Source organism: Balaenoptera musculus, chromosome 3, assembly GCF_009873245.2.
Source record: "Balaenoptera musculus isolate JJ_BM4_2016_0621 chromosome 3, mBalMus1.pri.v3, whole genome shotgun sequence".
NCBI classification, from domain to species: Eukaryota; Metazoa; Chordata; class Mammalia; order Artiodactyla; family Balaenopteridae; genus Balaenoptera; species Balaenoptera musculus.
In genome coordinates, this window is record NC_045787.1 from 104,540,693 (window position 1) to 104,684,871 (window position 144,179).

The 144,179-nt window shown below is 39.7% G+C and overlaps 1 protein-coding gene and 1 long non-coding RNA gene across 2 annotated transcripts; one reads left to right on the forward strand and one right to left on the reverse strand.

The window, feature by feature from the left end:
• Positions 1-6,968: 6,968 nt before the first annotated feature.
• On the reverse strand, positions 6,969-17,611 carry LOC118892940. The gene is made up of 3 exons (XR_005019377.1): positions 17,597-17,611; positions 16,655-16,660; positions 6,969-7,116 (listed from the first exon to the last, which is right to left on the reverse strand). It is a non-coding gene; the product is annotated as an uncharacterized LOC118892940 (long non-coding RNA).
• PRRC1 (proline rich coiled-coil 1) lies at positions 11,842-56,650 on the forward strand. The gene is made up of 9 exons (XM_036848008.1): positions 11,842-11,985; positions 16,764-16,899; positions 18,002-18,391; positions 20,667-20,827; positions 23,423-23,525; positions 25,792-25,955; positions 32,601-32,704; positions 39,956-40,058; positions 53,304-56,650. Exons 2-9 carry the CDS (start codon positions 16,785-16,787, stop codon positions 53,511-53,513), a joined length of 1,350 nt encoding a protein of 449 aa, XP_036703903.1. The 5' UTR covers positions 11,842-11,985; positions 16,764-16,784; the 3' UTR covers positions 53,514-56,650.
• The last annotated feature ends 87,529 nt before the right edge of the window (positions 56,651-144,179 follow it).

The window sequence follows — 144,179 nt, forward strand, 5'->3', positions numbered from 1 at the left end:
GCCGGCCAGAGGGAGTAGGTCTCACAAGCTGAGAGGAGTGATGCTGTAGCTGTCCGACATCCACTCTCTTGGAAGGATAGGAGAGAAGTAGGAGAGGACAGAGAGGAGAAATAGAGAGTTTTCAGGAGAGGGAAAGGGATGGTGAGGGAAAAAAGAACAAAGGAGAGGGAGAAAGCGTTGCCTGAATGAGGTTACTAAGGCCCTCAGGGCCAGGTAGGCAGACAAACCAAACGTGGTGATGCTGAAACAAGAGGTTCAGGAGGCCGCTTGCTACCCCCAGGGAATCTGCGTTCAGTGGTCCTGGAGGTGCCCAGAGTCTCTCCTGGGAAGGGGACAATTGTCCCTTCGTGGTTGCCACCAAGTATGTTAACTGACCAGTGTTCTTGGCCTCCTTAATTAGTAGAAATTGATCAGAGGCCAGACAACAAATTCAAGCAAGGCTTTATTGGGGGGAGAGAGAACAAATAACAGGTTCCCTTGCTTGCTCGCTCCCTGAGTGGGGGTGAGTTTGTTCCTTATAAGGGGTGAGGGTAGGAGTGTGTCCAGGGGTCGGGCCAGAGGGATAGATTAGATGGTTTGCCCACCCCTTTGTGGTGCTGTGTGCAGAAGGCATGCACAGTACCCTGCTTTTGCTCCCGACACCCTGCTTTTGCTCCTGGCTCTTCAGAAGTGGCAGTTGGGCTTTTTGGTCTTTCTTGTATTTTGTTGTCCATAATTTTCCCCAGCTGCACACAGTTATTTTTAGTCCCTTATAGTTTCTTTGTATTTTGTTGCTCGACGTTTATCTAGGTGCAAGCATTGCAGCACTGCAGCAAAGGGTCCCAGGCCTGTCTCATACACATGTGTGTGTACACTCATGTGCATGCAGTATTTACACACACACACTGAGCACTGAGGTATAATATAGTATATATGATGTATTTCCAGTTGTGTAAAAAACACAAGGAAAAGAGTATGCATTACATGTGCTTGTGAGATTCAGAGCAGTGGTTGTGTCTAAGGAGAAGAACAATGAGGTTAGAGTATAGACTTATGAGAGAAACTTGGCATTACACACTTTTCTATAACTTTGAATTTTGTACTGTGTGTGTACATTACTAATGAAAAAAACATATTGACTCAAACTTTTAAAAAATGTTTAGCATCTGAAATAAAAATCTGAATTTATACTTGCTAAGCGAGACAGAGCTATGCTTGTAGGATCCAGTCCCTGAAAAGAGCCAGCTGCTGACTTTTATAGGGACTGTATTTGATCCAGTCATTAGAAATACGATTTGACAGCTCTCCTTCCTCCACCAACCATATTCATCGGGCCCCCAAACCTGTTAAAGCTTTCTGTTGTTTTGTAGACCACAGTAAAGCTCTGTGGAAAAGTATCACATAGCCTGGAGTGGAAGCAGGTGGGCCCTTAGGAAAGTAGTGAAGATTTCCAAGGCAGAGGTGATGAAGTTGGCTAAGGTGACACCAGTACAGCAGAGGGGTGGGGTCAATACTAAGAATTTGCGAAAGGATTGAATGTGGAGGGTGAGGGAAGGGAGGAGTCAAGGATATCTCTAAGGTGTTGTTGTTTTTAAATAAACTTTAGTTTTCAGAACAGTTTTAGATTCACAGAAAAATTAAGAAGATAGTACAGAGTTCTGTTATACCCCACACCCAGTTTCCTCTGTCACTAAAACATCTTACATCAGTATGGTGCCTTTGTCACAATTAATGAACCAATACTGTTATATTATTAACTAAAGTCATGCTTTTATTTGGATTTCCTTAGTTTTTACTTAATGTCCTTTTTCAGTTCCAAGATCTCATCCAGGATACTTCTGAGAGACTGAATATAAAAATGGACAATGGCCAGACCACATATAAAAATAGAACTCTGACCTGCAACCTATAGCAACCTGCCCAGGAAGCCAAATAGTAACCCCTGCAGCAATCAGCCCCGAATGGCCAAGAGTTGATTAATAACTGACAGCTTCCAATTTAGGACCAACCAGAGAAAGCCAAATATGTCCTCCTAACCATTCACATAGAATGTTGGGCTTCTAGATAGCTCACCTACAGCTTCCTCATGCCACAGCCTCTAATCAGGGCATACCTGAAGCCTTCCCTTCCTTCCCCTAAAAGCTTTCCTACCCCACTGCCTGCCTTTGAGTCTCTGCCAAACAAAAGTGGTGATGGCTGACTCCTTTGCAAGATCTGAGTAAAGAGCCTTTTCTTGTTCTCCTTTGGGTGGCCTTTGTTTCCGCACCACATTACATTTAGCTGGCGCTGTCTCCTTAGACTCCTCTTGGCTGTAATAGTTTCTCAGACTTTCCTTACTTTTGATGAGCCTGACAGTTCTGAGGAATAGTGGTCAGGGATGTTGTAGAATATATCTTTATTCTCAGCATCCGTCAGGATTATGGGTCTTGGGGAGGAAGACTACAGAGGAAAGTGCCATTTTCATCACATCATATCGAGGGCAGATTCTATCAACATGACTTACCACTGTTGATGTTGACTCTGATCCAAGGTGTTTTTTTACCAGAGCAAATGGAAAAGCAGAATTGCCATTCACTGAGCAGGAAGAGTGTAAGTGGAGTGGGGTTATTTTGGAAACATCAAGAGTTTTAATTAGCCTCCTGATGAGACACCAAGTTAAAGCTATTACATAGTTTAGAGTTTAGGAGAGAATTTATGGTTGCACATATAAATGGGGGAATCTCTGGAATATAGATGTTGTTTAAAGCCATGGACTAGTAACTAAAAATTGGAAAAAGAGGTGCAAGGAATAAGTACTGGATCATTTCAATAGGAAGTTTTACTGCAAATGAAAACAGTATTGGTTTTTACTTTCCCTGTTAAAAATTTTAATCTCTTTTTCCATTATTACTTACTTTAAGTAAAATCTTCTAACAGCTCACCATTAAACTATGATATTTTCTGTGCTATTTTGCAGATGCCCTTTATCAGGTTAAAGATGCCTTCTAATTCTAGTTAACCAAGAGTTATCATGGGGCTTCCCTGGTGGCGCAGTGGTTGAGAATCTGCCTGCTAATGCAGGGGACACGGGTTCGAGCCCTGGTCTGGGAAGATCCCACATGCCACGGAGCAGCTGGGCCCGTGAGCCACAACTACTGAGCCTGCGCATCTGGAGCCTGTGCCCCGCAACGGGAGGGGCCGCGATAGTGAAAGGCCCGCGCACCGCGATGAAGAGCGGTCCCCGCACCGCGATGAAGAGTGGCCCCCACTTGCCGCAACTAGAGAAAGCCCTCGCACGAACCAAAGACCCAACACAGCCAAAAAAAAAAAAAAAAAAAAAAAAAAAAAAAGAGTTATCATGAATAAGAGTTGAACTTTATCAAATGCTTTTTTCCACACTATGGGTGTTATCAGATTCATTTTCTTTTAAAATTTATTAAATCATCAGTACATTCTTCTGAAATGGAACCACTCTTGCATTCCTGGGGGAAAAAACCTAGTTAATCACAATGTATATCAATATCATCATCATCATCATCATTGTATCCTCCTCAGTTCCATCTTCTAACATTACATCTAGACATTTCATCTATGTTGGTAAGTACAATGTCTTATCAATTTCTTTTCTTGTGTTGTTAGGAAGCCAACCATAATTAGCATACAGTACGGAAATCACTTAGCTATCCTTCACTTGTCAGGGGAAGAAATTGAAGCTCAGAGAAGGTAACTCCAGAGTTGTGTTGCTAATTAATGGCAGTATTAGATTTCTAAGCTAGTGCATTTTCCACCTTATCCTGATGACCTGCTCAGCAGCAGTTCTAAGAGAAGTGCAAGTGGGAAGACACCAAATGGCTGTGTACATGCAGTTGGATTGGTATGTGGTATGTGAACTGGAGTCATTAATCTCCTAGGCTGTCTTCCCAAAATTTCAATTCTAAGCCTTAGAGAAAATGCTGAATTGCCAAAAGAATGAATACAAGTTCTGAGTTTTAAACATTGCTTGAAAATGAATGTGCTTGTAAGAACAACTGTGCTATATTTCCTTTTCTTTTCTAAACTATGATGTAAAACCTAGAGGGGAAAAGTGGAGTGTTCTGTAAATCCAAAGACTTGAGAATCAATACTACAGGTATAAATATTTAGGAGTTATTATGCTTTGGGAACAGTTAGTTAAAATTATGCAAACTAAACTTTGTAAGAAAAAAAAAGTCTAGAAAAAAATTAGAAATCTTTGTAATATGTTACTGCATATTATCAGTGTGTTTTTTGTTTTTGTTCTTGTTTTTGCCAGAGAACTCATTTCAGTTGCATGGTTTCCTGTTCAAAGTAAAATTTCAAATTTTCCAAAGGAAGCATATTTGCTCAGCCACCTAAATGATTATTTTTAGCAAAATCATATTTAGGGGAGAAAAAAAAAGATGATTATAAGTACTTTTTGAAATGTGTATTCTACACATGGATCTTCATAGAAAGTTCAAATCAATTCAGAAAAGTTCATAGAATACTCACTCTATATAAACATTTGTTTTTTAAATTAAGTTTTATTGGATTATAGTTGATTTACAATGTTGTGTTAGTTGCTGCTGTACAGCAAAGTGAATCAGTTATACATATACATATATCCACTCTTTTTTAGATTCTATTCCCATATAGGTCATTAAAGAGTACTGAGTAGAGTTCCCTGTGCTATACAGTAGGTCCTTATTAGTTATCTATTTTATATATAGTAGTGTGTATATGTCAATCCCAATCTCCCAATTTATCCCTCCCCCTCTTACCATAAGTTTGTTTTCTACATCTGTAACTCTATTTCTGTTTTGTAAATAGGCTCATTTGTACCATTTTTTTAGAGTCCACATATAAGTGATATCATATGATGTTTGTCTTTCTTTGTCTGACTTACTTCACTTAGTATGATAATCTCGAGGTCCATCCACGTTGCTGCAAATGGCATTATTTCATTCTTTATTTATGGCTGAGTAATATGCCATTGTATATATGTGCCACATCTTCTTTATCCATTCATCTGTCGATGGACATTTAGGTCGCTTCCATGTCCTGGCTATTGTAAATAGTGCTGCAATGAACATTGGGGTACATGTACCTTTTCAAATTATGTTTTTCTCTGGATATATGCCCAGGAGTGGGATTGCTGGATCATACGGTAGCTCTATTTTTAGTTTTTTAAGGAGCCTCCATACTGTTCTCCACAGTGGCTGTACCAATTTACATTCCCACCAACAGTGTAGGAGGGTTCCCTTTTCTCCAAACCCTCTCCAGCATTTACTGTTTGTAGGTTTTTAAAAAAAAATTTTTATTGGAGTATAGTTGATTTACAATATTGTGTTAGTTTCTGCTGTACAGCAAAGTGAATCAGTTATATGTATCCATATACATATATCCACTCTTTTTTAGATTCTTTTCCCATATAGGCCATTACAGAGTATTGAGTAGAGTTCTCTGTGCTATAAAGTATGTCTTTATTAGTTATCTATTTTATATATAGTAGTGTGTATACATCCATCCCAATCTCCCAATTTATCCCTCCCCCCCCTTACTGCCTGGTAACCATAAGTGTGTTTTCTACATCTGTAACTCTATTTTTGTTTTGTAGATAAGTTCATTTGTACCATTTTTTTTTTAGATTCCACATATAAGCGATATCATATGATATTTGTCTTTCTTGCTTGTAGATTGTTTGATGATGGCCATTCTGACTGGCATGAGGTGATACCTCATTGTAGTTTTGATTTGCATTTCTCTAATAATTAGTGATGTTGAGCATCTTTTCATGTGCTTTTTAGCCATCTGTATGTATTCTTTGGAGAAATGTCTAATTAGATCTTCCGCCCATTTTTTGATAGGGTTGTTTGTTTTTTTGATATTGAGCTGCATGAGCTGTTTGTATATTTTGGAGATTAATCCCTTGTCAATTGATTTGTTTGCAAATATTTTCTCCCATTCTGAAGGTTGTCTTTTTGTCTTGTTTATGGTTTCCTCTGCTGTGCAAAAGCTTTTAGGTTTAATTAGGTCCCATTTGTTTATTTTTGTTTTTATTTTCATTACTCTAAGAGGTGGATCGAAAAAGATCTTGCTGCGACTTATGTTAAAGAGTGTTCTGCCTATGTTTTCCTCTAAAAGTGTTATAGTATCCAGCCTTACATTTAGGTCTTTAACCTATTTTGAGTTTATTTTTGTATATGGTGTTATAGAATGTTCTGATTTCATTCTTTTACATGTAGCTGTCCAGTTTTCCCAGCACCACTTATTGAAGAGACTGTCTTTTCTCCATTGTATATTCTTGCCTCTTTTGTCATAGATTAGGTGACCATAGGTGCTTGGGTTTATCTGTGGACTTTCTATCCTGTTCCATTGATCTATATTTCTGTTTTTGTGCCAGTACCATACATACTACAAAGCTACAGTCATCAAAATAGTATAGTCTGAAGTCAGGGAGCCTGATTCCTCCAGCTCTGTTTTCCTTTCTCAAGATTGCTTTGGCTGTTGGGGGTTTAACACCTACCATTCTGAAAGTCTTCCAAAAAATTGCAGAGGAAGGAATACTTCCAAGCTCACTCTATGAGGCCACCATCACCCTGAAACCAAAACCAGACAAAGATATCACACAAAAAAAGAAAATTACAGTCCAATATCACTGATGAACATAGATACAAAAATCCTCAACAAAATACTAGCAAACCAAATCCAACAACACATTAAAAGGATCATACACCATGATTTATCCCAGGGATACAGGATTCTTGAACATAGTAAATCAATCAATGTGATACACCATATTAACAAGTGGAAGGATAAAAACCATATGATCATCTCAATAGATGCAGAAAAAGTTTTTGACAAACTTTAACACCCATTTATGATAAAAACTCTCCAGAAAGTGTACATAGAGGGAATATACCTTAACATGATAAAGGCCATATATGACAAACCCACAGCAAACATTATTTTCAATGGTGAAAAACTGAAAGCATTTCCTCTAAGGTCAGGAACAAGATAAGGATGTCCACTCTCTCCACTTTTATTCAACATAGTTTTGGAAGTCCTAGCCACAGCAATCAGAGAAGAAAAAGAAATAAAAGGAATCCAGGTTGGAAAAGAAGAAGTAAAAACGTCACTGTCTGCAGATAACATGTCACTCTATGTAAACATTTGAATATATTGGGATTTTAAAGACAAAGTTATTGCCATCAAGGAGCTTATAAATGAACAGTGACTATAGACAAAACCAACAAAAATGCAATGCATGAAGGTTTATAATGGAAGAAAACTTTGAACTGGTCCTTGAAAAATGAGGATTCCTCATTTGGTGGAAAGGGAAAAGGCATTTCAGGCAGAGGGACTGATCAGAACAAAGGCACATGGTTTCAGGAGGGGGCATATCCTTGAGGCTGGTGCCTGGAGAATATGGAGGAAGATGCAGGAAGAGGAGAAGAGTCTAGAAAATAAGGATAAGTTGAGTTTTTAAGATTTTATCATGCAGGCAATGAGGAGTCAGAGTGTTTTTATAAATGCATATTTTAGAACGATAGGTTAGTTTTTTGAAGCAAACTGCAGTGGACTCTGGTAATGATGATTACGTGTGTTCAGGCGAGGAGCAGGTACTGACATTTCCACACTGTAACTCACATGTGCAAAGAGAGTAACTCCTTAATAGCTCTGTAACTAGGATGAGCACAAGATTTATTGTCCAAACTGGAACACTTTTGAGAGTAAAAGGTGGGTGCTTTTAATAATTATGCTGAGAATATGGCAGTAAATTGGGAGTGTCCTGGGCAAATCAAGAGGTTGGGTCACTCTGTTTAAAACTAAACTAAATTTTCTGTCATTGAAAACAAACAAAGAAGCATATAAAAACTTTATTTGGAAATTACAACTCAGACTCACCTAAATAAAAATCTTTTTGGTTTAAAACAGTCATTGTCAGGTGAATATTTAGGCAATTTAAAAGTCATAGACTATATAGAGACTATTACCTCTAACACTTATCTAGAGAATACTGTGATTTAGGCACTGTTCTAAGCACTTCACACATATTAATTTATTCAATCCACAAGTAAAAAAACTATGAGGTAAGGGGCTTCCCTGGTGGTGCAGTGGTTAAGAATCCGCCTGCCAATGCAGGGGACACGGGTTTGGGCCCTGGTCCAGGAAGATCCCACATGCCACGGAGCAACTAAGCCTGTGAGCCACAACTATGGAGCCCGCGTGCCACAGCTACTGAAGCCCACGCACCTAGAGCCCCTGCTCCACAACAAGAGAAGCCACCACAATAAGAAGCCCTCACACCACAACGAAGAGTAGCCCCTGCACACCACAACTAGAGAAAGCCCACGCGCAGCAACGAAGACGTACGCAGCCAAAAATAAAATAAATAAAAAAAACCCCAAAAACCAAAAAACAACAACAACAAAACTATGAGGTAAGTATTAGTATAATTCTCATTCTATAGGTGAAAAAATCAAGACACAGTGAGTTTAAGTGACATGCCCAAGGCTAGCTGTTGACCTAGCAGGTGTAGAGTCAGGATTCAAACCCAGGGCATCTGGTACCAATATCTGTGTCATAATCTACACTACATTGCCTCTCAGACTCTCAGTCATGGATTGCTTTCCTCCTAAAGTTGAATTCCAGATAAGCAATGAATAATTTCTTAGTACAGGTATGTCCCATGCAGTGGTTGGGACAACCATCCTCCTCCTTCCTAGGTGCCAAAGAAACTTAACATCTCCTCTTTGCAGGAGTTGGATGTGGGTATGAGCCCCTGATCTCTATGCATGAGCCGGTCCCCTTGACACATCTGCTGAAGTGTCCTTTCTGGTTGTATCTCACTGACTGTTCTCTCAGCAGAGCCCATGGTCTCTCAATCGGATTCAGCTCCGCCTCTAGTCCCGGTTATGCTGGAGATGCTCAGAGCCTCAGCCTGGTCTCTTCTCCACCTGCAGATAAACACATCAATATTCATATGAATAGTACAAACTTTATGGACTGTTTTAAGACTATTTAAGAATAGATCTATTAACTACAAATTGAGCTGAAAAAAGCCTCAAGTGGGAAATAATTTTGTTTGCCTCTGGTTTTGAGCAATAAAAGCAAAATTCCACTATAGCACTGTAGCTCAGAAATGAACTCTATTATGTGTTAGAAACTTCCTATACAAAAAAATTTGATGAGTTCTGCTAGCTAAAACCAAAAAACCTAAGTAGGTCTGTCATTAAGCTATAATCTTCCATTGACTCCCCTCAATGCCCTCCGTCTAAGAACATATCTTCGTACCACACCACCCCAAAAGCAGGCAAGAATCTGGGGTATAGCTGAAGAATTCTGGGTTCTAATTCCAGGCCTACACACAATTCTCAGACCCTTAGTTTTCTTATTTCTTACATTGGAATAATAATAATACCTGCCACACAAAGTTGTTTTGAAGTTTAAATGAGATGTGATGAGTAAATCAATTTATAAATGCAATTCAAGGTTAACTTCAAAACCTATTTTATAATCCTGCTTATTTGGTTGACTCCTGTTTCTCATGACCCACGTAAGTGGGTAGAACAGTGTTCTTCACAAAAAGATGCGTCCACTTGGAACTTGTGAATAGGACCTTATTTAGAAATAGGGTCTAGATACTCAAGGATCTTGAGATGAGATTATTGTGGATTTAGGGTGGGCCCTAAATGCAGTGACAGGCATGTTTATAAAAGAAAGGCAGAGGGAGATTTGAGACACAGAGACACAGGAGAGGAGGCCATGTGGACATAAAGGCAGAAATTGGAGTTAGGCTGGCACAAGCCAAAGAACATCTGGCTCCCCTGAAGCTAGAAGAGGCAAGGAAGGATGCTGTCCTAGAGCCTTCAGAGAGGCCCTGCTGACCCTTGAGTTTGGACTTCTGTTCTCTAGAACTGTGTGAGAATAAATTTCTGTTGCTTTTAGCCAACCAGTTGCGGTAATTTTTTTTGGCAGTCTGAGGAAACTAATACAGCCGCATCCAATCGATCAGTAAATCATGACAGCTTAACCTTCAAAGTATGTCCACACCATATACCCGCTCTACCCTCATCCCATTAGTTACTCTAAGGCACCATCACCTCATTATGATCACTCTGCTTTAGTCTTTGCACCTGCCTACAGTCCACACAGCAATCAGAATGATTTAAAACTGAAGTCAAGTCTTGTCCCTCCTCTGCTCAAAACCTTCCACCTGCTTCTCATTTCTCTCAGAATATAACCCAAAGGCCTTAAGATGGCCTACAAGGCTGGCTACGATTTGGCCCGGCTATCTCTCTGACCTCATTTCTTACCACCCTCTCAGTCCCGATTTCCTTCTTGTTCTGCAAATGTGCCAGTCACCCTCCCTCAGAGCCTTTGCATGCTCTTCCTTCTGTTCAGAGAACCACAGGGCTGCTTCTTTATGATCTCTACTCAAATCGCACCTCCTCAGAGAAGCCTTGCACATCTGTCCTATCCAAAGTGGCCTACCCCAATTATTGTCAATAATAATCACCCTATTGACTTTCCTCAAAGTGCCCCTCACAAACAGTACTTAGTTCGTTTATTTTCCTGCTCATAGCCTGCCTCTCCTGTGAGAAGATCTGCCTCTCCCTCAGTGTAAGGATCTTGTCTGTCTTGTTCATTGCTACATTTCCAGTACTGACGCTCAGCACATTGCAGCCACTAATAAATATTTGTTGAATGAATGAAGAAAGGAACAGTTCTTATAGCTATTAAGGGTGTAGACCAAAGAGGATAGAGATGGTAACTATTTTCAACACCAACCCAAACAGCACTTTCTGGAGAGTAACCGAGACAGCCATCTACACACATTCTCAGTGGGTGGGATAAGAGTCACTGCCAAAGGGAACAACCCACTGCAGCTGCAAATCATTTTGTCTGAAGTTAGGGCATAGTTAAATAGTATTAACACTTCAGTGAGGTATTGGTATTTTTAAATGCTTTCAGCTGTCAAGTCTGGGATATTATATTAATGCTAAATCTACAAATGAGTTCCTGAAGGAATTTGGGAACAATAAAAACAAGTTTTTCATGTGTTTACCGGTCAGTTTAAAAAGTGCTTTCATATGTCATTTTAACTCTGTTACCTGCTTGATTAGAGATGGCAAACAATATTATTCCTATCTTACAGATGGAATATGGAGACTTAGGGAGAATAAGTGACCTGTACAAGGTCCCATGACTGCTCAAGTGGCATTAGGGCACTCCTGGACCTAAACAGGACTTCTGATTGCAAATTCTTTATATTCCTCCATTGAACTCTATTCATTGATTTATTTAGTGTACATTATTGAGCACCGACTTTCAGTAACTGTTTTAAGTGCAGCACGTAAGGTTAAGAAAGTGGATAATCTTTGGTTTTCCATTAAAAAAAAAAAGAATGTGTAATACATGAACTTTGGGGGGGAAATCAGCATGGTAGCTGCCACCATTATATCTCTCTTGCTTGATGCAACCGCTATTATCTGGAAATCTTTGAAAATACATAGGATAAGTCTCCTGTTTCTGGAGCGAGGTCCTTCCTGGAGGCTGGGACTGGACTGGACGACCCGGGCTGGTTCATCGTCATCCCCGTGGGCGGCCACGGCACAGAATAAGTGAGCTACACCCGGTAGCAAGGGTTCCATTCTCGCGTACGGAGGTTGCGGCGTGGAAAGCTAGGCAGTCCTGCTAGAGAATGTTCCTAGAGCTGGGCAGCACCCAGCCCTGCAGGCAGGAGGATCTTTGACCCCAAGTACTCCAGCAGGTTTAATTTGCGGCCACGGGTCGGGACTCCGGGCGAGCGAGACGGGGCGGGGCGCGGGGCGGGGCGGGGCGGGGCGGGGCGGTGCGCGGCCGACGTGGCAGCGCAGGGACGTGCACCTACGGTGGCCATCTTGGAGGCGGGGGTGCGCGCGGCCAGCTCTTGCCTGCATCTTGCTCGTCTTCTCGTAGTCCTGCAGCTCAGCCGTTCTAGTCCCCACTTTTCACTGCCACGCAGACACTCTTTCCGGCCCGCAGGTGAGCGTCAGCCTGGCGGTAACGCGGGTGCATGCGGGCGGCCGGATGGGACGCGGGCTCCCAAACCGGCGCCCAGGGGTGCCGTGGTGCGAGGTGGGCGGGCCGGCAGGCGCCCCGAGAGCGAGGGTAGTTTGGGAGCTCTGCCGTCGTGCATTCCGGGCGCGGGCCGTGGGTGCATGCAGGGTTCAGGGTGTGCCTCGAGAGGCGAGCCGTTCTCGCCGCGGCTTACACGGTGGGTGCGGCCCGGGGGTCTTATCCGGCACTTTGCTCCAGTTCCGGGACCGACGCCGGCGCCCCGGGCTGTTTGGCTCCACCTTCCACCGCGCTGGCCGGAGGGGAGAGACCGAGGCAGGAGCCCATTGACCTTAGCTCGGCCCAGCCCTTCTTGGAGACGTGGCAGAGCTTGCGGGGAGGCCGCTACCGCCTGGGAGACTCCTAGGTCAACAAATGGGGACGGGCAATGGGATGTAGCTTCCTTTCCCGTGGGTTCCCCCATCGGTGCCTAGCGCCGCTCCAGAGGGCTTTTGCACTCCGCTGTCTCTTTGTTCGTTCCTGGGAACTGCTTCGGGCAAGTTTGCCGGATAGCCCGTGCTCTAAATTGGCAGAATTTGTCCAATCCAAGGGAGTTTTTGTCATTCGAAGTAGTTATTTTAAGAGACAACATGTACATTTCTGCGAACGTGACACATTTTGGCATTCCCGTCTTTTCCCTGTACAGCTGCTATTTTGTCAGTGAACATTTATGGAAGTTATTTTGGGATAAGAAGTGGGAATGCAGAGACAAAACTCAGACCTTCCTGCAGCAGTGCTCACTAAAGGGTAGTAGAGACTATCTTTTGAACCGGTAATCAACAATAATAATCGCTTTCAACGAGCTTTTACGTTTATCAAACCTTCATTATTCCATTTCTTGTATCTTTATAAGTAGCCACCTACTTTTTAACTGAAGAACCAAGACACAAGCAAATTGGAAGATCAGGGTCGGTCCAGAGACTGAGGACTCAATTTTCCAAGCCATTTCCATCACTTTTTCTTTAATGCTGATACATTAATATACTTTTTGTGTCGAGAATGAGCACTAGAACCTTTACCAACTCTGACACTTTGCTGTTACTTTTATCACAGGAGCTTTTCTTTAGTAGAAGGTATTATGTTTATGCATCCAAAATTTACCCAATATTGTCATTAAGCCAATTCTCAAATCATATGGCTTTTAAAGACAGAAATTGACCAATTATTCCATTTTATGGGTTGTATTCATTGTACAGGTTCTTTTGCAAATGCATTCATTAATATTTATCTTTAAATATGACTTCTACTAATTACTATGAGAATTGGTAGCATCTGTAGGAGGAAGATGAATAACCAGTGGAGAAATGAGATGAAGAAAAGAGGTAGCTTTGTCAGGGAGTGATAAAGTCCCCAGAAGGCCATTCTGTCCCTGATTATCTTCGTCTGTAAGTATTTAATGAAAGGGTTTTGCTTCCCTGGATACCTGTTTTCTACTTACTGACATAGATCTTTCCTCTAAATTCACAACAAAACTTTTTTTTTTTTTTTTTTTTTTTTTTTAAATTTTTTTTTTTTTTAATTTATGTATTTATTTATGACGTGTTGGGTCTTCGTTTCTGTGCGAGGGCTTTCTCTAGTTGCGGCAAGTGGGGGCCACTCTTCATCGCGGTGCGCGGGCCTCTCACCATCGCGGCCTCTCTTGTTGCGGAGCACAGGCTCCAGACGCGCAGGCTCAGTAATTGTGGCTCACGGGCCTAGTTGCTCCGCAGCATGTGGGATCTTCCCAGACCAGGGCTCGAACCCGTGTCCCCTGCATTAGCAGGCAGATTCTCAACCACTGCGCCACCAGGGAAGCCCCCACAACAAAACTTTTTGAAAGTGTTGTACATATTTGCTTCACCTCACACCTCAGTCCAGTTGAAATTGGCTTCTATCCCCACTATCCCCACTCCTTCTATGGAAACGGCTCTCACTAAGTTTTATCTCCAATTTGGCAAATCCATTGACTTTTTCATATATTATCCTATTTGTCTTTTCTGTAGCATTTGATACTGTTGCCCATTCCTACCTTGAAACACTCTGGCTTTTGGACACCACAGCCTCCTGGTTTTCTTCCTGTCTTTCTGGTCTTTCATTCTTCTCTGCAGGCTTTTTTTTTTCTCCTGGGCTCTTCTTCAAGGGTTCGTTGGGCCATCTTCTTTTTTCTCTTGGTCTTCTCAGATAATCTTTTTTCAGCACATGACTCTTAGAGACTATCAGTAAACTGATGAAGCCCACATTTATGTGGTTTCTGAGCTGCAGACCAAGTCAACGGTACTTGGACGTTTCAAGGAGCTTGAACTTAGCATGTGCAGTATTAAATACTGCATAATCCCTCCTCTCCCAAGATGTCAGACATACACCTTGACCTCCTCCAGTGTTCCCTGCCTTACTGAATGGCACCACCATCTCTCCAGTTGTGCAAGTCATGCCTCTCCCCCTCCTGGACCCCATATCCAGTCTATCACTGAGTGTTAACCACCTAACATTTCTTGAGTCCATCCACTCTCTCCATCTCCACTATCATCACCTTAGTCTGGGGCCAGATAACTCTTTCTTGTGGGGGCCATCCTATGCATTGTAGGATTTTTAACAGTATCCCCAGTCTTTACGTACTAGATGCCAGTAATACCCCCTAGTTCTGACAACCAAATATGTCTCCAGACATTGCCAAAGGACCCTTGGGGGGGAGAGGGGCAGAATCACCCTCCTCCACTCCCCATTTGAGAATCACTAACCTAGGATGTTATTTGAACTACTTCTATATCTTTCTTAATGGTCTCTCTGCATCTACTCTGACTGCCCTGTGGCACAAACTGCATACTGTGGTCAGAGGAGTTTTTCCAGAACACAAATATGAATTGCCAAAAGCCGGAATCAGCCTAAATGTCCTTCAACAAATAAATGGATAAGCAAACAGTGGTACAACTATAAAATGGAATACTATTCAGCAATAAAGAACCAACCATTGATATATCCAACAACTTGGATGGATCTTAAGAGCATTCTGTTGAGTGAAAAAAGCCAATCTCAAAAAGTTGTGTGCTGTATGATTCTATTTATGTAACATTCATGAAATGAGAAAATGGTAGAGAACAGTTGGTTGCCAGAGCTTATGGTTGATGAGAGGGTGTGACCAAGGAGCAGCATGTGGGAGTTTCTTTGGGGTGATGGAACAGTTCTGTGTCCTGATTGTGGTGGTAGCTACATGAGTCAGTGCATATGATGAAACTTCATAGAACTACACATACACACACACACACACACACACGTGAATGTAAAAACAGGTGAAATCCAAATGAGGTCTGTAGTTCAGTTACTCGCGTTGTACCAATGTTAATTTCCTGGGTTTTATCACCGTAGTCTAGTTACGTAGGATGCCATCATTGGCAGAAACTGGGTTTAAGGTACTCATGAAGTCTGCTCTATTTTGGCATCTTCTTGTGAATCTGAAATTTCTTCAAAAAAGTGAAAAGACCCAGTATGTCATTCCCAGTTTGAATGTCCCACAGTGACTTTCTGTTCTTAAAAGACCCAACTCTTTAATTTGGCTTATACGTCTCAGCACAGTCTGAGCTCCTGTCTGTGTCTCTGGTCCTCATTATTCCTTTCTGCTTTTTGCTGCGTGCGTTTTCTTGAATGTGTCAATGTCCCTCAGCCTTCCAGGGCCTTTATACCTTCTCTATATTCACTTTTTCTGGCATGTGCCCTCTTTAGCTCCTTTCCCTTGCCTAATTAAATTCTGATTGTCCCTCAGATCTCAGCTTATATGTGACTTCCTTGGGGAACCCTTTTCTGTCCGCAAGTCAAAACCGTATTCCCAGCGAGCAGAATTGTCCTTGCTCTCAGAGCACATCATTCAGGCTGTGGTTCGTTGTATGTTGCTCTTATTGTTTGACTGTCTTCCAGACTAGACTTTAAGTATCCCGTTTGTTTTGCTTACACTGTATTTCCAGAGGCACCAGTACAGTGCTTGGCAAGTGGTTGACTGTCACTGAATATTTGTTAAATGAGTAAAAACTTCAAAAACTTATTTGGTAGGTTTAGAAGTTTTGATTTTATACTTGAGGCAGGCTTGAAAATTTGTAATTTTTAAGGAAGTTTTCCCACATTTTGTAACCCATTTTTGACTGTTAGGTCGAAATGCTATCTAGTGGCATTTTTGCTACAGTTAACTTTTCTAAAACCCGAGACATATCATTTAGCCATTATGGGGCACATTTTAGAATGTAAACTAAGAAAACCTGGGAATCGAGCACAGTAAAGAATTTTTTTTACTGTTAACAGGAGTAGCCCGCATACACTGCTTAATGAGGAGAGAGGAAGTGTTTCAAGAATACTTTAAGTAATTTATTTTTATTTTAAAAGTAATAGTGACTGGAATCTAGATATAAATCTACCATGCATTCATGTGGCAGAAATTAAATTAGTAATTTACTGTTTGAAATATATTGGGTAATTAATTACTTAGTTAACATAAAATTATTTCTCAGTAATGGAGTAGGTGTATGAAAATGTCTCAGATTGTTTGCACATTAAATATTCTCACAGACTATTTTCTTAGGAATTTTGACAAACCCTTCACCTGGAGATAAGTGGCATTATAAACAGTAAAGACAGACATCTGTCTGTTGATTATTTTAAAAAACTATTCTCTAACTATACAAGGTTTAAAAATATACTTTTTATTACTGTGTAATATTTATTACATTTTAATATTTTTACAGTTTTACCGTAATTGAAGAAAAATGATGGAAGAGAGTGGAATAGAGACAACACCACCTGGGACTCCTCCACCAAGTTCAGCGGGACTGGCTGTCGCTGCCGCAGCGGCACAGCCGTCTTCCCCCCCAGCCCCTTTAGGTACGTGCAGTTGTCTAGAGTCAGTATGTTTTGAGGATAGTCAAGATACTGTCATCTTTTCTCAGAGTCATTTAAAAAAGGCATAGAGGCAGACCTCAGAGATACTGTGAGTTCAGTTCCAGACCACTGCAATAAAGTTAATATTGCAATAAAGTGAGGCACATGAATTCTTTTGTTTTCCAGTGCATATAAAAATTATGGTTACACTATACTGTAGTCTATTAAGTGTGCAATATATTATGTCTAAAAAAAGAATGTGCGTGCCTTAAGTAAAAACTTTGCTAAAGTATTGCTTAAAAATGCTGACCATCATCTGAGCTTTTAGCGAGTTGTAATCTTTTTGCGTTAGTAACATCAAAGATCACGGATCACCGTAACAAATATAATAATAATGAAAAAGTTTGAAATGTTGTGAGAGTTACCAGAATGTCACACAGAGACACGAAGAACAAATGCTGTTGGGAAAAATGGTGCTGATAGACTTGCTTGACACAAGGGTTGCCACAACCCTTCAATTTGTAAAGCGGAGCAAAATAAAATGAGGTGTGCCTGTATATTAAAAATTCTGTAATCTTTGCCAGGATGAAGGGAGATAGCCTTTTTTAATTTAAGCCCGAAGACAGAAAACATATGTTTTGCTTTATCTTAACTTTCGTTCTTTATGTTCATACTGACTAGAAATCATCTTTGTTATGACAGAGATATCCTAAAAAGTATGTGTTAGCTTTGTCTAATGTTCTGTGACTTTGTGGTGATTAACCTTCTGACCAAAGTTTGAGCCTTAAATTGTGAGGTTTTATGCTTATATCAGCAGGGATGAAAAACGGCTTTATTTTATTAAAAGCACATCAAAACAAACAAAAACACAAAGGTCTGCAATACCATAACTTAATTTTACATAGCTGCTGCTTTTACTGACGGGAGTTGAAAGTCATTTGCACTCAGTCATGGTCGTATATTTCAAATCACACATTTAAAAATAACTCTTGGGATAGGGTCTGTTAAATTTTAAAGTTTTCCAAGAAGACAGTGATGAGACACTTTGAAAACTAAGTAAAAAACATTTCACTGACGCATTTTTTTCCTGCCCTCCTTTTTCTAGCTGCAGCCAGCGCTTTCTCTTCTCCAAGTGTGTCCTCTGTGCAGCCCCTGCCGCCAGACATGTACTCCACCCCTCAGCAGTCCCTGCCTCCTGTGAGGCCTTCGCCACCCTTGCCCTTTGTGCCTCCTTCACCGGTTCCTTCTGGTCCTCCGCTCATTACCTCTTCACCACCTCATGTTTCTCCACCAACTGCTGCTGCCTTCAGTAACCCTCCTTTATCCCCCTTCCCACCTTCCACTTCTGCCCCAAACACTCTCTTATCTGCCCCCGTGTCGGGTCCTCCCACATCAGGATTCTCTGTCCGCTCAGCCTATGACATTACACGAGGACATGCAGGAAGAGCTCCCCAGACACCCCTGATGCCGTCTTTTTCTGCACCTCCGGTGACAGGTAATTCTCTCTCCCACTGATACTTTGAAACAAGTGGTTATGGTGAATGTTTTATTTATTTATTTTAAAACAGCTTTATTGAGGTATAATTCACATACAATTCAACCCTTTCATGTGTACAGTTTAATAGTTGTTACTGTATCTATCGAGTTGTGCAGCCATCACCAAAATCAATTTTAGAACCTTTTAATCACCCCAAAAGAAACCCCATACCTATTAGCTGTCACTCCCTACTTCCTCCCAATCCTCATGGCCCTCAGAACCACTAATCTACTTTCTGTTTCTATGAATTTGCTTATTTTGAACAGTTCATATAAATGGACTCATAATATGTGTCTTTTGTGACTTAGTGTAATATTTTCAAGATTCATCCATGTTGTAGCGTGTGTCAGAACTTCCTTTTTAAGACTGAATAATATTCCATTGTATGGATATACCACGTTTTGTGTATTCATTTCATCAGTTGATACACTGTTGGGTTGTTTCCACTTTTTGCCTATTGTGAATACTGATTTTATGAACCTTTGTGTGCAAAGTTTTATGTGAACATGTTTTCATTTCTCTTGGGTTTATACCTAGGTGCAGAATTGCTGACTTTTTTTTTCCTGGAGGGTTTTTTTTTTTTTTTAATTGAAGTATAGTTGCTTTATAACATTGTGTTAGTTTCAGGTGTGCAGCATAGTTATTCAGTTATACATATATCTATATCTATTCTTTTTCAGATTCTTTTCCATTATAGGTTATTACAAGATATTGAGTAGAGTTCCGTGTGCTATACAGTAGGTCCTTGTTGTTTATCTGTTTTATATATAGTAGTGTGTATCTGTTAATCCCAAACTCCTAATTTATCCCCTCCTTCTCCTTTGATAACCATGAGGTTTTTTTGTATGTCTGTGAGTCTATTTCTGTTTTGTAAGTAAGTTCATTTGCACCATTTTTTAGATTCCACATATAAGTGATACCATATGATACTTGTCTTTGTCTGATTTACTTCACTTAGTATGATAATCTCTAGGTCCATCCATGTTGCTGCAAATGGCATTATTTCATTCTTTTTTATGGCTGAGTAACGTTCCATTGTATATGTATATATATATATATATATCCATTCATTTGTCGATGGACATTTAGGTTGCTTCCATGTCTTGGCTGTTGTAAATAGTGCTGTGCTGTGAACATTGGGGTGCATGTCAGAACTGCTGACTTTTGAACAACTACCAGACTATTTTCCAAAGCAGCTGCACCATTTTACTTTCTCACCAGCAGTGTATGAGGGGTCTGGTTACTGTGCATGAATGTTTCATTCCCTTTTCCTTGATCTCCAGAGCTTCCTATTTTCATTTAAATTATTAAAATAAAGCTGATGTTACTTAATATATGATTTTTATATGATATAAAACTTAGTACATGATTAGTATGTGGACTGGCAGACAGAATTCGAAAATTTTGTCCTAACATTTTGTGCAGTTATAGAGAAACATCAAGGTGAAGTCTGAGAGTTTTTTTTTTAAAGCTTTACTTAAAAAATTATCAGGACTGAATGGTCCAGGGAGTAGTTTTATTTAGCCAGGTAAAAGTTCAAAAACAAATAAGTGTATGTGCCATAAGTTGGTGGAATTGGACTATTTTATTTTCTAGGTCAGTTACGCCTATACTTTTTCGACTTCCCTGGAATGGTTATTGGAAATCAATATCAAAACTTCATCCTGTCATATTCTGCCTATTGTTTCTCATTTTAGGAAAAGAAACAATTTTGTTGTGACTTTATAATCCAACTTGGCTTGTCTACCTTAACAAATAAAATTTTTTCAAGAGTACAAGTATGACACCCATGTGTATGTATATGTGAAATTTTTTTTGAGTTAAAATAGGGTATATGGATATGTTTACTAATTTTTACATGCTTTTTGTATGATGGGCTTGAGTGCTCATATCAGTTATTTTTATGCTTTAAAGAGATTCAGACTATAGCTGTCTGCATCCAAGTGCTCATAGGGCAAACATGAAGTACTTTTGGATGTATATTTTCTGTCCATTTTCAGGGCACTTGGTGTAAGCTTATGAAGAGGGAAAGAAATTTCTTCTTTGGAATTTTGTATATTTTATAAAGGTTTAGGTGATTCTTTGAGCTCATATCTCAGTGTTGAAATGCCTGAGTATATAGTTACATTATTAAAGCTGTTTTGAACTACTCATCTCATATGTTGTATCTTCTTTTTATAGGAAATAGTTTATGGAATAAATTACATATATTAACATTTTTGCCATTAACTAGGTATTTTGCCAACTCCCATTACTCAGCAAGCTGGTTTGACATCTCTGGCACAGGGAACTGGAACCACATCAGCCATCACTTTTCCAGAGGAGCAAGAAGATCCTAGAATTGGTAGAGGGCAGGATGAAGCATCTGCTGGTGGACTCTGGGGTTTTATTAAGGTAAGGGGTGTTTACTTTAAAAAATCACATTTAATTTTTTAATTATAAAACTAACATATTCATTAGAGAGAATTTTGAAAATAGAGGTGTAAGGAAAAATTAAAATACCTTTTATTCTTATTACACTTTTTCTATAGTTCCTCTGTCTTTTGGATGTGCATATCTATGTAAATGTATCTCTTTTTTAGTGAAAAACAAACTGGAGTAGTGACACGACACAATTTTGTGTCTTTTGTTTGTCTTTACCTAGTGTGTATCATGAACATCTTCCCAGCTATAAAATTCTTCAGGCTGCTTTACCCAACATGTCATTGCATTTATTTCCCATGTTTTATTTCACTTATCTGTTATTGGCATTTTCTAATTGTAATTCTTATTAATTAAATTATGATGAGCACTCTTGTATGCCAATCTTTATGTGCATCTCTGTTTTATCAGTTAATTCTTGGTAAATGTCAGTGTGAACATTTAAAAAAATTACTGATACATATTGCTCTCCAGGAAGGTTATACCAAGATATATGACATCATAATGACATCATAACGTCATTCATTTGCCAGCAGTGATTTTATTAATTGAAATATATTATTTTCTAATTTGATAGGCAAAAAAATAATACCTTGTTTAAATTTGCATTTCTTTGTTACTCAATTTGAACTTTTTTTAATGTGATTTTTGGCCATTTGTATTTTTATTTTGTGAAGTCTATATTCATGTTCTTTGCTCAGTTTTGAATTGGGATGATTTTCTTTTATAATGAATTGATAAGAACTCTTAATATAAGAAGAATGTTTTATTATATGCTATCATATGTTGCAGTAGCCTCCATTTTTATCTTACATTTCAACTTTTTTATGCTTTATTGACACAAAGCCTTCTAAATTTTAGGGAGTCATTTCTATCAATTTTTTTTTCAATTTTTTTAAATGTTAAAAGTGACATTTACCTACTACATTATATGATAATTATTTTTTTACGATTTCTTCTAATTTTCTTGTGGTTTCATTTTTTTTACTTACCAAGTTGATATAGCTGATACTTACTTTACTATATTATATGAGGTAGAAGTCAAACTTAATTTTTTTCCAACCACTTAATTGACTCTTCCAAAATCATATCCCATTGATTTGATATGTTACCTTTACCTTAGTTACTAAATTGTGTGTTAACCTCAGTTTCTGGGCTCTGTATTTTATTTCACTGCTCTGCCTGTCCTTGCAGCAGTACCACACTATTTTAATTATTGTAACTGTTTATTTATTACACTAATATTTATTGAAAGCCTACTCTGTGCTGAGGTGGGGATGAAGAGTATTCATAGATGAGTCAGATAGAAAAGTCAGTTCTGAGTCTCTGCATTCATAAAGGCAGATCAGCATTTGGTTGTGTAAGTTTGCTGTTTTCTCTTCAAAATTTTTCTTTGCTGGTCTTTTCTATTTTTCTTAATGAATTTTGGAATCGCTTTGTCAAGTTCCCCTCAATATTCTGAGGGTTTGGCTGCAATTTAATTACATATTAAATGTATTTTTAAATTGGTAGCTGGTTAAACTGATTTACAGCGTTTGAGTTTTATGTATTAGAAAGATGGCATTTTTCTAAGCTTGCTTCTTTATATCATTTTGTGCTTTTTAAAGGTCTCCTTTATGTAGAGACTGTCACTTCTTTTCCTCGTTAAGAGCGTGTGTAAGCATGTCAGCTACCAGTTGTAATACTCAGTTCAACCCTACAGATCTTGTAAATAACTCTTCTAATATTCAGCATAAGATGGGTGGACGGTCTTAAATATCAGTGTTATGAACTCATCTGTTTTTCTGAATCACCTTAGTTTAATGGTAGGTTGGGACAGGTGGAATCATGGCCTGTTAGCCGGATGCCATCTCTAAGTCTCTTCGACTGTGGGAGAAGCATAGATGGAAGGAAATACTCAGATCTGGTTCCTTCTGTCTAATAGTGTGGTTTTAGGAATTCAGAGGACTAGGTCTGGCTTTATTAAAAGGGAGAATTTGGGAACAAAACAAATAGGAAGTAGGAAAAAAGAAACTTTCCTAGAACAGAGTATTATATATTAAGGTAATAAGGAACTGTTCTGGGAAATAAAGAGAAGAAATGTTTTTACTGTTTTTATTTTTATATTAGGGAACAAAATATGAGTCTTCAGAGACATCCAATTACAATCTTTATTTGGGACCTTGATGGACAAGTTTTGCCTAGTCTTTTATATAGATAGATAAATAAATAGTAATGAAATGAAATAAAAATATAGGTATACATAGAAATGAAATACACATATATACATACACACATACATATATATACAATAAACCTACTTCCCAGGCCAGTGTTGCTCGAAGTGGGGTCAGTAGACTGCTGTCAATCTATGATGAGATGAGAAGAGAAATTGAGAGGAAGCATTTTGAAATTTCATAGCAATTTGACATTGCCGTAACCTTAGTTTCCTTATATTTTACAAAAGTATAGGTCTGCAATGCATTGGAAACTTAAAAAAAAAAATTTTTTTTTTTTCCCCTCACCATCCGGTAATCATGGTGTTCTTTGCTTAGAATGAGTATTTACATGTGAATTTGCTCTGTGCAGGGTGTGGCCGGGAACCCTATGGTGAAGTCTGTGCTTGATAAAACAAAACATTCAGTAGAAAGCATGATCACAACGCTGGACCCTGGCATGGCTCCATACATCAGTATGTACTTAAAGTAGAGCAGCATCTGCCACATGAAGTGTGTGCTCGCGTCAGCCGGAGGGTAGTCCCGCAGGTCTTGTCACTAGTGAAAATCCTCCTGTATTCTTACATTGATTGCCAGTCTTGGTTTTGGTACTTTTAATTCATCTTTTTCTTAGTCACCATTAAATAAATTTTGAAAACTTCCCAGAATGAACTTTGGAGGAGTAAAAATGATTTGAATTATTCGTATACTTACTGATTTTAATTACGAATATGGTTAGTGTTGCTTTATATGAATTTTACCGTTCAGTGTTGACATTTGAAGTGTTGCTTTGTTCATATTTGGTTTTGACATTTCTCCAGTTATCTATTTTAATTAAATGTGTTTATGTGTAACTCAGGAATAAAATTTTTATAGGCTGTTAATCTATTTACTAATAATATGTCATTACTAGGTTTGTTGGGAAAGCTATTTTAATCACCTTTGAACCCTCATTACCAAGAATCCTCCAGACGGTTAACTGGAGGATTAATTTTTTATGTACATATCCAGTAAGTGAAATAACATAATCTCTTAGCAGGATTTGTGACCAATTATTAGTAATTCTGTTGAAGATAACAATTTAGCGGCCAAAGCTATGCACCAGGTACTTGAACAGAGATTTTCAGTAGCAATAAAAAGTCAGTAGCTTTCATAAGTCTTGAGTCTGTTGGTAATTGTCTAGTAAATGTCAAAGGGCAAGACCTAATAATGATAAGTACCATTTATTAAATGCTTGATCTGCCAGATACTAATTCTCATAAGAGCTCTGCAAGCTAGGTGTTATTTTCCTCAAGTTTTAGATGAGGAACTTGTGTTCAGAGAGCTTTATTATTATCCTAGGTCACACAACTTGGCGGAGCTAACACTTAGCTACTTTGCTTCCCTTTAAGTGGAAAATTGAATCAAAGAATTAACTCAGCTGAATTGTTCTCTGTGTTTGTAATTGCCAGGGTTTAGAAATTGGACCCTACCATATATACTGATTTCATATATTCATAATAATCAAGTTTGACATAATTAATGCAGTATATATGTTCTTCTCTTCACAAGCTCTTATTTTTAGTGAGGAAAAGAAAGGAATTAGTATTTTTGGAGCTCTTGTTGTTTTAATGGGTACTGTGTTAGATGATGAAATCAATTACCTTATTTAATCCTTAGAGCAAGCCCTGTGAGGTGGCAGGAATTTTTCTGTGAGGAAACAAGCTCAGTGACTTCCCCAAGGTAACAAAGCTAGTAAGTGATAAAATCAGGACTCAAACCAAAGACTTTTCTCAGGCCAGTACTCTGCATGACATCCAGAAAAAGGAAAATAAAACGGGGAGAGAAAAGATACAAAATGAAATTTCTATTATTAGAAGATACAATAACATATAATCTTAATCACCTATAAAAAGCAATAATACTGAGTGTGAAAAAGCTATTGACAGGCAGCAAAAATGAGACCATTTGGATCTAACAAAACCCTAGTAAAACTTACCATGTTTTTATACAAATATTTTAGAAATCACCATAACAATTTCAAATGTATCAAGAAAGCACAAGAACTATTAGAAATGGACTTTAACACAGTTTCAACGTTTTTTTGATTAGCTCTCCCTTTATAATCATTAAAAGTGGCATGAGTCATCACAAAAAAACCGGAAAGCTTTTTGAGCTGAAGCCTAATGGAACAGTACTTAGCTAGATAGGGTTAAGAGATATGTCCCACATGGATACAGTCTTCCTCTTCTTTCCTATGGTAACCCTTGCTTATAGGTTTTAATAATTTAAGAAATTCCAGTAAAGATGAGATCTGTGGAACATTGTTTCAATCAGGAAAAAAGAAATCCATAATAAAAAGCCCAAATATTTGGAAAATATTTTCAGCTGTTCCGAAAGATACTTACTGAGGAAAAGCATTGTTTCTAGGGCAAAATATTTCACGGTACAAACAGCTTTCTTGAGAAATCTCAGAGTAAGATGCTATTAGATGACAGGGTGAAATGTGTCTGCTTGCATCAGGCAGTGTAGTGAAAAGATACAGACCTAGATTTGAGTCCTGACATCATCGCTAAGTAGCTGTGTTACCTTGGGCGAGACCTTATGAGCCTCAGTGTCCTCAGCCAATAAAAAGGTAATCTATAGCTTGCATTGTTTTGCCAGGTTAAAAGTAATTATGTAATAAAATGTTAGTGCATGGTAGTAATTATGAGAATTGCATTATTTTAATTTGGAATTGAAACTTTCTTCTGGTCTTTGTAGAATCTGGAGGTGAACTGGACATTGTAGTGACCTCAAATAAAGAAGTAAAAGTTGCCGCTGTCCGAGATGCCTTCCAGGAGGTCTTTGGCTTAGCTGTGGTGATAGGGGAAGCTGGGCAGTCCAGCATTGCTCCACAACCAGTGGGCTATGCAGCTGGATTAAAAGTGAGTAATAGAGCATCTTTTTCAGGATATAGTAGCTGGCAGTTCATTTTTTAAAATTTCTGATGATAATCCTATGGTCTATATGGAGCTTTTGGGTTTTTACATACTGAAATATTGATTTGGTTTTTAGTTAGACAATCTGTAGTGTTAGGAAGATACAGTGGAGTTTTAATTTAAAGAAACCTAAAGTAGGTTTTGATTATCGGGGGAGGGGAGGAACCACATGCCAAGAGCACAGAAAGAGAGCAGTTTTAGTCCTGAAAGAGATCTTCTTAACCCAGTATTAACGTTTAAATCCATTACTGAAATTATAATATCCCTTGAATCCCGTAAGCTTTTTATTACTATCACTATTAATAATACTTTACACTTTATGTATTTCTTCATGGTTTATGGGATTCTCATATATTTGGAAGTTTCCAGAGTAGTAATGGAGTTCTAGTAAGCAGGTTGTAAATACACCTGGCAAAGTCCCCCTCTTCCCTTGTATTTTCTGTTACGGAAAAACCCGAACGAACTTTTTGGCCAACCCAGTACTTGGTGAGGGGACTCAGCACTCATCCAGAGAGTTTTCTTAACTTACTTTCTTTGAGTCTTCCCTTTCCCTGTCCTTTTAACTACCTTGCCTTAGAGACCCGACTAGCTGGCATGTTATAGGCACAAAGCCTGTATATAACCAGTGTGTGCCAAGGTCTCATCAGCATATGGAGACCTATTAAATTACATTACCAGTAGTAATGCACTTACCAAAGGAAGACACTGCCATGGTTTTTGGTAGTGAGGGAAGAAGACCTTGTGATTAAGTTTATAGATACCTATATAATCCCTACGTAATAGTGGCAGATAATAGAATGGCTTATGTTGAAAACAAATTTCACACACTTGCATACTCACAGCACCACTTGGATATCGTATACTTTGTCTTCTGGACTGTTACCATTAAAAAATTTGTCACATACACAAGCCAATCCCATTACCATAGTAGACCTGGCCCCCTCTTGCCTGCTAAGTGCTAAAGTTCCAAGAGTTCTACCCTCCCTCTCATACACTTTTTACAATCAGTATACAAACACGCAAAAGCAAATGAACAGTTCATCAGCATATAAACACTGCTCCCACGTTAAAAAACAAAAATAAACCAAAGAAAACCTTAACAAATTTTTTTACCTTACTTTCCCCATCACCTCCAACCTTAGGTTTTTGCTTCGTTTTGCAGCAAAACTTGCAAAGAGTTGCCAACACTTTTATCTCTAGTTCTTCTGTTCAGTCTCTTACACCCACCCCAGCCAGGCTCTCACCCTCACCCCTGCACCGAGAATGCTTTCAAGGTCACCAATGTTGTGCATCTTGTTTGACCTGCCACTGGCTTTGAGACTCCTCTGTAGTGTCTTTTACGCTCGCCTTTGGGGGTGCCACGCTTGGTTTCTTCCCCGCCTCACTAATTCCTCTGTGCTTCCTTTGCTGGCTCCTCCTTTTCTCCCCACCCTCCTGATGGTCTCCTTCTCTTCATCTACGTTCACTCTCTTCGTGATCTCAGCCAGTCCCACGGCTTTGAATACCAGCTGTGTGCTGACAGTTTCGAGTTTGTATCTCCAGCAGAGACCTCTCACGTAAACTAGGTTAATATAAAAGTTGCCTTTTTAATACCTTTACTTGAATGTCTCAAACTTATCATGTCTGGTACTCAACTGCTTTTCTTTCCTTCCAACCTGTCCCCCGCCACAGCTTTCTCCATCTCAATTGATGACAGCTCTGTCCTTCCATTTTCTCAGATGAGAAACCTTGGAGTCATCCTTGACTTCTCTCGTTACCCATGTCCAGTTCATCAAGAAATCTTGTTCACTGTACCTTCAGAATACATCCAGCATCTGACTGCTTGTCACTCTCTCCATTGCTCCCACCCTGGGTGAAGCCACCACAAAGCCTTGCTGGAATCTTGGGTTCACCTCCTAACAGGTCATCCCGTTTCTACCCTTGTGGCCCTATAGGTTATCCTCAACAGAGTAGCCAGGGTAATTCTTTCAACACACAAGATCAAACCGTTTCACTATTCTTTTCAGAACTTTATATTTCACTGAGTGTAAAATCCAAATTCCTTACCAAGGCTTCCACAGCCCCACATGGCCTGGCTGAACTGGCCTTCTTTTTTTTTTTTTTTTTTTTTTAATTGAGGTATAGTTGATTTTCAATGTTTCAGGTGTACAGCAAAGTGATTCAGTTATACCATATATATATACATATATGTGTATATATGTGTATATATGTATCCTTTCTCAGATTCTTTTGCATTATAGGTTATTACAAGATACTGGGTATAGTTCCTTGTGCTATACAGTAGGTCCTTGTTGTTTATCTTTTATATATAGTAGTGTGTATCTGTTAATCTCAAATTCCTAATTTATCCCCCCACCCTTTTTCCTTTGGTAACTATAAGTTTGTTTTCTATGTCTGTGAGTCTATTTCTGTTTTGTAAATAAGTTCATTTGTACTATCTTTTTAGATTCCACATATAAGTAATATCATATAATGTTTTTCTTTCTCTGATTTACTTCACTTAGTGTGATAATCTTTAGGTCCATCCATGTTGCTGCAAATGGCATGATTTCATTCTTTTTTATGGCTGAGTAATATTCCATCGTATACACACCACATCTTCTTTATCCATTCATCTGTCGATGGACACTTAGGTTGCTTCCATGAGCTGACTATTGTAAATAGTGCTGCTATGAACAGTGGGGTGCACGTATCTTTTCGAACTAGAGTTTTCATCTTTTCCAGGTATGTGCCCAGGAGTGGGACTGCTGGATCATATGGCAGCTCTATTTTGGTTTTTAGGAAACCTCCATGCTGTTCTCCACAGTGGCTGCACTAGCGGCCTTCTGCTTTTCTCTGGCTTCGTCTCCTACCGGTCTTCCCCCTTGCTCACTCCGCGCCAGCCACACTGGCCTCCTTGCAGGTCTTCGCACTTGTCTGACAGGCTGCTCTCTTCTCACAGCCTTTTCACAGCTCTCTCTGAGCCGCTCTTTCCTCAGATATCTACTTGGTTGACTCCCTGACCTCCTTCAAGTCTTCACTAAAATCTTCCCTCCACAGTAGGGCCTGTCCGGACCGCCCTGTTCAGTACTGCAGTCTGCACCTACCTACCCTGCTCTCCTGATCCCTCTAACCCTCCTCTGATCTTCTCCTATAGCATCCAGCATCTTCTCATTTACCATATAATTTACGTTTATGTTATTTTTGTTTTTTAGTGCTTTTTTCCCACTAGAATTAAGTTCTACAAGAGCAGAGATCTTTGTTTCGTTTACAGATATAAACTTGTAGAATAGTGCTTCATGTTCTTTAAAATGAATGTCTAGCAGTCCTATTGAGATATCTTGGTATAAAACCCCAAACAATAGAATTTAAAGTGCTAGGGTAAACTTTTAAAATTAATAATTTATTTCCTCAAGTAAGCAGTCTAATGCAGAAGATGTTTTCACTCTGGGATCTGTTTTGAATTTTGGTTTAACAACATGTCAGCCTTATGAGAATAGAGATTTTTCCCTTAACAGACCTCTAGCTGCCCACCTGTTGCTATACTTTGATAGTACCTTTACCGTCAAACAAACAGTGGTCTTCAGACTTGTGTATAAGTACCTCTGGTGACATGCAAAGATTTTACAGGGTCCAAGTAGACGCAGATAGGTTTCAGGAACTCAGCTTCTCCTTCCTCAACTTCCATACGTATTCTTTCCTAAAATTTTCTGCCTGAATACATACTTGTAATGGAGGCAACATGCCATCTCCTTTCTCATCTCCTCTTCATAAGCTCTGACCTCTCCCATTAGAAAATAAAGATATACCGCTCACCCACTGATTGCCTCGGAACCTAAAATCCTCCTGAGTGTCATATGAAGGGACAATTCAAAATAATGTTTTAGATGTTAAGAATGCAAATGACATAATGACTCGGTAAAATCTTCTTGCGAGTCCTGTGGTTTCTAATTGTTCTCAAAAAAACTGATAAAAAAACTGATAGAGTTGTCATTCATAATTTCTGATGATAGATCACCACATGATTTTTGGAACATAACTCAGAATTTCATGGTTTTTAAAACATGAGTCTTAAATATTTTATGTTAAATATCATTGCATAAAAGATACTTCATATCGGTAGGTACTGAACTTGAAAGGCTGATGGAGATTTTTTTCTGTAAGAAAAATCTTATTTTCTGAATATTAATAGTTCAGTTTATATTGTGATTTTATTAGTATTTGATAGGTTTGTTTTAGTATTGGTTTTTGCCCTTCAAATTTAGAAAAGTGTTCCTTTTCCACAATCTTTAATACAAGCTTAAAATTAAAATTCATTGAAACTGATATATATAGGAAAGTGATATGTAATTTTCCCAGCTGTTTGTTTTTTTTCAGAAACAGTAGAGGGAACTAACAAAAAGAAAATAATGTAGAATATTAAAATTTCAACCCAGATTTTTTTCTCCCCATCAGATTTTATTTGAAGTGAATGTCTTTTTTGAACTAAATTTAAGTTTTCCTTTAAACATATGAAATTGTTTAAGGAAATAAATCAGCTGTAATTAAAGTTAGGAAGCTTCTGAAACTTCTCCAATGCCAAGTATTAATTTTACTGAAAAGCCAATTATATTTATGACCATTGTTTTATAGCTTATATTCAAGAAAAATGCAGTTAATATCTGTAAGAATTTATGAAGAAGCATGGAATTTTGATTATCTGAACCAAGTTGCTTAGTATAAGCTCTAGAGGCATTTCTGCATCTTACTTCAGTTCTGAGACAGTTACTTCAGTGTGGCCTCTAAACTACCTAATTTTTGATCCCCTACACTGTTGAAAAATAAAGTTAAAATTCCCTTCTCAAAACATTGGTAGTGACTAATATCAAAGTGTCTCTGTGATGCCACAAGATGCCACATTTAAGTAATGTTGTGGTCAGAGGAGGAGAGAGGCTGATTTACCCCCTCTTCATTTTCTCTTCTGGATTCCATAAACAAAAACAAGCATTACACTTGTCTACCTAACTCATTATCGTATCTTTTATAGGTTCTAATTAATTTCAGTTCAATATTTTGTGAACCCTATGAAGTATAAAGCCCTGTGCTGTAGGATAGTAAAAAATGAACCAACTTAGTTTCTGCTTCCTGGGAGCATAAATCTAGGAATATTTTGTTGTAGTGTGTAGCTGAGATAGCACCTTTGAAGAGTTGCAGATGAATCTCTAAACATCCCACTAATCCCCTAATAGTTTTTTACTGAATTAACATTTATTTAAACTTCTTTATAGTAAAAATTAGACATAACTACCTTTTGGGAGGAGGGAATTATTTTACTCCTCCCAGATTTCAGAACAGATTTACATTATCCAGTACAAAGAATTAAGTTCATCTTAGCTATTGTATTTTCTTTCAGATTCAACAGTGATCTCCTCATTCACTATTAGATTTGGTGATGCCATATTTACACTCTTTAGATTCCTAATATTAGCCATATAGGCCTTCAGAAGCCCTTAGTTTTTCCGTTGTTCACTTGTTCATGTAGTAAGTTCTCACTGGCTGCCTATTAGGTTAGACACTATGCTAAGTACCAGAGATACAAGAGTAAGCAAAAATACAGCTTGATTTTATTGTAGTTTAACTCATATCTTCTTTCATCTTTCATGTTTATAGGCTAATGACAAATTGGCCTACATGTTCTCATACAGTTGTCACTTCTTTATTTTAGTTGTCTCTGAAATAAATTCAGTTGTCTCTAGAAGTATCCTAGCTTTCTTAATTTTCATTTGAAGAAGAATTGACCCCTTAATCTCATTCACTGCTTAGCTCTGTTGTTCATGATAAAAATAGGGGTATTATCCATGACTAGTTTTATTCAGAAATAGTTTTGTCTTGCTTTTTGAACACATTCTCATCATATCATTCATGATCACTTTTATGAAGTGATTCAAATAAAAGTAGTAAACAACAACCTTGTCCTTATTAATCCAGCTTTTAGTTTTCTGCCGTAAGTATGTATTTAATTCATGATTTTGAGTTATCTATATAGTGTTCTCAGCCCCTCAATTTTGTTTCATAAATGGTACTAATTTTCTTGAATAAGCTTTGATGTAATGCATACGTTTGTGTTAAAATAACTGTCATTTTGGTGCAAACTTTAAAGGCTATATATAAAAGGAATCAGAAGGAAGAGAAAAAACATATTTGCTATTGATATGATTGCCTGCCTAGAAAAATTCAAGAGAGAATCAACTAAAAAACTACTAGAATTGAGAAATGATTTTTATTTAGTAAGATAGCCTCTTGCCAGATCAACATTAAAAAGCACATAGTTTCCTTATATTAGTAATAACCAATTAGAACATGTAATATAAAAATTTTCCATTTCATGATAGCAACCAAAATAATAATGCATATAGGAATAATTTAGAAGATGCACTGCAGACTCTTAATACTGAGGGGAATACAATGGGGCTTTTTCACTTTTTACTCTCTATGCTTCTGTATTGTTTTCATGTTTACAATGAGTATATATGTGTTTGTGTATAAATGTATACGCATATTACTTATACAATCATAAATTAGTATATTTAAAACCGAATAATTTAAAATAGTTTCTAACGTACACTGTTTCAGGGTGCCCAGGAACGGATAGATAGCTTGCGTCGAACTGGAGTGATCCATGAAAAACAGACTGCTGTGTCAGTAGAAAACTTCATTGCAGAATTGCTTCCTGACAAGTAAGAGGATTTTTTTTTTTTTAACATAGTTATAATTTTTTTAGAGAACTTACAAGATCTATTCTCTTAGCAACTTTCAAGTGTACAAAAAGTATTATTAACTATAGTCACCATGGTGTACATTATATCCTCATGACTTACTTATTTTATAACTGGAAGTTTGTACCTTTTAATCCCCTTTATCCATTTTACTCCCCCTCCCCCTCCCACCCCTGCCTCTGCATCCACCAATCTGTCCTTTGTATCTGTGAGTTTGCTTCCCCCCCCACATGTGAGATCATACAGTATTTGTCTTTCTCTATTTGACTTCCTTTGCTTAGCTTAATGACTTCAGTGTCCATACACGTTGCTGCAAATGGCAAGGTTTTCCTTCCTTTTCAATGGAATAATATTTCATTGTATATATACATACATATATATGTGTGAGTGTGTGTGTATAAATCACATTTTTTTTATCATCAGCAGACATTTAAGTTGCTTCCTTGCCTCGGTTGTTGGAAATAATGCTGTAGTGAACAGGGGGATGCATATGTCTTGTTGAGTTAGTATTTTCATTTCCTTTGGATAAATACCCAGAAGTGAATTTTATGGATTATTTGGTAGTTCAGTTTGTGAGGAACCTCCATACTCTTTTCCATAGTGGTTGTACCAATTTACAGTCCCACCAACAGTGCACAAAGGTTCCCTTTTCTCCATCTCTTCGTCATCACTTGTTATTTCTTGTTTTTTGATAATAGCCATTCTAACAGTGTGAGGTGTTATCTTATTGTGGTTTTGACTAGCATTTCCCTGGAGGATTAGTGATGTTGAGCACCTTTTCACGTATGGCCATCTGTATGTCTTCTTTGGAAAAGGAGGCTATTCAGATCTTCTCCCCATTTTTTTATTGGATTGTTTGGTTTTTGCTGTTGAGTAGTATGAGTTCTTTATATATTTTGTATATTAGCCCCATATCAGATATATGATTTGCAGGTATTGTCTGCCATTTGGTAGATTTCCTTTTCATTTTGTTGATAGTTTCCTTTGCTGTGCAGAAACTTTTTAGTTTGATGTAGTCCCACTTGTTTTTTATTTTGTTGCTTTTGCTTTCGGTGTCAAATCCAAAAAGAATCATTGCCACACAGATATCAAGGAGCTTACTGCCTATGTTTTCTTCTAGGAGTTTTTTATGGTTTCAGGTGCTATGCTCAAGTATTTAATCCATTTTGATTAATTTTTATGTCTGGTGTAAAATTGTGGTCCAGTTTTCCCAACACCATCTATTGAAGAGACTGTCCTTTCCCCATTGCATATTCCTGGCTGTTTTGTCATAAATTAATTGGCCGTAAATGCATGGGTTTATTTCTGGGCTCTATTTTGTTGCATTGATCTATATTTTTGTTTTTTATGCAAGTACCATACTGTTTTGATTACTGTTGCTATGTATTATAATTTGACATCAGGGAGCATGTTGCCTCCAGCTTTGCTCTGCTTTCTCAAGATTGCTTTGGCTATTCAGGGTCTTGTGGTTGCATACAACTTTTAGGATTGTTTGTTCTATTTCTGTGGAAAGTATCATTGGAATTTTGACAGGGATTGCATTGAGTCTTTTGTAGCTTCCTTTGGGTAATAGGAACATTTTAACTGTTCATTCTGCTAGTCCATGGGCATGGAATATATTTCCATTTATTTGTGTCTTCTTTAGTTTCTTTCATCAATGTCTTAACAGTTTTCAGAGTAGACATCTTTCACCTGCTTGGTTAAATATATTCCTAACTATTTTATTTTTTTGATGTAATTGTAAATGGTATTTAAAATTTTTTTCTTCTGGTAGTTTGCTATTAGTGTATAGAAATACAACAAATTTTGGGGTACTGAATTTGTATCCTGCAACTTTACTGAATTTACTAGTTTTAACAGTTTTTTGGTGGTAGCTTTAGGTTTTTCTATATATAATATGTCATGTGCAAATAGTGACAGTTTTACTTCTTCCTTTCTGATTTGGATGCATTTTTTTTCTTGCCTAATTACTCTGACTAGGTCTTCCAATACCATGCTGAATAAAAGTGGGAAGAGTGGGCAGTCTTGTCTTGTTCTTGATCTTAGAAGTAAAGCTTTTTAGCTTTTCACTGTTGAGTATGATATTAGCTATGGCCTTGCCATATATGACTTTGATTATGTTGAGGTATGTTCCTTCTGTATCCATTCTGTTGAGAGTTTTTGTCATTAATGGGTGTCGAATTTTGTCAAATGCTTTTTATAGCTCTGTTGACATGATCATATGATTTTATCTTTCATTTTGTTAATGTGGTGTATAACATTGATTAATTGGCACATTTTGAACCATCCTTGCATCCCTGGAGTAAATCCCACTTGATTATGGTATAGATCTTTTTAATGCATTGTAGAATTCGGTTTGCTAGTATTTCATTGAGGATTTTTACATCTCTGTTTTTCAGGGATATTGGGCCTTTAATTTTCTTCTGTGTAGTGTCCTTGTCTGGTTTTGGTATCAGGGTAATGCTGGCCTTGTAAAATGAGTTTGGAAGTGTGTCTTATCTTCTATTTTTTGGAAGAGTTTGAGAAAGATTGGTATTAATTGTTCTGTAAATCTTTGGTAGAATTCACCAGTGACACCATCTGGTTCTGGACTTTTGTATGTTGGGAGGTTTTTGATTACTGAGTCAGTCTCCTTACAAATAATCCATTTGTTTAGATTTTCTGTTCCTTCTTGATTCAGTCTTAGTAGGTTGTGTGTTTTTAGGAATTTATGCATTTCTTCTAGGTTGTCCAGTTTGTTGGTGTATAATGGTTCAGTAAGAGGCTTATTATGTTTCTCTTAGGAGCAAAATATGATTGCTTACACTGAATATCTAGTAAAAAAATGTATCCTATTTTAGAACCAGAGAGAAAATTACGTTCTGGTCTAGCTCTATCATCTAACTAGCTATGTGACCTGTGTAGCTCAGCTCACATTTCTACTCTTGTTTCTCCTTTTTAATTATAAAATGGACATTGTATTGTCTGCAAGCTAAGATTGTGTTAATAATCAATTACATATGATACAGTGGTTTAGTTATTGGCTTGGAGGTTGACCTCCAGTAACAATCATTTACACAGTCATTCAGAGTAATGGAAGGTATGGCAAGAGGGCCTGGAGGTAGTCACCAGGTTTGAGTTCTGTTGAACACTACCTCTCATCTATTTAGTTTGGAAAAAACCTCCAGCAACATAATTCATCATTTTTTTTTAATATCTTTTCACACTGATTGATAGGTATCACCAAACACATGTCAATAGAGGGACATATGATTTTTAAATTTTTTAAATTTTTGGCTGTGTTGGGTCTTCGTTGCTGCACGTGGGCTATACATAAAATGCTATGTGCATTTTCAATGGAAATAACTTGATGTGGAGATAGTGTCAGATAAGATTCGTGAATGATTGGGACTTGAGCTGAATTTTGAAGAGTAGGTAAAATTTGGTTAAATAGAAAAGAATAGGTAGGACATTCTGCATGGAGGAAAAGTGTGAAGATGATTAAGATGTATTCTGGGGTCAGTGATTTTTATCAACTTGGCTGAACACTGTTGGATAGGAAATCAAAAAGTAGTTTGGGGACAGACTGAAGAGCTTTGATTGCTAGGTTGGGAAGTTTGAACTTTCTATGTAAGCACCAAGCAACCATCCAGTGATGATGAATATTAAAAGATTAACAGAAGGGAAAAATGAAATATTCATTTAAGGGCTACCTTAGAGATTCCATTGTGTTTTCCATGTATTATGTTTTAATAAAAATTATGAATTTTGATAATACTGAACTACTTTCAATACCATTTACCCCCTTCATCTTTTGCAGTATTGTTAAGTATCTTAATTGTGTATATATTTTAAACTCCTAAGATATTAGTAGAGTTCTGTACACTCTATTCACTTATATTTATTCTCTGAATTCTTTCCTGCATTTTTGGTTTTTCTGTCTGGGATCATTTTCATTCTGCCTAAAGAACATCCTTTGGTACTATATACATTGTGATGGAAGACTTTAGCCAGGAGTTCTCTCAGCTTTTGTCTGAAAGTGCCTTTAAGCACCTTTATTTTCACAGGGTGTTTTTTTCTGGATGTAGAAGTCTGGATTGGCAGATCTTTTCTTTCAGTACTTTAAAGATGCTGTTGTACTGTTTTCTGGCTTCCATCATTTCTGTTACATCAGCTATCCAGCTTGTTTCTGTGAAGAGAATGTATTGTTTAGCTGCATTTAGGATTTTTTCTGTCATTTTATTTTTGCAGTTTTATGGTATTTATGTACAGGGCTGTGTGCTTGCTTAGGTATTGAATTTTTGTGGATTCCCTGAGCTTGATTCTTTCTTTCATTGGATTTATGTCTTTCATCAGTTTTGGAAAGTTCTTGGCCATTGTATCTTCAGAATTGGCTTCGGGCCCATTTTCTCTCTTCTCTTTCTAGGACTCTAATTACATGCTTGTTCACCTTCTGACTGTGCCTCAGAGTTCTCATTTGGTCAGTCCCCTCTTTCCCCTACTTCCTCACTCTGATTTTTCTCTCTTCTTTAGTTCGAGTATCTTCTGTTTACCTGTCTTCTGCTGTGTAGCCCATACATTGATTTTTTTTTTTTTAAAGTAGATTTAATTTATCTGTTGAATACCTATATTTTCTATTTCGACTGTCTTTACCTCTCTTTCCTTGAATATGAGTCATATTTAAGATCCTTGTCTACTGATTCCAGTGTGTGGGCCTCTCTTAGCCTCCTTTTGGTGTGACGATAAGGTGCTGTCTTTGTGGATGCCTCATAATCTTTGAAAGCCAGGCATTGTTTATAAGAAACTCGAGAGTCTTGAGGTAATTTTGAGAAGGTTCACTCTTCCCTCTAATAAACAGAGTAGTGAGCTGTGTGGAAGGGGTAGTTTGCTGCACTTTAGATAGACTGACCTGAGTCCAGGCTGGGTTGTGCTCAGGGTCAGCTGGAAGTCTTCAGCATACCTTTGAAAGGTTGTCCCTGTCCAGAATGTTACTCCATTTTGTCTTCCTCGCTTCTACAGCTCTTGGATGCCATTAGATATGACTTGTATACTCATCCAGCTTTTCATTGGGAGCATTGGTCTGTCATCAACTGCTCCATCATACCTAGATGTGGTATTTTTCCTACCTTTTTTTGAGCAGAAGACTAGCAAATAAGGAAGATTAGGAATGGTATTAGTAAATGGAATTAGTAAATGGTATTAGGAAGTCTGTGGATGGTTTCCAGTATGGTGTAAGGAGGAGAGAGGATGAAAAGGCTGTAATATTAAGATACAGAAGGGGATTAGAGGAAGGACATGAGAACAAACAGCAAACCCATGACCCAAAACACTTGACAGTTTGCTTTGGCTACTTCTCTCTGTGGTGCTCCCATGAGAAATAAATGCACAGAAGATAAAGTCAGGGAAATACGTGCTTATAACTGAGTCAAGAAAAGACCAGTGCTGTTTGGCTCCTAATAGTAAAGCCAGTATAGACCTAGCTATTTGTGATAAACTTTGCGTCAGTTCATGCTACATGAGGAAAATTAGCATGTTTTATACCAAAATGGAAAAATACCTGTGTAAGCATGAATTGTCCTTATTCTGAGATTAACCTATCAAGTTCTAAAACCAAGGGTTATGTGTGAAATGGGTTAAAATGTCCTTTTGTGAAGTGACTGGTGGTAGTGGATGGTCTTTCTTTGGTAAAATACAAATTGGCATACCTGTGTCAGCTCCTCAGGTGCTATTTTGATTTTTTTCTGCTACATGAAATCTAAATGTCTTGGAACCACTATTCTTCTTAAGCCTTTTTTAAGTCCAAGTACCTTCCATATAGGATTGGTCGAGTCTATCTTATTTCACCAACCGCATGGAGAGGGTGAGGAGAAGGAGAGTGTTCCTTAGCAACTGTGCTTGAGTGTGAACAGTGGAGACCACCACTCTTCCTCCTGCTGGGTGGGGAGTGGGAGTGGGGTGGAAGGACAGCAGGGAGGAGGGAGGAGACAACGTTTCCTCAGCCAATAGCACTAGTTAGGGAAATGGAAGAGGTCTCGGTGGGCATTGACAGTGACGGCAGTTTAGATTTGAGTTGAGAAGAATGGGATAGCCAGGTTGACACGCTCGGGAGCGTGACAGTAGTTTGGAGAGGAAAGGGAGTCCCTTCTCATGTGTGTTCACCGGCATTGTAGGGGAGACTGCTTGTACCTTCAGGGTTGCTGCTTTTCCGGACGTCCGTGTCGTGCCTGGAAGCTTAGTCACTGCAATTATTCTCTGCCATCTGCATAATACACAAATCATGTAAAATAAAATACTGATTCATCATATACCAAATAAATTATTTAAAATAATGATTCACATAATAAATAAAATAACTAAGTTTCTTAATTTAAAGCAGAGTTTTAGGATGTGAATACTACAGACATTATAAACTGCCATTTTAACACTCAGCAAAGTTATTCTACATATTGTTTTATTGTTTCTTTGAATATGTAAATAAGTTTCCTAATTATATTGTATTTCATCGCACTTAAATCTGTATATTTTAAAGTTTTCTTGCTCTGTATCTTGTCATTTAAACTCATGATTTCCTGATTCTGGCTAGTTAAAATGCTAGTGATGTTACAGATGACCTCACCTAAGTCAGTTTTTAAATGTATCACTTTTTACGTGTATCTTTAAATTGAAGAAAGTTTTCTTGATTTCATGAGGCTGTTTTCAAAGACTGATTCATTGTGAACAATTCAGAAAGTGTGATTAGAAGGATTTATCAGGAATGAGGAAAGGATTTGTTATTTCCTGAATGAGTTTATTTTTATAGTAACTAACTTTGTAACTTGGCTGTATATTAATTATAGAGTTGGTAATATAAGTTTTCCCATATTTTAGCAAGTGACATTTTTAATTATGATAAGCTATTTGCATTTTCAAATGAGTAGATTTATCTGTTGCATATTTGAGCACCCCAATTGCCATTCTTTTCTCCAGATCTTAGCAAGAAAAGGAACTTGCCATGATGAGTAATTTTCAATTATTTTTTCTTTGTTTTTCCCCATTTTTTGTTTTTTTCCTTCTCTTGGAATTAAGCCAACAGGGTAATTTTATATGTTGTTTTATGGATTGTCCTCTTGAAAATTTCAAGGAAATGTTTTTCTAATCAATCTGGTAATGTTTTATCTGAATGTTAGTACTTTATCTATTCACCATAAGTCATTTAGCACATACACAACGTGAAACTCGTACATTCTGTTGCAGATGGTTTGACATTGGCTGTCTGATAGTTGAAGACCCTGTGCATGGTATTCATCTAGAAGCATTTACACAAGCTACACCAGTACCCTTGGAATTTGTACAACAGGTTAGTTTTATCCTTTTATTTTTCATTATGCTTCAGAGAAACCTGAAATATTGTTTTCAAAATAAGGTTTTTCATTGGAAATACGATATATTCTTGATTTTGCTTCACTCTTTTTCCTTTTAGCCTTTTCTCTTTGCTTTTCAATTTTCTATTCCTTCCATGTTGTTTCACTACCTCCCTACTTTCGTTTTCCAGCGGTCTTTGTCAAGGTAAGCCATTACATGGTTAATGCTCTTTTTCTCATTGTTTTCTCTCTTTTATGATTGTGTTCACTACCTTGTGATCGGAAAAAAATTTACCTATTCTGGTTTTATGTTCACCTTTCATTAACTGTCTCCTTTATCTCACAATTTTATTTTCCCCTGTTACTCTAGTTCCTTTTTCTTTGTCCTCATCTTCCTCTTTAGTTTGTTCATCTTTAAAAACATGTGGAAACACATTTAGAAGTTTACAAACCTTGGATGATAGTCACGTCTTTTCGGTTTGTTGAAAAATGTTTACCTATCCACATAGTTTCCAGAAGAATGTTAGCATTAATATAAAATGGTTTTCATTCCTTCTATATTTTTATGTACTTCTTTTAATCCTTTCTTAAATGAAATAGAATGTAAGAGTTTGTTTACATTGGAATCTTTGTACTCTTAAATGGTATTTTTCCTGTCTTCCATTTAATAGAATTTACATCAATTTTTATGTATGTACCTTGTTAAATGTCATTTCAAAACTCTCTAAAGTTATTTGGCACTTTAGGTATTTGAGAATTTGCTAAAGCTACTGGGTTTTCCCCCAAGAGCATGCATGTATGATGTATGCACTCACATATAAATTTGGCTCACATGTTTACAGAGCCCCTGAAAGCAACCTGTGGCCTTCTTAGGGGTTTACAGGTTAGATGGGGAATAAGAATTTATGCTTGGAATTTTTAAGTTTATTGAACCTTTACTTACTTACTTATACCATAATTTTACCAAAATTTCTCTTCAGAAGTTGAAGAAAACATTTTTATACATGGCAGTATTAAACTCACTCCAATGTGAAGGTGATTAAAAGATTGTAAACAAATACTATGTACACTGTTATACCAATAATTTAGAAAAATTACAGAAAACGGTTGATTTTCTAGAAAAATATTCTTGAATCAACAATGGCAGTTTATAACCATTAGGTTGAACCATACAAAATTGCTCATTGAAGTCAAAACCAGTCAAATTTTGGCAGTTTCATATGATTTAACCTAATTATCTTAGTGAAGCCTTTTGATGCAAGAGTTTCATCTAGCTCCAAAAAAATCACTGAGTTTTAATGGTGTTGTGAGGTCTACAAGGTATTCAAAGGATACATGATTCTCATGCATAGAGGTAGAAAGTTTTCCATTTTATTCCGTGAGACTAGCTTGTAACCTAACCAAAAAATAAATTATAATATAGTATCACTTAAGAAGTAAACGGTAAAACTAATAAAAATTTTGAAATGTATTAGAACATTAGAAAGAGTTCTGAAACGAATTCCAGTGTGTGTGGGGGTAGTTTTCCCCATGCCACCTAGCAGTTCTCCTGTACCAGCTGGATATCCTATAATTCAACTCAATTCTGACACCTTTCTGCCTAGAAATAGTGTCAGATCCCACAGGTTAAGGGCTCAGTCCTACAAGACTGCCTGCGCCCCTCCTTTCCAGACATCTATCAATCACAAGTTCAGGTTGTTACCTGAACTTGTGACTGACTGGCTGTATATCAGAGGAAATCAGAGATTCTCATAACCTGCTCTTTGGGTTTGATCAGTTTGCTAGAGTAGCTCACAGAATGCAGGAAACCCACTTCACCCTAGATCACAGGTTTATTATAAAAGGATATAAGTAAGTCAGCAGCAGCCAGATGGAAGAGATGCATAGGGCAAGCTATGGAGAAAGGAGGTGGAGCTTCCATACCCTCTCCTAGTGCTCCACTCTCTCCAAATCTCCACACCTTCACCAACCAAGAAACTGTCTAAACCCTATCCTTTTTAGGTTTTTATGGAGGCCTCATTAGATGGGCATGATTGGTTAAATCATTGGCTATTGGTGATTGATTCAAACCTCCGGTCCCCTCTTCAGAGGTGCAGGGGGCCTGGTGGGGAAGAATAAATGGGACTGAAAGTTCCAACCCTCTGATCACATAGTTGATTCCCTTGGCAACCAGCCAAGTTCCTAGGAGCTCTGTGCCAGAAACTGATGTTGAAGACCAGATAAATATTTTATAAATCAAAATATCACAATCCACTCCCTGGTCTTCGAACATGGATCCCTTATAGTAAAACAGTCATAAATGTTAAATGATACTGGCACATTACTGGCATCCCAGTTTGTCATTAATAACTATTTAGTACATTGTCATATCATGAGAATGTCTCCCAGCATGAGGGCACACGGGTTTGCAGGTTTCAAAAGCAGGAGTGGAAATTGTTTTCTTAAGTTCTCAGAAAGAGAAATTAAGGAAGAAATTAATGAAACAATCCCATTTACCATTCACATCAAAATGCATAAGATACGTAGGGATCAACCTATGTAAGGAGGCAAAAGACCTGTACTCCAAATAAGACTCTGATGAAAGAAATTGAAGATGACACAAACAAATGGAAAGATACCATGGTTTTGGATAGAAGAATCAATATTGTTAAAATGACCATACTACCTAAGGCAATCTACAGATTCAGTGCAATCCCTGTCAAATTACCAGTGACGTTTTTCACAGAACTAGAACAAATAATTTTAAAATTTGGATGGAAACACAAAAGACCCCTAAATAGCCAAAACAATCTTAAGAAGAATGAAGCTGGAGGAATCACACTCCCTGACTTCAGACTATGCCACAAAGCTACAGTCATCAAAACAGTATGGTACTGGCACAAAATACACACACAGATTTAATGTAACAGGAAAGAAAGTCTGGAAATTAATTGACCACAGGTGTGTCGGTTTATCTACAGCAAAGGAGGTAAGAATATACAATGGAGAAAGTCTCTTCAATAAGTGGTGCTGGAAAAAGTAGACAGCTACATGTAAAAGAATGAAATTAGAACATTCTCTAACAACATGTACAAAAATAAACTCAAAAGTGGATTAAAGACCTAAATGTAACACGGGATACTATAAAACTCTTAGAGGAACACATAGGCAGAAGACTCTTTGACGTAAATCACAGCAATATTTTTTTGGATCCATCTCCCAGAGTAATGGAAATAAAACCAAAAATAAACAAATGGGACCTAATGAAACTTAAAAGCTTTTGCACAGCAAAGGAAACCATGAACAAAACGAAAAGACAACCTGCAGAATGGGAGAAAATATTTGCAAAGGAAGCAACCAACAGGGATTACTCTCCAAAATATACAAACAGCTCATAAAACTCTACCACAAAAAAACAACCCAATCAAAAAATGGGCAGAAGACCCAAAGAGACATTTCTTCAAAGAAGACATACAGATGACCAACAGGCACATGAAAAGATGCTCAACATCAATAATTATTAGAGAAATGCAAATCAAAACCACAATGAGGTTATCACCTCCCACCAGTCAGAATGGCTGTCATCAAGAAGTCTACAAATAATAAATGCTGGAGAGGGTGTGGAGAAAAGGGAACTCTCCTGCATTGTTGGTGGGAATGTAAATTGGTACAGCCATTATGGAGAACAGTATGGAGGGTCCATAAAAAAACTAAAAATAGAGCTACCATATGATCCTGCAATCCAACTCCTGGGCATATACCTGGAAAAGACAAAAACTCTAATTTGAAAAGATACATGCACCCCTGTGTTCACAGCAGCACTATTTACAATTGCCAGGGCATGGAATCAACCTAAATGTTCATCAACAGATGACTGGATAAAGAAGATGTGGTGTACATATATACAATGGAATATTACTCAGCCATTAAGAAGAATGAAATAATGTCATTTTGCAGCAACATGGATGGACCTAGAGATTATCATACTAAGTGAAGTAAGTCAGACAGAGAAAGACAAATACATATCACTTATATGTAAAAAAGTATGGTACAAATGAACTTATTTAGAAAACAGAAATAGAGACATAGAAAACAAACTTTTGGTTACCAAAGGGGATAGTGGGGGGGTGGGGCAAGGAGGTAAATCAGGAGTTTGGGGTTAACAGATACACACTACTATATAAAAAGTAGATAACAAGGACTTACAGTTTCCTGTGCTATACAGTATTCAATATCTTGTAGTAATCTATAATGAAAAAGAATCCAAAAAAGAATAGATCTGTACATACATATGTATAAATGAATCATTTTGCTGTATACCTGAAACTAACCCAACATTGTAAACCAACTATACTTCAATTGAAAAAAACAGCAGGAGTGGTGCCAGAGATACAGTATATGGCTTCACCCTTTCAGGCATGTGGTGTAATAGAGCTAAGAGATGGTATCATCTCTTGCTCTGAGCCTTTTTTTTTTTTTTCCTTTTCTCCATTCATACCCAAACTTTTCCACCTTTGGAAGGGACATTAGGTTCAGCCACTGTGCTGGTCTAGATTACAGACAGCAATACTAGTCTAGCAGGTGCCTCCCCCTCATCCACTTCTATTCAGATAAGTTAAGGTTACATAGGTGCAGAACAGGTGGGCTGTCTTTACCACCAGCCCATATAGCAGCAATCACTGTTAGCCCCATTTTTTCAGATGAAGTGAAGGCACACCTTGCCCTATAGGCCCTTAGGAATTGTAACAAAGATTAAAAACAGTTACAGTAAAGGTGTTAAAAAAACAAAACAAAACATAGAGTACTGAACCAAAAACTGTAACTGAGCATTTGCCTCTACCACTGGGTAAGAAAAGCCCTGCCTAGAGTCACTGTCTCTACCTGTGAAGAACCGTTTGTAGTCCCCCAGGGCTACCAACTAACTTGCTAGCTATGTTCAGGGCCTTCCCAACAGGAAATCTGCCACATAGCCATCTGCAGTCTCTGTCTTTTTTGCTGGTCGACAGAAGTTTTTATTGGCATTTTCTGCCTCAGAGTGTACAAGAAGAATGTGTCTAGATTCAGCCCATCTCTGCATTGCTGCACTAACCCCATATTCACTCACTTCATGGACCCAGGTGGTCGTCTTGAGAGAGAGCAAGGGGATATCTGCTTGTTGATTCCACTCACCTTCCAAGCCTGGAAAGGAGTTCTTCTGATGGGCATCAACATGTTCTACTTTAATGCATCCCTCCAATTCCCACAGTGATTTCCACAGGGTTGTGTGTCCCATATGGGCATCCTTTTAATAGGCCAGGTTTCCACTGCCCTCCTGCCTGACCATATGGCCAGGCCATTGACCACTGCCCATGACTCAGTAAAAAGCAGAAGATAGGAGATTATATCACTGTTCAGTTCTTTCATCACTGCTGGGAAAAGAGCATGCAGTTCAGCCTTGCCCATCTGATTTGTTTTTACCTTCCTCAGTCAGAGCAGTGGACTTCCAAATAGTATGTTATCCATCCACCTTGGAACTGCTACCCATAAACCAAGCAGCTCTTGGTTGTTCAGTTAAGAGCTGTTCATAGGTCACTCTCTACATGGCAGTCGGTTCCGGCAGCTTCTCGGGTGACTCCAAAATCTGTCCTAGAGGAAAAGAGACATCGAGCTTGTTAGTCTCCTTCCTATATTCCCCAGACAGCATGATCCTGTATAAACCGTTTCCATTATGGTGGAACTCTTCCGGGCCCTGCCATCCCTATTAGGGTGTTTCTCCATCATCCCAGACATTTCGGGTATTTCACATTTCAATATCATTTTATGTCCTTTAGTCATATGAGTAGCTTCAATTAATAATGTCCAGTGGCTAGGTAGTAAACACCCCTCAAATGGAAATTCTCTAGTTCGAAGTTCAAGTAGTCATTGCTGGGAGGCACTCACAGATTTTTGCCATAAGCCTCAGTCTACGTTCCACATAGGGCTGTGGCGCAGAGAATTTTGTCCCTACCAGCACTCCAACTTCTATTCCACACTGCAGGCTCAGACAATCTTACTGGTTCCATATAGCATGTCCAGTTAATAATGCTTGAAGGGTGGCTTTCCATCCCTTCTGTTTTACAATACTAGATAAGGGAAACGTTCTCTAGTGAGATACAGTGTCCATCCCCAAAATATAATCAGGTAGAAAAAAACACAGTCACTTCACATAAAACCAGTTCAAAAACACCAAGTCTCCTACAAACTTACACTGTAATTCCATCATCACTTATGTTCCTCACTGTAGCCCCCATTGAGACTTCATCAGTGGGTTTTGGTTTTGTAATACTAGGTAGGGGAAGTGTCCCCCAGCCAAATATCCATCCAGGTAAAGGAGACACACTTCCTTATGTTATACTTGCTTAAACATTCAACTTTCATAATCCTATCAACCATTACATTTTTAACTTTCTTTCAGTCTAATTGTAGCACACATCAGGCCTTCACCAGTGGACTTTGGTAACACAGCTCAAGGGACTCCTGTTTCTAGTCCTGGAAGCTTCTCTTCTCCACTCAACCATTTTACTCACTCTTGTACAAAAGTCTTTGGGTCCCCAGCTAGGGATTGAGCCAAGGGGTTTTGGCCCATTTGTCAGTCTTCATCTTGATTAATCTGCCTAGTCACTGCCCCAATTGATTGCTGCTTAAATATCTCATTGTTATTTTTACTTTCAGACTTTTAAAATTTCTCCTAACTAGGATAAATAGAGCAGACTTATTTGGGGCCCTTCAATGTTGGGGAACCAGCAGGGAGTCCCACTCAACCTTTGGTAGTGCTGTGTTAAAACCTCTGTTTTAATCCCACCTATGTCTGTTTTATTCGTCCTGTTTCTTAATGGCCATCTGAAGATTTCCAACCTGCTGGGATAAGTTCTGTGAATCTCCTCTGTTTCCTCTGTTTCATCCCAATCAAAATTTACTTTATTCACCTATGTCTTCACAACTTTTTAAAATTTCCACCTTGTTGGGCAACTAGAGAAAGAAGAAGAACAACAACAAAAAAACCCCTAAATTAGCAAAAGGAAATAAATCATAAAGATCAGAGCAAAAATAAATATTGGGCTGGCCAAAAAGTTCATTCGGTTAGTAAATACATTGTTCAATAAAATTCTTGGTGAAAATGAAAAAATGTGTCTTTTATTTTTACTTAAAACTGAACGAACTTTTTGACCAACCCAATAAAATAGAGATGAAGAAAAAATAGAAAAGATCAATGAAACTAAAAGCTGGTTCTTTGAAAAGATAAACAAAATTGATAAATCTTTAGCCAGAGTCATCAAGAAAAAACGGAGAGGGTGCAAATCAATAAAATTAGAAATGAAAAAGAAGTTGCAACAGATGCCACAGAAATACAAAGGATCATAAGAGACTACTACAAGCAACTATATGCCAATAAAATGGACAACCTAGAAAAAATGGACAGATAAGAAAGGTATAACCTTCCAAGACTGAACCATGAAGAAATAGAAGATATGACTCACAAGTACTGAAATTGAAACTGTGATTAAAAATCTAACAGCAAACAAAAGGCCAGGACCGGATGGCTTCACAGGCGAATTCTATGAAACATTCAGAGAAGAGTTGACACCTACCCTTCTGAAACTCTTCCAAAAAATTGCAGAGGAAAGAACACTCCTAAGCTCATTCTACAGGGCCACCATCACCCTGCTACCAAAACCAGACAAAGTTATCCCAAAAAAAGAAAATTACAGGCCGATATCAGTGATGAACATAGATGCAAATATCCTAAACAAAATACTAGCAAACAGAATCCAACAACACATTAAAAGGATCATACACCATGATCTAGTGGGATTTATCCAGGGATGCAAGGTGTTTTCAATTTCCACAAATCAGTGTGATACACCACATTAACAAGCTGAAGAATAAAAACCATATGATCATCTCAATAGATACAGAAAAAGCTTTTGACAAAATTCAACACCTGCTTATGATAAAAACTCCAGAAAGTGGGCATTGAGGGAACCTACCTCAACATAATAAAGGCCATATACAACAAACCCACAGCAAACATCGTTCTCAACAGTGAAAAACTGAAAGCATTTCCTCTAAGATCAGGAACAAGACGAGGATGTCCATTCTCACGACTGTTATTCAACATAGTTTTGGAAGTCCTAGCCACGGCAATCAGAGAAGAAAAAGAAATAAAAGGAATCCAAATTGGAAAAGAAGTAAAACTGTCACTGTTTGCAGATGACATGATACTATACATACAAAATCCTAAAGATGCTACCAGAAAACTACTAGAGCTAATCAATGAATTTGGTAAAGATGCAGGATACAAAATTAATACACAGAAATCTCTTGTATTCCTATACACTAACAATGAAAGGTCAGAAAGAGAAATTAAGGAAACAACCCCATTTACCATCACATCAAAAATAATAAAATACCTAGGAATAAACCTACCTAATGAGGTAAAAGACCTGTACTCAGAAAACTATAAGATACTGATGAAAGAAATCAAAGATTACACGAACAGGTGGGGATATACCATGTTCTTGGATTGGAAGAATCAATATTGTGAAAATGACTATACTATACAAAACAATCTACAGATTTAATGCAATCCCTATCAAATTACCAATGGCATTTTTCACAGAATTAGAAGAAAAAATTTTACAATTTGTGTGGAAACACAAAAGACCTCAAACAGCCAAAGCAATCTCGAGAAAGAAAAACGGAGCTGGAGGAATCAGGCTCTCTGACTTCAGACTATACTACAAAGCTACAGTAATCAAGACAGTATGGTACTGGCACAAAAACAGAAATATAGATCAATGGAACAGGATAGAAAGCCCAGAGATAAACCCATGCACCTATGGTCAACTAATCTATGACAAAGGAGGCAAGGATATACAATGGAGAAAAGACAGTCTCTTCAGTAAGTGGTGCTGGGAAAACTGGACAGCTACATGTAAAAGAATGAAATTAGAACATTCTCTAACACCATAACAAAAATAAACTCAAAATGGATTAAAGACCTAAATGTAAGACCATATACTATAAAACTCTTAGAGGAAAACAGGCAGAACACTCTTTGACATAAATCACAGCAAGATCTTTTTCAATCCACCTCCTAGAGTAATGGAAATAAAACCAAAAATAAACAAATGGGACCTAATTAAACTTAAAAGCTTTTGCACAGCAAAGGAAGCCATAAACAAAATGAAAAGACAGCCCTCAGAATGGGAGAAGGTATTTGCAAATGAAGCAACTGACAAGGGATTAATCTCCAAAATATACAGACAGCTCACGCAGCTCAATATAAAAAAAACACATAACCCAATCAAAAAAATGGGCAGAAGACCCAAATAGACATTTCTACAAAGAAGACATACAGATGGGTAAAAAGCACATGAAAAGATGCTCAACATCATTAATTATTAGAGAAATGCAAATCAAAACTACAGTGAGGTACCACCTCACCCTGGTCAGAATGGCCATCATCAAAAAGTCTACAAATAATAAATGCTGGAGAGGGTGTGGAGAAAAGGGAACCCTCCTACACTGTTGGTGGGAATGTAAATTGGTACAGCCACATGGAGAATAGTGTGGAGGTTCCTTAAAACACTAAAAATAGAGCTACTATATGATCCGGCAATCCACTCTTGAGCATATATCCGGAAGCAAACCATAATTCGAAAAGATACATGCACCTCAATGTTCATTGCAGCACTATTTACAATAGCCAGGACATGGAAGCAACCTAAATGTCCATGGATAAAGAAGATGTGGTACATGTATGCAATGGAATATTATGCAGCCATAAAAAAGAACAAAATAATGCCATTTGCAGCAACATGGATGGACCTAGAGATTGTCATACTAAGTGAAGTAAGACAGAGAAAGAAAAATATCATATGATATAGCTTATATGTGGAATATACAAAAAGGGTACAAATGAACTTATTTACAACAGAAACAGAGTCACAGATGTAGAAAACAAACTTATGGTTACCAAGGGGGTAGGGGGGAAGGGATAAATTGGGAGATTGGGATTGACATATAAACACTACTATATATTGAAATAGATAACTAATAAGAACCTACTGTATACCACAGGGAACTCTATTCAGTACTCTCTGATGGCCTATAATGGAAAGGAATCTAAAAAAGAGTGGATATATGTATAACTGATTCACTTCGCTGTACACCTGAAACTAACACAACATTGTAAATCAATTACACTCCAATAAAAATTAAAAAGAAAAAAAAAGAAATTACAACCATGCTAATAACTCTTAGCTAATTAGGATTAGAAGGGTATGTGTATACTGGAAAGTCAAAGCAAAAATCAGATCTAATGGTAAAACATTAGGAACCCTGTAATTGGAAGGCTGCTTCTATCACTGTCATTCTTACATTGCTTGAAATCAGGGACTAGCACAAAAAAAAAAAAAGAAAAAGGTCTTACAGCCAAATCTGGCCTGACCCCTGTTTTTGTAAAGAAGTTTTTTTTTGTAAAGAACATACCTGGGCCCGTTTGTTTACATACTGTTGACGGCTGCTTTTTTGCTACAGCAGGAGAATTGAGTAGTTGCTATAGAGACTGGCCCACAAAGCCTAAGATATTTACTATGTGGCCCTTTTCAGAAAATGTTGGTGACTCTTTTGTTAGATGTCTGATCACTGCAAGGACAATTTTTATTCTGTTTTTAAAAATATATATTGGAAAGAAACAGACATTACGCTCAAGGAACAAAGCATCAAAAGTATATATACTAATAAAACAAAACTATATATACTAATATTCAAATTTGTCTATGACATTGCTAAGTGAAAATAAACTGCATGTAGTATCCATATATATACACACACATATACCCATATATACTTTAAAATGTATATAAATGAATAGGAAAAAAAGACCTGGAAAAGTACACACAAGCTCTTAATGTGGTTAACTGTGAACAGTGGTATTCAAAGAGTGTCGTTTGCTTTTTGTTTTGCCATTTCTGCTGTCATTTCATTTCTTTTACAAGGTACAAAGTTGAGATACAAAAGTACAGGTATTGAGATTCCTTCCTCTTATCCTTGCTCTTCAGTTCTACTCTGTTTCTTGTTTTATCCACTGCGAGATGTTCAATTCCGTGTTCCCTTGTAGTTGAAATTTTTTAAGAGAATTTAAGAGACTAGAAATCAGCCCTTAAGGGGATTATAATCAGCATGTATCAATATATTAGTGAAAATCAGGAAAAATTTTTATACAGTTTATGCTGGTTAAACAAATATAAATGATCCCTCCTCCCCCAATTAAAAACCCAGTTTCTGGATGTTTGCTGTTAATGTCAAGTATTTTGATCCTTAAAAGTATGATCCTAGGCCTAGCATCATAATCATCACCTGGGAACTTGCTAAAAATGCACACTTGAGGAAGGGTGGTAGGAGAAAGGTGGTCATAAGGTACAAACTTCCAGTTACGGGAGAAATAAGTACTGAGGATATAATGTATAGGATGGTGACTGTAGTTAACACTATTGTATGATACATATGAAAGTTGTTAAGAGAGTAGATCCTAAGAGGTCTTGTCATAAAGAAAAAAGGTTTTTTTCTTTTTTTGCTTCTTTTTATTGTATCTAAATATGGGGAGATTATCATGGTAATCATTTCACAATAAATGTAAGTGAAACCATTGTGGTGTACATCTTAAACTTAAATAGTGATATATGTCAATTTTATGTCAAAACTGGAAAAAAAGGATTTGTGCATTGCCCATTTAGTCTTAAAAAAAAAAAGTAGACTCTTAGGCCCTAACCTAAGGCTATGGAATTAGGATCTGCAACTTTAGAAGCTCCCCAGATGCTTCATGTGCACATCGCATTTGAGAAACACAGTTCTGAGGACCATAGTGGTTTATCTACTGTCTCTCTTTGAAACATAGTAGAATACTGATAGTGCATGTACCCTGTGGAAGGGAAGACAGAGCAGGCTCCCCAGCTGCTGGGCTGTCCACAGCAAATTTTCTCGGAAACTGTTTTATAAGTATTGTGCTCTTTCTCTTGGAACCATCTGTGAGTTTCCAATTCATTGGTCTTAGGTGGAGCATGAAAACTGGTTTTGTTAAAAAAAAAAAAAAAAAAAATGCATCCCAGGTGACTGCAGTATATAGCACATTTGGGAATCACTGCATGGGTCCTTTCTACATATGGATATACTCCTCTGGACTATACTTACCACCCTAAAGCCAGAAAACTCTATCATTCTTGGATGTCAGGCAATGAGTTTGTTTTTTCATTCCTGTGTAGGTGAATAAATGATTTCCATGGAGCAGATATAGGCTGGGTCAAGTACAAGTGATGTAACAGTGGTGGATGCTCTCTCCTGGACTGGATGTTATTTGATATATATTGGTACTAACTTATTCACACATAAATGAAGTTTCCAGGAATACTTTTCTGCAAATTAATTTAACAATTCTTTTCTGATAGGGTTGAAGCCTTAATATGCAGTATTATCTCTCTTTCTGGTAGGAATTTTATTACTGTAAAAAGATAAAAGTAACATTTCTATTTTAGCACTAATTTTATTATTAACCTAAAGTGACACTGAATATAGAACTGACACTTAGGCCCTCTGACACTGAGCTCCGTTAGATAGAGTCATTAGCTTTAAGACTTAGATTGTATTTTTTTTTTAAATGGTTTTTTTAATTTATATTTTTTTTAGAAATTCACGTTCTTATTTATTGATTGATTTATTGATTGCTGTGTTGGGTCTTCGTTTCTGTGCGAGGGCTTTCTCTAATTGCGGCGAGTGGGGACCACTCTTCATCGCGTTGCGCGGGCCTCTCACTATCGCGGCCTCTCTTGTTGCGGAGCACAGGCTCCAGACGCGCAGGCTCAGTAATTTGTGGCTCACGGGCCCAGTTGCTCCGCGGCATGCGGGATCTTCCCAGACCAGGGCTCGAACCCATGTCCCCTGCATTGGCAGGCAGATTCTCAACCACTGCGCCACCAGGGAAGCCCCTAAGACTTAGATTGTATTTAAACAACAAAATGAGCGTAGTGTGGACACTGTAATCAAGTCCATGTGTGCGATATTGTTTTGATTTTTTTTTTTGTAGCCTTGTAACTTCATACATTTGGCAGCGTAGCTGTGTTTCTCAGGGTCTGTCATAATCTCTATGAAAAGTAACCTGAGAGACTTTGAAATGTCACTTATGACATAACTACTTCCAGTGATGTTTTTTAATGTATTAAAATATCAGTTTCTTTTTTCCTTAGGCTCAAAGTCTGACTCCCCAGGACTACAGTCTGAGGTGGTCGGGCCTTTTGGTGACAGTGGGAGAAGTCCTGGAGAAGAACTTACTCAATGTCAGCCGGACTGATTGGCATGTGACTTTCACTGGCATGTCTCGTCGGCAGATGATCTACAGTGCAGCCAAAGCGGTAGCAGGCATGTATAAACAGCGCCTGTCCCCCAGGACCATGTGAGAAGACTGGCCTGGGATACTGACACTTCCTAACTTTGAGCTGCTGGTGGAGAAGAGCCAGTCCCTTCCTAAACTGGACAACTTCAGTCAGTCCAGCTGTTTTGGTCATTTTCCTGTAGGCTGCAGTTTTTCTTTCTTAGAAAGGCATGGTGTCATTCCAGTAGATGAAAAGAAACAGATCCTTTTTCTGATTATATAATTGCACGTACCATAGTTCTCAAAAAATATATAAATATTTTTATAGGACAGTTTGATACACCAAATTTATAAGGTGCAAATTCATGTGCTAAGATATTTAACTTAATGATATGTACTTGATTATTTTGTTTTTTAAGAAATAGTTGACTAAAGAACATGTTTACCGAACACTGTTTAAAAGCATTGTTTCTTTTAATTCACGATTAACCTCTTCCCTGTCCGTCTTGGAAGCTTTTCGTGTGTCCATGTGATCGCAGGTCTGATGCTAAGCCATGTGCTCAACAGGAGAATCTAAGACACCTACTTGTAGGGAGATGGTGCACTTGTCTGTGCATATTTTTAACATAGGCCAGAATAACAGAATCGATCATTTTCTTTTTGGTTATCATGTTATAACACTTATAGCCTGAAAAAAAATTTTTTTTTTTAATGTTTCAGCATTTCACATTCATACTGTATGATGAACACTGGGCTAATGCATTTTATTTTTTTCATTGCTCTATGACAACTAAGTGGCAAATGAGTCAAGCATATTTAAATTAGAAGCATTTGGGTTTTTTGCATAATGGTATTCAGTGCTTCCAAGTAAACTCTGACAACAGCCATTATTTCTGCTTTAATTCATTTCTCCAACTTTAATAGAGAAATTTTTGAGAGGAAATTACTTTGTTTATGGGATCATATGACTTACCTTAAGGTTACTTATTTAGTTTGCCTTAAACACTGCTTTTCTAACTTTGTGCCATTCTGCCTTTACTTTTTATGGAAGTTTTCCAAGAAACTATTTTATAGTGAATCTGGTTTATTTAGTCCATTATGTTTGTATTTAATGAAAGCTTCTTTTTCCCCCAGATAATATATTTTACCATTTTTGGATTTATACAAATCAAAAATAAATAGTTCGTCATATACTTTTGAACTCTATGTATGAAAGTTCAAATAACTTTTTGAAGATAGTTTCTTATATAAACGTAATTTAATTTTTATTTACTCTTCTATATAATTCTTTAGATGTAAAAGAATCAGCACAATCTTATAAAATCTTTTAAGGTATTGAAGCTGTTATCCTGTGCTATCATTACATGTAATGTTTGCTTTGTATTAATGTCATTTCAAGTACTTGTTTGATTTCTGCTTTTTTTTTTACCTGAGGATGAGAAGATTAAGTACTAATTTTCCATCTGTGTTATGTGTTAATTTCTATGCACTGTATAGTTGTCATTCAGTGCAATTCAGACTTCTGTGTCATTAAAAGTAATGAGAGAAAGAAGAGAGATGTAGCCGGTTGCTATAGCATAATAGGGACAGAGGAATACTTATTTTCCCTTTTTATTGGTATTTATGGAGCACTTCGTCTATGTTTTCTCCGTCTTTCATGAATAAGAGAAGCCTTTCTCTACCATTTGTTTTTATCCTTTATTTTAAAAAGCTACCCTTTATCATGGCATTGGCCTGATGACACATCCCTGTTAGGTATGAAGGAACATATGTCCGTAGTTCGTATTTCTGCTTTTTTTCCCTCCTATTATAGGGAAATTTTACAGATCCTAAAGATAAAATTTTCTTTTTATTTTACCAAGTCTCAAATATCTTAGTTGATGTTTTTGAGGGTGGTTTTCATAGAATCATTAACATTGACATCCCATTAGAGGACAATTTTCTTCGAATCCCCAAACAGCAATGGCAGAGTTATTCTGTGGTTTGGGTACAGATGGTTTTCCTGCACCTGGTAATTTGCACCCTCTGCTCTTGTGAGTGGGTGAGGACTAGGGAAGGGCAGACGGAAAAGATAAATACATGATCTCGTTCTGGCCCCTTATTCCTTTTTTGGCCCAGAGTTATCTTTGAAAGGCATCAGTACATGACTGACTCCACAGTCAACTTTCCCAGCCTCTTGTTTACTTTTTCATTCTTAGATTTCCCTCTTGTACAAGGAGCAAGAAAGGTAACTCATTACCTCTCACACACCAGGGCAGCGTGAGCCAGGAGGTCTTTTACTGTTGGTATTTTGGCATGAGATATGCTGGTCATCAACCTAAGGCCACAGCTCCCTTCACCAATCATCCAGCTGCCCTGTTCTTTTCTTGCTTGTTTCCTTATAATTCTTGACTAGCATTTTTTAGGGAGAGTTGAGCTGGGGACTTTGCTTTTTTTACCCTCGAGCATCTTGGGACAACCTATCTTTAACACAGTACTTTGCCACTACTATTTTGGTCATGTTTGTGTTATTTTTTTTTCTTTTGAAGTGCTCCCAGAACTACTTACTGAATTTGATAAGTTTGTATACTTTTAAATTAAGTGCTGTGAAAGAGAACAGGAAGAAATGCAGGAAGAGTAATTTTACATCAGCCTCAATTGACAGAAGGTACTCAGATTATTCAGATCAATATCATCTTGTTATTAAGTTTATCAGGTAACCCTGGACTTAGAGCTGGGCCCCAGACTTCTGGGTGGAAAAGTTTGAGCCAATACCTTTAGTTTTCTCCTCTGAGTCTCTTATTATTACTTCCCCATTCTTTGTTCTTTCTCTCAAGGATTAATGAGGTAGAAAATTGAGATGAATGGATATAGACAAAATGGTAGTATGATAGTAAATATAAGTAGATAACAGTACAGATGAAAGTGTATTATATACATTAATTCAAAATTATGCAAATTAGTAATATACTCAGGGTCATCTAAATTAGTTTAAGATGTTGTTGAATTTACTTTGTTCCTTGGCTAGAAAAGATTCTAAACAGGAATTTGTGCTCTGTGAAGCCAAATTGGTAATATTCTGTGTTCTAAAAGATGTTAGGTTATACATAAATTAAGAAACTTGGATTTTTACTCCCAGAATATGGTATTGTTTTTTAAGATACTATGCAGGATGATATATTGGATAAAGCCAATTTTGTACGTATGTAAATATGTCATAAATAAAAAATACCTCGACTTATATCCCAAGTGATTTTTTTTTTAATGCTAATCATATTTATATTAGAAGGACCCATATTCCTTTTTGTCTCAACTGACTACTGGCTGCCAAGAATTATGTAATAGCAGCTTAAAACACCATCTTTCAAGTGGAACCTGTGACATTCAAATACAGTTGACCCTTGAACAATGAGGGTTTTAGGGGAGCTGACCCTCTGTGCAGTCTCAAGTCCACGTACAACTTTACAGTTAGCCCTCCATATCCATAATTCCACATCAGAGATCAACCAACCACTGATTATGTAATACTGTTCTGCTTATTTATTGAAAAAAAAATCTGTGTATAAGTGGACCTGCACAGTGCAAACCCATGTTGTTCAAGGGTCGACTGTGTACCAGAGTTTAACTTCAAGGTTAAAGAACACAGAATGTTTGGGGGAGAAGATACATTGGTAGTAATAGGCAGGAAGTTAAGGCCTGTGTTCATAAGGAAACCTCTCTAGTGCTGAGTTTATTTACCCTTGACCTGCAGGAGTATCTTCTTGTAAAAAAAAAAAAAAAATTTACTCATTACTCTTTGCTATTCTGAGCCTATGATCCCCGGACAAGGAATTTTTCTTTTGTTTTGGTGGGGGAAGGGATACATGCCAAAAGACAGTAGGATATTGATTTGGGGATTTATTTGCCAAAAGACAAAGTATTGTTTTCAATAGACAAAAAAAACGCCATTTAGGGCCCAGGAAAAGCCCTGTTAAATTTATACTTTGTTTCAGAAGTAACTGGAAGAGGGAAAAAAATGGCAACAGAAACAAAATTGGCAAAGGTCATTATCAAGGAAATTAAGAAATTTAAGGATGAAGGAAATCTTTGGAACTATCCATAAAGTGAACTCATTTTAAGGATTTAAAGCAGTAAGAAAGGAAAGAGAAGCTAACATTTATGTGATAAGTACCTATTATTAGTTAGGCAATGGAGTAGGCACTTATTTTTATAGATGACATAACCAAATCAGATTAAGCTGCTTATCCAGGATCATCCTGGCAAACAAGTTACAGAGACAGAAGTCAAATGGAATGTGTAACTTGGTAAACCATTCTCTTCCAAAACGTCCTGAATATTGCTTCAGGAAGTTATGGGTAAATCACTTATAATTATTTTTTGAATTTAACTGAATTCAAATAGTGGCATGAGGACTTTGCCCTAGTATACTTTTAATTTTACAATATTATGTCTAAGGAAAACTATTTTATGCCTTATTTTTCATTTTAGTTTGAGAGGGCTGCTTTGGCTTTGCTGCTGGTATGAAAATATGTTTGTGAAAACTGATTATTCTAACTCCCCAAATTGAGAAGCCATAAACTAGGTTTACCTTCTAGTATCATTTTTAGGATAAAAGCCAGAGATGTCATTATTGTTAAGCTAGTCTTCAAGCAAGGTACTGACCACATACATTTTTAAATATTATAATAATACTTATGGCTGCTTCAGGGACCACACTTTGAAAGCCACTGCTGTAATACAAATCCTGACTCATTCTGCATATACTAAGGTATTTTAGAGAGAGTGATGTCACCAAGATGGCAACATAGGTTGTTCCTGACTTTGCTCCCTCACACAAGAAGGCCAGCTAACAACTATTCATGGACAAGCCACCACTGAGGGAATCCCAGGCCATGGGGATGAGGCTTAAGCATCTTCCAGTGCCACAGAGACCAAGACAGACCACATTAGATGGTTAAGAGGAGTGGATACACACTGACTGCACTGCCCCTCCCCGAGGCTGGAGCAGCACCTTGCTGTGAGCCTATTGTGGAAAAAAAGAGGCCGGGTGTCACCCAGCATTGTGGGAGCTGCTATTCTGGTCTCCAGTGGAGGGTGCAGGAGAATCCTCAGGGCTTGACCACTGGGAATCTGACTGTGATGGAGAAGGGGGAGAGGCTTGCAATCACCAGCATTCAGATCTTGAGAGATTGAGTTCATACCTGCAGTGCCCAAGTGCCAAGAGCAGCTTTGCTTATCTGCAGAACCAAGTCAGTGGAGCAATCTGACCAGGAACTTGGCAGGTACATGTCTATCTGATTCAGACCCTCAAATGAAGAGCCTCAATAGTTGTGGAACCTGTTCTGCCCCAATCCAGGCAGGGGGGCTTAGCCACAGGCCAGCTGGCAGGTTGGGTGTAGCTCTTGGCCCTGCCTAACCAGAAAGGCTGGCATGAATGCCTGGAAGCTGCACAGCCCAGCAACACAAGTAGAGGATCAGTAGGCAGAGTTGATAGTCTGTAGAACAATCCAGTGGCCTTGTTCAGCCAGAGAACTTGGGGCACAGGATGACTTGAGTCAAGACCACAAAGAGCCTTACTGGCCTTGAGGTTGGGTCTCCCACTGTGCCCCAACAGGGAAACATTTGCAGCCCCACCAATTCCTGAATCCAACCTTCAGCCTACCCAAAGGGAACCTAACTAGAGCACACGGAAGCTGTAGAGCCCATCCAACAGCCATGCTTGCCGTGGAGCTTGACACAGAGAGCACATCCCATGGTTTTTCCCATCTGCAGAATAAAACCATTGGCCCCACCTGACCAGGGAATTCAGTACATAGTCACCTGATTCGGGTCTCCAGAAAACAAGCTGTGCAGGCCCTGGGATCAGTCCTGCTATTCTGCCAAAGCAGGGAAGCTAATTCATAGCTCCACCTTTGCTGCGTATATAGTACCCAATCCTGACTGCCTAGTAAGCCTGACCAGAGAACCCAGGTAACTGCAGAGCCCATCCTCTAGCCTCACTTGAGCAGAGAATCAAGCCAGCAGTTTTATCCAACTGTTCAGCCAGTGGCACCCGCCCCCCGAACCTCAGAGCTTGGCAGTGGCCACACCCAAATATATACCCAGATAGCAAGCACCACCTGCCCAAGAATATCACCAGCAGACATGTCCAGCAGCCCAGACTGAGTTGAGTGGTGATTAACTTTTCTCTGACAATGGGAACCTGTAAAGTCTGGAAGAGAGGATCACTTACTCAAATGCACAGATTCCAATGTAAGGAATCAAGGATCACGTAAAAGGAGGTAAACATGACACCACCAAAGGAAACTAATACAGATCCAAAAGTTAACCCTAAAGAAATGAAGATCTAGGAACAATCAGACAAATAATTCAAATTAACCCTCAAAGAAGCTCAGTGAACTACAAAAACACACAGCTAAACCAAGTTAGGAAAACAATGCATGAACAAATGAGAAGTTCAACAAAGACATGTAAACCATTAAAAACAATCCAGGGCTTCCCTGGTGGCGCAGTGGTTAAGAATCTGCCTGCCATTGCAGGGGACATGGGTTTGAGCGAGCCCTGGTCTGGGAAGATCCCACATGCCGCGGAGCAACTAAGCCCACACGCCACAACTACTGAGCCTGCGCTCTAGAGCCCGCAAGCCACAATTACTGAAGCCTGTGCACCTAGAGGCCGTGCTCCACAACAAGAGAAGCCACCACAATGAGAAGCCCATGCACCACAACAACGAGTAGCCCCCACTCAATGCAACTAAAGAAAGCCCGTGTGCAGCAACGAAGACCCAAGGCAGCCAAACATAAATAAATAAATAAATAAAAATCCAGAAATATTAGAGCAGGAAAATACAATAACTGAACTGAACAATTAAATTGAGAGGTTCATAAGCAGACTTGACTATGCAGAATAATCAGTGATCTAGAAGACATTGAAATTACTGAGTCAGGAGGGAGGGAGGAATGAAAAAAACCTTCAGGAATTATGGGACGCCATCAAAAGAAACAATATCTGCATGATGGCAATTTCAGAAGGAAAAGAGAAAGGGACAGGAATTATATTTAAAGCAGTAATGGTCAAAAACTTCCCACACCTGGGGAGAGAAATGGACATCTAGATCTGTGAGTCACAAAGGGCCCCAAAGAGGTTGAGCCTGTAGGCTACGCTACAACACATTATCATTAAATTGGCAGAAGTTAAAGAAAATTTTGAGAATGGCAAGAGAAAGAGAGAAGTTACATACAAGGGAATCCCCATAAGGTAACAGGCAGATATCTCAACAGAAAAATTTCAGGCCTAGAGAGAATGGGATGGTATCTTCAAAATACTGAAATCAAAAACCTGATCAACGTAGAATTCTACACCTGATAAAACTGTCCTTCAGAAATGAAGAAGATAAAGACTTTCCCAGACAAACATAAGTGGAGGGAGTTTGTCACCACGAGACCTGCTTACAAGAAATGCTAAAGGGAGTTCCCTGAACGGAAGTAAAAGGCAGCCAATTAACATCATAAAAAAATAAGAAGGTAGTGTAAAACTAACTGAAATGGTAAGTATATAGTCAAAGTTAGATTCTGTAACAATGAAAAGGAGGTGCTTAATGCACTTAAACTCTAGTTTAAAAGTTAAAATAGTGAAAATAACCATAACTCAATAATCATAACTCAAATAACAATTACTACAATAATTTGTTATTATTAACAGAAAATTAAAAATATATAAACTGTAACATCAATAACCTAAAGTGTGGAGGGGAGGAGGAAGTGTAAAGTTTAGGAATGCTATTAAAGTTAAGTTGTTACCAGTTTAAAATAAGCTGTTATAATTTTAAGATATTTTATGTAAGACTCATTGTAACCAAAAGGGAGAAACCTATAGTAACTACACAAAAGATCATGATAAAGAGGTCAAGCATATGGATACCAAAAGACATCAGAAAAAAACAGTCAACAGGATAAGAAACCAGGAACAACGAGTCTGCACAACAGCAATAAAAAATTAAGGAAATGGCAATAGTAAGTCCTTTCCAATCAATAATGACTTTAAATGTACATGGATTAAATTCTCCAATCAAAAGACATTAAATGGCTGAATGGATAAAAAACTAGGTAAAATATATGCTGCCAATAAGAGATTTATATTTGCTTTAAAGACACACGGAGACTGTGAGGGAAGAGATGGAAAAAGATATTTCAAGCAAATGGTAACCAAAAAACAAAAAACAAAAAGAATACAACAGCAGGAATAGCTATACATCAGCAGCTATACTGGTGAATGTCACCTAACATTTAAAGAAGACTCAATGCCAATTCTAACTGAACTCTTCCAAAAAATCTTAGAACGAACACTACCAAACTCATATTGTGAGACCAGCATTACACTGATACCAAAGCCAGACAGGGATGCTACCGGAAATGTACAGGCCAACATTCCCGATGAATATAGCTGAAAATTGCTTACTTAAATATGAGCAAACTGAATTCAGCAGCACGTTAAAAGGATCGTTCACCATGATCCATTGGGATTTATCCCTGGGATGCAAAGACGGTTCAGCTTACACAAAAATAAGTCAATATGCTATATTACATTAATAGAATGGAAGGGGAAAAAAAGCACATGATCTAAAAAAACTGACAGAATCCAACAACTGTTCATGATTAAAAAAAAAAAACTCTGGAAAATTCAGTATAGAAGGAACACACCTCAACATAAAGGCCATATATGACAAGTCCATATGTAATATCATACTCAGTGGTGAAAGGATGAAAGCTTTTCTTCTAAAATCAGGCACAAGAAAAGGATGTTCCCTCACCACTTGTATTTAACACAGTATTGGAAGTTCTAGCCAGAGAAATAAGGCTATAGACAGAAATAAAAGGCCTTGGAATTGGAAAGAAGGACAACTGTCTCTATTTGTAGATGACAGTATTTTATATACAGAAAATCTGAAAAATTCTTAGATCTAATCATCCACCTGAGTTAAATGGCAGGACACAAAATTAACAAACAAAATTCAGTAATGTGTCCATGCACTAACAATGATTATCTGAAGAAGAAATGAAGAAAATGATTCCGTTCACAACAGCACCCCCATGTTCACAGCAGCATTATTCATAATAGCCAAGACAGAGAACAACTGAAGCATCCACGGATGGGTAAATGCATAAAGAAGATGTAGTGTATATACCAATGGAATTTTACTCCATTTAAAAGGAAGAAAAATCTTGCCATTTCCAACAACATGGATGGACCTTGTGGGCATTATGCTAAATTATACAAGTCAGAGAAAGAGAAATACTGTATGATCTCACTTATACATGGAATCACAAAACAACAACAGCAACTGCCAAACTCCTCATAGAAAAAGAGATGATATTTTTGGTAACCACAGATGGGGGTTAGGGGAAGGGGGAGCTTGATCAAAGTGGTCAAAAGGGACAAACTTCTGGTTATAAGATAAATATGTATTAGGGATATAATGTACAGGAAGGAGACTATAGTTAACACATTTGGGTGATATATATAAAAGTTGTTAAGAAAAGTATATCCTAAAGAGTTATCATAGGAAAAAAAAAACAGTATATTTTTTTCTTTTTTCTTCCTCTTCTTAATTGTTTCTTAATGAGATGAGGGATGCTAACTAAATTTACTGTGGTGTTCATTTCACAATATAGGTAAGTCCAACCATTGTAATGGTGTACACCTTAAATGTGCATAGTGGTGTATGTCAATTTTACCTCAATAGAACTGGAAAAAAATTAACAAGTGTTGGCCAGGAGGTGGAGAGAAGGAATACTTGTGCACTGTTGATGGGAATGCAAATTGCTGTAGGCACTGTGGCAAACACTATCGAGGTTCCCCCCAAGTTTAAAAATAGAACTACCTCCTGATCATAAATGGGAGTTTAATACCCCATTCTCAACAATGCTTAAGTCATCCAGACAGTGAGTCAATAAGCAAAGAGAGCATCTGAACAACTCTAGAGACCAAAGTTACCTAGGAGACATGTATAGAACATTCTATCCAACAGCATCAGAATACACATCTTTCTCAAGCGCTCATGAAACATTTTTTTGGGATAGATCATGTGTGAGACCACATTAGCAAATTGAAGAAGAAATAAATCACACCAGCTATCTTCTCTGACTATTATGGTATGAAACTAGAGATCAATAACTGGAAGAAAATGGGAAAATTCACAAATGCATGGATATGAACACTCTTCTGAGCAACCAGTGGATCAAAGAAGAAATTAAAGGAGAAATAAATGTCTAGAGACAAATGGAAATAGAAACAGAACATGCCAAAATTTATGAGATAAAGCAAAAGCAGATCGAACAGAGAATTTTATAGCAATAAGTGCCTACTTTAAGAACAAAAGATCTCAAAAAAACACCCTGACTCCTGCCTTAAGGAAGTAGAAAAAGTTGTACAAACTGAGCCCAAAATTAGCACGAGGAAGGACATAATAAAGATTACAGCAGAAGTAAGTGAAATAGAGAACGAGAAAACAATAGAAAGAATAAACAAAACTAAGAGTTCACTCTTTGAAAAGATAAGCAAAATTGACAAACCATTAGCTAGACTAACCAAGGAAAAAAGAGAGAAGATCCAAATCAACAAAATTAGAAATGAAAAATGAGACATTACAACTGATATCACAAAAATACAAAGGAACCTAACAGGCTACTATGAGCCACTGTATACCAACAAACTGGCCATCTGGAAGAAAAGAAGAAATTCGTAGAAAGATACAATCTACCAAGACAGAATCATGAAGAAACAGAACATCTAAACAGACCAGGAAGAAGATTGAATCAGCAATGAAGAACCTCCGAATGAAGAAAAGCCCAGGACCAGATGTCTTTACTGGCGAATGTTACCTAACATTGAAAGAAGATTCAATGCCAATTCTTCTCAAACTCTTCCAAAAGATCTTAGAAGGAACACTACCAAATTCATGTTTTTAGGCCAGCATTACCCCGATACCAAAGCCAGACAGGGATGCTACCAGAAATGTACAGGCCAATATCCCCAATGAATATAGGTACAAAAATGCTTACTTAAATACTAGCAAACTGAATTCAGCAGCACATTAAAAGGACCATTCTCCATGATCCATTGGGATTAATCCCTGGGATGCAAGGATGGCTCAGCATACACAAAAATCAATCAATGTGCTACAACACATTAATAAAATGGAAGGGAAAAAAAGCACATGATCATCTAAAAAAACTGACAAAAGTCAACATCTCTTCATGATAAAAAAAAAACCTCTGGAAAATTCAATATAGAAGGAACACACATCAACATAAAGGCCATATATGACAAGTCCGTATGTAATATCATACTCAGTGGTGAAAGTCTGAAAGCTTTTCCTCTAAAACCAGGCGCAAGAAAAGGATGCTCCCTCACTACTTGTATTTAACACAGTATTGGGAGTCCTAGCCAGAGACAAAAGGGTACAGAAAGAAATAAAAGTCCTCGGAATTGGAAAGGAAGGACAAGTGTCTCTATTTGCAGGTGACAGTATTTTACATAAAGAAAATTCAAAAAATTCTTAGATCTAATCATCCACCTGAATTAAGTGGCAGGACACAAAATTAACATACAAAATTCAATAATGTGTCCATGCACTAACAATGATTATCTGAAGAAGAAATGAAAAATATTATTCTGTTTACAACAGCACCCCCATGTTCATAGAAGTATTATTTATAATAGCCAAGACATGGAACAACTGAAGCATCCATGGATGAATGAATGGATAAAGAAGATGTGGTGTATATACGCAAATAGAAAATTATTCCATTGAAATAGAAGGGGGCTTCCCTGGTGGCGCAGTGGTTGAGAATCTGCCTGCCAATGCAGGGGACACGGGTTCGAGCCCTGGTCTGGGAAGATCCCACATGCCACGGAGCAACTGGGCCCGTGAGCCACAATTACTGAGCCTGCGCATCTGGAGCCTGTGCTCCGCAACAAGAGAGGCCGCAATAGTGACAGGCCCGTGCACCACGATGAGGAGTGGCCCCCGCTTGCTGCAACTAGAAAAAGCCCTCGCACAGAAACGAAGACCCAACACAGCCATAAATAAATAAATAAATAAATAAATAAAATTAAAAAAAAAATCTTAAGAAAAAAAAAAGAAATAGAAGGAAACTCTTCCCATTTGCAGCAACATGCATGGACCTTGAGGATATTAGGCTAAATAATACAAGTCAGAGAAATAGAAATACCGTATGATCTCACTTATATATGGAACCACAAAATTACCACCACCACCACCACAACAGCAATAGTAACCACCAAACTCCTCATAGATAAAGAGATGTGATTTGTGGTTACAAAAGACAGGGGGTTGGGTGAAGGGGGAACTGGATCTAAGTGGTCAAAAGTGACAAACTTCCATTATAAGGTAAATATGTACTAGGGATATGATGTACAGGAGTATGACTGTAGTTAACACTGTGTATATATATATATATAATTTTTTCAGAAATTATATCCTAAAGAGTTATAATAAGGAAAAAGAAACAGTTTTTTTTTTCTTTTTTGCTTCCTCTTTTTACTGTTTCTTAATGAGATGAGGGATGCTAACTAAATTTACTGCGGTGTTCATTTCACAATATAGGTAAGTCAAACCACTGTAGTGGTGTACACCTTAAATGTATATAGTGCTGTATGTCAATTATACCTCAATAAAACTGGAAAAAAATTAACAAGTGTTGGCAAGGATGTGGAGAGAAGGAAATCCTTGTGCCCTTTAGATGGAATGCAAATTGCTGTAGGCATTGTGGCAAGCAGTATGGAGGTTCCCCCCAAATTTAAAAATAGAACTATTTCATGGATCCATCTGTTCCACTTCTGAGCATTTATCCAAAGGAAACAAATACACTAACGTGAAATGCTGTCTGCACCCTCACATCCTTCACATCATTATTTACAATCGCCAAGACATGGAAGCAACCTAAGTGCCCATTGATGAAGAGGAAGTGGTATATATATATATACAGTGGAGTATTATTCAGTCATAAAAATGAAATATTTTCATTTGCAACAATACAGATGGACCTCGAGGGTATTATGCTAAGTGAAAGTCAAATACAGGGAAATACAAATACTTTATGATCTCATTTACACGTGGAATCCAAAAAAAAAGTACCCCAAGAAGTCAAACTCATAGATGAAGAGAACTTAATGGTGGTTTCCAGTGTTGGGATGTGGGAAGCAGGTGAAATGCGTGAAGTAAAAAGTTAAAACTTCCAGTTATAATATGTAAGTACTTGGGAACTAATATACAGCATGATGACTATAGTTCACAATACTGTATTTTATATGTGCAAATTACTAAGAAAATAGATCTTTGTTCTCAGCACAAGAAGAAAATTTAGCTCTGTGGTGATGGATATTAGCTAGACTTATTGTGGTAATCATTTCACAAATATACACAAGTTTTTAATCATGATGTTGTACACCTGAAATCATATGATGTTTATTATAGTGTCAATTATATATAATATATATATGTCAATTATATCTTAATTTTAAAAATGGTGGAGGTAGCTTGATGGAAAGAGAGGGGACTAATAAAGGGTTGAGGAGGCTGAGTTCTGGAAAAAGGACAAAATACAGAATGGTCAGGGAGAACAATGCAATGAGCTCTTCCAAATCAGAGCAAGGGTCTCATCTAAGCCAAAGAGAAAAACATTTGCTTAAGTGGAAACCAGTGTAGTACGCTCCAGAGATTTCTTTTTTCATCTCTGTTTGTGATTTTGCATTTAGGTGCTATTGCTTATTTCCATGAACCAATAAGACTTCTAGTTTACACAGACAACCTGGACCCATTTACCAATTTTGTTTACGCTAATTGATACAGAAATGTGGATGGTAGCAGAATAGACTGAACTTAATTTTTGCTTTGTTATCTTTAGAAATTTTAGGGGCTGAATTGCACCCCCCCAAAATCTTATGTTCTTAGAACCTGGAGGCAGAGTTAAGATGGCGGAGGAGTAGGAGGATGTGGAGTTCATCTCTCTCCACGGATGCATCAGGAATACATCTACAGATGCAACAATTCTCACAGAACACCAGCTGTACACTAGAAGAAGACCTTGGACATTGGAAAGGATTATAAAGATCCCTGGGTAACTGAGTAGGACTGAAAAAAGAAGGGAGAAGGAGGAGGAGAGGAAGCGGGACAGGACCTGTGCCCCGGGGCAGGGGAGCTGAAGCAAAGGAGAGATTCCCGAATTCGGGGAAACCCCCTCTCTGACGGGGAAATAGACTGGGACAGAAGGGAAGCATTTGATGCTATCGGAAGTGGGTGAAGTGGCTGATCTGTGGCAGATGGGACAGAGTGAGAACAACATAGACAGTCCGTACCACGGCCCTATATGCCCCAGACTGGGAAGTGTGTTCACAGGTGTGCAAGGGGGCTGGGAACTGGAGCGTGGGGATTTGAGAACAGATCCAGGATGAGAACTGCTATTGGCTGTGGGGAGATGGACTGAGGGGATGGGAGGGAGGAAATCTGTAGCAGGGAAGCAGAGCACTGTTGCTTAGTCACACACAGGGGGAGGAGCCACTACTGTAGCCTCTCTCTCCCCACACGCCAGCGCCTGCTGATGGACAATACAAGAAGCCCTCTCAGGGCTGACCCTCACGCGTCTGCAGCTGGGCACTAGAAAAGCCCGGCCAGTACTGGCCCTCACGTGCCTTATGCCAGGCACCAGAAAAGAACCTCACTAGAGTTATATCTCTTGTGCCCGTGACCGCTGGCTTCCCTGTGCATTTGACGTTGCCAGGGCTCCTGTGATCCAAGCAGTCGTACCACCTCTGTGCCCTGTCCACAATGGGGCAGACCCAAGAGCTCCAAGGCAGCCTCAGGATCAGACTCCTGTGGGTGGACCACATGCAGAGGTGGGGGTAAAACCAAAGCTGAACCCCAGGGAAGGGGCAACAAAGGAAGAGGATCAAAAATCTTTCTATCAGCTCCACAAGCTGCAGATTAAATCCCTGCAATCAGCTAGGTAGACCCTGCATCTATGGAATATCTGAGTAGACAATGAGTGTTCCCACAAATGAAAATGGTCTAGCTCTGGCAGCTGTGGACTTTGGGGGCAGCACACACAGGAACTGGGCAAGATCAGAGTCTGAGTTGTCCCCACAGGACTCACAGCAAGTCCAAAGACCAGCTCAGAGGCAGAGGAGGGCCTCTTGGGGAGGCGGAGGTGGGCTGTGGCTCACAGTGTGTGCAAGGACACTTACAGCTGAGACCCCAGGGAAACATAATTATTACTAATATTTTTATTATGTTTTGATTCATTCTGTTGTTGGTTCTGGCTTTTTGTTTTTGTTTGTTGTTGTTTGTTGTTGTTTTTTATTTAGTCTTTTGGGATCTTCATGTTTTATAACATTTTAAATTTTTATTATTTTATATATTTCTATTTTTACAATGCTTTTCTGTTGTTCTGTGTTCTTTTTCATTATTTGTTTCTTCTTTTTCTTTAATATATTTTTTATTTTTTTATATTTCCATTTCTACTTTGCTTTTCAGTTGTTCTGTGTTTTTTCCCTTTTTCTAAAAAATCATTTTTATTTGTTTGTTTTGTCTCTTTGCTTTATTTTTCAGTTGGCACAATGATTTGGTTTTGTTTTTAGGCTTTGTGTTTTTGTTAGTTTTGATTCTAATTGTCTGATTTTGTTTTGGGGTACTTCTGTTTGTCTGATTGTTCTCTTGCTTTTTGTTTTATTTGGTTCTGTTTTTGTTTCTTTTGTGTGTGTGTGTGTGTTTCCTTGTTTCTGTTTTTGTTTGTTTGATTTTCCTTTTTACCATTTGTCTGGGGTTTTGATAGTCTTTTTTTCTTTTTTAATCCCCTTCATTGCTGGGACAAGCAACTTGTGGGGTCTCGGTTGCCTGACTGGAAGTAGGCCTGAGGCTCTGGGGTGGCAGCACTGAGGCCAGGACACTGGACCACTAGAGAATTTCTAGCCCCAGGGAAGATTAATCTCCTAGAGCTCTCATGGAGGCCTCTATCTGAATCTAAGACCCAGCTCCACCCAACAGCCTGCAGCCCCCAGTGCTAGATGCCTCACACCAAACAACAAACAAGACAGGAACACAAAACCACCCATCAGCATACAGACTACCTAAAGTCATACTAAGCTCACAGACACCCTAAAACAAACCACCTGACATGGCCCTGCTCATCAGAGAGAAAAGACTCAGCTCCATTCACCAGAATGCAGGAGCCAGTCCCTTCTATCAGGAAGCCTACACAAGACACTGGACGAACCTCACCACCAGGGGCAGAGAACAGAAGCAAGAGGAATTACGACCCTGAAGCCTAGGGAAAGGAGACCTCAAATACTGTAAATTAGACAAAATGAGAAGACAGAACAATATCTTACAGAAAAAGGAGCAAGATAAAAGCCCACAAGAACAAATAAATGAAGAGGGTATAGGCAAACTACCTGAAAAAGAATTCAGAGTAATGATAGTAAAGATGATCCAAAATCTCAGAAATAGAATGGAGAAAATAAAAGAAATGTTTAACTAGGACCTAGAAGAACTAAAGAGCAATCAAACAGTAATGAACAACAAAAAAAACTGAAATTAAAAATACTCTAGAAGGAATCAATAGCAGAATAACTGAGGTAGAAGAACGGATAAGTGAGCTGGAAGACAGAATGGTGGAAATAACTGCCACAGAGCAGAATAAAGAAAAAAGAATGAAAAGAATTAAGGACAGTCTCAGAGACCTCTGGGACAACATTAAACTCACCAACATTTGAATTAGAGGGGCGGGGTCCCAGAAGAAGAAAAAAAAAGAAAGGGTCTGAGAAAACATTTGAAGAGATTATAGTTGAAAACTTCCTCAACATGGGAAAGGAAATAGTCAATCAAGTGCAGGAAGTGCAGAGAGTTCCATACAGGATAAACCCAAGGAGAAACTTGCTGAGACACATAATAATCAAACTAACAAAAATTAAACACAAAGAAAAAATATTAAAAGCAGCAAGGGAAAAACAACAAATAACATACAAGGGAATCCCCATAAGGTTAACAGCTGATCTTTCCGCAGAAAGTCTGCAAGCCAGAAGGGAGTGGCGGGACATATTTAACGTGATGAAAGGGAAAAACCTACACCAGGATTACTCTACCCAGCAAGGATCTCATTCAGATTCAACAGAGAAATTAAAACCTTTACAGACAAGCAAAAGTTAACAGAATTCAGCACCACCAAACCTGCTTTACAACAAATGCTAAAGGAACTCTCTAGGCAAGAAGCACAAGAGAAGGAAAACACCTACAATAACAAACCCAAAACAATTAAGAAAATGGTAACAGGAACATACATATCGATAATTACCTTAAATGTAAATGCATTAAATGTTCCAACCAAAAGACATAGACTGGCTGAATGGTTACAAAAACAAGACCCGTATATATGCTGTCTACAAGAGACCCACTTCAGACCTAGGGACACATACAGACCGAAAGTGAGGGGATGGAAAAAGATATTCCATGCAAACGGAAATCAAAAGAAAGCTGGAGTAGCAATTCTCATATCAGACAAAATAGACTTTAAAATAAAGACTATTACAAGAGACAAAGAAGGACACTACATAATGATCAAGGGACTGATCCAAGAAGAAGATATAACAATTGTAAATATTTATGCACCTAGCATAGGAGCACCTCAATACATAAGGCAAATGCTAACAGCCATAAAAGGGGAAATCGATAGTAACACAATGATAGTAGGGGAATTCTACACCCCACTTACACCAATGGACAGATCATCCAAACAGAAAATAAATACAGAAACACAAGCTTTAAATAACAAATTAGACCAGATGGACTTAATTGATATTTATAGGACATTCCACCCAAATACAACAGAATGCAAGTTCTTCTCATGCACATGGAACATTCTGCAGGATAGATCACATCTTGGGTCACAAATCAAGCCTCAGTAAATTTAAGAAAATTGAAATCGTATCAAGCAGCCTTTCCAACTACAACGTTAAGAAACTGGACATGAATTACAGGAAAAAAACTGTAAAAAATACAAACACATGGAGGCTAAACAATATGCTACTAAATAACCAAGAGATCACTGAAGACATCAAGGAGGAAATCAAAAAAAACCTAGAAACAAAAAACAATGAAAACACGATGACCCAAAACCTATGGGATGCAGCAAAAGCAATTCTAAGAGGGAAGTTTGTAGCAATAAAATCCTACCTCAAGAAACAAGAAAAATCTCAAATATACAACCTAACCTTATACCTAAAGCAATTAGAGAAAGAAGAAGAAGAATAAAAAACCCAAAGTCAGCAGAAGGAAAGAAATCATAAAGATCAGATCAGAAATAAATGAAAAACAAATGAAGGAAACAATAGCAAAGATCAATAAAACTAAAAGCTGGTTCTTTGAGAAGATAAACAAAATTGATAAACCATTAGCCAGACTCATCAAGAAAAAAAGGGAGAAGACTCAAATCAACAGAATTAGAAATGATAAAGGAGAAGTAACAACTGACACAGCAAAAATACAAAGGATCATGAGAGACTACTACAAGCAAGTATATGCAAATAAAATGGATACCCTGGAAGAAATGGACAAATCTTAGAAAAGTACAAGCTTCCAAGAGTGAACCAGGAAGAAATAGAAAATATGAACAGACCATTCACAAGCACTGAAATTGAAACTGATTAAAAATCTTGCAACAAATAAAAGCCCAGGCCAGATGGCTTCACAGGTGAATTCTATCAAACATTTAGAGAAGAGCTAACACCTATCCTTCTCAAACTCTTCCAAAACATAGCAGAGGGAGGAACAATCCCAAACTCATTCTATGAGGCCACCATCACCATGATACCAAAACCAGACAAAGATGTCACAAAAAAAGAAAACTACAGGCCAATATCACTGATGAACATAGATGCAAAAATCCTCAACAAAATAGTAGCAAACAGAATCCAGCAGCACATTAAAAGGATCATACACCATGATCAAGTGGAGTTCATCCCAGGAATGCAAGGATTCTTCAATATACGTAAATCAATCAATGTGATACACCATATTAACATATTGAAGGATAAACACAATATAATAATCTCAGTAGATGCAGAAAAGGGTTTTGACAAAATTCAACACCTACTTATGATAAAAACTTCCCAGGAAGTGGGCATAGAGGGAACCTACCTCAACATAATAAAAACCATATATGACAAATCCACAGCCAACATCATTCTCAATGGTGAAAAACCAAAAGCATTTCCTCTAAGATCAGGAATAAGACAAGAGTGACCACTCTCACCCCTATTATTCAACATAATTTTGGAAGTTTTAGCCACAGCAATCAGAGAAGAAAAAGAAATAAAAGGAATTGAAATCAGAAAAGAAGAAGTAAAACTGTCACTGTTTTCAGCTGACATGATTCTATACATAAAAAATTCTAAAGATGCCACCAGAAAACTACTAGAGCTAATCAATGAATTTGGTAAAGTAGCAGGATACAAAATTAATGCACAGAAATCTCTTGCATTCCTATACACTAACAATGAAAAATCAGAAAAAGAAATTAAGGAAACGCTCCCATTAACCATTGCAACAAAAAGAATAAAATACCTAGGAATAAACCTACCTGTGGAGACAAAAGACCTGTACTCAGAAAACTATAAGACACTGATGAAAGAAATCAAAAACGATACAAACAGATGGAGAGACATACCATGTTCTTGGATTGGAAGAATCAACATTGTGAAAATGACTATACTACCCAAAGCAATCTACAGATTTAGTGCAATCCCTATCAAACTACCAATGGCATTTTTCACAGAACGAGAACAAAAAATTTTACAATTTATGTGGAAACACAAAAGACCCTGAATAGCCAAAGCAATCTTAAGAAAGAAAACTGGACTGGAGGAATCAGGCTCTCTGACTTCAGACCATACTACAAAGCTACAGTAAACAAGACAGTATGGTACTGGCACAAAAACACAAATATAGATCAATGAAACGGGATAGAAAGCCCAGAGATAAACCCATGCACATATGGTCACCTTATTTTTGATAAAGGAGGCAAGAATATACTTGGAGAAAAGACAGCCTCTTCAATAAGTGGTGCTGGGAAAACTGGACAGCTACATGTAAAAGAATGAAATTAGAACACTCCCTAACACCATACACAAACATAAACTCAAATTGGATTAAAGATCTAAATGTAAGGCCAGACATGATAAAACTCTTAGAGGAAAACATAGGCAGAACACTCTATGACATAAATCACAGCAAGATCCTTTTGACCCACCTCCTAGAGTAATGGAAATAACACAAATATACAAATGGGACCTTATGAAACTTAAAAGCTTTTGCACAGCAAAGGAAACCATAAACAAGACAAAAAGACAACCCTCAGAATGGGAGAAAATATTTGCAGATGAAGCAACTGACAAAGGATTAATCTCCAAAGTATGCAAGCAGCTTATGCGGCTCAATATCAAAAAAATAAACAACCCAATCCAAAGAAGACATAGAGATTGCCAACAAACACATGAAAAGATGCTTATCATCATTAATCATTAGAGAAATGTAAATCAAAACCACAATGAGCTATCACCTCACACCAGTCAGAAAGGCCATCATCAAAAAATTAGAAACAACAAATGCTGGAGAGGGTGTGGAGAAAAGGGAACCCTCCTGCACTGTTGGTGGGAAAGTAAATTGATATAGCCACTATGGAGAACAGTATGGAGGCCCCTTAAAAAACTGAAAATAGAACTACCATATGACGCAGCAATCCCACTAGTGGGCATACACCCTGAGAAAACCATAATTCAAAAGATACATGTACCACAATGTTCATTGCAGCACTATTTACAATAGCCAGGACATGGAAGCAACCTAAGTGTCCATGGACAGATGAATGGATAAAGAAGATGTGGCACATATATACAATGGAATATTACTCAGCCATGAAAAGGAACGAAACTGAGTTATTTGTAGTGAGGTGGATGGACCTAGAGTCTGTCATACAGAGTGAAGTAGGTCAGAAAGAGTAAAACAAATATTGTATGCTAATGCATATATGTGGAATCTAAAAAAATGGTACTGATGACCCTAGTGGTGGTGTAGGAATAACGACACAGACGTAGAGAATGGACTTGAGGACACAGTGGGGGAAGGGTAAGCTGGGACGAAGTGAGAGAGTGGCAAGGACATATATACACTACCAAATGTAAAATAGATAGCTAGTGGGAAGCAGCCGCATAGCACAGGGAGATCAGCTAGATGCTTTGTAACCACCTAGAGAGGTGGGATAGGGAGGGTGGGAGGGAGGCTCAAGAGGGAGAAGTTATGGGTATATACGTATACGTATAGCTGATTTACTTTGTTGTGCAGCAGAAAGTAACACAACATTGTAAAGCAATTATACTCCAATAAAGATGAGAAAAAAAAGAATGTTGTAGTACTTGGAAATAAGATCTTTAAAGGTAATTAAGATAAAACTAGGTCATTAAGGTGGATCCTAAGCCAGTATGACTGGTGACCTTATAAAAAGGGATTAGGACACAGACTAGTAGAGGGAAAGACCATGTGAAGACACAGGGAGAAGAAAGCCATCTCCAAGCCAAGGAGAGAGGCTTCAGAAGAAGGCAACCCTGCCGACACCTTGAACTTCTAGCCCAAACAACTGTGAGAAACTAGTTACCACTATATTAATAAGCACTTGAAAAACCATGTTAGGATTTCCCTGCTGGTCCAGTGGTTAGGACTCTGGGCTTCCACTGCAGGGGGTGCAGGTTTGATCCCTGCTTGGGGAACTAAGATCTCGCGTGCTGTGCAGCACAGTCCAAAACATAAGAAAAAGAAAAGAAAAAGAGAAAAATGATCTTAGGTATAGTCAAATGCCTGTAGGCTCAGGGAAGCAATAGAGGTGGGAAAGGTGGATGGGCTGCCTTGGCAAACACATAACCCACCCACGAGGGACAGGTGTTCTTAGCTTCATCTAATTGCTGCCCTGGGGGATTGTGGGCCTTCGTGTGCCAAGATCTGACTTTTTTCCCCCCAGAGTATCCAGATGTCTGGATTTTTATATAAATTTGCCCAATTCTTAAAACTCTGACCAAAGAAATTATGACAAAGAGGTTGGATCCAGTCTCTGGGTTCCCAGTTGTGACCTGTTGGAATCTAACAGACTGTAGAAATCTGTGTGTCAATTCCCCTGAGAGTTTTAAAATGGGGAGAGTTCTGTGACTGTTGTGTGTGGTGGGATCCCAAAGTGTGTGTTTATATTACCTGAGCTCAAGGTCTGGTTATTGCTGGAGCTGCGTGGGATGCTACATAATGTGTATTATAGATATTGAGATCGGAGTGAAATTCAAATGTCTGTCACTTAGATTACCTGTTCTCTTTTATTTCCCTATCACTGGGCTGTTTCGTCCATGCTTTCCTCCAAATAGTGTCAAGGTGAGTTTCCTTCTTTTCTGCCTTTGCAGAGTTGCTGTATCTGGGATAAATCCCAACACTTTGTGAAAAATTATGACCTAATGCATTAGCCTAAAACTCTTCCTACATTTTTCTTTTCACTACTTTATTTAACATGGGAACAACAGGTAGAAAAAAAACCAAGTGTATCGAACAAACATACCTAATTAGATTCTGAGGTCTCTTCTGTAATATAAAAACTGAAATACTTTTGAAGCTGAAGCACCAATTAGCAGGGCTTGTCATGGAAATAACACTTATAAAGAAAAACTTAGTACCAAATTTTTAGGTTTGCGTAATGGCTTTTTGGCAAGCCGGGTCTTTTTCGCCTGTTTCTTTGCCTATGCTTAATACTTTAAAAGGGTGTAGTCAAGTATTCTTGTCAGCAGGGACTTGGCATTAATGTCTCCTTCCTGGACCCCCTGTGACTTGCTTCAGCCTCCTGACAGTGAGATAGCCAGCCACCCAGGCGATGTTTTAGGAATCTGATGCTAATAAAAGGAGGGCAGTAAATTAGGGAGCTGGAGTCTCTTTCTTTCAGAACACCCCACTTTGGGTATATGAAATGTGTGTTGTCAGCAGGAGTTTCTGAGACAAGATAATGAAGTAGAGGTCTGCTTATATGATTTTGTTTTTTCAGCTGACTTGGCCCTAGTGGATATATAGGAGGTGAGGGAGAGAAAAAAAAAAGGTTAAATTGCCTAGTAGTAAAAAACATACCTTCCCCTTGCTTCTTAGTGTGAAACTAAGGAATGGTAGATAAATAATTCCATGAAGTAATAATTGCCCCTTGAATAAGCTTCCATTAGTTAAAAAAAAAAAATCAGTCTATGCCAAATTCAAGTTTGAGTGAAAATGTGCATGGAATCATGGTGGAAAGAATAGAAATATTCGGCATGAGATCAGAGAGACAATTAAGTAGATATTCTGAGTTTCAGCTGTTGCAACAGGAAGAAAAAATCCACTTAATCATATACCATGTATATTACATAACAGATGGAGTGATTAAATTTCGTTCAATGAGTGCCTAGTTCCAGGTGTTCCTAGGCACTTCACATGCATTACCTAATTTAGCCTTCACTTTGCACGGAAGGTACTATTATCTCCATTCTATAAGTGAGGTTCATCACTTGCCTAAGGACACACAGCTAGTAAGAAGTGGCAGAAGGACTCCAACACTGTCCTGTCAGGGCTGAATTTCATGCTCCTTCCATTTTGACTGGTGAGATATAGATAGAATGAAGCTGACCTTCAAAATTGTATAAAACTATATCTGTCTCGTGTGTGTGCTGCTAGATTCCAGGCAACTCCGGGCCATATGAAATAAATAAGCCTGATTAAGCTAAGTGAAATAAGTCAGAGAAAGACAAATACCATATAAATTCACCTGTATGTGGAATCTTAAGGAAAAAAAAAAAAAGAATTCATAGATACAGAGAACAGATTGGTGGCTGCCAGAGGTGGCGGGTGGGGAAGTAGACGAAATGGGTCAAGGTTATCAAAAGGTACAAACTTCCGGTTATAAAATAAATAAGTCATGAGAATATAATGTACAGCAGGTCGCTATAGTTCTTCATTTTATACTCATGTATAGGTAATATACATATATTAAATAACAATATACATAATTGTATATGTGAAAGTTGCTTACAGAAGTTTAGCTAGATTTATTTTGATTATTTTGCAATATATACAAATACCAAATCATTATGTTATACATTGGAAACTAGCATTATATGTCAATTATATCTCAATAAAAATATAAACAAGCATGTTCAGTTATCCCTTTAGTTTTAGCAAATTTTTGTGTGCAGTATTTGTGTATAGTATTTTATAGTATAAAAGAACATAAAATATTTTAGAAAATGAAATAAAAGAATAAGTCTTGTAGGTGGGAAGATGGCGGAAGAGTAAGACAGGGAGATCACCTTCCTTCCCACAGATACATTAGAAATACATCTACACGTGGAACTGCTCCTACAGAACACCCACTGAGCGCTGACAGAAAACGTCAGACCTCCCAAAAGGCAAGAAACTCCCCACGTACTTGGGTAGGGCAAAAGAAAAAAGAAAAAACAGAGACAAAAGAATAGGGACGGGACCTGCACCAGTGGGAGGGAGCTGTGAAGGAGGAAAAGTTTCCACACACTAGGAAGCCCCTTCGTGGGTGGAGACTGCGGGTGGCGGAGGTGGGGAAGCTTCAGAACCACGGAGGAGAGCACAGCAACAGGGGTGCGGAGGGCAAAGCGGAGAGATTCCCGCATGGAGGCTTGGCGCCGAGCAGCACTCACCAGCCCGAGAGGCTTGTCTGCTCACCCGCCGGGGCAGGTGGGGGCTGGGAGCTGAGGCTCGGGCTTCGGTCGGATGCAGGGAGAGGACTGGGGTTGGCGGCGTGAACACAGCCTGAAGGGGTTAGCGCACCACAGCTAGCCCGGAGGGAGTCCGGGAAAAAGTCTGCAGCTGCCGAAGAGGCAAGAGACTTTTTCTTGCCTCTTTGTTTCGCGGCGCGCAAGGAGAGGGGATTCAGAGCGCCGCCTAAACAAACTCCAGAGACGGGCGCGAGCCGCGGCTACCAGCGCGGACCCCAGAGACGGGCGTGAGACGCTAAGGCTGCTGCTGCCACCACCAAGAAGCCTGTGTGCGAGCACAGGTCACTCTCCACAACGCCCCTCCCGGGAGCCGGTGCAGCCCGCCACGGCCAGGCTCCCGTGATCCGGGGACAACTTCCCCGGGAGAACGCACGGCACATCTCAGGCTGGTGCAACGTCATGCCGGCCTCTGCCGCCGCAGGCTCGCCCCGCCTCCTCTGTACCCCTCCCTCCCCCCGGCCTGAGTGAGCCAGAGCCCCCGAAGCAGCTGCTCCTTTAACCCCGTTCTGTCTGGACGGGGAACAGACGCCCTCAGGCGACCTACACGCAGAGGTGGGTCCAAATCCAAAGCTGAACCCCGGGAGCTGTGCGAACAAAGAAGAGAAAGGGAAATCTCTCTCAGCAGCCTCAGAAGCAGTGGATTAAAACTCCACAAACAACTTGATGTGCCTGCATCTGTTGAATACCTGAATAGACAACGAATCATTCCAAATTCAGGAGGTGGACTTTGGGAGCAGGATATATTAATTTTTCCCCTTTTCCTTTTTTTGTGAGTGTATATGTATATGCTTCTGGGTGAGATTTGGTCTGTATAGCTTTGCTTTATAATAGCTTTATTTTATTTCATTTTATTTTATCCTCTTTCTTTCTTTCTATTTTTTCTCCCTTTTACTCTGAGCCGTGTGGATGAAAGGCTCTTGGTGCTCCAGCCAGGCATCAGGGCTGTGCCTCTGAGGTGGGAGAGCCAACTTCAGGACACGGGTCCACAAGAGACCTCCCAGCTCCACGTAATACCAAATGGTGAAAATCTCTCAGAGATCTCCATCTCAACATCAAGACCCAGCATCACTCAATGACCAGCAAGCTACAGTGCTGGACACCCTATGCCAAACAACTAGCAAGACAGGAACACAGCCCCATCCATTAGCAGAGAGGCTGCCTAAAATCATAATAAGGCCACAGACACCCCAAAACACCCCACCAGACGTGGACCTGCCCAACAGAAAGACAAGATCCAACCTCATCCACCAGAACACAGGCACTAGTTCCCTCCACCAGGAAGCCTACACAACCCACTGAACCAACCTTGGCCACTGGGGACAGATACCAAAAACAATGGGAACTACGAACCTGCAGCCTGTGAAAAGGAGACCCCAAACACAGTAAGTTAAGCAAAATGAGAAGACAGAGAAACACACAGCAGATGAAGGAGCAGGGTCAAAACACACCAGACCTAACAAATGAAGAGGAAATAGGTAGTCTACCTAAAAAAGAATTCAGAATAATGATAGTAAGGATGATCCAAAATCTTGGAAATAGAATAGACAAAACGCAAGAAACATTTAACAAGGAGGTAGAAGAACTAAAGAGGAACCAAGCAACGATGAAAAACACAATAAATGAAATTAAAAATACTCTAGATGGGATCAATAGCAGAATAACTGAGGCAGAAGAACGGATAAGTGACCTGGAAGATAAAATGGTGGAAATAACTACTGCAGAGCAGAATAAAGAAAAAAGAATGAAAAGAACTGAGGACAGTCTCAGAGACCTCTGGGACAACATTAAACGCACCAACATTCGAATTATAGGGGTCCCAGAAGAAGAAGAGAAAAGAAAGGAACTGAGAAAATATTTGAAGAGATTATAGTTGAAAACTTCCCTAATATGGGAAAGGAAATAGTTAATCAAGTCCTGGAAGCACAGAGAGTTCCATAGAGGATAAATCCAAGGAGAAACATGCCAAGACACATATTAATCAAACTATCAAAAATTAAATATAAAGAAAACATATTAAAAGCAACAAGGGAAAAACAACAAATAACACACAAGGGAATCCCCATAAGGTTAACAGCTGATCTCTCAGCAGAAACTCTGCAAGCCAGAAGGAAGTGGCAGGATATACTTAAAGTGATGAAGGAGAAAAACCTACAACCAAGATTACTCTACCCAGCAAGGATTTCATTCAGATTTGATGGAGAAATTAAAACCTTTACAGACAAGCAAAAGCTGAGAGAGTTCAGCACCACCAAACCAGCTTTACAACAAATGCTAAAGGAACTTTTCTAGGCAAGAAGCACAAGAGAAGGAAAACACCTACAATAACAAACCCAAAACATTTAAGAAAATGGGAATAGGAACATACATATCAATAATTACCTTAAATGTAAATGGATTAAATGCTCCCACCAAAAGACACAGACTGGCTGAATGGATACAAAAACAAGACCCATATATATGCTCTCTACAAGAGACCCACTTCAGACCTAGAGACACATACAGACTGAAAGTGAGGGGATGGAAGAAGATATTCCATGCAAATGGAAATCAAAAGAAAGCTGGAGTAGCAATTCTCATATCAGACAAAATAGACTTTAAAATAAAGACTATTACAAGAGACAAAGAAGGACACTATATAATGATCAAGGGATCGATCCAAGAGAAAGGTATAACAATTGTAAATATTTATGCACCCAACATAGGAGCACCTCAATACATAAGGCAAATACTAACAGCCATAAAAGGGGAAATCGACAACAACACAATCATAGTAGGGGACTTTAACACCCCACTTTCACCAATGGACAGGTCATCCAAAATGAAAATAAATAAGGAAACACAAGCTTTGAATGATACATTAAACAAGATGGACTTAATTGATATTTATAGGACATTCCACCCCAAAACAACAGAATACACATTTTTCTCAAGTGCTCATGGAACATTCTCCAGGATAGATCATATCTTGGGTCACAAATCAAGCCTTGGTAAATTTAAGAAAATTGAAATCGTATCAAGTATCTTTTCTGACCACAACGCTATGAGAATAGATATCAATTACAGGAAAAGATCTGTATAAAATACAAACACATGGAGGCTACACAATACACTACTTAATAATGAAGTGATCACTGAAGAAATCAAAGGGGAAATCAAAAAATACCTAGAAACAAATGATAATGGAGACACGATGACCCAAAACCTATGGGATGCAACAAAAGCAGTGCTAAGAGGGAAGTTTATAGCAATACAAGCCTACCTCAAGAGACAGGAAACATCTCGAATAAACAACCTAACCTTGCACCTAAAGCAATTAGAGAAAGAAGAAAAAAAAACCCCAAAGCTAGCAGAAGGAAAGAAATCATAAAGATCAGATCAGAAATAAATGAAAAAGAAATGAAGGAGACAATAGCGAAGATCAATAAAACTAAAAGCTTGTTCTTTGAGAAGAGAAACAAAATTGATAAACCATTAGCCAGACTCATCAAGAAAAAAAGGGAAAAGACTCAAATCAATAGAATTAGAAATGAAAAAGGAGAAGTAACCACTGACACTGCAGACATACAAACGATCACGAGAGACTACTACAAGCAACTCTATGCCAATAAAATGGACAACCTGGAAGAAATGGACAGATTCTTAGAAATGCACAAACTGCCGAGACTGAACCAGGAAGAAATAGAAAATATGAACAGACCAATCACAAGCACTGAAATTGAAACTGTAATTAAAAACCTTCCAACAAACAAAAGCCCAGGACCAGATGGCTTCACTGGCGAATTCTACCAAACATTTAGAGAAGAGTTAACACCTACCCTTCTCAAACTCTTCCAAAATATTGCAGAGGGAGGAACACTCCCAAACTCATTCTACGAGGCCACCATCACCCTGATACCAAAAGCAGACAAAGATGTCACAAAGAAAGAAAACTACAGGCCAATATCACTGATGAACATAGATGCAAAAATCCTCAACAAAATACTAGCAAACAGAATGCAACACAACATTAAAAGGATCATACACCATGATCAAGTGGGGTTTACTCCAGGAATGCAAGGATTCTTCAATATACGCAAATCAATCAACGTGATACATCATATTAACAAATTGAAGGAGAAAAACCATATGATCATCTCAATAGATGCAGAAAAAGCTTTTGACAAAATTCAACACCGATTTATGATAAAAGCCCTGCAGAAAGTAGGCATAGAGGGAACTTTCCTCAACATAATAAAGGCCATATATGACAAACCCACAGCCAACATTGTCCTCAATGGTGAAAAAGTGAAACCATTTCCACTAAGATCAGGAACAAGACAAGGTTGCCCACTCTCACCACTATTATTCAACATAGTTTTGGAAGTGTTAGCCACAGCAACAAGAGAAGAAAAAGAAATAAAGGAATCCAAATCGGAAAAGAAGAAGTAAAGCTGTCACTGTTTGCAGATGACATGATACTATACATAGGGAATCCTAAAGATGTTACCAGAAAACTACTAGAGCTAATTAATGAATTTGGTAAAGTAGCAGGATACAAAATTAATGCACAGAAATCCCTTGCATTTCTATACATTAATGACAAAAAATCTGAAAGTGAAATTAAGAAAACACTCCCGTTTACCACTGCAACAAAAAGAGTAAAATATCTAGGAATAAACCTACCTAAGGAGACAAAAGACCTGTATGCAGAAAATTATAAGACACTGATGAAAGAAATTAAAGATGATACAAATAGATGGAGAGATATACCATGTTCTTGGATAGGAAGAATCAACATTGTGAAAATGACTCTACTACCCAAAGCAATCTACAGATTCAATGCAATCCCTATCAAACTACCACTGGCATTTTTCACAGAACTAGAACAAAAAATTTCACAATTTGTATGGAGACACAAAAGACCCCGAATAGCCAAAGCAATCTTGAGAACGAAAAATGGAGCTGGAGGAATCAGGCTCCCTGACTTCAGACTATATTACAAAGCTACAGTAATCAAGACAGTATGGTACTGGCACAAAAACAGAAATATAGATTAATGGAACAGGATAGAAAGCCCAGAGATAAACCCATGCACATATGGTCACCTTATCTTTGATAAAGGAGGCAAGCATATACAGTGGAGAAAAGACAGCCTCTTCAATAAGTGGTGCTGGGAAAATTGTACAGATACATGTAAAAGTATGAAATTAGAACACTCCCTGACACCATGCACAAAAATAAACTCAAAATGGATTAAAGACCTAAGTGTAAGGCCAGACACATCAAACTCTTAGAGGAAAACATAGGCAGAACACTCTATGACATACATCACAGCAAGATCCTTTTTGACCCACCTCCTAGAGAAATGGAAATAAAAACACAAATAAACAAATGGGACCTAATGAAACTTAAAAGCTTTTGCACAGCAAAGGAAACCATAAACAAGACCAAAAGACAACTCTCAGAATGGGAGAAAATATTTGCAAATGAAGCAACTGACAAAGGATTAATCTCCAAGATTTACAAGCAGCTCATGCAGCTCAATAACAAAAAAACAAACAACCCAATCCAAAAATGGGCAGAAGACCTAAATAGACATTTCTCCAAAGAAGATATACAGATTGCCAACAGACACATGAAAGAATGCTCAACATCATTAATCATTAGAGAAATGCAAATCAAAACTACAATGTGATATCATCTCAAACCGGTCAGAATGGCCATCATCAAAATATCTAGAAACAATAAATGCTGGAGAGGGTGTGGAGAAAAGGGAACACTCTTGCACTGTTGGTGGGAATGTAAATTGATACAGCCACTATGGAGAACAGTATGGAGGTTCCTTAAAAAACTAAAAATAGAACTACCATACGACCCAGCAATCCCACTACTGGGCATATACCCTGAGAAAACCATAATTCAAAAAGAGTCATGTACCAAAATGTTCATTGCAGCTCTATTTACAATAGCCAGGACATGGAAGCAACCTAAGTGTCCATCATCGGATGAATGGATAAAGAAGATGTGGCACATATATACAATGGAATATTACTCAGCCATAAAAAGAAATGAAATGGAGATATTTGTAGTGAGGTGGATGGAGTTAGAGTCTGTCATACAGAGTGAAGTAAGTCAGAAAGAGAAAAGCAAATACAGTATGCTAACACATATATATGGAATCTAAGGGAAAATAAAGGTCATGAAGAACCTAGTGGCAAGACGGGAATAAAGACACAGACCTACTAGAAAATGGACTTGAGGATATGGGGAGGGGGAGGGGTAAGATATGACAGGGTGAGAGAGTGGCATAGACATATATACACTACCAAATGTAAAATAGATAGCTAGTGGGAAGCAACCGCATAGCACAGGGAGATCAGCTTGGTTCTTTGTGACCACCTAGAGGGGTGGGATGGGGAGGGTGGGAGGGAGGGAGACGCAAGAGGGAGGAGATATGGGGATGTATGTATACGTATAGCTGATTCACTTTGTTATAAAGCAGAAACTAACACACCATTGTAAAGCAATTATACTCCAATAAAGATGTTTAAAATAAATAAATAAATTTAAAAAAAAAGAATAAGCCTTGCGTTTTGTTCTGGAGAAGGTCAAAGTGGAGACAAAGGCATAAGCAAGTGATACCAAGACTCCAGGAGCAACGCTGCTGTCAAAGCAGCTGTGGGATCACGGGTGGGAGACACTAGGCTGTGGAGGATGCTTCCTAGAGGAGATAACACTTGCAGGTCAGGAAGGATGGCCAGGGGGGAGGGGGTAGAAGTTCCGCATAGAGGGCAAAGCAGGAAGATGAACATGTGGTATGTTCAGTGAAGGACGGCATGTTCTGTGTCTGGGGAAAGGGGAGAAGGGGCTGAAGAAGTAGGTTGGGGTCATTTCATGTTACTGTAGTTTCCCATAAGATCACCAGATACTTTTTTTTTTTTTTTAAATAGAAACAGCTAGTGGCAGTGTAAAAGATGCATTAATTAGCGAGGGAGAGAGAAGCCAACTTGGAAGATATAAAAACAGTCTCAGTTGGAAACGAGCAAGGCCTGGATTACGGCAGCAGCGCCCAGGACAGATGAAAGCAAGATGCCCCACAGCCAGGTGATGACGCCAGCTCAGAGCAAGGCTTGTCTCTGCCCCCGGACAATGGCGGTACCATCCGTGAGGACGGTCTTCCAGGCCAAGGATCTGTTTCCATAGCAAGAAAGGCTTTGGACAGTGGATACATACGTAGGATACATCTTTGGTCCTCTGCTGGCTCTAAAGGATTTCAGCTCATGAGAGGTCCATGTTCTGTTCTGGCTACGGATTGTGGAACATTTGCGTTCTGCCTCATTATTCCAGGGTCTCAAGCCAAGAGGAATTGTGTAATTTTTGGAGTGTATCTGACTTATCTGAGGCAGGCTGGAAAAACTCAGGTCCCATACTAGGGAGGCTCTCAGAGATCCCTCTCTGAAGAACGTCCTCTTCTCTGAAATGTCCTCATGCCCTCTGCAGGCATGTAAGACCCCTACTGTGTAAACTGCAGATGGCTGCTGGGATTTGCCTTCTGAGTTACAAACGTACTCCAAAGCACCTTCTTGCCTCCCAGCTTCTCCTCTTCTCTCCCTTCCCTGTAAATTTGGCTAAGGATACTTTATGCAAAGTGGAATTCTTTGGCTTTCAAATGAGACAAAACACGGCCAGAGCCTGCTCCCCTGTCGCTAGAGGGCACCAGTTGAACGTAAAATGTCGACATAACCGCCCATGAACTTCAAACACAGCAAAATCTCACAGAAGTGGTTTGCAATAACGTAGCGTCCGCACTACCCTGTCCTTATTAACTCCATTTCTGCAACTGAGTAAAACAAACATGCTAACTTTGACTTTTTAATGTTTTCAGACTTCTATTTTTTTTTTTTTTTGGAAAATCTCAGAGTTCTAGCTGAAATATGGAAAGGCCCTTTACAATTACATGTCGTAGTTATAGAGGCCACTTTTGTTCTATTTGGAATTTTTTTTTTAACATCTTTATTGGAGTATAATTGCTTTACAATGGTGTGTTAGTTTCTGCTTTATAACAAAGTGAATTAGTTATACATACACATATGTTCCCATATCTCTTTCTTCTTGCATCTCCCTCCCTCCCACCCCTCCCTATCCCACCCCTCTATGTGATCACAAAGCACCGAGCTGATCTCCCTGTGCTATGCGGTTGCTTCCCACTAGCTATCTATTTTACGTTTGGTAGTGTATATATATATGTCCATGCCACTCTCTCACTTTGTCACAGCTTACCCTTCCCCCTCCCCGTATCCTCAAGTCCATTCTCTAGTAGGTCAGTGTCTTTATTCCTGTCTTGCCACTAGGTTCTTCATGACCTTTTATTTTTTTCCTTAGATTACATATATATGTGTTAGCATACTGTATTTGTTTTTCTCTTTCTGACTTACTTCACTCTGTATGACAGACTCTAACTCCATCCACCTCACTACAAATAACTCCATTTCGTTTCTTTTTATGGCTGAGTAATATTCCATTGTATATATGTGCCACATCTTCTTTATCCATTCATCCGATGATGGACACTTAGGTTGCTTCCATGTCCTGGCTATTGTAAATAGAGCTGCAATGAACATTTTGGTACATGACTCTTTTTGAATTATGGTTTTCTCAGGGTATATGCCCAGTAGTGGGATTGCTGGGTCGCTTTTTTTTTTTTTTTTAATAGCTACTTTATTTATTTATTTATTTTTTTGGCTGTGTTGGGTCTTCGGTTCGTGCGAGGGCTTTCTCTAGTTGCGGCAAGTGGGGACCACTGTTCATCGCGGTGCGGGGACCGCTCTTCATCGCGGTGCGCGGGCCTTTCACTATCGCGGCCCCTCCCGTTGCGGGGCACAGGCTCCAGACGCGCAGGCTCAGTAGTTGTGGCTCACGGGCCCAGCTGCTCCGTGGCATGTGGGATCTTCCCAGACCAGGGCTTGAACCCGTGTCCCCTGCATTAGCAGGCAGACTCTCAACCACTGCGCCACCAGGGAAGCCCGCTGGGTCGCTTTTGCACAGCAAAGGAAACCATAAACAAGACCAAAAGACAACTCTCAGAATGGGAGAAAATATTTGCAAATGAAGCAACTGACAAAGGATTAATCTCCAAGATTTACAAGCAGCTCATGCAGCTCAATAACAAAAAAAACAAACAACCCAATCCAAAAATGGGCAGAAGACCTAAATAGAGATTTCTCCAAAGAAGATATACAGATTGCCAACAAACACATGAAAGAATGCTCAGCATCACTAATCATTAGAGAAATGCAAATCAAAACTACATTGAGGCATCACCTCACACCGGTCAGAATGGCCATCATCAGAAAATCTACAAACAATAAATGCTGGAGAGGGTGTGGAGAAAAGGGAACCCTCTCGCACTGTTGGTGGGAATGTAAATTGATACAGCCACTATGGAGAACAGTATGGAGGTTCCTTAGAAAACTAAAAATAGAACTACCATACGACCCAGAATTCTCTTTTAATTCATAGATTAGTAAGTTGGAGACATGGAGAACATGTTTTTAACAAAACTACATGGTTACATAGTCTTTGCTGCCGCTTTTCTGGCTCTTACCATGTGTTGGTTCCTGTGTAAAACCTTATATGAACTTTGCACACGGTTTAATTTCTGATCCTGCAACAAATGAAAATGGTTGCTATGGGCAGAATGTCTGCCCCGGATAGCAAAACTGCAAGATAAAACTCGCCAAATCTCTACCCTGTAGTGTATAGTTGTTTCCATAAGACCTAGTCGTGATGTTCCATTGAAAGTTAAGAAAAACTGCTCAGATGCTGGTTTATGCAACCCTGCATGGGACTGCACAGAAACAAAGCCGTAAAGAAACTGCCAACCATCCAGTTTCCACTGCTTTGCCTCAGGGTCCCAACCCCCTGTGCCAAGACCTTGCTGAAGTTCATACAAGCAAAACTGGGCTGATTCTCTCGCATCTGCTATGTTTTCCCTAATCCATAATCTTGTGCTTTGAAAGAAGAACAAAAAGAGGACAGTGAGTATTCACCACGGAACTATTTGGTTCTGTGGAGTGCTGACAGGTACTCTGTACCGAGGGGAACGACAGGGACGCTGCCTACCCCAGGCAGACCCAGTATCAGGTGAGCTATAATTGGCACCTGGTAGGGGACACGGAACACGGGCTGTAGAAGCAAGTGCGTTAGGGGCTCTGTGACAGCAGCTGCTGTGCATTTCTGAGTGCTGCCAGGCAGGATCTTCAATCACAGTGCTTTGTGCTGTGCCCTCTAAAAATGGAAATTAAACCACCAGCTCCTCACCAGGTTGTGAGGCTTGATGGATGAGCTTAATGAACCCAGGATAAAGGAATTAGCCTAAGTAGAAGGCCGAAAAAGGATTAAGCAGTGCGAGGTTTTCATGCCCTTGGAATCTCCATCTTCTCCAGGACTGAGGCAAGCGGGGTGAAGGGGGAGCTCCCTGTGTGAGGGCAGGGCCAGCCGGAGGACAAGTTCACATCACATACTGAGAAGCCACTGAATACCTGGCTCCAGGCTAGGTTTTGTTTTGTTTGTTTGTTTTAAATAGTATCAATTCTTTTTTTTTTCCTTTCTATTTCTTTATTTTTTTGGGCTGCGTTGGATCTTCGTTGCTGCGCGTGGGCTTTCTCTAGTTGCAGCGAGCAGGGGCTGCTCTTCGTTGTGGTGCGCGGGCTTCTCATTGCCGTGGCTTCTCGTTGTGGAGCACGGGCTCTAGAGCGCAGGCTCAGTAGCTGTGACTCATGGGCTTAGTTGCTCCGCGGCGTGTGGGATCTTCCCGGAACACGGCATGAACCCGTGTCCCCTGCACTGGCAGGCAGATTCTTAACCACTGCGCCACCAGGGAAGCCCCAGGCTAGGTTTTATATCAGTTCAACTGTCTTAGGAACGTTTACCCTTGTTTTATGGAGGAAGAAATGCGGCTTACACTTATTTTTAAAACTTGCCCACGATGACACTGCTCATTCTAAGAGGTAACAGAAGAGTAAATAACAGCCCCCACTGACCGTACACATACCCTGTACCAACAGCCATTCTCTGCTCTGGTCCTCACAACACTTCAAGGAAGGTATCATCACACCCACTTTGTACGTGAGAAACCTGAGGCCACGAGCGGTTAAATCACTTACCTGTATGCACCACCCCCTTCACCTCCTCCCGACTCTCTCGGCCCTGTTGCCACCCGTCAAGTATCCTCAGCCACACACCATGTCCGCAGATTAACTGCTTCTTTCTAGAATTAAAAAACAAAAAAGACTGATAAATGAATTTATATGCATACCCTGGAAAAATTGTTAAAATCAGGTCACCAAGACCAGCATCCCCCAGGCGTCTTACATAGCAATGGCCCTGTGCTTCTGGCCACACCAGGGGTCCTGGGGCCAAACACATTTAGGACATTGAAGATGCTTTTTATCTTCCTCTCAGAGACTTCTAACCTTACCACATGACATCTGGGAAAACAGAAGACACTTTCTTGATAAAGGACAGCTCGTTTCATTTGCACGAAGCGCCTCTGCCTTGGCTACGTGACCTCGAAACTCAGCCTCCTCCCTGTGAAATGAGCCAGGACACATGAGAGCACCTAGAGCGGGCTCTTTATAAGCAGGGAGATTATTGCTACCATCATCTCCACCTGAAGACAAGGCTCCTGGAGCACGCCGGGGGCACACCTGCGGCCTCATCCAAGGGTGTGGGCCGGTCTTCCAGAACCGCCTTGACACAAGCAAAAGGGTAGTTGGGAAAAAGGTTGGGATTTTCAATCAGACAGTCACAGGCCGCACTCTACTTAACCTTTCTGTGTCTGTTTCCTCATCATAGGATGAGGAATAAATAGTCCCTTCCTGCTACTTTTTGTGGAGATTAAGAAAGCAAAGAGCTCAACAAGTGTGGGTTGTTATCATTAGAAAGTCGAAGGATCACACCTGTCAAACATGAGGCTCTGATGCAACCCAGGAGAAACTGAACTTCCCCAAATGCATCTTAGAAGCCACTGTGGGAACAATGGCTTAACATTTATTTGGTCCAAAGCATATTTGAAGGTTAATCTTCTCATTCCTTCTTGGGAGAAAATCTGATGAACCGGCAGTAAAGGAAGGAACTGACTGGATGGAAAAACATTTAAGAGTGAATGAAATCCCCAAAAAAGGCTGCAGACCACTCTCTCCCCTTTGCCGGAGGGAGTCTCAGAAGGGACCTCGGACCCCATCTGCTGGGAGGCAGCTTGGGAAGGTGTGCAGGGGCCCGGCCAAGTGAGGGCACGGGTGGCAAGGTGGAAATGCATGCCCGTAAGGGACACCGTCTATTAATTTCTCAAGCTTCCACATAACCCTTTAAATAAACTCAACCTGTTTCCATCCGAGTAACTGTCTCATTCCATTGACGTCTAACCTGAAGGAATAATAGGTATTTCTCTGGAAAAATACTGAGCAATTCGAGGTCCCTCCTCCCTCGCTTGGCTCCCGTCCCGTGTAAGATGGAGCACGTGGCCTTGTGGACTCCGAGAGCCAGAGGACGCTGACAGTGGGTGAGGCAAGGTGAGGGCAGAGGGAGCAAAGGTTGGGGAAAGTCAGAAAGTTATTCGGAAGGACAGAGAGACTTCTTTCCTCAAGACTGCTTACGTTACACCTTCTTCCCAGAGGCTAATTAAGTCCCGCAGGGGCAGAGAGAACCAACAGCCAAGAAAACTTAGCATGCAAGTTACCAATACAGAAGAAGAAAGAACATGTGTTTGTGCATATCTGTGTGTTTCTATATCAAAAACAGAAAATGTATACCCTGCAAATCACATGGGAGGGCAGCAGTTTAGGTATGATTAGACATATTAAGTCATTCAAAGGACTTTGACATCTTAAAACAGTGCACTTAATAAGTTGTCTTTGTTACTTAAAAAACTAAATCTCTACGAAAGTGAATTCACTGGAACCACAACTGGCTTTTTCAGATTAAGCCAGGGGATGCATGCTTATGGTTGCTGAATACACATGGAAACACTTGTATCAAAGTAGCTGCTCAATAAATGTTACTATCTTTCTCCTTTCCTGTTCTTTCATCAAAAAGGGATGATAGAAACAAAGGCAGGTAGGAGGGAGAAGAAATAGGGAAAGAGGAAAGAAAGAAGGAAGGAAGGAAGCTGAAGAAAGAAAAAAATTTCCCCAAAGACTCTACCTGTCAAGACGTGGAAGAAATTTGTGCGTTTAAATAGTGATGATATTTGTAGATATTTTAGGCAGTTTTCCACAGTATGTGAGTAAATCCCATAGTATGGGAGGCTTTTTAAAAGTTAGACTTTACAACCAACTCGCTATATAACACCAACTGCATATCTTAAAGAGACATGACCACAGGGCAGATTGCACAGTTCCTCCTATGCTTGTTTCTTATCTCTGAGTGTTTGTCTAAAAGAAAAAAAGGTTTTTTTTCTTAGCAGCCGTAGTGAACTGTACCTTTAAAAACTAACCTTTGAAATCAGGCTGTGACCATTTTGTTGACCTTCGTTGGACCATATGATTCTCTTGAAGTCCAAAGGCGTGAATAGATCTCTTTGTGTGCTCAGCCCTCATCCAAGCCAGGCTGGCCTGGGTTTTGTTTTGGTGTGTCCACGAGAATGCCACAGACAAGTAGGTTTTGATTTCCAGATACACATAAGTAGATGTGGTTTCCTTTCCAGGAAAAGGGCACGATGGCTAATATGCTTTAATTTATACGGACGGTGCTCTTTTAGAAGCCTGTCCTGCAGCTGGGGCTTGGTCAAAGTGGGTCCTTCAGCAAGAAGCACCGCTCCCAAATGCTCACTGGTAGGCTGTCAGTCTGGAAAGCCAGGGAGGCAAGGAGGTGGGAGGGGAAGACGGATGGAGGAAGAATTTGGTGGGCAGGAGCCCAGACAGCTCACTGTAAAGGTTTCCTAAATTTCACATGCGTCCAAATTTTATTTCTCTGGATCTGGTTTTTTTTGTTTTAGTTATTTCCTGTTTTTCAGGCACAGGTGATCCTCTTATCTGGAAACACCGACCGCTATATTTTTTTCTGACGTATAGTTTTCTGCTGGATAAGATTTCCTTAAAAATTTGGTTGATTTGGTCCAGTCAGCTTGGTGTCAATTTTCCAGTTGTGTACAAGGTTCCTTGGTGTCACAAGCGAAAGCTGTAACTTAACCACCCCCAAAGCTCAACAACATTTACAGAGGCCCCAGAACAATGACTTTTTGGATAAGTGAACTTTGGTAAGTTTAAGCAAAGAGGAAAATAGGTAGTGCCTTTTTGAGCGTCAGGACTCGTCTCTGCTAGGTGGCCACTCGGCCGGTTTGACCGCAGTGCTGGGAAGGTCGAGCGAGGCTGCCTCAGTTTCCAGGCTGGCTAGCTTTGCATAGATGACAATTTTCACTTGACCACGGGCTGAACCCCTAAGCCTGGGGACATGTCTATATTGCTTAGTGGGGACTTTAAAGCAAAGCGTCCATTGCAGCTTTTCCAGCCCCATACTGCACATTTGTCCTTTGTTCCCTGACAACCCAGAGAGACAAAGGCACCTCTGTCCTTTGTTTGGTTGGCCTCCACTCTGTGGGGCTTTCTGCTCCCTCTCCTATTCTAACTCCATTAAGACTCTTCCTGTGACCGGAAGGTGAGAAAAGAAACACATTTCAAAGAGTAAAAACAAGTGTCCAGGAAGGATCTTGTCATTAGGTTGAGACAAATGAAAAACCAGGCCTCTTTCTCCATCTGGGTCTGGAGCAGCTGAGGGGGAAACATCATCGAGGCTCTGAGCAACCATCAGCAGAGCCGGCGCAGGCGCTGGGCTCCTCCCCTGTGTGCGTGTGACGGAGGCGGGACCCTGGGGGCCGGGGCGCCTCCCAGCAGCTGCCCTGTCCGCAGTTTGGATGGCTCTTGCTTCCCTTTGTCCCATGTCAGTTTTTCCCCTCCCCCCATCTAACCCTCTCACCATCCCCCTTTCCTTTCCTTACTTGTCAGTGTTTACCCTCCGCTCAAAACACTTGACTCCAATCACCTCCCATCCACCTAGCAGATCCCCTCAAGTCCCAGCTCTATAGCGTGGCCCCCTCTCTGTAGCATGTAATGCAGTAATGGCTATCAGCTACTGAGGGCTTATCATGTGCTTTTTATCTTGCTTAGGTGTTCCAGCCACCTTTGAGGGGCCGTGCTAATCAGGACAGGCTGAAGCTTGCAATAAGCAGTCGCAGAATTCAGCGAGACTATTTGTTTCCTGCTCTTGTGCAGAGTCTGGAGCACAAATTCCTGGCTGGCAGCACCTCCTGTGGGGCTCACTTTTAAGCTGTGAACACTGGGTTCCGTGCCCATCCTGGAGTTTTGGTGTAGAAGGCAGAGAGGATGTGGAGAATCGCAAGGATGTTTTAGGGAGACCTCTGAGTGGTGCCCCCCCACTTCCCCCATCTTCTCTGGGCCACCAGTCTGATATATGGTCCCTCGTAGCTGCAGGGGAACCAAGAAATGCAGGATGAAGACAACACTGCCTATGGATGCATCATGGTCGCTTCGACAGGTGGGTGCTGTCGTCCCCTCCACATAGGGAAACTGAGGCTCAGAGATTCAGAGTCATCAGCTAATACATGGGGAACCCCAATTCCAACCCTGTAAATCTGACTCCAGAACTACACTCTTCACCTTGTGTTATGATTTCTGTGACTCTCTCCCAATAAAAAGCTAGTCCCTCTTTTGTGCTAACACCTTACCTTTTACAAATCTTTACTCCCCCGATTACCACAGGGCTGCACCTGTTGTACCAGACTACGAATGCCCCAGGGAGGAGGAAAACTCTTTTTCATAACAGTATCATCAGCAGAGAGCACTGGGCCTCGGACACAGTGGGGCTCAATAAAAGCTTCATGAATGAGGAATAACTTTGCTTCATGTGTGAGCCCTTGAATGGGCCTCTGAGGCACTTCATAGTGACTGGATTGCTTCACTCTACAACTTCTCTACATGACTGTCAAGGAGTCTGGATTATTGCAGCAATCACCCCCATGTAGCTATTTTGAACCCAGCCATAGAACTGATCCTTTAAAAACATGTCACAGGTATCTTTCTGCTGCCCAAATCTCTCCAATGACAAAACTGAAACTGTACCCAGATCTCTGTTTCTTAAAGCATACGCTAATAAAAGAAACCAGGGCTCCTCAGAGAAATGGCTGATTTGAGGGCTGGGACAGGAAAAATATAAGATGAGCCTGAAGCATCTTAGAGTAAGTATCAGGAGATGAAGATATGCTAAAAACAAAACAAAATAAAAAACAGAGCATGTCAAATGGACACAGGAACCAATGTGAAAGACTTCCCAATGTCCAAAGCCAGAACTATTGGAGAAACAAAATAAATAACAATAGTATCAGATTACAGTCCAAAGAACAAAATGATTGTCCGTGAGTTTATACTCATATAAATAAATGAATAACTGAATAAGGGAGAAGGCACAGAAGAATTCCTTACAGAAGAACTCCAAATATTAAACATAGAAGGAATTAAGGAAATAGAAAATCACCATTAAAATACCACTTGTTACAGTCGAGATCTGCTAATAGATGCTAATATTAGTGGGCAAAACTTTGAGAGAAGCAGGATGTTTTCATTGCTTCAAAGTACCTCCTCCAAAATACTCACTGCAGGAATACCAGGAAGTTATCTGGGTTTGGTTCCAGACCACTGCAAAATACAGCAAATATTGCAATAAAGCAAGGCACACGAATGTTTTGGTTCCCCAGTGCATAGGAAATTTAGTGTACACTATGCTGTAGTATATTAAGTATGCAATAGCATTATGTCTAAAAACTGTACATTCCTTAATTAAAAAAATACTTTATTGCTAAAAAATGCTAACCATCATCTGAGCCTTCAGCTAGTCATAATCTTTTATGCTGGTGGAGGCTCTTGCCTCAATAGTGATGGCTACTGACCGATCAGGGTGCTGGTTGCTGAAGGCTGGGGTGCCTGCAGCAATTTCTTAAAATAAGACAACAATGAGGTTTGCTGTATCGATGGACTCTTGCTTTCACTTGAACACTTAGAGGCCATTGTATGGTTGTTAATTGGCCTAATTTGAATATTGTTGTGTCTCAAGGAATAGGAAGGACCAAGGAGAGGAAGAGAGATGGGGAATGGCTAGTCAATGGAGCAGTCAGAAGTCACACATTTACCAATTAATTTTGCCATCTTATATGGGTGCACTTCCTGGGGCCACCAAACAATTACAATAGTAACATCAAAGGTCGCTAATCGTAGATCACCATAATAAATATAATAATAGTAAACATATTTGACATGTTGTCAAAATTACCAAAATGTGACAGAGATATGAAGTGAGCAAATGTTGTTGGAAAAATGGTGTGCATAGACTTGCCAAATGCAGGGTTGCACAAATCTTTGATTTGTAAAAAAACATAATATCTGTGAAGCGCAATAAAATGGGGTATGCCTGTAATTACTGAGGCGGTTTTAACATACATCCACAAATTCTCTGATGCTCCTCACTCCAGGATGTGGAAGTTATTTCTCCTCCTCCTGAGAGTGGACTGGACTTTTGATTCATTTCTAATGAATAGAATATGAAAAGGGGAAAATAGTAAATTTGCAGCAGAGAAACCTGGCAGACATCACTCGGATCAAGTGATCAAAGTTAACAACCCCAGTAGTAAACCATGGTGGCATCGTGTTCCCCATGATATATGATGAAAAGGTCACTTCATTTTTGTCATCTTCCTCCCCAAAACCCATAACCTGCATTGTGAGAAAACATCAGACAAATCCAAATCAAGAGACATTTTACAAATACCTGACTAGTACTCTTCAAAAGCATCAAGGTCACAAAAAACAAGAATGAGAAGCTGTCACCGATTGGAGGAGAGTAAGGAGAGGTGATGACTAAGCCCAGCATGGAGTCCCGAGACAGGAAAAGGACATTAGTGGGAAAACCGTGAAATATGAATAAAATCTGGAGTTTAGGTATAGTTTTAAACCAACGTCGATTACTTAGTTTTGGTAAATGTGCCGTGGTTATATAAGATGTTCACATGAAGGGAGACTGAGTGAAAAGTATTTGGGAACTTTCTGGATTATCATGGCAATTATTCTATAAATCGAAAATTATTTTAAAATAAAAGGTTTCTAAAAACACTGAAGAAAAAAACCTCTCCGTTTTACACTGAGTCAAATCTAAAGTCCTTTTCAATAGCCTGACATGACATGTCAGACTTTCAAAAGTCTGACATGATCCTCACCATTCCCTCTCTGTCCTTGTCTCCTCTCATTCCCTCCCCACCTCAGGCAGCTTCAGCTGCATGGCTTTCCCTCTTGTTCCTCAGACACTCCCAGCCTGCTCCCACCTCCGGGCCTTGGCGCTTATTGTTCCCTTTGGTGGGAAAGCTTCCCCCCAAATATCTTCATGGCTAGTTCCCTAATCTCTTGGAGATCTTTACTTGGATGTCTCCTAATCGTGAGACGTTCTTTGATCCGCCTGTGTAAAAGGACACACGTGTCCGGCATACCCCATACCCTCCCCTGCTTTGCTTTTCTCCATTGCTCTTAGCATCACCTGCCACTTTAATATATTTTATTTTATAAATATTTTAATATATTTTGTTTATTTTTCCTTATTCTCCCTTGTGGTAGGCAGAATAATGGCCCCCAGAGACGTCCAGGTTCTAATCCTTGCAATTTATGACTATGCTGTCACACAGCAAAGGGGAAATTAAGGTTGTAGATGGAACTAAGGTTGTTAATCATCTGGCCTTGAGATGGGGAGGTTATCCTGGATTATCTGGATGGCCCAATATAATCACAAGGGTCTTTACAAGTGGAAGAGGGAGGCAGAATGTAAATTGGAGGGATTTGCTATAAGAATGACTCAGTCCTCCATTGCTGGTTTTGGACAATGAAGGGAGCTGTGAGTCAAGGACTGTGGGCAGCCTCTAGATGCTGAAAAAGATGAGAAAACTCTTTCTTAGGGCCTTTAGAAAATTGTAGCCCTGCTGACACTTTGTTTTTAGCCCATTGGGACCCACGTCGGATTTCTGCTTTAAAGAACTGTAAGAGGAGTATTATAAAACTCTTAGAGGAAAACATAGGTAAGACACTCTTTGGCATAAATCGCAGCAATATCTTTTTGGATCCGTCCCCTAAAGTAAAGAAAATAAAAACAAAAATAAACAAATGGGACCTAATTAAACTTGAAAGCTTTTGCACAGCAAAGGAAACCATAAACAAAATGCAAAGACAACCTATAGAATGGGAGAAAATATTTGCAAATGATGCGATCGACAAGGCCTTCAGTTCCAAAATATACGAACAGCTCATGCAGCTCAATATCAAAATGGGTAGAAGTCTCCAAAGAAGACATACAGACGGCCAAAAGGCACATGAAAAGCTGCTCAACATCGCTAATTATTAGGGAAATGCAAATCACAACCACAATGAGGTATCACCTCACACCAGTCAGAATAGCCATCACCAAAAAGTCTACAAACAATAAATGCTCAAGAGGGTGTGGAGAAAAGGGAACTCGCCTACACTATTGGTGGAAATGTAAGCTGGTACAGCTACTATGGAGAACAGTATGGAGGTTCCTTAAAAAACTAAAAATAGAGCTACCATATGATACTGCAATCCCACTCCTGGGCATATATCCAGAGAAAACCATAATTCAAAAAGATACATGCACCCTGATGTTCATTGCAGCACTGTTTACAATAGCCAAGACATGGAAGCAACTTAAATGTCCATCAACAGAGGAATGGATATAGAAGATGTGATACATATATGCGATGGAATATTACTCAGCCATAAAAAAGAGTGAAATAATGCCATTTGCAGCAACATGGATGGACCTAGAGATTATTATACTAAGTGAAGCAAGCCAGAGAGAGAAAGACAAGTATCATAAGATATCGCTTATATGTGGAATCTAAAAAAAAAAAACACACACAAATGGACTTATTTCCAAAATAAAAAGAGACTCAGAGACACATGTGTGGAGAGGGATAAATTAGGAGGCTGGAATGAACATATACACACAATTACATATAAAATAGATAACCAGCAAGGACCTACTGTATAGCACAGAGAACTATACTTATTATTTTGTAATAAGCTGTAAGGGAAAAGAATCTGAGACAGAATATATATATATATATATCTCTTCGCTGTGCTGTACAGCTGAAACTTAATACGATATTGTAAATCAACCATACATCAATAAAAAAATTTTAAAAATAAACACGAACGATAAGATTAAAAATATGTGTTGTTTTAGGCTACTAAGTTTCTGGTAATTTGTTACAGCAGCATAGGAGACTGACTCATAGCATGAACGAAATCAATGACCCATTGCTAATGTCCATACGGCATCCTGGGCCTGACGAGTGCTGACATTTGGCCAATGTGGGAACTGCTGTACAAGGTGAGGACTTTTATCACACAATCTCCAGAGGTGATCAGCAAGTCAGTCAAGTTCTGGGAGCACAGGGTGTGTCTGAGGGTGTGCTGAGCGGGGGCGAGTGAGGAGGGACAGTACTATTGTGTTGAGTTCCTGCCATTCACTCAGAGATGTCACAGGAATGCTCCATATCTTTGGGGTAAATGCTGTGAGTCAGGCCTTTACCATTTCTTGTGTTCAAGATTCCAGGTTTCTAGGTGGACTTGGACAACATTTCCAGGCACTTTGCCTGAGTGCCTGGCACCACCCTGTCTGCTATAGAGAGAAAACGGTCATCAGAGCATCCTGCAGTTTTAGGTTTAGGGCTGACTCTGAGGCATTAAAGAAATCTTACAAGAAGTTGATTTATGAAAGCAGTGCGAGCGCCTCTCTTATTTTTACTTAGAGTCCTTCTCAACTAGAGTCAGAACTTTGAGGGGTTATAGATTGATGGGTGAATTTGCTTGTTTTTATTATGTAGAATAACCGAAGAGCCAGAAGCAATATAACCAAAATACAAGAGAGCTTTATAAATAAAATATGAATGATAGATACTTGAAAGATAATGTCCCCAAGCACTTTAGAAATGATGAAAGTGCCCTAGAAATTTTTAGATGAATGGCTGTAAATTCATTTTGGAATGGGCTTTGGTTGTTAAATTTCCTTTTCTGAGTTAGTCAGCAAAAGTTCTAACTGGATATAAAACACAAATTGAACACCAGGCGCATCCACCATAAAGTGTTCATTGATGTATTTAATGTAGCTATAATCATGGTGTAGCAGTAGAAGACTTTGGTTGGCATGTGACAAGAAAACCCAACTCAGCTTGGCTAAAACGGTAATAGGAATTTACTGGCTTATATAACCATAAAGTCCCGAGGTAAGGCAGGCTTCAGCAAAGTTGATCCAGAAGTTTACAATGTCACCAGGACTGTGCTTTTGTTCCCTGCAGTTCTTTCAGTGCCACTCTCCAAGTTTGTTGGCTTTTTCTTGGACTGGCTTCTCTCACCACTGCTGGTTCCCAGAGGGATCAGCTTCCCTACTCACATTTGGTGGACAGAGCCACCCTGAAAAAAATCCCGTCCCTGGGAAATTCAGAGTTGATGACAGCAGAGCAGAGGTCCCCAAACAAGGCCTGCAGGCAAAATCCAGCCAGCTTCCTGATTTTATAAATAAAGTTTTACTGGATCACAGCCACGCGCATTCACTTATACATTGCTCATGGCTGCTCTCACACTACAAGGGCAGAGCTGCGTAGTTAGCACAGAGACCTTCTATCACGCAAAGCCTAAAATATTTACTATCTGGCCCTTGACAGAAGAAGTTTGCTGACCTCTGAAGCACAGTCATAGGGAATAACTCTTTGAGATAACACTCAGCCCAGAAGCTGTTCTCTTCTCACCAACAGCAGTTAATTCATCCTATTTCTCTTTTCTTGTTCCCACCAAGAACAGATGGAACATTTTTCTCAGGCAAATACAGCAAGCAGCTTTCAAGTCATGAGTCAGACTTCCTGAAGTTTTAGGATTTACATGGATCCTCATAATAGCTAATGGTTCCAGCAATAGCTATAGTTAGGAGAAATGGAATCACTGAGGACCGTACTGTAAAGTAATACTAATAGCACTCCTAGAGGCCAGATTCTGTACAACACCCTCCCTATATTAACCTCTCGCAAAATCTTGTGACGTGTGTCCTATGATCATGCCTGCAGATGAGGCACCGAGAGATTAAGAAATGTCCCAGGGTTTACACAGCTGGTAAGTGGCATGGCTATAACTGAAAGCCAGCCTGTGGGACTCTGGAGTCCACAGTGCCGACTGGTCTTCGAGGCTGCCTCTCTGAACGGGAATTCACACTGAGCAAATGCAGACAGAGGCTAAGAATTATCTGTGGTTTGTGATGTGGCTCAACACACAACATGAAAATTGTGAGATGTGAAAAAAGAGCAGGGCCCTTCACATGACCAGATCAGGAAACAAAACAGAGGAAGTCAGGGACAGAAAATAAACCTTTCCTTTAGCCACGCTCACTAAAGGTTCAAGCAAGATCCTGATGAGGAGGGCTTTGGAAGGGAATGCCTGAACCACATCAGTGTTAGACAGAATGAGTTTCCTGGAATACGCTCCCCAGAAGTTGCTCCGTGGAAAAATGGTGCTGGGGTCAACTCATTTGTAGGAATACAGCATCCACTAACCCACTCAAGGAGATTCCCAGTGCAGACACTAGGAGACTTTCCGAAAAGCTAGAGTAAGGAAACCTGTTTGCCATTTGCTTAACCCAGGACTTACTGAATTTAACTGACCACTGAACACTCTTTTGGGTATATATGAGGTCTATAAATATCCCAAAGAATAAACTTTTTTTAAATTGAAGTATAGTTGATTTACAATATTGTGTTAGATTCTAGTGTGCAGCAAAGTGATTCGGTTATACATATATATGTATATATCTTTATTCTTTTTTCAATTCCTTTCCATTTATAGCTTGTTACAAGATATTGAATATAGACTAAACAGACTCACAGACATAGAAAACAAACTTATGGCTACCAAAGGGGAAGCAGGGGGGGAGGGATAAATTGGGAGTATGGGATTAGTAGAGGCACAGAACCAAAGAACAAACTTTTGATCCATTTTGTTGTATAATTTAAATGCATCATTTAAATGCTTAATAATATGAGTTATTCCACAGTCCATGATGTGAAAACCATTGCTTCTCAAGTTATCTTTTTTGGTTGTCTTTTTATAATCTTAGTAAAAGAGCCCTTCCAAGGTAATTAAAATAAGAATCTGAAGCAGATGGATTTCTGGGGGCCAGATGGACTGACCCAGCCAACCAGGTGAGCTTCCTTGCCAAAAGGTGCTGTGTAAGACCAGATCATGGGAAGGCCCGCAATATGAGGTTCACCCATTACAATGAAGCCATCATAAATAGTATTGCTATAATATACTGATATATGAAAGGGCTAAATTGTGCAGGATAACTAAGTAGGAAATCAGAATACAGGAAAAAAAACTGCAAATAGTACAAGTGATAAATTCAAAGGAATTTAAAGACTGAAGCTACGGGCATGGCAGGGAGTATTGCTAACAGGGGAGCGTGCATGGGAGGACTGAACGGCTGAGCTGGAGCTTAAAGGGTCTAGTGGACACGGGCGGGGCAGGGCAGGGGGAGAAGTTCGGGTGAGGCTCAGACCAGCAGGAACAGAGGTAGCCTGGATGGACACAGGGCTGGAGGCTTGGAGTGGGTGGAGGGTGTTGGCTGTGGTTGGTGAGATCTAAGAGGTAAAGCGGCCCGTTGCGTGGACGACCCTGAAAACCTGGCAGAGGAGTGTGGCTTTCATTCAGCTGATAACATTGTAGGTTTCCAAACATGATCAAAGTATGTGTTGTTTGACACAGATCTTGGGGGCTGCAGCATAAAAATGGATTGGGAGCTAGGAAGCTGAAAGAGGAAGTAGCATTCCCTTATGACAGAGGAGAAAGAGACTGTTAAGGACTGTTTAATCTAGTTTCATGCTTCCAAGGGGGTGAATTTCCAAATTACCAAAGTTAAAGTCATTGATTTTATTTTTCATATATTTGTCCATAGGCACTGATTCTGTAAGCAACTGTAATTGGCCCGACCCACTGTTTAATCACCGTCTTAATTCGGAAGATGATTTGCTTGCTGTCTTTGAAAATAACGTGTATGTCAAGGGAATATAACCATATACATTATTTGTTTATCACAACATCAGAAACGATTGCACGTTTTGGGAGCATTTCCTCCTGGATGCAATGCGGTGGGGCCTGTGTGAGGTGGTGGTCATGCTCAGCGGTCACTGCAAGGGTGCCTGATGGGAGCCCTGGGGTCCCACTGAGGGGGAGAGCAGGAGAGGGGCAGGAGTGGACCCTCATCTGTCTGGCTCATAAGCACGTGCAGGTTAGGGTTAATTGCTCTCGCCAGGCTTGGGCCATTTCAGTGACTTTTCATTCTCAAGGGCAGAGCCTCAAATGCCATCATCTCATTTTGTGACCCTGTCTCATGCCGCCCAAATCGTGGGCATCGAGTCCTGCTTTAAGGTCCAGCCCAAGTCAGTAACATATTTTAAAGAAACTTCTGCTTTCCACAGGCTTGAAACATAATGTGAGTCCTTACTGAAGTCTTTGGAGTGGGGATTTCATCTTATAATGTATAAATGAACTGCCTTGAAACCTCTCTGCCTGTTCAGCTCCGTGAAGCCCCACGTTGCCCATCAGTGGCTTCCTCCAAATCTCTTCCCGCCATCTCTGTAAGTCTTCGCGACCCTCTGGCTTTCTTTTCATTGCTTTTTTTTTTTTTTTTTTCTTTTTTTTTTTCATTGCTTTTGATTCTTAGGCTTGTTTCCTCCTTTGTCTGTTGCTTCTGAAAGTTTTCCTTTTCAGAGAGCTCAAGCTTTTTCTTTCTTTCTTTTTTCTAAATTTACATAAAAAAATGTAGCATCTCTAAGTATTTTTCTTCAATTTTACCCACTACACCACCCAGGAGACAAAGGCTGGGAAGTTGAGAAATTCAGCTAAAGAATCTTTCTTAGAAAGCGGAGGAGAGTAGAACATGGTGAAAACTATGTTTGCATAATATTGTCCCTGCCTCACAAACAGATGGGGGGTGACCCATATTACTAAGAGCCTGGAACTTTTTAATCCAGATTATCTGCCGATTAACTCAGGCAAAGATGATCTCTGGAAAGTAGAAAGCTGATTACTGCTAGCAAATAAATGGGTTCTAAACCCTAGTAGGTGCCTAAAGAAAACACTGACTTCAAATGAGTTGGCTCCTTTGCTGAAGTTTTCTGCCACTTAGAAGCAAGTGTTTGGACACCCTGATTTATAAGATGAAAAGACTCACGCACCAGGCCGGGGGCCCTGAATATTGAGTGAGGCCACCTTGCTTCCTGTGGTTGTAGTTTTATATAAACCATTTCAGAAATTTCTGGATGTTATTTGAGGGCTGAAATCATGACTTGCCATACTCATGTTCTCTAGTGGCTATCATCAGCAAACCCAAAGTATTACTGTATCAGGCATCCGGGTCAGGTCCTGTGTTAGTGTTATGACAGTTAGAGATGGCTGGGTGTGGTCTCACTTCTGAAAATGTCTATGGGCTTTCCTTGGAGTTTCCAGGCATCTGTAGGGAAATCTTTCTTTCCTGTTCTTCCTTGGGTCTGTGGATCTGTTTTCCTTTACACTTTCCTTGTCCTTCTATCTGTCTCACAGTTATACATACTCCTGGCTATATGTATGGGTATCTTCTCTATTATAGAGCTTTGCCCCAACTTGTCTTTGTGGTTTCTTCAGGAATTCCTTGAGCACAGAGTATTACTCTTCCCTTTAGCCATAAGAGATGGGCTGTAAGGCTGGCATTGGAAGTCTACAAAAAGGATTTCGGCAGTTTATGCTAACATATTTAAGGAACAAGAAACAACTAATGGGAAGGGATTAACTGTATATTAAAATTATTCCCAGATGCCAGAAAGATTAGATTGAGGACAAATATTTTAATTGAAAGTCAATAATGATGACCAGTAAGGCAATGACTCCTTCCTACTTTAACCAATAATTTGAATTTATGAAAAAGGCAAATTTTATAAGGATATCAGTATTTTGAAGAGTGGTGTGCTTTTACAGTCAGAAGGAGCTTTAAAAATTACCTTGAGCAGCTCCCTGACTTTGAGGATAAAGACCCAAGGCTTACAGCAATGGAATAACTTGTTCAAGGTTCTTCTGGCCAGTGGCTAGAACTTCTTTTTTTGGGGATCTAACATGCGCCAGATGTTATTCTAGGTCTCAGATAAGCCAGAGACAAGGTCAAGGTCGCTGCCTTCTTGGGGTTTAAACATCAGAGGGGGAGGCAGATCATAACAAATGAGCAAGAGCATTTTAAACTGCAATGACTCCTTTGACAGTATCAAAGGAGGGATACGATAGAGAGATGGAAAGAGGTCTTGAAGACAGGACACTGGTGCTGAGGCCTCAGTGGCGAGAAGTACCAGTCCAGTAAAGTGGTGTAAATGTAGACGTGTGGGACGCCACAACACTCCAAATACTTCCAGAGAAAACACCTTCATCAGTTCCATGGAGAGTCTGTCATCTCCTGACAATGCTCCCAGAAAGGTAAGTAAAAGCCATATTAAGGATATTCTATAAATAAGCATCATGTAACAAAACCTACCATATACAGCAACAGTCCTAGAGCCCTGAAAAATTTAATTTACATAGCATCCAGTCCCTGCCTTCGAGGAGTTTATAGCCTGCTGAACAGCTTCTCATTACAAAAGCAACCTCCTGGGCCTTGACAATTGCTCTGAAATCGATCCAGGCAGAAGGAAGGGAGGCAGCTAATTTGACTTAAACAGGGTCTGGTCAAGATCCTGTCCTCTTCTAAAAAGAGCTCTTAGTCATTGTACCCAGGGCTTTGGTTTTATATTTTATCTACCACACATATCGGTGTTTAATTATATTATTACACTTACACAGTATAAAAAAGTTAACATACATATTCATAATATTGACTCTAAGACTGATACTAATCATTAGAAATAAAAGAGAAGAGCCAGTGAAATTTCAATGAGCAACTGCCAACGTTGCAAAGCATTGTTTTCTTTTTTTAAAAAATAAATTTATTTATTAATTATTTATTTATTTTTGGCTGCCTTGGGTCTTCGTCGCTGCACGTGGGCTTTCTCTAGTTGCGGTGAGCGGGGGCTACTCTTCGTTGCGGTGCTTGGGCTTCTCATTGCTGTGGCTTCTCTTGTTGCGGTGCACAGGCTCTAGGCACATGGGCTTCAGTAGTTGTGGCACTCAGGCTCAGTAGTTGTGGCACACGGGCTTAGTTGCTCCGCGGCATGTGGGATCTTCCCGGACCAGGGCTCGAACCCGTGTCCCCTGCATTGGCAGGTGGATTCTTAACCACCGCACCACCAGGGAAGTTCCTGTTTTCTTTTCCAAAATAAAATTTAGCTAAATATATTGGGATTGAATGTGAAGAATTCAAGCTTCAACTTGATCAGTATTCTTTAGCCTGTGATCACCTAAGGAGCCACTATGTGATGGATTAATATATATTTAGTGCCAATAATAGAAAATACATTTTGTTGAAAATATTATCTCCATGCCTATTTTCAGAGAAAATTTCTCCCAGACTATATGGGCTTCACATTATGATTGAAGAGAGAAAAATAGAAGCCTTAGATAGTCGTATTTAAAGTTTGGAGAAGAGGGCTAGTCTAAGACAGGGAATTTTTTTTTTTAAAGCAGGTTTAACAGAGATGTTGGGATTCTTTAAGACATTTCCAAAGGATCTTTACAATGGTTATAAAATTGTTTTCAGTCTCATTGCAATAACATTCCATAAATTGTTGAAGGAGATTGGATGACTCTAAAGAATCTAGAAGAGTTTCATAGCCTCAAAAATGTGAAAAATCTACGTGGCCTAATCTTCCCCCAGGAAGTGTGGGCTTATGTCCAGTCACAAAGCGAGAGCCAGAGTCGGGTGCACTGTTCGCTACTCAAGAACTTGACAATACAAGACAATTTGATTGTCACAAAGCATAGAATTTCTCAGAAAGTGTGAGTGATGGAAGGGTGGGAAAGTGAATGTGCACCCTTCCTGGAGTATAACAGGACCTCAAAGGCTTCTCTGTGGTTTCCATTGAGCTTCCAATCCGGGAATAAAACATGAAGTGTCAAAGATGTTATTTCCCATGTGCAGGCATGTTAAGGAGATGGCAGAAGCTCTGTGAAACTGATCAAGGGTTCACAGATGTTTTCTTTGGACGCAGTTTGCAGTGCTGTGGGATTCTCTACTCTCTTTCTCTCTCACCCCAAGTCTGGCTATGGGGAGAGGGAGAATGTCACCCTTGGGCCAAGGGAGAAGAGCTTCAAGGGGCCACTCAGACAGCTGACCTTGTGTCTGCCACACTCCATCCCCAGGCTTGAGTCCACGGCAGGGTCAGCCTGGAGTTAGCAGAGCAAAGGCAGGTGCACCTCCTTGGGGGCAAATGAGATGGCAGGGCGAAAGCGATTGTTCTCCATGGATCTCATGTGGGTCTCACATGGGAGAGCCAGCTTGCCCACGAGGAGAGTCTGGAGCAGGGAAAGGACCCCTCAGAGGCAGACACTCCTGAAGCTCAGAGGCTGAGGGGGTGTAAGCAGCCAGCCAGAACAGAGGCGTTGCCTGTTCAAGGGCACTGTGGCCCGAGGCCGCAGCTGGGTTCTCTGAGGAACCTGCGCAAGTGCTTCACACAAATAAAAGCCAACCTCAGACATCCCCCACGCCCAAAGGGCACTGGCGCCCATTTAATCTGTACCTTTTCTCCCTAAACCCCACCCCTGGGCCTAGTCACGGGGAGGGTCAGAAACAGAAACTGGTGGGGGAGGAGAGATGACAGGAGGTTAGAGGCCAGTGGTTTGCTTCTCCCCTTCCTCATGGCAGAACTCCAGCGGGGAGCAGACCTGGATGGAGTGATGGGGAGAGGACAAGTTTTAACTTTAAATGAGTTTGGAGTTTTGTTACTCTACCAGAACAGACTGAACTCTGTAATTGCCAACCGGTGTGGACGGGATAATGCTTAAAGGTGACCAGAGAACTTTTCTCATCTGAGTGTCATCAGAAACCAGAGACATCCCTAAGATTTCATTTCAGGGTCAGGAGAGAACAGATGAGGGCGTTTACCAGGCAGAGAAAAATGAAATGAAACTGGTTTCTAAATCAATTAATTAGCTGCTTTCCTGACTTGAGCACACACTGAGATTACGTGGCTTTTGGGTTCCAAGGAAAAGGTCAAGTGCTGATGACCAGAGACGGTATTTGCTCTACTGGCATCCTCTCTGAGACAGTGTCTGTAAAGTGCTTAGAACAGCACAAGCCCTCCATAAACAGTAGCATTATTACGCTAGTTATCTTTAATTATTATTACAGGGATCTGATTTAAGACATATCCAACTAAACTCTCAGCACATCTCAACCAGCAGGTTAAGAAGCAGGGGCACTTCCAGGGCTCAGTAGAGGGAGCTCTAAACCCACCTCTCTGCAGCCCAAGGGGTGGCGGGCCCTCTACCGCTGCAGCTTCCCTGGGAAAATGATTTAAGTGATGCATCGGATTCCGGGGAAGTACCACGGCAGAGGTATCAGGTCATCCTAACTCAGAATCTTGGCTCCAGAGTCAGTAAAGGGACAAATTATTAACTTCTCTGTACTTCAACTTTCTCAGGTTTAAAAATCTAAAAATAACATGTGCCTACTGTGGGGGGGAAATAATACCTACTTAACTGGGCTGTTGTGTGCATAATGGATATTCCATTTGTTTGCCTCCTTCTTCCCAGTTCACCTGGCCATGTTCCTCTTTTTTAATTCTTAAAACCCCTCTGTGGAAGCCCAGCTTCCTTGAACTTTCCTGCTCTGTGACCCGTTTCCTCCAATTATGTGGGAAAGTAGCCTAATAAATGAATCTCTACTAAGGTAGAAATAAAAGATCATTGCTTAGACTGGAGATTACCTTTTAAAAGAGAAATTTGGAAGGCAGAAAACAGAGAAGAAATCTCAGACCCTGAACTTTGACACTTGTGCCAACCTGATGGGAAAGGTTGAGGGTTGGAAGGACCACATGAGGCACCCCCAGCAGGCTGGGGCTCCCCTGTGACCTTTTTTCCCACGTGGGCATCCGACTCTTACAGCCACTGACTGGCACCTGCTCTGTGTGCCTCTGTGCCCAGCTCTAAGCTCCAAACTTTGCAACAGAATCACACTGGTCTTTGTTAATCCAAGAGGAAGGTATGTTAGTCAAGAGAGGTGGCTTCTCAAACCCCAAGCCAGACAGACTTCAAAGTGGTCATTCATCTCAGACATAACTCCATGAGAAGACGGTGCTGAAATACAAGTGTGGGTGAAAAAAAGATGAAAACTTTGCAAAGAGGAGAAGGGGGTGCAAAAAGATGACAAGTCCCCAAATTTAAATGCTCGAGGTTGTCCTTGAACTCTTTATCTTCCTTCCTTGTGAGTTAATACTCATTTCTGTTAGCTCAGCACACAAGCTACTTTCCACAAATCTGCCAGGTACTCAACCAGTGTCAGGAGGTCACAGCCTAATTCCTGTCCACATCCTTTAATCTGGAGCTGGCAAGCGTTTGTGGGGCCTTAACTTTAATTAATGGACTGCTTAGGAATAGAGCTGACAGTTTCCCTTTCATGGAATTTAGAAAGTTGAATTTTTTTCCTCAGAGGAACTCGCAGTTCTCTAAACCCCTGGGTCTGTGGAGGAAGCTACCACAAAACAGATGTCTCCTCTCAGAGGGTGGCTCTCTTCACCACCAAACACAAGGTTAGTCATCCTTGCTAGACAACGTAGGTTTTAAAGGACAGTCAAAGGGATATTCGGTGATGAAACCAAGGAGGAATAAAAATATTATAACCGAGCTGTGGCCCCTGAACATTCCTTCTCCTCTTGTTCAGGCAACTTTCTGGTGACTCCCCAGCTCAACACATTGAACTTCGGCCTGTGACTTAGTCCTGCTGAAGAAACCTCAGCACCTTCCCCCACCCTGCCCCATCTCGACCTCTCCCCAGAGGTTCTGAGCCCACAGTCGTCAGTCATCTCTAATCCAGAAAGTACCTGTGACCTCACGCTGCAGGCAGGAGCTGTAGGGGCAGGCTGAACGGCACTCGCCTTGAGGTCCAGGCGTGTGCGAACATGTCTGCACAACAGCGGATGGGCTGCCAGGCTCTGCTTCCCTGCCTGACCAGGGTACCCGCTAGGCAAGATGGTGCCCTGAAAGCAGTGAGTCATGCTGCAGGCATTGCACAAAGTGAGTTCTGGGGAAGCACAGGGTGGAACTCTAATTGTCCCCAGGGGCGTTGACCTGTGTCCAAGGGAGGGGGCTAAAGTGAGATGGGGCAAAAGCTAAAGACCTCGAGACGAGGTGCCAGCCATCCAGGCCTTCAGAGTCGGCGTTGATGGAAGACAGCTCCCTTAGCGGGCACAGCGCCTGCCTTGATGTGGCTTTGCTGGCAACTGCCAGTGGTCTTGCCGTATCTTAGTGCCCTGGCCACGTAGGAGCCGCAGTGGCAGCACTCTGGTGCCTGCCCACAGTGCCGTGCTTCTCGTGAGCATGGTCAACAATGACGGACAACGGGTTGCAGTTGGAAGTCAGCCATGACAAGAGACAGCTCCCCGGTGAGCAGCAATAGCTGTGAAGAAGACTGTGAGAGTGAGATCTGTGAACACTGAAAGACGTACTTCAGGGAGCGTGTGCCGGCTGCCTCTGAGCATTCCCAGAAGATCCAGCTGTATTCTGAGAGTTCCCTCAGCCCTAGTGGAGCTGAATCAGAGACATACTATGTAATTGTCCTGTTTTAAGACTCTTGCTATCCCAGGTTGTTGTGTTATGGGAAATCAAGCATACGTGTATTAGGATAGTGGGTCTATATTTTGATTGTTGATGGTGGGCCACGGAGATGAGACAGTCGGGATGCTGACTGAGAAGCATGCTAGGTAAGGAAATTACTGACCTTCCCTTCTCTTTGAGGTGGCTGGGCTATATCAGCAGCACCACTGGTCTGTGGATCCTGGCCCATTCCTATGCTTCTAGTAAGGCAGCACTGGGGACTCATTTTCCAAGGAGAGTAGACTAATTGAGCCATGTTAGTACATGGTGTTTGCATAGGGGGATACAATCCTGGGCAGAACATGTGTTAGATGACTGTATACCTCTGGTCCAGCTACTTTAGCATCATGGAATAGTGGTCTTGGGATGGTGACTAGGTTTTTGTGTAGGGCAGGGACCTGTGTCTCTAGAGAGCTATAGGGCTGAGAGCAATCTTAGCTGAACAAGACACCAATGCTTCTCTCCCCTGAATGGGGAGAAACTCCTATGAGGTTAGCACTGACAGATGTGCTGTGGTCTCTTCAGTAGGCAAGGACTGCACTGGCACAGTGGCAATAACAACCTCTGCAGCTGAAGATCACTGACTACTTGCTGGACGGCTACAGACTGAATATTTGTATCTCCCCCAAATTCATATGTTGAAATTCTAATACCCAATGTGGTGGTATTTGGAGGTGGGGGTCTTTGGGATGTGATTAGGTGATGAGGATGGAACCCTCATGGATGGGATTAGTGCCCTTATAAGAAAGATTCCAGGGACTTCCCTGGTGGCGCAATGGTTAAGAATCCACCTGCCAATGCAGGGGACTCGGGTTCGAGCCCTGGTCTGGGAAGATCCCACATGCTGCAGAGCAACTAAGCCCGTGCACCACAACTAATGAGCCTGTGCTGTGAGCCTGCAAACCACAACTACCGAAGCCCATGCGCTCTAGAGCCCGTGCGCCACAACTATTGAGCCCGAGCGCTCTAGGCCCTGCATGCTGCAACTACTGAGCCTACATGCTGCAACTACTGAAGCCCGCATGCCTAGAGCCTATGCTCCTCAACAAGAGAAGCCACTGCAATGAGAAGCCTGCGCACCGTAACGAAGAGTAGCCCCTGCTCGCCGCAACTAGAGAAAGCCTATGCATAGCAACAAAGACTCAATGCAACCAAAAAAATAAATAATTTTTTAAAAAAGTATTAAAAAAAACTCCAGAGAGCTCCTTCAACCCTTCCACCATATAAGAACACAGCGAGAAGAAGGCCCTCTACGAACCAGGAAGCAGGCCTTCACCAGACACCAAATATGCCAGAACCTTGATATTGGACTTCTCAGCCTCCTGAACCATGAGAAGTAAATGTTTGTTGTTTAAGCCCAACAGTCTATGGTATTTTTGTTACAGTAACCTGAAAGGACTAAGACTCTGACCAAGGTGGGTATTCCATTTACTCATCTGAAAGAGTTGGTCATTAAAATGGACCCATTGGACTGAATAAACACCTCTGAGTCTTGGAACATCTTTTAGGAAGGAGGGCCCCAGAGATGGAAGAGATATTTTCCTCCATGGGTGGATTGAGGGATGAGAGTAACTTAGTTAGAATATTAAAAAGAATGGTACCTTACTACCTCACACCAGTCAGAATGGCCATCATTAAAATGTCTACAAATAACAAATGCTGGAGAGGGTGTGGAGAAAAGGGAAGCCTCCTACACTATTGGTGGGAAAGTAAATTGGTGCAGCCACTATGGAAAACAGTATGGAGGTTCCTCAAAAAACTAAAAATAGAGCTATCATATGATCCAGCAATCCCACTCTTGGGCATATACTTGGACAAAACTATAATTCAAAAAGATGCATTCACCCCAATGTTCATTGCAGCACTATTTACAATAGCCAGGTCATGGAAGTAACCTAAATGTCCATCAACAGATGAATGGATAAAGAAGATGTGGTACATACATACAATGGAATACGATGCAGCCATAAAAGAGAACAAAACAATGCCATTGGCAGCAATATGGATGGACCTAGAGATTAAGTGAAGTAAGTCAGAAAGAGAAAGACAAATGCTATATGATATCACTTATATGTGGAATCTAAAATATGGCACAAATGAACCTATCTACAAAACAGAAACAGACTCACAACCATAAGAAATCAGACTTGTGGTTGCCATGGGGGAGGGAGTTGGGGGAGGGATGGAGTGGGAGGTTGAGGTTAGTAGATGCCAACTATTACATTTTAGAATGGATAAACAAAAAGTTCCTACTGTATAGCACAGGGAACCATATCCAGTCTCCTGGGATAAACCATAATGGAAAAGAATAGTAAAAAAGAATGTATATATATGTAAAACTGAGTCACTTTGCTGTACAGCAGAAATTAGCACAACATTGTAAATCAACTATACTTCAAAAAAAAAGAGAAAAGAATGGTACCTTATTTTGTTTTGTTGCTGGTAAAGCAGTACAGAACAATTCCATATGTCATTGCACAGATTATTGAGAAGGCAATAAATGTATGTGTCCATTCTGACTGTCTTCAGAGCTGATGTAATGGCCTCAAGAGAACTTTGAAAAATTTGAGAAATCAGTAGTTCCTGCTGGGAGCTGTGCTCATGTAAAGATAGGGAAGAACCGGCAAACACAAGATAGACAAGTGAGAAAACAAGTTTGAAGCTTGTCTTCATGAATTAATTATAAAATGCCTCAAGTAGAAGATCGGCTCTGGTTTGAAAAAGAAAAATGTCCTGCGGTTTAAATCACTGAGCTGTCCGCATGCCATCAGCCTCTAGCAATGATCTCTGAACTCAGTCTTTCTTTTCACAGCCTTTGTGAAATAATGAATCACTTCTCGAAGATGACGGGTAGATAAAAGAAAATAAAACATTTTCTTCCAGGAAAAATGGAACTAGGCACCTTCAAATCTCATAGGCTTTGCTGTAAAAGGTTTTCCTTCTTAAATAGTTATAGCATATATTTAATTAAGTTCTGCCACATGTCCAGGACCAAGATTTAAGAATGAGTTGTGGTCTTGTTTCAAGTGTTTCACTGCTAATGGAATGATTCATAATACAACAGGCTCTATTTTTAACACACTCTCTTCTGAAACATTGTATAGTCAAAACTGCCAGAGGCCAAATTGATTTTGGTCAGGCAAATTAGATTATGTCCAGCAAGTGTCAGAATGAGCAAAGGATGCGTTAAAGACTATCAGGGAGACCATCTCAGTCTACAGGTAATAATCAGTTGATTAGAAACATCGTTCATGTCATCATGAGGGTCAATGTATCTCTAATTATTATTGCTGTCTACTCGAAAACTAGGGAATTGTATACCTTCCTTTCCAATGGTAATTAACCTTTGAGGCCCGTTCAGGCTATCTTGAAACTGTCCTTCAGATGGAGATTTGTGTGTAGTACTTTACCGATGTAGACACTCGGGAATAATACCTATAAGGGAGTGAGGGAAGCAACTGACCAGAGGAAGAAGTTGAGTTGAGAGTGTTGCAGCCAAGGCCTTAGCCTCTCCCACAGGACCTCTGGAGCTGTGAGGATCCTTCTGTGTTGCCTGAATTTAGGCAAAGGAGGCAAGGTCTCAGTATCCCACATTAATCACTATTAGATGTGGGCTGTCCTCGGGGAGGGGCATACCGTGGGTGAGTCAGCTTCCTTTGGCTGAGGGCAAGGCCTGGAAAGGGACGCAGCTGTGAGCCCTCAGGGCCAACATTCCTCGCATCTGGGGGAATGAGTTCCTTGGTTCTGGGATGGAGAGAGAAGGAGGGAGAATCTGGACCATACATACAGATCCACTGCAAGGTCCTTTATTGAAGAGGTCCCTTAATTAGAGAAGTTTTTTTTCCTGTGATCTAATACCGTGTCTATAACACATTACTGCCAAACTTGCTGGCTTAAAACAACAGACGTAGTTTAGTATTGCTCCTGGTTTCTGTGGGTCAGAAATTCCCAAGCGGCCGGGCTGGGAGTGGGCGTTCTGCTTGAGGTGTTTTGTGTGAATGCAGTCAGGTGGTGGCCGAAGCAGCGGGGCTGGCCGGGCACACCCCTCTCTCCCTGCTATCCTGGGGCCTCCCCTCGTGGTCTCTTTGTCTTTGTCTTTGGCCTCGTTTGGCCTCCCTCACAGCATGGCCACCTGGCACTTCTCACTGACTTGGAGGCTTAGGGCTCCGCAAGTGTGCATCGCCAGAGAGTCTGGAAGACACTGCACGGCGTCTTCTAACTTAGCCTCAGAAATCATGCGGCATCGGGTCTTCCCCACTGGATTTGTCAGGGGCCCACCTAGTCTCAAGGGGAAGAGACAGGGATCCCACCTCTTGATCGGGAATGACGAGATCTGTGAGAACACAAGATGGGACAGTTTTTGAAAATACAAAAGGCAGTAAAGCTAATATTTTCTGATGGTAATAAATCCAACGAAAAAAGCTTAAAAATAATGGTATAATTCAAATCCTTTGATTTCTAAAATTCTCTATATATGCATATAAATTCAATTATTCAAGTATTATGGATCTGCATTAGCAATAAAACACTTGAAGTGTATAAGTTCAGCCCAGAATAGTCCATCAGTTGTAAGGAACCAGACGTAGACAGATATCAAATCCAGCGTTACTGTCTTCTTGTTAAATACTATATATGAGCGTACGGGAGACACTAGCTAAACCAAGTTATTCCTGTGTCACAAAAGCCAGCTAAATGAATAAATGAATTCTACATTAGTTTTCATTCATTATCAACATAAATTTTTACATTTTGTAATGCACAGAGCTCAATAGTCAATCCCCGTGCTCGTGGCGGTGTTAGGACATCATGAGATCAGCACTCATGTTTTCAACACGTGGAACCTCAATTTTAGACCAATATTTAGAAACACTATTGGCTCCCATATTTTTACTTGGCCAAAGAAATGCGGTCCCCACCATGGGAATTTGGACCTCAAATTCAGTTCCAAAACTGACATAAACTTTGATATCAGGAAAATTATGTTAGTTCTAACTAGGATAGACTTTTGGATTTGTTTGGTCAATGCTAATAGGTTTGTTGCTCTGACGTTAATTTGATGTTTCCCAGGAGGAAAACACAAATACCTCTGTGTGATGTAATGTGAAAACCAAAACCCTGTCATCAGGCCTCAGAGTTTTGCTCTTTGGTGGTGGGATTCAGACACTTTTTGCATCTCTGTCATTTCATCTGACCTCTCAGTGCCGTTCTAAGTGGCTGGATTATTTCCGAACCCTGCTGGACAAAACTATTGAAGCCGCCACACAATCAGCGTTTGTCATGGGGGAACAATACGATGTTTATTAGATTTGGAATCCACCAAATCATGCTTTTCAAAATGTCTCAATTGTTTTATTACAATATCTATTGGTCCGGATAGGAAAGGCTGTTCAGTTTACAACATGTTGCTATCAAGTGTACAGTGTACAATTTGGATGATAATAAATGAGGTTCCAATCCTTTCATGATGCAGAGCACTTTTTAGCAGCGCTTGGCAGTGTAATCAATGTTCTTTTCACGCCTTATAGAAAAAAGCACTTGATGGAATACTGCTGTTGCAGAATGCCATTGTATTTTGGTGCTTCCACCAAAAATGAACATGTCTAAAAATAATTTTCAAAAGAAATGATTAAAACCTCAAAGATATAAAGTTATCTTAAAGTAGTTAAAGGATGGATAACTGTATGTTTTAAACTATGTCCTAAATTTGGAGATATTAAAAGCAAAGAATTTTCATTGTTGGAAAAATATTACATATATTACTCTCTAGGGAGAAGCTTTTCAACTCTTTATCTCTTTGACGCTAGAGGAACTGGTTGGGAGATAGGCTTGCATGTTTGTTTGAAAACCTTCAGAACTATTCTCAGTCTCCGTTTGGCCTCAAGTCAGGAGCTCTGACTGGAGTTGGTGTATTGTGTCTCAAAATGCAAAAACACAATAAAGGGTAAGGCTTGAGAACATTTTAAATTGCTGAATATTATCACAGGTGCAAAGAGTAGCATCAACACATATACACTACCAGATGTAAAGTAGATAGCTAGTGGGAAGAAGCCGCATAGCACAGGGAGATCAGCTCGGTGATTTGTGACGACTTAGAGGGGTGGGATAGGGAGGGTGGGAGGGAGGCTCAAGAGGGAGGGGATATGGGGACATATGTATGCATATGGCTGATTCGCTTTGCTGTGCAACAGAAACTAACACAGTATTGTGAAGCAATTATCCTCCAATAAAAGTGTCTTAAAAAAAAAAAAAGAAATGCTTTGGATGCTCCTACTACCTTTAAAACTAGCTGAAGGGAGAGAAAAAATGAAAAGGGACAAAACAAAAGGATGGGAAAGAAAGAGGAGAGAAAGGGTTCCCTGCCGGTGGACATCAACTGGGAAATGGCTTAAGAACTCAACACTGTGTGTGTGTGTGTGTGTGTGTGTGTGTGTGTGTGTGTGTGTGTTGAATGTGTGGATTTGAGCTTGGTTGTTATTACTCAGGAGATCATTATAAGGCAGGTTGGTATGACACTTCTATGCATTTTTATTTTTAATATTGAAGGGAAAAAGTCCTCAAGGAGCTTGGATAATAAAGAAGGGGCCATGGCTGTCAGCTCAGAGAACCCAGATCTCTGTCTTCTCAGGTACCTCTTCTGGTTAGCAGTGATGAGGGGCAAGCGTTTCACCATTTTTTAAAGGAAGAACCCCTAAGGGATTCTGGGGAAATGTCCTTGAATGGTCTCTCAAAGAAAGAAGGCAGGCAGTTCTACTCTATGTTTTTCAATCTCTGTCCTTTGTTCTCCTCAGACTCTCTGAAATTTGTCACTTTTGTCATTTTCCTTTTCAGAAAGTGACAGTTCCCTGGAAATTTTTTCACTCCTCATCATCTCTTGACCTTTCTCTGAGAGGTTGTTTCTCATTTCGCTGCCAGCTTGCTGCATGGCCCTTTTTTATTTGCAAGTTTTTCGGGTGAATTCTTTCTTGTGTGAACTTTCTGTACTTCAGGCTGTATTTTACACTGGGGCCAACTCTTACCTGCTAAAGAGAAACTTATAGCCAGGATAAGATAAACTAATAACCTCCTAGGTTTTCCTGCAAGCTCTTGAATTCTACCATTCAGACTTTCACATTTCAAATCTTATGCAAATTTGACTTTGGAGGATTTCTCTTTATGTTTTGTAGGCACTTTTACTGAGAAGAAATATGGCTCCACTGAGATTATTACAGAAACATCAATCCCTAGAGAATTTGACATTCCCTTTTCTCCTTAATATGTTTTTTTCGTGTGTGTGTGACGTGCAAGTTCAATATTAATAGATGATCAAAACCAGTGGCATTTATATTTTACCCTTCCTGGTTTGAAGAACCACTTATATAAGTGGATAAGATATTAAAAGGAATCCTTTATTTAGTGATACCTTCTAAAATAAGAAGGAAGAAATAATTTGGAGAAAAATGTCTTTGACAGCATGGAATTATTCCTGAAGTTTTAATGATGGAGAAAATATTTTACCAAGTGTTGATTTAAAATAGCTAAATTACCTTATTTGTTGAAATGTAGTCTATTTGGACTTCAAAAGAATCACCTGATTCCATCCAAAGTAAATAGTAAAATATACATCCAATATGGAAAATAACCTGGTAATATTATAGAGATACAAGAAAGAGAAGGGAAATGAATCCATCCCTCTTTTTCTTGTTTTAGAAACTTCTGTATAAACCAAGGTAAGCAAAGATGAATCGGAGAAATCCTAGAAATTAATACAGCATTCATGGAAGACAGATTTATTTGTAAAACTGTAGTAGTTTAAATATGTTCTAGTAAGTATAATATCTCTACTTATCCAGTTTGTTATGTATTCTTACCTCTCTAAAACTGTACTATTTCTGAGAGGTTACATCAAAAAAATTTTCCATCATGGAATTTTTCAGATTATTTGGGTGAGTAAGCAAATTTGTCATCCTCCGTTTCCTGCTGTTAAATGAGCAGCGACTGATGAAAAGGTGCTCAGGCTAAGGCCTGTTTTGGGTGGGATATGTGGGAGGACCCTGCATCTGTGCTAAGAATAAACACACTTACTCCAAAGTAAATGTGGTACAAGGGGCTCCCCCTCTCTATTTTCTTTTATTATTTTTTTTGAGCTTGGTAAATGTATTTGTTTCCTGTTGCTGCTGTAAGAAGTACCACAAACCTGGTGACGAAAACAACACAGATTTATTCTCTTACTCTTAGTAGGTCAGAAGTCAGAAGTCAGTCCCACCGGGCTAAGCTCAAGGTGTTGGCCAGGCTGTTCCCCTGTGGAGGATTTAAAGGGAGAATCCATTTCCTCGCCTTTTTCAGCTTTTAAAGGCTGCCAGCATTCCGTGGCTCATGGCCTCTTCCTCTGTCTTCAGAGCCAGCTGTGTAACATCTCTTTCCTCTGACTCCTGCTTTGGCCCTTACACCTTCTACCTCTGGCTTTGACACCTTCTGCATCCCTTTTGTAAGGACCCTTGTGATTATCTGGGCTTACCCATCTAGTCAGGATAATCTTCCCATCCATCTCAAGGTCCTTAACTTAATCACACACAAAAAGTCCGTTTTGTTATGTAAGATTACGTATTCACAGGTTCTGGAGATTAGGATGCGAAGAACATCTTTGGGGGGCCATTAGTCTGTACACCCTAGTAAACAAATGCTCTACAGCCCTCAACATTTTTCTAGCCGAGCTGTCTTTTAAACATTAGAACACCAGGATGCCTTAGAGTTAGCAGGCCCTATTCTCATATCTGAGGAGAAACTGATGAAAGGGTAGTGTAAAAGTTTAAACTGCAACCACTGTTATAATTCTAATATTTATACCACCTTGTCTCACAGGGGTCTCTCTGGTAAAGATTTATTTATGAACTTTAGGCTTAGGAACTTAGCTTTTAAACTTATACCACTGTTTGCAAGAGAGGATGAGAGCAGGAATATGTAGATGCTGTGAAATAAATTGTAGGAGTGCTTTACTTTTTTGGAGTTCTTTCCAGCAAAAACAACATTTTCCATTTTCCATTTATAGTCTGGGCCATTTTGAAAATGACTTGTCAAGTTTTCTAGAGGCTGGTCAATGAGTTTCAAATATTCTTATCGATGGACTAGATGAATTTTTACACCAAGACTTTGTTCAAAAGCATTAAATCAAGATGCAGATACTTCTGTCAACTATTCTGTTGTTGCCCAGGTACCACGTCCTGTGCTGATTTTCTATTCCAAAACAGGGGGGCATTCAATAAAAGGGTACCTTGGAGTGAGATAGGGACAAATGAGCTCCAAAAATGCTGGCAAATAGCGATTAATGACAGACTGGTTGGCAGAGGGCAAAATGAGATGACTTGTCTCAGTCCGTGCACTACATCCCAGACCGACTCCCAATACACAAGCTGGTTTCAGAAGTCTGAGGGTCATCTCAGTCTGAGACCCTCAGTCTTGAGGGTCTCAAGAAATACCGTCATCAATCTCTGCCCCAAAATATCCCAAGGGCAAATCTTTATGTGCAACTTTCTAGGTTTTTCATTCATTCCTGGAGCAGACACCAAACTGGAATCTTATTCTACTGGTGTGGACCTTCACAGCCCGACTTTCTATGCATCACAACACAGGCAGCTGCTGAAAAGTTCCAGAGCAAGGGTAAAGACCAGAGCAGCATCTATCAAGTGCCCATGTTTGACATCACCCATTAAGATGCCAAAGATGTCATTCCTCCCACTGAGGGTTTACCACAGTTTTTCTCATAATGAAATAAGTCCTATAAAAGCCTCTTTTAAGATTTTTAAATCCCAATAAATCTGTCTACATTTCATTTTAATAAAAATTGTTCAAATTAGTCATCAAAATGCCAACAAAACCCAGTCATCATAAATCCTAGTTTAAAGGTTATTTAAGGTGAATAAGATTTTTTTTTTACCCTTCAGCACATAAGGCAAGTTAGGGATTTGATTTTCAGGAAGTCATAAACCTATTTTCTTTTTACTAAAGTCCCTGTTTTTCTAGAGAAACATGAATATTTTTGAATGTCTATAAATTAGTTCACATAGGTAGTGGTGTTCCTTTTTCAGTTAATCTATGAATTAGATTTTATTTGTTACTGTGGGTGTCTGTTAATTGCTTATGAAAGTGAAAATATTAAATCCATGGCTTTCCCATTTTTTTTTTACTGTGATCCACAGTAAGAAGTGCATTTTATAGTGTAGCGTAAAACATATACATACTATAGATACACACTTACATATTCTTGAAACAAAAGTTTTACGAAAAATAATTTCCCTTCTTGTAGTGGCACTCTGATATCTTCTATTTTATTCTGTTTCATTAAGAAACTACTTGTTAGGACCCTCTAAATTGGTTTCATACCCAGCAATATGAAAAACACTGTGTTATTAAATGATACAAAAACCTATTTTATTTTGAGTTAAAAAGAGAAAACATGATCACAATTAATTAATTTGATCACAGTCAAATTAATTGCCTGACATTTTCCATTATAAAAAGATTAAAAAGTTAAATTCTTGAATCATGAAGATTATGGTCCACATTTTTGTGTAACTTGTTTTTGTTAGATATATAGTGACTTTTGGAACAATGATATTGAGTATCCCAGACTATCAAGAAAAATAAGATTTTTCAAAAAGCTATGGAGGTGGTTCAGCCCTACATTGTCGATACAATCGACAGTCTGTGTACCTGTTATACACCTGTGGTCACATTTCAGCACATAGAGAATCTCATCAAGGGTGTCAACACAAGCTAAATGCCTGTATCTAAGGGCATTAAATGCTAGCCCTTTTTCTTGATCATCTGTAACCCCCTTCCCCACAAAAATGGAGTTACAAGGGTTGAGTGTTTTTATTTTGGAATAATATCAAGATTATCTCCAGCTGGCAGAAGCTTCCAGATGCTCTAAAGGTGCTCTACTGGGTCAGAGGAGAAGGTATTACTAGGAAAGGTAAGGTCTTGCCCGATGGAGGATGGAGTTCACTTTTTCAGATGAGCTGAACTGTCCTCTAGAAAAGGGTCAAATGACCACCTTGAGAAGTCAAAGCCCAGAAAAGATTAAGATGCTTCTCTACACCATAATTCAAACTCGAAACAAGACTAAACTGTAAAGCAGGAATAATAAACCAATCAAATTCTTATTTTTCCATTTGGTCATCACTTTTATGTCTTGAACATATATAACTGTTTCCGGTTTTTCCTCACACCCTGTGGTGCTTCTGTTTTGGAAGTACCCTAGGCACAAACTCATCATCCTGCCTGTTGCCTGGCCTGACCACTTCTGGGAAGAGGGAGGTTGTAACCCTAGTTGGTGGCTGGTGGTCCATGGGTATTTCTTTTCTTTTTTTAAAAATTTTTAAAATTTATTTATTTATTTATCTATTTATTTATTTTTTGGCTGTGTTGGGTCTTTGTTGCTTTGTGTGGGCTTTCTCTAGTTGTGGCAAGCGGGGGCTACTCTTCGTTGTGGTGCGCAGGCTTCTCATTGCGGTGGCTTCTCTTGTTGCGGAGCATGGGCTCTAGGGGTGCTGGCTTCAGTAGTTGTGGCATGCGGGCTCAGTCGTTGTGGCTCATGGGCTCTAGAGCGCAGGCTCAGTAGTTGTGGTGCACGGGCTTAGCCGCTCCGTGGCACGTGGGATCGTCCCAGACCAGGGTTCAAACCCGTGTCCCCTGCACTGGCAGGCGGATTCTCAACCACTGCGCCACCAGGGAAGTCCTCCACGGGTATTTCTTAACCATGTAAAAAGCACTCTTGCTAGATAGACACATGTTTCTTACTTTACTCCTACAACACATTTTTACTGAATATAAATAACTTCAATTCATCTTCACTTTTATATTGCCTTAGTTGCTGCTTCTACATGCATTTTGCATCAACTGAAGAGTTTGTTAAGTGGGTGACCTTCACATCCTTTTATGGGAGAAAATACAAAATGAGACCTGGGATTACCATTTTAAATGGAAGAGCCATAGCTGGAAGAAAAATATCTCGTCAAGGTCCTTGAAGCAGAGTTGATTAGTCACAAAGAGCTAGAGGCAAAATACCTTCCCTCTCTTTGCACTGTTATTGCTGAATTTCTTGACTAGTTTTTAGGTTCTAGGTTTTAAGAGGAAACCCCTATATGCAAAGAAGGATGACTGAGAAATGGGAGATAACATTTGCTCAGTGTCAGGGGCTTTGCATCTGTACTCATTCAACTGGCCCAATAATACCATTTATTTGATCATCAAATAGTCATGGAGAACTTCCTATGTGCCATGTTCTTACACACACACACACAACATATATTTTATATAGGCATATATGTATCTTCCAGTAAGTGCTAGAGGAAACAACAATATATCAAAGTAAGAGATAAAAGGAGTGTGGTAGGCAGGCAAGATCTCTCAATTATAATTACCTCCGACCAGAATCCTAAATAAATGAGGGAAAACAGCTCTGTACGCATGTGCAAAGCCCTGAAGTGGGAGCTGCTTGGCATGTCTAAGGGAAGGTCCACATGTCTGCTGCTGAGTAAGTGAGTAAAGCAAGAGGGAGTCATGGAGATAAGTAGGGGAAGGGGTGGGGGCTGGGGACGTAGTGCACAGAACATACTTATACTAAAAAACTATTTGCTGCTTATCTGAAATTCAAACTTAACTCGCTGTCCTGCATTTTTTCCTTGCTCTATCTGGCAACCCTTTTCCTTCTTCCCTCCTTTCTTCCCTCCCTTCCTTTCCTTCCATGTGGTTGTAGTATCCATTTGCCATACAGTTTGATTCATTTGTTTCAGTTTGCATTCAGTCTCAGTTTTACTTTTCCATCCTTATTGATTTAATTTTATTTTCAAATATGTAGAATATTAACACACTTTCAAAAATCAAAACTGTACAAAATTATGTCCTCAGAGAAGCATCACTCCTTCCTCTATCTCCTCCACCACCACTACCTGTTGACCACCAACTTCCTTATTCTCGGGGTTTATCATTTTTATATGTATTGTTTTGTTTGTTTTGTAATGATAAGAAAACAGATGCATATTTTCTAATTTTCACTTCTTTATTATTCAAATTTTGACATTCTAAATATGCTCTTTTGTGCTTTGCTTTTTTCCACTTAATAATATCTCCAGGAAATCACTCTGCATCAATTCATAGAGATCTTTGTTATTCTTTTTAAATAGCTGTATAGTATTCCACTGTGTGTGGTACAATAGTTTATCCAACTAATCTCCTATGTTTGAATATTTAGGAAGTTTCCAATGTTTTACACTTACAAGTAATACTGTAAATGAACAACCTTTATGCATACGTATTTTTGTATCGATCCACGTGTATCTTCAGGATAAATTGCTACAAGCGGGACTGCAGGATCAACAGTAAATCCATGTGTACTTTTGTTAGCTGATGCCAAATTGCCTCCATAGGGATGATATCATTTTACATTTTGAACAGCAATATATGAGACAGCCTGTTTCTCCACAGCCTCCCCGAGAGATTGTACTGTCATGCTTTTGAATTTTTGTCCATCTGATGAGTAAGAAATGGTATCTCAGTGTACTTTTAATACGCACTCTACTTATTATGAAATGGAACATCTTTTTATACGTTCAAGAGACATTTTTAGATTCTTTTTGTGAATCATCTGTTCAGGTCTCTCGCCTATGTTTTCTATAGGCTTTTATTCTCTCAAAAATAATTCATTGTCTCTTAGGGATATTAGCTCTTTATCTAGGATATATGTTGCGAATATTGTCTCACAGTTTGTCATTTGTCTTTTGATTTTGTTCATAATGTTTGAAAGCTGATCAATTTCTGCCCTTTATATTCAATTCCATTGATCTGTCTCTCAATTCATGGACCTGGATATGTTTTGAAGGTAGAGCTGACAGGGCTTGGTGATGAATTTGATGTGGGACATCAGAAAAAGAGGAGTCAGGCATAACTCCAAGATTTTGACCTGAGCTACTAGAATGTTAGAGTTTCCACTTACTGAGGAGAATTCAGTTTTTGTGGGGAATACCAGGCGTTCTGCTTTGGCCATATCAAATTTGAGATGCCCATTAGACCTCCTGGTAGAGATGTGAGGGTACAGATGGCTATGAGCATGAATTTGGGGAAAAGGCAGGAGATAGACATTTAGAGGCAGCCACACAGAGACAGTATGTAAAAGCATAAAACTGCTAGGAGGTTTTAACGAAAACGTTATGTCCATTTTGAGGATATTTTCGGGGTTTAAGTCACTTTTCCAGAGCTGGGCCATGAATCTAGGTCTTATCCTCTGGATTTGTTTGCTAGGGCTGCCATAACAAGCACCACAGACTGGGTGGCTTAAACATCAGAAATTTATTCTCTCCTAATTCTAGAGGCTGGAAGATCAAGATCAAGGTGTTGGCAGGGTTGCTATCTTCTGAGGCCCCTCTCCTTGGCTTGCAGACAGCTGTCTTCTCCCTGTGTCTTCACATTGTCTTTCCTCTGTAACATGTGTGTGTCCTAACCTTTAAAAGGACTCTAGTCATATTGGATTAGAGCCCACCCTAATGACCTCATTTTAAATTAATTACCTCTTTAAAGACTTTATTTCCAAATACAGTCACATTCTAAGGTACTAGGGATCAGGCCGTCAACGTGTGAATTTCGGGGGCATACAATTCAGCCCGCAATGCTCCTCTTTCCATGACACCAACTTGCTATGTATTTGAGAAGAAACAGGGTTGTAGAGTCTGAAAACATATTGTTTCGTAAAGGAATGAAAATGATGATGACTCTAATGCCCGGAAGCTAATATTTCTCCTCTCTTTGGAGGATAGTTATGTGGAGGATATAAACGTGAATGACATTTAATATGAGCCCACTGTCCTCAGATCTGTTCCCAGGGAAAAGGCCTTGTTCTCCCTGGAAAACATGGGATCTGGAAAAGCCCCTGACACAGAAGTTCCAGCAGTAAATTTGGGTCTTGTCTGGGCTGGAGGAAAGTTGGGTGAACATATTTTAGAACTGATGTTCATGTTTAACTTAGAGAAATCATTCTTTGACCACTAACAAATGTGGATTAATGTAAACCAGAAACATCTCTCAGGTAAAAAATTATCCCAAACTCTATACTTTCAGTTAGAAGTAACCTCAAGGAAATTTCTCCTTTTATGTATAGTCTTGAGTTATAGAGGGAAATCAAGAGTCAAGATTTATAACTTTTTGAAATTAAATCACTAAATATTTGTATATTTTGTAAATACATTATAAAGAGAATACTAAAACTCTCTGGCCTTCAGGAGATGATTCCATAACTTCTCCAAGTCACCTTTACTTGGAAAGGTCCTAAAAGTTCTTTCCTGCACTATTTTGTAATCTGTTTTTTAATACTTCTGCTACTTGGTTATTATTCACTAGACTACAATGTCCTGGTACAGGAAAACATCTTTATAAGTTACTAACTGAAATTTATTGAGATTCTATGGGAGACAAATGACTTTGATTTTGCCTTCTAAGAATTTATAGTCATTTCCTAGTTACTTTGTCACTGACATCTGTGTTAATTTTTTTGGAATTAGAATATGTTATCTAACATTTCTACTTCTCAGAATAAATTATATGAACTGAATAGAATTTGCTTGAAGATGTCAGACTTAAGGTTGAACAACTTAAATTTTAGCTATGACAGTCTAACAAAATTTTTTAAAGTATAAGATTGAAGGGTGAGTCAGAGAGAACATTCCAGTTGCCTAGGTTCCTTAGGAAGGTGACACCAGGGTGTCTGGATATGGGCAACTGAAAAGCTGATGTCATGTGTGGATAATGGATGGAAGAAAGCACAGACACTGCGAGATGAAACAAACAAAATTCGCACAATAATGTAAATGTTGATTTCACCAGTACACCAGTTAATTAAGGTTAACTCATCCTTAAAAATGAGAAAATCTACCCTAGTGAGAACAAAATGTGGAAAAGAGATAACTCCTAAGTGTAGTCACATGTACCACCGCATCTTAATTGGATGGACCCTCATCTTCAAGAGCTCTGTGCTCCACCTTGGGCCCAGGTCTCCTACGCAAACATTACCTCCAAAGTGGGTTATTCAGGAGGTCACAGAGGTACACAGTCAAGATGGAACACTTAAAATGTTGACACAACACTGAAACCCTATTTTGGCGTTTCTTCTTTTTTCAGTAAACAAAAGTAGCCTGGGCCTCTCTAGATCGTTGAGAATCCTAACACATACGATTACTTAAAAACACGGCCAACGAAACAGCCTCACTGGTTGTGGACTCATGCTGTTAGGCACTGCACTCCTTAAATGAAGTGGTTTGGGGTGTAAGGCTTCCCCAGACCTGAGTCCCTCTCTCCCGTGGGCCTGACTCTGCTTCCCGTCCTCTGCAACTTTATTTTGAGGGACAGTCATGCAGGACTTGGGTCTCCACATGTTTTTTGTTCCCTTGATTATGGCTGCTGCCTTCCAGTGAGGATTATAATCTGACATATTTTGAAAACATACCAAACTCATCCGAACCCAACCAAATAAAACATCCAAACAGGTTAAATACAGCTCCCCCCCATCTCTGTTATGATCAGCCCTTCCTGAGTCACTTGTTTTTAAGACAGGTGCTATCTCAGCACATTGTCTGCTTTAGAGAATGTAAAATGACAGCAGACGTGAGTGTGCTGAGCCATTTAAATGCTATCCAGTGGACTTATTATACCACTGGATCACCGAGAGAGATAAACGCTGAGATCTTTCCGTATGGCCTAACCCACAGTTTGGGTTAGCTTTACTTTTGTTACATTCCTGATAGGATCCACTGGAGCGGCACCAGAACCACAGCACTGGCATCACTGGGGGAAGTGGAAGAGTGGAACACAACAGAAGGGCCTGGGCCTTGTTCAAAACCACATGGACATGTTTAGGAAAAAAGTGAAAACCCCTTGATCTCTGAGACCACCTTCCCCATCCCCAATAAATGTGCAACCAGGAATATGCCTTTATAATGCTCTCTCTATAAATTCACATACATAGAAAATTAATGAATAGAGTTCCCATGGTAGAAATAAATGAAGACCACCCAAATGAGATCAAAGTCTATTGATTCAGGGCTTGCTATAGCAAGCGAGTTAGCCACCATCACTTGCGTTTGGCAGATACTCAAAGTCAAGGAAAGGAGAGGGAAGGCTTCACAGTGGAAAAAGGGAAAGCTGCAGGTATGCCCTGATTGGAGGTTGTTGGCATGAGGAAGCTAGAGGCAGACTAACCAGAAGCAGGGCATCCTATATGATTGGCTAGGGGTGCATATTTGGCTTTCTCCAGTTGGTCTGAAGATGGGAACAGGGGGCAAATTAGGGAAACTGTCAGTTAATAATCAAGTCTTGGTTGTTTTGGACTGATTGCTACAGGGGTAATTGACTTTAGGGGCTGGTTGCTGCAGGTTGTGGGTTAGAGTTCTATTTTTACTTATGGTCTCGCTGTTCAATCTGTATACTGAGTCTCTCACCATGGGTAATTATTTACTCATAGGGACTCTTTCTATATCCTGAAACAGATCCTATTGTCTACTGTACACTGCAAACAATAGTTTTCCCCAGACCATTGATTTTCATGCTGGAGGTTTTATTTGTTTTTTGTTTTTGTTGGTTTTTTTGGCTGTGTTAGGTCTTCGTTGCTGCGCACAGGCTTGCTCTAGTTGTGTCGAGCGGGGACTATTCTTCATTGTGGTGCACAGGCTTCTCATTGCCATGGCCTCTCTTGTTGCAGAGCACAGGCTCTAGGCGCTTGGGCTTCAGTAGTTGCAGCACGTGGGCTCAGTAGTTGCGGCACGTGGGCTCTAGGGTGTACAGACTCTAGAGCGTGGGTCTTCAGTAGTTGTGTCTCGTGGGCTCTAGAGCACAGGCTCAGTAGTTGTGGTGCATGGGCTTAGTTGCTCTGAGGCATGTGGGATCTTCCTGGACCAGGGATTGAACCCATGTCCCCTGAATTGGCAGGTAGATTCTTAACCACTGTGCCACCAGGGAAGTCCCTCATGTTGGAGTTTTATCTTTCTATATAATCAAATTTTTTTCTTTATGACTTTGGGGATTTGTAGGTTTACTAAGAAGGTAATTTCCTTTATAATATCACAACGTATGCCTCCTAAATTTCCTTTTAATGTTATTATAGTTTAAAAATAATTTTGAAATCTAGATAAACTTTATTTTTACATTGAGTGTAAAATGGAACTAAAATGCGCCCCAATGTTCATTACAGTGCTATTTACAATAGCCAAGACATGGAAACAACCTAAGTGTCCATCGACAGAGGAATGGATAAAGAAGCTGTGGTATGTATATATATAAGGGACTATCACTCAGCCACAAAAATAATGAAATAAAGCCATTTGCAGCCACATGGATGGACCTAGAGCTTATCATACTAAGTGAAGTAACTCACACAGAGAAAGAAAAATATATGATATAGCTTATATGTGGAATCTAAAAAAGATGATACAAATGAACTTATTTATAAAACAGAAATAGACTCACAGACATAGAAAACAAACTTATGGTTACCAAAGGAGAAACAGGGGGATAATTAGAAATTTGGGATTAACAGATACGCACTACTATATATAAAATAGATAAACAACAAGGACCTACTGTATATACAGGGAACTATAATCAGTATCTTATAATAATATTATAATGGAAAAGAATCTAAAAAGAATATATATATGTACACATATACATATAAAACTGAATCACTTTGCTGTACACTTGAAACTAACACAATATTGTAAATCAACTATACTTCATTAACAATTTTAAGAAAAGATGTCAGAAGAGAAAAAAAATGAACTACAGCTTTATTTCGTTTTCCAAATAGCTAGCCATTTGGAAACATACATTCTTCCTGCATTGACTCAAAAACCTATCTTTAACAAGTACTAAATTCTGTTATCTATCTGCATTTGTTTCTGGACTTTGCTCTTTGGATCTGTTTGCCTGCTTTAATTACTAGGACATCACAGTTTATTTTGAGTGAATTATCCTCTTCATTTCAGTTTTAAGTTTTTTTTCTTTAACTTGAGCCATTGAAAAAGGTATTTTCTAAACTTCAGTTTTCATGGGCTTTTTTTCCCTTTGACTATTTAATACAGTTATTGCATCATAGTACAAGAATGTGCCCTGTATAATTTCTGTTTTTTGACTGTTAAGGATTATTTTGGTCTAAGCTATGTCAGTTTTTGTAAAGTTCTTATTGATTTTTAAAAATAATATATATTCTCTATTTCTTGGGTAAAACATATACAGTCAATCTTATAAACCTCAAATCCTCTACGCCTTTACTGTCTTAAACAGTATCTAAGAAAGTTATGTTAAATTCTCTCTGTATGATTTTAGATTTGTCAATTTTCCCTTTGAATATCTAACAGCTTTTGGTTCATATTAAAGCAATGTGATTAATTGTGTAAATGTTCATGACTACTGTAATGTCTTGGTGGATGTCACATCTATCTTGGATGCCTCTTTCCTAGTATCGGAAGGCAAATTCATAGTTGGGACATAGTTGGAAATTAAAGAGGAGAGTGACTAGACTTGATTTTTTTTTTTTTTTAACCTGGACAGAACTGGGACTGTTAGTCTCCTCAAAAGAAAACATCTCAGTGACAAAGTCCTTCTGTTTCTGAGGAGCAACAGCCCTCTTCCTGAGACCGTACTCAGTCAATACAGCCACAACACGACCCTAGAGCCCTTCCTCTCCCGGTGTTTCTGTTTCCACACAGTCCATCGCCCATTTATTTACTTCTTTTTAGATACTTAGGGTCCATCATTAGGAAACCGTCAAGTTTGCTAGGCTTTTTGTCTTGGCAATATTCTTCCTTTTATGCTCTTACTATTATGTATTGATTTTATAGGTCAGGCTCTCCAGTTCTAAGTACCTTTTACTATGTGCTCTTTGTTCTCTCTTTAGATGAAAATGTTGGGATAAGAAAAAAAGTGGCTGTCTAATTGCTATTAGATTGCTCTTTGAGTTGAGATGGCAAACATTCAATGAAATGGTCTCTGATTTCCACTGGCCTAAAAGTCTATCTTGTACCTATCAAGCCTGGAAACTCCCTCTTAATTCTAAAACACTGTGATTTCTAGGTAAAAGCAAGAGGTATGAAATGCCCAGGACTACACAGGGGCTGGGATAACCACACACTGTGATCTTATGGGACAGTCTAGTTGTCACTGATTTTTTTTTTCTTTTCAATAGAGGCAATCGATTAAAAGTATAAATAATGAAATTAAATTTCTACAACGTTAGCTGGCTTCATATGTAAATTAACAAATTCTAAAAACCTATTTATTTGTCAGGCAATATGTCCTGTTTTTATGCAAAAGATATGGTAACTGTAAACTACTATAAACAGTAGAGAACACAAAGAACCTGAAGAATATTCCTTCAAGTATTAACAAACATCTTGGGAAGAAAACACCCTCCCATAAAGACCATTAGAAAATAGTAGAATACAGTGTACAATGAACTGCTAATTTACACAGCATTGTCTATAAACTTTCTGAAAGTTCAGAGACTTTTTTCTTATTTAGATACACCTTGATTATCCAAGACATAACTTTTTTTAGATAAGATGCTTCTTTCCATCCCTATAATTAAGAGCAGACCAGATAATTTAAGGAGTTTGGGAGCAAATAACATCCTTTCCCTCAGTCTTGGAGTCTCAACCTGTGCCACCTATGTGTAAGAAAAAACCAAGCCTAGATTTATTGGGTGCCAGCCATCTGCCAAGTGCTTTGATGAAAATCTCCATTTTTACAGACAACAGAACTGCAACTCAGATTAAGTTTCATGCCTGAGGTTACTGAGGGAAGAGGCAGCAGGGCCAGTGTTTTATACCAAGTCAGAGTTGTAATCTTTCAAAATCGTTCTCATGCCTTTGGTGGGACTGCACACATGCTAACAAAAGCATCCCACCCATTATTAATTCAGCCAGTTTTTTTCCATATAAATGGTTAGAAAGCAGACATTTTACCTTTTCTGCAAACTACATGTCATCCTCCCAAGCAACATGCTGGAATACTCTTCTTTAGATCATTTCATGGCCATTAGAACCAGGGGAGGAAGATAAAGAAAGGATCCTCAAAATCCCCTAGCAGGGTTGCCAGACTCGGCAGATAAAAATACAGGATATTCAGTAAAACATTAGGGATATCCTTGTGCTAAAAACTTTATTAAATTATTTACTTGAAATTTGTGTTTAACTGAATATCCTGCTTTTTATCTGGCAGCCCTATTCCTTAGCCCCAATTTACAATTTCATCATTCTTCTCAAAATAGCAGATTTTTCTTGTTAGATATTTAGATTTATTTTCTTTCCTATAAGCCCCGTGTAAGAGAAAAATAGATGGGAGAATAGCCAATAGGCGCTTATCAAAAGGAGAAATTTTGTTTGGATAATTGTCATCAGCTCTCTGTGCGTGGAGTAGTAACTGTAAATTTCATCCCTGATTCTGAAAATCTCTGACTGGTGCCACAACCTTTTAATTGATTTTCTCCGGCGATAACTGTTCTATTTCCTTCATAAAGTGTCTTAGTTGAGAATACAGGGAGGTAGGAGGGACACCTATACTACCTATACCATGAAACTTGAAGCTAAACTTGAAGCTATACATATATTAAACTTCAACTTAAAGCTTTTTCTTTTTCCAAATACATTTCAGGAGACAATTTTCCTAATTTCCACACTACTACAGAGTCATGTTGGTGATCACAGTCTCTGATGGATGGTTGGTTAATTAAATGATGCAAAATCAATCTGGAAAATTTCCCAAGAGTCTGTGGTCAGTTGGAGGTAAATACACCTGGGAATCTCAGATAAATTCACTGTCAAGACTGCTGTGATGAGGGTATCAGAATTCACCCATGGTTTTCAAACACAAGGAAAACAACTGAACGTGGGTAAATGTACAATTGCAGAAAGACGACCTTCTTATTTTCAAAGGATAAAAACTTCATCAAAAACTTGAAAATAGTTTCTGAATGTGATGGAAAACAGAGCATGGAGAACATGAAACAAGACAGTAATAGAAGAAAAAACTCCGGTTTTGGTCAATGTCTACACAGGGGAATTTTTTAATGCATATGTCACCCCTGGAAGACAAATTTTCATTGTATTCATGACATGTTCCTGCACACTGTTTTAGATATTTCTCTATTTGTTATCCCGGAGGGATGTGTAGGAATGTAAAGTTGATGGAGACTGCAAGGTGACCTGCTCCAGCTCCTCCCAGAGTGCCAGGGAAAAGGCAGTTCCAGTCATTGCTTAATGGAGAGAGGTGAGGATGGGAGTGGGAGATGGAGGCACACTTATTTATAAAAGTTTTAAAACTAATTGCTAAAAAGTTCCACTGAGAGAGATTATATGCGCTTCAAAATCAGCCATTCAAGTATCTCATTTACCTGATATTTTTCCTTAGTCCTTCATTAAAATCTCTTTCATTACATTGTGAAAACAACGAATACATCATTCTTTTAAAATAAATTATAAGATAGTTTCTCCAGAGAGAGGTACTTGCATTCAGCTTCAGATAAGGGAAGGTGGTAGAGACGTACATCCAGACATGATGGGATCCTGGTGCTCTAAGTGTCTGCACTCACTTTGAAACATAATTCAGCATTTTCTTTACATCCCAAAGAACAAGTCCAATTCCACAGAACATGACAAGTATTTTACATGTTAACAGGATTTAGTAGGAATACAGGGAAGCAAACTGACATTGCCCACCAAAAAAAAAAACCCAAAACAAAAATAATCCAAACAATAAAATTTCACATTAAATATTTCAGAACTTCACCATAATTTCTCTCCTGCTGCCTCAAATTTCTACTTTCTTTCCCCTTCCCCCCTCAAACCTCTCTACTTTCTGGAGTAATACCACTCCCATCCTCAGCTGGTATATGCCACTTAGCCAAAAAACAGCCCTATGGACAGAGGGATCCATTTCCCTTGGCAACTGCTCTACTACTGACTATCACTATCCCCAAAACCCCTTGGGATCTCACATCCAACACCTAGTGGCTTTCCAAGTATTCATTAAACAAAACAAGTTTTTTCCTTTGTGGTAATGAGCCTCTGGATGGCCCCCAATGATTCTTGCTTCCTGGAATCTACTGTTCTTGTGTACCCTCCACCTACAATGAATCATGGTTAAATAATCATGGCCTGTATGATCACGAGAATACGGTAGAAGTGACCATGTGTGACATCTGAAGATAGGCCTAAAAGTCACTGCAGATTCCACCTTGGTCTCTTGGGTTACTCACTTTGGGGGAAGCCATGTCTCCAGGACACTCAAGCAGCTCTGTGAATCGGCCCATGTAGAGAGGAACCGAGGTCCTGCCAACACCAGCACCCACACTGCCAACCATGCGAGTGAACTATCTTGAAGCAGATGATGGAAGTCTTGACTGACATTTGACCTCAACTCATCAGAGACCCAAATGCAGAACCACCCCAACTACTGCTGAACTCCTGATTCACAAGAAATGTCAGAGAGAATAATTATTATTGTTTTAAGCCACTAAGTTTTGTAGTAATTTGTTATGCAACTGTAAAGTAATAAGAAATACATATTGGTCTCTGCCCTAGTTCTTGCTAATATTTGGTCTTTGACCTGGCTCCTGACACAGAGCTCCTAAATGTTTGTAATTTCCTATTGATAGGAGCATCTTTTGTTCTAACGAGATGACTCTTGGTGGGCTCCAGGATGGGGGCTGGTCACAGAAAGACCAAGCCATGATTAGAAGCTCAGAACTTTCAGCCCCACTCCCCATTCTCTGGAGAGGAGACAGAGGCTAAAAACTGAGTTAATAATTGGTCATGCCTATATGATGAAGCCTCCATAAAAATCCCCAAAGTATGGGGATTGGAGAGCTTCTGGGTTGGTGATCACATCCATGTGCCAGGAGGATGGTGCACCCCAGCTCCACAGAAGGGGACAGAAAATCCTGTGCTCAGGACTTTTCCAGACATTGTCCTATGTACCCATTCATCTGACTGTTCATTTGCATCCTTTAAAATATCCTTTGTAATAAATTGGCAATACTAAATAAACTGTTTTCCTAGGTTCTGTGAGCCCGTCTATTAAGTTACTGAGCCCAAGGAGGGGGTCATGGGAACCACTGATTTGTAGCTGAGGCAGACAGAAATTGTGAGTAGCCTGGGGACCCACTACTTGTGACTGGCGTATGAAGTGGGGGGCAGTCCTGTGAGATTGAGCCCTTAACCTATGGGGACTTGCATTAACACTTGCATTAGTGTCAGAATTGTTTCGTGTGGATAACCCAGCCATCTGGCGTCAGAGGTGTTGTAATAGAGTAGAATAAATACAGGAGTGTTTCCTATTCGGCAACAATATATAATCAATGCATATTCTTAATGGACGCGGTGGTTCTAATGCTTGACTGTGTTCTGAGGTATGAAGAATGCTGCAGGATTCACAGTATTGGATGATGTCTCTATTTCTTATCTTCTATCATGTTTTCTTAATAAAACAGCATGGAGAAACACAGAAAACTATTACCCTGAGTTTCTAATGGATTGTTTAAAGTATATTCTATCCAGTACTAAAGACAATAAAGCATTGTAGTTAAGAGCATGGCCACTGGAGCCATGAAAACTAGATTCTACTTTTTTCTGGCTACATGGCCTTTAGCACATCATTAATCTAAGACCCAGTTTTTCCACCTGTAAAATATGCAGTGTAATCACAAGTATCTCAACAGAGATCTGAAGGGATGAAATATAATAATGCATGTTCTCTGTACCCTGCCTGGCTTGTACTGAATGCTCAAGAAATGTCGGCTATTACCAAGCTGCTGTCCATATTAAAAGTATGTCCTGATTACATTTAAAATGGAAATTTGGCAGATGAAGGATAGAAGTTCGAACCCAAATCTTGCCAGCGTGTTATTTTTGTTACCGGTATTAACCGGATCTGAATGACTTTCTATTCATCTAACCTAGCTCAGAGACAACTCACCGACACTGTGAACGTGGATGTTGTGGAATGCTAATCATTCCTAACAATGTCAACTCGGGGGAAGCATCAGGTAGAGGAAATTTAATCAGGGATATCTTCCACATTTTATGTTACATTTTACGTACACTTAGCTGGTTTGCATGGAAAAATCTTACATCACAGAACATTCGTGAGGTGTCTTCTTATACCTCTCATGCTTTATTTCCAGGGTTTATCTATTCTTCCATCTCTCTCTCTCTCTCTCACACACACACACACTTAATCTACTCAGAAATCATTTATTGGTTGATTTATTGGTAATTGTGAAGAAGGTGTCATTGATCGTGAGATTACTCTGTAAATGAGGGAGAGAAACAGGTGTTTCTCTAAAAAGGAGTTGGAGAAGTAGCAGGGAAAAAAAAGGAAATTAAAAACTCTAATAGAAAACACCAAATAGAAGAGAAAAATAATAATTAATGAAAATATGGGGAACAGGGGAAGCCATAACTAAAGTGAAAATTTGCTTGGTGTGAAAAATTAGTGCAGAAATGACTCAAGGGCAAGCACTATATAAGAATTTTGTATGCCTGTCACCAGTCTTTATATATCATCTTGTTTCCCTTAGCTAATTTCTTTAAGAAGGAGAAGTCTATTGTCGATTAACAGCGCGAAAAGGAAGTGAAAGTTGAGCTTGTAGATACCTTAAACATTTACCATGAGCCTTATATGCTTACTGCTTATAAACACTGGCTTAAGTTTGCTGGCTCTATATCCTCAGCACTGGAAGCGGAAAAAAGGTTATATATTGAGAAATAAGTTGATTAACTGGGTTCCCAGGTAAATAGGGGAGATTATTGCTTAGAAGACCCTGTGCTGTCACTGAGACACAGTTTTCCCATCTGTATACAGAAATCATATTATGTGTCCTTCCATCATATCTGAGCAATAAGTGGGTCAATGACTAGATCTGGTTAATGAGATGAAAATACATTCCTCATATTTATTATTTTAAGATGGCAAATTTCAAATGCACTCCACAACAAAAATGGGAAGGCCAAGGAGGGGGCAGCGATGGGAATTTAGACCACCAGTCCTCATCCTGAAAACAACAGCTTAGGTGAATTTACACATTTTGGATGCTTAGTGCTTCCTTAGGTGCTCCACTGGGCTTCCATCACTCAGGCAGGACTTAGGAAGTTCTCCTATGGGGAGTCTGAGAAACCTAAGAGAAAAGACCTAAAGTCACTGACGTCATAGTTTTCTGATAAATGGTCCACCCAGATCACATGATAACGAAGCTCAAAGTCAACAAATCTCACACATTTGTTCAGAGCTTCCAACTAGAGAAGACCTCCAAGATGGAAGATAAAAACCAGAACAGATAGGGAAAACACAATAAGGAAGGAAGAGAAACCAGTGAGGAAGAAGAAATCTTCCAAAGCCTGTTTTGCATAGTCCAGAGAATTAAGAGAAGTTAGTGCATCCATGAATTGAAAACAAGATGCTAGGAAAAAACATTCAGTAAACCAAAAAGATTTTTTTGGAAATTAAAAAAGATGATGGCAAAAATTAAAAGCTCAGTGGAAGAGTTGGAAATAAAGCTAGAGACATAGATCAGAAAGTAGAACAAAAAGACAGCAAATAGGGGGTCTTCCCTGGTCGCGCAGTGCTTAAGAATCTGCTTGCCAATGCAGGGGACATGGGTTCAAGCCCTGGTCCAGGAAGATCCTACACGCTATGGAGCAACTAAGCTTCGCCACAACTACTGAGACTGTGCTCTAGAGCCCACGAACCAAACCTACTGCAGCCTGCACGCCTAGAGCCCATGCTCCGCAACAAGAGAAGCCACTGCAATGAGAAGCCCGCGCACCGCAACCAAGAGTAGCCCCCGCTCGCCGCAACTAGAGAAAGCCTGTGCACAGCAATGAAGACCCAACACAGACAAAAATGAAATAAATAAAATAAATAAATTTATTTTAAAAAAATACAGAAAATAGGTGAGGGGAGATAAGAAGTTTAGAAAACAGTCCAGAAAATCTAATATACAATAATAGATATTCAAAACGAGCAGGGAAAGAGGAAATTGAAGATAGGAAATCATCAAGAAAATAATTGAAGACATTTCCCCAGGACTGAAGGTCATGAATTTTCAGATTAAAAGGGTTCATAGGAGGCTTAAATAATAAATGAAAACAGGCCCACATAAGGCACATCACTGTGAAATTTCAGAACTGGGCACACAGTAGATTCTAAAAGCTTCCAGATGGAAAAGCAAGTCATATACTAAGTGTTAAAAGTCATATCGAGGGGGAGGAGAGAAGATGGCGGAAGAGTAAGACGCGGAGATCACCTTCCTTCCCACAGATACAGTAGAAATACATCTACACGTGGAACTGCTCCTACAGAACACCCACTGAACGCTGGCAGAAAACGTTAGACCTCCCAAAAGGCAAGAAACTCCCCCCGTACTTGGGTAGGGCAAAAGAAAAAAAAAGAAATAACAGAGACAAAAGAATAGGGACGGCACCTGCACCAGTGGGAGGGAGCTGTGAAGGAGGAAAGATTTCCACGCACTAGGAAGCCCCTTCGCGGGCGGAGACTGCGGGTGGCAGAGGGGGGAAGCTTTGGAGCCACGGAGGAGAGCGCAGCCACAGGGGTGTGGAGGGCAAAGCGGAGAGATTCCCGCACTTCCCGCACGGAGGCTCGGCGCTGACCAGCACTCACCAGCCCGAGAGGCTTGTCTGCTCCCCCGCCAGGGCGGGCGGGGCTGGGAGCTGAGGCTTGGGCTTCGGTCGGATCGCAGGGAGAGGACTGGGGCTGGCGGCGTGAACACAGCCTGAAGGGGTTAGCGCACCACAGCTAGCTGGGAGGGAGTTCGGGAAAAAGTCTGCAGCTGCCGAAGAGGCAAGAGACTTTTTCTTCCCTGTTTCCTGGTGCGCGAGGAGAGGGGATTCAGAGCGCCGCCTAAACGAACTCCAGAGACTGGCGCGAGCTGCGGCTATCAGCGCGGACCCCAGAGACGGGCGTGAGACGCTGGGGCTGCTGCTGCCGCCTCCAAAAAGCCTGTGTGCGAGCACAGGTCACTCTCCACACCGCCCCTCCCGGGAGCCTGTGCAGCCCGCCACTGCCAGCGTCCCGTGAGCCAGGGACAACTTCCCCGGGAGAACGCACTGCGTACCTCAGGCTGGTGCAACGTCACGCTGGCCTCTGACGCTGCAGGCTCGCCCCGCCTCCTCCGTACCCCTCCCTCCCCGCGGCCTGGGTGAGCCAGAGCCCCCGAAGCAGCTGCTCCTTTAACCCCGTCCTGTCTGGGCGGGGAACAGACGCCCTCAGGCGACCTACACGCAGAGGCGGGTCCAAATCCAAAGCTGATCCCCAGGAGCTGTGCGAACAGAGAGGAGGAGGGGAAATCTCTCCCAGCAGCCTCAGAAGCAGCGGATTAAAACTCCGCAAACAACTTGATGTGCCTGCATCTGTTGAATACCTGAATAGACAACGAATCATCCCAAATTCAGGAGGTGGACTTTGGGAGCAGGATATATTAATTTTCCCCCTTTTCCTTTTTTTTTTGTGAGTGTATATGTATATGCTTCTGGCGGAGATTTTGTCTGTATAGCTTTGCTTTATAATAGCTTTATTTTACTTCACTATATTATAGCCTCTTTCTTTCTTTCTTTCTATTTTTTCTCCCTTTTACTCTGAGCCGTGTGGACGAAGGCTTTTGGTGCTTCAGCCAGGCATCAGGGCCGTACCTTGGAGGTGGGAGAGCCAACTTCAGGACACTGGTCCACAAGAGACTTCCCAGCTCCACGTAATACCAAACGGCAAAAATCTCTCAGAGATCTCCATCTCAACATCAAGACCCAGCATCACTCAATGACCAGCAAGCTACAGTGCTGAACACCCTATGCCAAACAACTAGCAAGACAGGAACACAGCCCCATCCATTAGCAGAGAGGCTGCCTAAAATCATAATAAGGCCACAGACACCCCAAAATACACCACCAGACGTGGACGTGCCCACCAGAAAGACAAGATCCAGCCTCATCCACCAGAGCTCAGGCACTAGTTCTCTCCACCAGGAAGCCTACACAACCCACTGAACCAGCCTTAGCCACTGGGGACAGATACCAAAAACAATGGGAACTACGAACCCGCAACCTGTGATAAGGAGACCCCAAACACAGTAAGATAAGCAAAATGAGACGAAAGAAAAACACACAGCAGATGAAGGAGCAGGGTCAAAACACACTAGACTTAACAAATGAAGAGGAAATAGGTAGTCTACCTGAAAAAGAATTCAGAATAATGATAGTAAGGATGATCCAAAATCTTGGAAATAGAATAGACAAAATGCAAGAAACATTTAACAAGGACGTAGAAGAACTAAAGAGGAACCAAGCAATGATGAAAAACACAATAAATGAAATTAAAAATACTCTAGATGGGATCAATAGCAGAATAACTGAGGCAGAAGAAAGGATAAGTGACCTGGAAGATAAAATGGTGGAAATAACTACTGCAGAGCAGGATAAAGAAAAAAGAATGAAAAGAACTGAGGACAGTCTCAGAGACCTCTGGGACAACATTAAACGCACCAACATTCGAATTATAGGGGTCCCAGAAGAAGAAGAGAAAAAAGAAAGGGACTGAGAAAATATTTGAAGAGATTATAGTTGAAAACTTCCCTAATATGGGAAAGGAAATAGTTAATCAAGTCCTGGAAGCAAGTCCTGGAGTCCCATACAGGATAAACCCAAGGAGAAACATGCCAAGACACATATTAATCAAACTGTCAAAAATTAAATATAAGGAAAACATATTAAAGGCAGCAAGGGAAAAACAACAAATAACACACAAGGGAATCCCCATAAGGTTAACATCTGATCTTTCAGCAGAAACTCTGCAAGCCAGAAGGGAGTGGCAGGATATACTTAAAGTGATGAAGGAGAAAAACCTACAACCAAGATTACTCTACCCAGCAAGGATCTCATTCAGATGTGATGGAGAAATTAAAACCTTTACAGACAAGCAAAAGCTGAGAGAGTTCAGCACCACCAAACCAGCTTTACAACAAATGCTAAAGGAACTTCTCTAGGCAAGAAACACAAGAGAAGGAAAACACCTACAATAACAAACCCAAAACATTTAAGAAAATGGGAATAGGAACATACATATCGATAATTACCTTGAATGTAAATGGATTAAATGCTCCCACCAAAAGACACAGGCTGGCTGAATGGATACAAAAACAAGACCCATATATATGCTGTCTACAAGAGACCCACTTCAGACCTAGAGACACATAGAGACTGAAAGTGAGGGGATGGAAAAAGATATTCCATGCAAATGGAAATCAAAAGAAAGCTGGAGTAGCAATTCTCATATCAGACAAAATAGACTTTAAAATAAAGACTATTACAAGAGACAAAGAAGGACACTATATAATGATCAAGGGATCGATCCAAGAGGAAGGTAAAACAATTGTAAATATTTATGCACCTAACATAGGAGCACCTCAATACATAAGGCAAATACTAACAGCCATAAAAGGGGAAATCGACAGCAACACAATCACAGTAGGGGACTTTAACACCCCACTTTCACCAATGGACAGATCATCCAAAATGAAAATAAATAAGGAAACACAAGCTTTAAATGATACATTAAACAACATGGACTTAATTGATATTTATAGGACATTCCACCCAAAAACAACAGAATACACATTTTTCTCAAGTGCTCCTGGAACATTCTCCAGGATAGATCATATCTTGGGTCACAAATCAAGCCTTGGTAAATTTAAGAAAATTGAAATCGTATCAAGTATCTTTTCCGACCACAACGCTATGAGACTAGATATCAATTACAGGAAAAGATCTGTAAAAAATACAAACACATGGAGGCTACACAATACACTACTTAATAACGAAGTGATCACTGAAGAAATCAAAGGGGAAATCAAAAAATACCTAGAAACAAATGACAATGGAGATACGACGACCCAAAACCTATGGGACGCAGCAAAACCAGTGCTAAGAGGGAAGTTTATAGCAATACAAGCCTACCTCAAGAAACAGGAAACATCTCGAATAAACAACCTAACCTTGCACCTAAAGCAATTAGAGAAAGAAGAACAAAAAAACCCCAAAGCTAGCAGAAGGAAAGAAATTATAAAATCAGGTCAGAAATAAATGAAAAAGAATTGAAGGAAACAATAGCAAAAATCAATGAAACTAAAAGCTGGTTCTTTGAGAAGATAAACAAAATTGATAAACCATTAGCCAGACTCATCAAGAGAAAAAGGGAGAAGACTCAAATCAATAGAATTAGAAATGAAAAAGGAGAAGTAACCACTGACACTGCAGAAATACAAAAGATAATGAGAGATTACTACAAGCAACTCTATGCCAATAAAATGGACAACCTGGAAGAAATGGACAGATTCTTAGAAATGCACAAACTGCCGAGACTGAACCAGGAAGAAATAGAAAATATGAACAGACCAATCACAAGCACTGAAATTGAAACTGTGATTAAAAACCTTCCAACAAACAAAAGCCCAGGACCAGATGGCTTCACAGGAGAATTCTATCAAACATTTAGAGAAGAGCTAACACCTACCCTTCTCAAACTCTTCCAAAACATTGCAGAGGGAGGAACACTCCCAAACTCATTCTACGAGGCCACCATCACCCTGATACCAAAACCAGACAAAGATGTCACAAAGAAAGAAAACTACAGGCCAATATCACTGATGAACATAGATGCAAAAATCCTCAACAAAATACTAGCAAACAGAATGCAACAGCACATTAAAAGGATCATACACCATGATCAAGTGGGGTTTATCCCAGGAATGCAAGGATTCTTCAATATATGGAAATCAATCAATGTGATACACCATATTAACAAATTGAAGGAGAAAAACCATATGATCATCTCAATAGATGCAGAGAAAGCTTTCGACAAAATTCAACACCCATTTATGATAAAAGCCCTGCAGAAAGTAGGCATAGAGGGAACTTTCCTCAACATAATAAAGGCCATATATGACAAACCCACAGCCAACCTTGTCCTCAATGGTGAAAAAGTGAAACCATTTCCACTAAGATCAGGAACAAGACAAGGTTGCCCACTCTCACCACTATTATTCAACATAGTTTTGGAAGTGTTAGCCACAGCAATCAGAGAAGACAAAGAAATAAAAGGAATCCAAATCGGAAAAGAAGAAGTAAAGCTGTCACTATTTGCAGATGACATGATACTATACATAGAGAATCCTAAAGATGCTACCAGAAAACTCCTAGAGCTAATCAATGAATTTGGTAAAGTAGCAGGATACAAAATTAATGCACAGAAATCGCTTGCATTTCTATACACTAATGACGAAAAATCTGAAAGTGAAATTAAGAAAACACTCCCGTTTACCATTGCAACAAAAAGAATAAAATATCTAGGAATAAACCTACCTAAGGAGACAAAAGACCTGTATGCAGAAAATTATAAGACACTGATGAAAGAAATTAAAGATGATACAAATAGATGGAGAGATATACCATGTTCCTGGATTGGAAGAATCAACATTGGGAAAATGACTCTACTACCCAAAGCAATCTACAGATTCAATGCAATCCCTATCAAACTACCACTGGCATTTTTCACAGAACTAGAACAAAAAATTTCACAATTTGTATGGAAACACAAAAGACCCCGAATAGCCAAAGCAATCTTGAGAACGAAAAATGGAGCTGGGGGAATCAGGCTCCCTGACTTCAGACTATATTACAAAGCTTCAGTAATCAAGACAGTTTGGTACTGGCACAAAAACAGAAATATAGATCAATGGAACAGGATAGAAAGCCCAGAGATAAACCCACACACATATGGCCACCTTATCTTTGATAAAGGAGGCAAGCATATACAGTGGAGAAAAGACAGCCTCTTCAATAAGTGGTGCTGGGAAAATTGGACAGGTACATGTAAAAGTATGAAATTAGAACACTCCCTGACACCATGCACAAAAATAAACTCAAAATGGATTAAAGACCTAAGTGTAAGGGCAGAAACTATCAAACTCTTAGAGGAAAACATAGGCAGAACACTCTATGACATACATCACAGCAAGATTCTTTTTGACCCAGCTCCCAGAGAAATGGAAATAAGAACACAAATAAACAAATGGGACCTAATGAAACTTAAAAGCTTTTGCACAGCAAAGAAAACCATAAACAAGACCAAAAGACAACCATCAGAATGGGAGAAAATATTTGCAAATGAAGCAACTGACAAAGGATTAATCTCCAAGATTTACAAGCAGCTCATGCAGCTCAATAACAAAAAAACGAACAACCCAATCCAAAAATGGGCAGAAGACCTAAATAGACATTTCTCCAAAGAAGATATACAGATGGCCTACAGACACATGAAAGAATGCTCAACATCATTAATCATTAGAGAAATGCAAATCAAAACTACAATGAGATATCATCTCACACCGGTCAGAATGGCCATCATCAAAAAATCTAGAAACAATAAATGCTGGAGAGGGTGTGGAGGAAAGGGAACACTCTTGCACTGTTGGTGGGAATGTAAATTGATACAGCCACTATGGAGAACAGTATGGAGGTTCCTTAAAAAACTACAAATAGAACTACCATACGACCCAGCAATCCCACTACTGGGCATATACCCTGAGAAAACCATAGGTCAAAAAGAGTCATGTACCAAAATGTTCATTGCAGCTCTATTTACAATAGCCAGGACATGGAAGCAACCTAAATGTCCATCGACAGATGAATGGATAAAGAAGATGTGGCACATATATACAATGGAATATTACTCAGCCATAAAAAGAAATGAAATGGAGGTATTTGTAATGAGGTGGATGGAGTTAGAGTCTGTCATACGGAGTGAAGTAAGTCAGAAAGAGAAAAACAAATACAGTATGCTAACACATATATACGGAATCTAAGGAAAAAAAAAAAAGGTCATGAAGAACCTAGTGGCAAGACGGGAATAAAGACACAGACCTACTAGAGAATGGACTTGAGGATATGGGGAGGGGGTGGGGTGAGATGTGA

Bases quoted from the DNA above. Each gene is read 5' to 3' on its own strand.
- PRRC1 (XM_036848008.1), top strand. From the start codon at position 16,785: ATGATGGAAGAGAGTGGAATAGAGACAACACCACCTGGGACTCCTCCA. The intron at 23,526-25,791 runs GTATGTACTTAA...TGGTCTTTGTAG, and splicing joins TGGCATGGCTCCATACATCA to AATCTGGAGGTGAACTGGAC. The intron at 32,705-39,955 runs GTAAGAGGATTT...ATTCTGTTGCAG, and splicing joins GCAGAATTGCTTCCTGACAA to ATGGTTTGACATTGGCTGTC.